This window comes from Capra hircus, chromosome 21, assembly GCF_001704415.2.
Source record: "Capra hircus breed San Clemente chromosome 21, ASM170441v1, whole genome shotgun sequence".
Taxonomy (NCBI): Eukaryota; Metazoa; Chordata; class Mammalia; order Artiodactyla; family Bovidae; genus Capra; species Capra hircus.
Genome location: NC_030828.1, coordinates 33,994,064 through 34,134,187, shown reverse-complemented (window position 1 = coordinate 34,134,187; position 140,124 = coordinate 33,994,064). Strand labels below are relative to the sequence as shown.

Genomic DNA, 140,124 nt, shown 5'->3' with positions numbered 1-140,124 from the left:
TAGCCTTGACTAGACAGACCTTAGTCGGCAAAGTAATGTCTCTGCTTTTGAATATGCTATCTAGGTTGGTCATAACGGCCAATAAATAAATAAATGAGATTTGTATTCTCAGTTAATAACCATTATTTAAAAGTTACAACTGTTAAAATAAGGTAATCTCAATGTAAAAATGATCTGATAAGTCAATGGTACAGAATAGAAAGCACAATCAAACAGAAAACTATTCAGTATATGATTAAATGGACTTTCAGATCACTAGGAATTCACCTATGGATTAATTTATCATTTATATTGGCACAGTGACTTAATTTGTTTTAAAGTTGTTTCCTTACCTCTCATCAGATACAAAAATAAAATAGAGTTAAATATAAAGGTGAAATTAAATTATAAAATCTTGAAATTTAATTGAAAATGTATGCATTCTTGGTGAAGGCAAAGATCATATAACAATAAAGTCTGAGATCATAACAGAAAAATCAAATAATTTGACAGCTTAAAACTGAAGCAGTTCAATATATCAGGAAAGTATAAAAACTACGGATGCAAATGACAAACTTCAAAAATTACTTGCACACTATATGACAAAAAGAGTGATATACGAAAAGATGCTAAATATACTACATCTTATAAATCAATACTAAGCAGATGAATGTTACAACAGAAAATAGTCAAAGAATACAGAAATTCACCGTTCATTCATTTGTTCAACTAATATTTATTGGGTGACTCAAAGGTCACAGAGTCAGCCTAAAGATGCACCTCTCCTCAGGACAAGCCACTCTGTTCTTGTCTGTTTACTAGAGCGTGAGCTCTTTGGGGATCCCCCAGCCAACACAGGGCTTCCACTCAGCAGGCACCCAGGGGACATGCTGACAGAATGAGTGGACACATGAGGGAATAATTCAGAGAAATAGGTGAGGTGGAGTAAGGGAGATATAAAAGACTAGAAACAATGAGTAGAGACTGTAAGCCACTGAAATGCAGGGAGAGAGAGAAAATGAAGGACTGAATGAAAAAAGGCATATTCTGGAAAAAGGAAAAAAAAAAGGTAAAGAAACCCAGAAAGACCCAAATGGAAGTTAAAGATATAGAGGCAGGAAAACAAAAGAGCTTTCTCTTGGCCTTGTTTAGTTGACATGTTCGACTCTTTGGGACTCCACGGACTGTAGCACCAGGCTCCTCTGTCCATGGGATTTCCCCAGCAGGAGCACTGGAATGGGCTGCCATTTCCTACTCCAGGAGGATCTTCCCTCAGCCTTGCCAGGCTGCTATTAGAACCCCTGGGTTCCTGCCTCAGTTTCCCCGCCAGTTCTCCAGGGTTTGCCAGGCTGCAGCCCAAGGGACTGGCCTTCTGCTTGGTCTTGCCAGTTCTTGCCTTTGGGCAGGGGACTCTGTGACCTCTTCCTCCCCACCGCATGCTGGCTGAGAGCCAGCCCAACGCGAACCTTGACATCAGGGGCTGTCCTACCCAGCAGGTCCCAACCAACAACTTCAGCAAAATCCTTCTACCCAAGGAAGGCCTCCACAAGGAGACCCCTTCTCCATCCCTGTAATCATGATGTTCCCTGACCATGCCAGCTCTGGACCCTGAGAGTGGACAGGGAATGTTACCATTCAGCCAGACCCAGAGCCCTGCCCACCCCTCAGGACAGGGAAAAAGTCTGGAAGTGGAGAAGCTGGCTGGGCTGGGGGCCGAGGGGATCTGGGGAGCGAGGAGGCTTCCTGCCTCACAGAGCTTTGCCTGGATGACCAGACCCATGTATCAGCGCCGGTATTTCCAGTTCCCTGGGGAAGCACGGAGGCTGGAGCCCCAGAGACCTAAGAGGAAAAGCAGAGTGGGAGGTGGCCAGAGCCACTGAATTCCCCTGGGTCCTAGAGAAGGGTGGGTTCCTTCCTTTCCCCCCAACCTCCCCATTTATCCTTCCAAAAGGCTCTGACCTCACCTCTCCCATTTCCGGGCTTCTCCAGAGTTCCAGCGCGGAAGAGAGGCACTTCCAAACCAAAAGGCCCCAGCCCCTTCACGGGCCCCTCCACGGCTACCTTGGCTCTGGAGACCCCCGAAGTCCCCCTGCCTCCCCCACCATTGTGCCAGATGTGGCTGCAGGGGAGGAGTGGGTGCAGGGCCCAGCTGGCAGTGGTCACTTGGTGCTCCTCTTGCTGCAGAGTCAGCACATTCTATGCCAGCTTGCCAGGCCTCCTCACTCAGCACTTCCTCAGCCCAATTTCTAGAAGCAGCAGCAGGGACCTGCACAGTTCACTGCCAGCTGGGCTGGGGCTTCCACCCCCAGGTCTGCACAAACCCCATCAGGAGCCTTTGCCAGGGGCCTAGGCTCAGCAGCCAGGAATCTCAGTGGGTGGATAAGGCCCAGCCCCATTCCAGGTGGGGGACAGAGGGCGGGGACACCCAGAGTTTGCCTCATCCTTTCCCCACAACCATAGAAATATTCTGACCCACAGTGGGCCTCCTGGTCCTTTCCTCTGCAAAGCAGTAAGGCATCCCACAGCTCATATCCTTTCTCGGCTTCCCAAACCCTCTGCTGGTTGGGTCTGAGGCCTCCTCACTCCCTCCAGATTTTCCAGAGCCTGGAGTTCCAGCACAGGATCAAAAGACACTGGCTGTGTCCCATGGGAAGCCCAGGGGAGGAGCAGCCCCGTCCGGAACATTAGATTCTTAACAAAGTCACACACTACCAACAAGCTCTTGCAGCCCTATACCCCAGCCCTCCAAGAACACTTGTGCCTGGTTCCTAGTGCCAGGAACTGGCAACAAGCCTCAACCACAGGGCTAGGTCTTAAAACTGTGGGTGTGAACCCAGCCCCTAGGAACAGGGCCTGGTGAGGAGCTGCCTGCCACCCGCCCCTCACCTCCAGACGGCTCAGGCCCAGCCTGGTGACTCGAAGCCCTCATTTGACCCCAGCTCTGCATCCTCTGCTGCCTGCCTGGGGTCTCTCTCAGACCCTGGCTCTGGTGCTTCCAATCAAATGATGTCAGGACACCTCCAGCTACTCAGGCAAGGCTTGTCCTGTGTGTGCAGAGGGGGAACCAGCTAGGCTCCTCTGGGCTCAGAGATCCAAGAGGGTTTTATCAGCCACTTTGGGAGACCCAGATTGGAAGAGAGAAGGAGGGCAAGGAAGGAAGTGGAGAGGAGGAGAAGACTGGCCCCAGGAGTGTGCCCTGGGCTGGGTACAAGAAAAGGATGCAAAAGACAGATGAAAAAGATGAAAGGGACAGAGAAAATGGGGAAGGGGGAAACACCCTGGGGGATGAAGCCCTCCCTTCTCTCATCGGTCCAGAGGAAAAGAATAATAGTGGCCACATGCCTGGCACTGGGCTGGGCACTCTTCATAATCCTCTTATTTCATCCTCCCAAATATACCATGAGAAAGGTATTATTACTCCCAAGTTATAGCTGAAGACTTTGAAGCTCTGAGAGCTTAACAGGCTTCCCTGGGGAGTGTCTGGGGGCTAGGCCAGGACCCCAGGTCTCCAGTCTCAGCAGAGATGGCTGGCAGGGCTACAGTCCTGGCCCCAGGAGCTTGTGCAGAGGCCCAAGCTATGTTCAGAGCAGAGTTTATTCAAACAGAGCCTAACAGGAAACTTGGCTCCTCTGACTCACTCTGATTCGACCTTATTAAGAAAAAAGAAAGAGGAGCAGGAGCCAGCACTGGGTAGGGTTTCACGCCAAGAGCTGGCTCCCAGGCGGAGGCCGGCTGAGCACAATGGCCTATGCCCTGAACTCCCCACAGCTCCAAAGCCCCGAGGCAGCCCTGTCCCCCTGCCTGGCTCAAGAAGAAGGGTCCGGCCTTCTCCACTCTGCCAGTGGGGCTCCCGTACCACACAGCCATCCTCTCTCCTCCCTCTGTTCCTCTCTTCCCTTCCCCTCCCTGCCCGGGGGTACCCTGGGGCCTGTTTCCACTGCTCCTCCTCCTCCTCTCCTGGCGCTGCTGCCCATCTGGCTGTCGGGAGGGCCCTACAGGACCCCAGGGATTCCAAGCAGCTGAGGCCAGCTCTGCAGGGGGGCAGGCTGGAGGGAGGGAAGGCTTAACCCTGCCGGTCCCGGCCCTCAGCATCTGGCTCGCGGTCCTGCACCAAATGGGTTGCCCTTTGCAGGAGTCTTGTTTAGAGACTGAGATCAAACCCTACATGAGGGAGCAGAGGGGCTGGTGTTGAGCGGTCGCTGGCTGGACTAGGAAGGTAGACGGATGCCCTGAGTCACCAGAGCCAAGCCTCATCTTGAAGCACGGTGTGATGGGGGAACATATGCAGGCTGGATGAGGAAGCAGGGGCCCCGGGTCTCTGAGGAATGTCCACTTGGGCTGTCTCCTCCCAAAGTGGTCTCCAGGCGTTTCCAAAGTAGGAGGGGAATCTGGAGAGACCAAGTTAAGGGCAGGTTCTTCCTCCTGGATGTATAGGCCCAAGAGGGGGATTTCTGCCCTCCAGTTCCCACGACCAAGGTTGGAGAAGGCAGCCTGGGGGAGGCATTCAGAGACATTTCTTAGACTCCAAAGTGTTCAAACTTCTGAGGCCCCTCCTATTTCTGCTGAGAGAACAGAGAACCTGCCAAAGCCCTCTTGGAGACCATCTGGTCTAATCCTCCACTGATCGGATGTGGTGACTGAATCAGAACAGGGGAAAGACTTGCCCAAGTTCATCCAACAACTTAACCACAGCAACTGGAGTAGGCCCATTCTCTCAAATCCTCTTTTCTGCTGCTCCATGCAAATGGCATATAGTGCCTCCCAATGACTCCTAGCCCACATCAAAGACAGCCCCTGAATTTCATTTTATCCAGGTGCACACTCAGGCTATTTCTTGGCCATGTGGACTTCAGAGATGCGTGACAGAAGCCACACATGACAGGACAGGCAGGAAATTTATCTCTCCCATGTTTACACAAGTTCTGTTCAGCAGAAAGGCAAACTTCCATTCTACCGACCAGGAGAGTAAGGCCCAGGGCTGTGCCAAGAGGGAAAAGGCTGAAGCTCCATCTTCTTTGTGCTCAGGCCCAATGAAGGAAGATGAACCTGAATTAGAGTGGTTCAGCCTCTCCCCACAGGAGGGTGGGATTCAGCATATCCCCCTAGAAGGCCCACCAACAAAGAGGAAGTCTCCGTACTGCTTTGGAGACTAGCAGCCCAGGTGTCCTGGGCAGAGGCTGGAGTGGACAGGAGTCAGGGGCTCATTAAAGCCTAGATAAGAAACCAGGATGCTGGGTCCAAAGCAAAAAGAAACGGCCAGAGTGGTGCTGACACCTCTGCCCTGTTATGCCTGCCAGGACCCCACTCACCAGGCCTGAGTCCCCAGAGGCCTCCTTCCTACTCCCTATTTCATTCCCTTGCTCAGAGGCAGGTCTGCGGCTTGGCTGGGAGCTCCAGGGACTGAGGGAGCAAGCCCAGCAGCTGCGGGACAGACCACATAGCTAAAACCCGGCGGGCCATAGGGCCCCGCGGAGGAGGCCCCAGCAGGCGGACCAGGCTGCCCGAAAAACCTCCCGAAGCTCCCAGCCTGTTGCTTATTCATTCAGAGTGGGAAAGCGCCAGCCCAGCGCGGCCAGCCACAGCCGGGCTGGCCATGTAAGGCCCCCAGGCGGCCCTGCCTGCCCGGTGCCCTACCGAGAGCCTCGTGCAGCCCTGGGCACCGCCCCTGCCCTGCCCTGACCCCCTTGGCCTCGAAATGCTGTCATCGGAGGAGCCGTCCCGCTCGGGACAAGGCCAGGATGGACAAAGCTAGAGCTGGGGCGGGCAAGGAGCCGTCCTGTCCTCGAGGCCGTGGGAAGAGAAGCACGCACGGGGGACCACTCCTGAGAGCCTCTCGGTCAACCGGGCCTCCGCAGAGGGGCCACCATGGCTCTGGCCCTAACCGGCTGGCAGCTGGTGTGGGGCGCCTGCGTCTGCGTCCTGGTGCGCGGGCAGCAGGCGCCGCCAGGGCAGGGCTCGGACCCGGGACGCTGGCGGCAGCTGATCCAGTGGGAGAACAACGGGCAGGTGTACAGCCTGCTCAACTCAGGCGCGGAGTACGTGCCGCCGGGGCCTCAGGGCTCCGAGGCTAATTCCCGGGTGCTGCTGGCGGGCGCGCCCCAGGCCCCTCCGCGGCGCAGCCAGGGGGGCCTCCGGCGTCGGCAGGCCCCGTCCCTGCCCCTGCCGGGGCGCGTCGCCTCGGACACCGTGCGCGGTCAAGCGCGGCACCCCTTCGGCTTCGGCCAGGTGCCCGACAACTGGCGCGAGGTGGCCGTCGGGGACAGCACGGGCATGGCCCGGGCCCGCACCTCCGTCTCCCAGCAACGGCACGGGGGCTCCGCCTCCTCGGTCTCGGCCTCGGCCTCTGCCTTCGCCAGCACCTACCGCCAGCCGTCCTCCTTCCCGCAGCAGCAGTTCCCCTACCCGCAGGCGCCCTTCGTCAGCCAGTACGAGACGTACGACCCCGCGACGCGGACCTACGACCAGGGCTACGTGTACTACCGCAGCGCGGGCGGCGGCCTGGGCGCGGCGGCCGTGGCCTCGGCGGGGGTCGTCTACCCCTTCCAGCCGCGGGCGCGCTACGAGGAGTACGGAGGTGGCGGCGGCGAGGAGCAGCCCGAGTACCCGCCGCAGGGCTTCTATCCCGCCGCCCCGGAGAGGCCGTACGCGCCGCAGCCCGCCGACGGCCTGGACCGGCGCTACTCGCACAGCCTGTACCACGAGGGCACCGCGGGCCTCGAGCCGGCCTACCCCGACCCGGGCCCCGACGCCGCGCAGCCCAACGGCGGCGGGGGCGGCGGCACGTACGGCGGCGGCGGCGGCGACCCCCGCTTCGGCTGGTACCCACCCTACGGCAACATGCCGCCCGAGGCCTACAGCCCGCCGCGGGCCGTGGAGCCGCAGCCCCCCTTCCGCGTGCTGGAGCCTCCCTACCTGCCGGTGCGCAGCTCCGACGCGCCCCCGCCGGGCTCCGAGCGCAACGGCGCGCAGCAGGGCCGCCTGAGCGTGGGCAGCGTGTACCGGCCCAACCAGAACGGTCGAGGTGAGTCCGTCCCGGCGCCCGGCGCTTCGTCCATCCTTTACAGAAGGCCTCCCCCGCCTGCTAAGTCAGGACCCCCACCCTGGCCCAGTGCTTCCCAGGCCTTCGCCACCGTCCACACATCCCCATAGCGCCAGGATTTGGCCAGGCAGGCCAAGGCTCTGACCTGGGGGATAGGGGATGGAGGGGCTGGACAGGCTTTGGGAAGAGACACTTGGGTCATCTGGGGACACTTAAAGGAGCCCCTCTCCCCACCTCTCCCTCGTTCCCACTGGGGCATGTCCTCCCCTCTTGGAGGTGCCCCTCTGCCAGCCTCACAGGGTGACACACGGAGCATCCGGGTCAGAAAGGCCTCGGGGACACCTCCGGAGGTGTGACAAGTTCCCGATCACTGGGCATAGGTGAGCTTGGCGTAAATGAACAGGAGGTTAGAAGAGAGAGTCTGGCCTGACAGGAGAGCAGACTGGACCTCCCGGGGTTCCTTCGAGGGACACTGCCAGGCCTGGACTAAGGAGGCAAGTGAGGCACTGGCCTGGGCGCCAGAAAACTTAGTAATCTACTTAAGTAATATTTCAGTGCATTTTTAGATCAAAAATCATGCCAGAAAAAGATGAACAAAATATTAAATGTTGAAATAGAATGAGTAATGGTGCCATGCCAAACTGTATTCAAGCCAGGGAAAAACTGAAAATTAGCAATAGCAATCTGTCTTTATTTGAAATTTTGATATTTGCTTCATCAGATTTCTTTTTTTGCAGTGCTGCTGATTTTTTAAAATACTGCCTCAAATATTACTTCCCTTACTTACTGAGATTTTAGCTGCCCTCTTAAGTTTTACACCCAGGCTGGGAAGAATCCCTGGAGGCAGTTGTGGACAGGGATGGTAGGGGGAGGTTGAAGATATGACCTAGTCTTGGAAAAGCTATCTGCACAGTGGAAGGGGCAGCCTGCCTTCTTCAGATGAGCAGCTCCACACATGCTGTTCTAAGGCAGGCTACCTTGGCGAGGGCCCACGAGTGGTCTGGCCAGGGCTGAACGGCCTTTGACCTAACCTCTGCCCTCCTAGAATTCCCTTTCCTGCTTCTGTCTCTGCAAGTCCACAGTCAGCTTTGGTCACGGTTTTCCATTCAGACCCAATGTGTGTGCGTTCCACGTCAGCCTTGCCTCTTTCAGGTTGCAATTAATATTCCTGAATCTTTACTCCTGCTTCTCTGCTCCACACCAGGGTGGCTGTGCCAGGCCCACCAGGTGAGGGCTAAGCACTGAGGGTCTCAGGGGCACAGATACTGCACCTCCAGCCTTTGTTCCTCAGCCTCTGTCCACATGGGGATGCATCCTTGTCTCCAGCCATACTGACCTTGGGTGAGAGGCTGCTGCTGGGTTGCAGGAGTGGGGACTCCTGTCTCTCTATGGGCTGCTGGAGCCCAAGGCTAGGGGAGGGAAGTGTCCCCAACGGTAGTACTCGCTCCCTCACATTCAGCGGCTTCCCAGTTGGTGCTAGTGGTAAAGAACCTGCCTGCCAACGCAGTAGACGTAAGAGATGCGGGTTCAATCCTTGGGTCGGGAAGGTCCCCTGGAGGAGGGCATGGCAACCCACTCCAGCATTCTTGCCTGGAGAATCCCATGGACACAGAGCCTGGTGGGCTACAGCCCATAGCGTCACAGAGAGTCAGACACGACTAAAGCGACTTAGCTCCAGCTCTCCCTCACATTCAAAGCATAGCCTTCAACTTGGAATGCTGAATCCCACTTTGAGAATCTGCAGGAGCTCGAGACAGGAGCTAGAGTGAGGGCCCTTCTATGATGTGATGAAGGATTTCGCAGCCTCACCTGCATCTGATCCTCAGCAGGACTCACAGCAGCCCTGCAGTGGTGTGTGGTACCACTCTGCATCAGCCCCTGCTAGAGCTCCGTGGAGGAGAGCACATTTTATCTATAGGCTAAACTGTTGTGGTGAATTTTCTTCGAATGCAAGACTGTGGAGTGGGGCTCAGCCAGAAGCGCTCCACCTCTGGGCGGAGGAGAAAACCCAGGCCTCAAATAGCAGTACTGGCAGAGCCAGGCCTTGGACTCAACGTCTGTGCCCCGAGCCAGTGGGTTTTTCTAAGGCCCTTCTGTGGCCTGTCAGGTCTTAAGGTTCAGAGGGAGACTGACCAGGGCAAAGCCGTGTCTGGAGTAGAGGTGCTTGGTGCTCTGGAGGGCCTCTGGCCATTGCCCCTGAGCCCCAGTGTTCATTTGAGATTAAAGACATTTCTCCCCTGAAGAAGATGCCAAGCTGAATCCAGGCCCTGCCCTGAGGAAGGCATAGATGAGGGGGCATCTCAGGGCTGTGATCGGGCAGGCACTGGGCAGGTGGGGAGAGGGTGGTGGTGTAGGGGAGCCAGAGGAGGGGCCTCCCCAGTCAGGGACTAGGAAACAGGGAGGACTTCTAGGAGGAGTAGATGCCCAAGTATTGCTGCAAGCTGTTAGCACCCTCCAGGTGCCCCTTCAGTAGTCCTGGAGGGGATGGTGTGTGGGTGGGGAATGCAGGCTAAATCCGGGCTCACAGAGAGGCCAGAGAGGGAGCAGTACCTTCTCCCCCATCATTTGTTCCCCTTCCCACCCTGCTAGGCTGGGACCGTGGAAAATCCCGGCTCGGGGAAGGCCAAGCTTTGTGCTTGAGATCAGACCCCCAGGCCTGGTGTGGGAGTCCAGGGCGGATTCTCTGAGGCTGACCTCATTCCTCCTGGCCGCACACCCAGGGGTCTGAGGCTGGGCGCTGGCAGCCCGCGTGTGTATGGGCGTGGACATGTCTTCACAATACCAAACACATGTGCGCACCACCCACGGCCTCCACGTTTGGGCGGTTTCCAAGCGCCTGTCGGGAGCCTGGTTTCTTCCTCGGGTGCCTGAACCCGCTTCCCTCCCACCCTGGAGAGGGGGACCCAAGGGTTCCTGCAATACCGTTGTCTCTGAAACGTGTAACTGGATGGAAGGCAAGGAAAAGGGCCCAGATCACATACCTGGCCTGACTGTCCCAGCAAATCCAGGCAGAGGCCTGGGGGTGGAGGTGCCTGCTTCCCAGGCCCCGCTGCGACCCCTAAGCTGTGCCCCTCCCTGTCCCATGGCCAGGCTCTCTCCTCCTGGCCTCCTTGTCCCTGTTCCTGCCTCCCCACAGCCTCAGCTCCTCTGATCTGGTGATATTTGTGCAGGCCCTGGAAAACCGTGCCTCTTCTCCCAGGGCTCCTCCTTACACCCCTGGCCTGTTTCACTGGTTCTGGCCACCCTGTGAAAATAAGGTGGAACAGCCGCCCTGGGAGGACAGCCAGTTGGAGGACATCCTCCCAGGGCACCTCTGATGGCTGTGCCAGCCGTGCCTGACACAGTTCTTCCAGCCCTATCTCACACAGCCAGTTAGAGCTATGACTGCCCCCTCCCTGGTTTCTTTTAGTCCATCCTACATGTGAGGCAGATACACCCTTGCATTGCTGATCACATTACTCTCCTGCTCAACGAGGTTCTGGGGCTCCCAAGGCCTTCAGGACAAAATCGCAAATGCCTTAGCCTATTGCTCCAGAACCTGAGGCACCTCCTCCCATCCCCTGCTTCTCCTTCTCTCAGGCCTCCACAGCCCCCGGGGACGGTGCAGGCCTAGGCGTTTCTAGGGTCCTCTCCTCTCCTCTCCATCCCGCCTCCTGCACCCAAGAGTCCAGACAGGACCCCTTAGTCCCTGAGAGCGGCCTAGGCTCCCTGCTGCCTGCCCTTCTCCCCACCAGGACCTGCCTTCCTGACTCAGGTCACGCACCCACCTCCACAAGGCTTGAAGGAGATAGATGCAAGGGCAGACAAAGCAGGACTCCACCCAGCAAACATCCAGAGTTGGAGCCCCCAGGCAGGAATGATGATCACAACTCCAACCATTTGCAGAGGAGCACCCGCTGAGCTTAGTGGCCTCGATGTGCAATTTCATTCACCCCACAGCCTCCTAGAGAGGTGGGGATTACAGGCCAGTGGTACAGATGAGAAAATTGAGACCAGGGAGGTCTCACAGCTGGATGCGGCGGAGCCAAGACTTCACACTGAGCCTGTCATGTCTTCATGACACTGAGGGGACCCCACCCTCAAGCCACCTGTGAGCCAGGCCCCAGTTACCCCAGCCACCTCCAGGGGGAATAATTCTGCTAGCATATGTTGGACACTTTGTATTTATACATCATCTTTCTTTATTCCCAAAGCAACCCCACCAGCCAGATGCTGATAATCCATCTCATTTCACAGATAAGGTGGCGGGTTCACTTGCTGATTGTCACATGACATGTTAGTAGTGAAACCAGAATTTGGGTCTGTATGACTCCCCACCCTGCGTTCTTAACCCCCATGCATTGTTTTTTTCCTAAATGTTCATGTATGGAGGCTAACCTCTCACTTCCATTTGGTCATTTAGCAGATACTTGCCTCCTGCTGTGTTCTGGGCAGTGAGCACTGGTTGTGACAAAGTGAGATGAAACAAAATGTGCACAGATTTAGAAGCAAAGAACACCTTCCCAGTGTGTTGTTAGCACGAAGCCCTATCATTTCCACTCCAGACTCCAGAGTATTTAACAAGCACACGGACAGCACCTGACACTGTTCTTGGAAATTTACAGTTAGAGTCGTTTAATCCTCATAACGGGCTTCCCAGGTGGCACTAGTTAGTAGTAAAGAATCCACCTGCCAATGCAGGAGACCTAAGAGACGTGGGTTCCATCCCTGGGTCAGGAAGATCCCCTGGCGTAGGAAATGGCAACTCACTCCAGTATTCTCGCCTGGAGAATTCCATGGAGAGGAGGTTGGCGGGCTACAGTCCACGGGGTTGCAAAGAGTAGGACACGGCTAAGCACACATACAATCCTCATAACAACCCTTGTTGTTACTATTACTCCCATTTTGCAGATGAGGAAACTGAGGCCCTCAGAGGTTAAGGAACTTGCCCACGATTGCTTTAACTGGTGACTGGTGGAGGCAGAATCACAGCTCAGCACTCCTTCCTTCCCTGTAGTTGTCCCAAGTTGCTCCTTTAGAAAGAAATGGAGTTTCAGGCCGAGGAAGTTGGGGTAAAGGGTCAGACAGCTATGGAGACAGGGGGGCCTGGGTCCTCTTGCTGCTCCCCTGTTTGGCAATCAGAGGTCACTGGTGTCGGAACAAACAAGTTGTGTCGGGGACAGCCTCCTTGCAGGCAGACTTCCTGTCTCCTCTCATATCTGCCAGTTGAGGGCCACATCCCCTCCCCCTGCTCTCAAACTGGACTATCCCTGCAGAAAGAGACAGCGTTTTAAATAATTATAATTGCAACTGATATTACTGAACCCTTAATATGTAACAAGGGCTTCCCTGGTGGCTAGGACAATAAAGAGTCCTCCTGCAATGCAGGAGACCCAGGTTCGATCCCTTGGTCGGGAAGATCCCCTGGAGGAGGGCATGGCAACCCAGTCCAGTATTCTTGCCTGGAGAATCCCATGCACAGAGGAGCCTGGCAGGCTACAGTCCATGGGGTCACAAAAGAGTCAGACATGAATGAAGCGACTGAGTGCGCACAGTATGCCATGCCCCAGACACTACCCAAGCATTTTATTGTTTCCTCCTTTAGTCCTCCCGGCAAGCTTGTGAGGTATCATCACCCCCATTTTACAGAGGAGGCAGCTGAAGCTAGAGAAGTTCGGTAACTCATCCAGGGTCCCAGAATTCATCAGCAGCCAAGCTCAGATCCAGGCTGGCTCCCCTCACCAAGCCTCAACCTCCCCTTCTGCTCCTGCCCCTCAAGGAAGGGTATGTCTCCACCTTCATTGTTTCTCTCGGATCTAAACCCCGTTAAGACACAAAAAGTTGGATTTTTTTGCCTTGAGTTCACAGGCCCCACAGAGCCTGTTGGGGTGGTGGCCCAGCAAGGTGCTTCAGGCCTTAAAGGTACCAATCTACTGCCGCACTTGGTTGGGGCGGGGGGACAGGGGGCTGTTCTGGCCTTTCGCCCCCCTCTCCTCCTCTCTCCCACTTTAGGTACCCCCATCTCAATGCCCCCTCCGAAGGGGCATTTCACCTCCGAAGGGGCACTTCTCCCCAGTAGTCCCAGCCCAAGTCCACGCAACTCCTGTCCAAGCCAAGAACACATGGAAAACTCCCCGGGGCAGTGGCTGGAAAGGCAGGAGAGGAAGGGCGGGGGAGGAGCCGCTGGTCGGCCCCAGCAGCCCACACCTGCTTCCAATTTTGTGCCCGGCATTCCTGCGGAGCAGCAGCCCGCTCGGGAGGGAGGGAGGCCGGAAGGAGAGGCTGCTCCTGTCCCTCCCCTGCCTTGACCTAACAGCCTCCTGCCCACAGGCAGCTGGAGCCAGAGGGCCTTGCTGTCTGGATTCGGGAGTGCAGGGCCAGGCTGCACCTGGGCCCCTCTCCCCCTTACTGACGGGCACCCAGAAACCGGGCATCTCGGCATCACCTGAAAACGGAGCGAGAGCGTCAGGACACCAGAGCAGGAAGGTGCTCGGGGGGAATTCAAGGCCTGAGGAGCGTCAGCCACCCGAGTCTCAGGAGACAAGCCGCCCTTCCTCCCTGTCGTGGGCCGATGGGAACCATGGTTTTCCAGCCCCAAAGCTAATCCTTTCTGAAAAGAAAGGGCTTTTGGAGTCAGTCCCAGCCTCTACGTGATAATGAAGGCTGTGCTCCCATAGGCAGTGCCAGCAGCCCCTTTGTGGGATGCCGGTGTTTGTCCTCAGGCTCGCCGAGGGCGTGCAGGTGCCAGGCCCTGAGCTGGGGTACAGGGAATTAAAGGGCATGCTGAACCCATCCCTGTTCTTGCTGGGGCCTGAGCCCTGGCAGGCAGGATGCCATGGTCCAGGTCTACTTCCTTCTCTTGCCAACTTGCCAGCTCTCAGAACACGCTGTGCACAGACCTGGGCCCCAGCGGGGTGGCGGCAGACAGGTGGTGGAAGAGGGAAGAGGGAAGAGGGAGGGGCACCGGGCAGTGGCAGAGGAGGGATAACAAGGTAGGCCTTGGGACCTTAAGACTGTACCCCCGTGAAGGGTATGTGTGTGTGTGTGCCTGCATAGCAAGGAATTCCAGGGCAAGGGCACTATGGGGTCAGAGATCAGTGGCAGAAAAGGTCAGTTGTGCTAGGAGCTGCCTCCTGCTCCTTAGGGTTAAGAAATCTGGAAGGCCAGGTTAAGGCCAGACCACAGAAGGCTGGCTGAGGAGAGCAGATACCATCTCATGAGGAAATGCAGCCATTCAACAAATATTTTATGGAGTGCCTTTCTCCGTGCTGCTCTAGCGCTGGGTATTCATGAGTTTAAGAAAAGAGACAAAATCCCTGTCCTTGTAGATCTTGTATCTTCATGGGTAAACATGATATGTAAATAATAGAAGGTGGTAAGTACTGTGGAGAAAGCAGAGAGAAGTCAGGGAGCTCTGAAGTGTTGGGAGAGCTTGCAAAGGTGTCAGAGTGGGCTTCATGAAGGTGACGTTTGAGCAAAGACTTAAAGGAGTCAAGTAAGTGAGCCATGCAGCCATCTGCCAGTACAGCATTCCAGACCGAAGAGCCAACCAGTGCAAAGGCCCTGAGGTAGGAACTCCCTGAGCTGTCAGGTGTGTTCCAGCGTGGTTGGAGCAGCATGGCATGGGTGTGGGGGCCTTACAGGAGACAGGTCAGAGAGGTAACGGGGTCCAGACCATGGAGGTCCTGTAGGCTACTGTGAGGACTTTGACGGTCCACTCATGGGGGAGCCACTACAGTGACATTTAAGCAGGGTCTCTCTCTGCTGTGCTGGGAATGGACTGTGTGGAGGCAGACAGGGGGAGTCTGAGAGGAGGCTGGTACAGAGATCGAGGCTGAGATATCAGCAGCCGGGCCAGGGGGATAACAACGAGGTGGGGGCAGTCAGTTTCAGGATATATTTTGGAGATAGAGCTGATGAGCTTTTCCTGATGAATTGGCTGTGGGGTGTAAGAGAAAGAGAGGTGTCAGGCATGATAGGAAAGGGCTATGTCCTGTGTGGCTGAAAGGGTAAAGTCACCATAAGCTGAGATGGGCAGTTTTGTAAGAAAGATTAAAAGTTCAGGTCACTGAGAAGGGTCTGAGGGGCAGCAAGGGAACCCAGGAGACCACGGGATCTACAGAGCCTCCTAGAGGTGGGGGCAGGGCACTAGGCAGGGCCTGCAAGAGGGGGCCCGTGGGTGGGGTGGGTGGGCGTGATCGAGGGGTGTGAGGAGGTGGCAGGAGGCAGAAGGTAGCTCACCTCCCCTGGCGGCCTCCTCCAGCTCCGCCCCAGCTACTTCTGGGTAGTTTGCTCAATTGAACAAACACACTTGCCCTCCTCTGAGTCTGGAACTGTCACCCAGAATATCGAGGCCATCGCTGCCCTTGGACTGCCTCTCCCAGTCTGGTGGGGGCAGCAGATGGGAGCTGGAAAAAGGAGGAAGGAGGGGCACTGGGCGGGGCAGAGGAGGGCTAGCGAGGTCGGCTTTGGGGCCTCAGGACTGTACCCCGTATAAGGGTGTGTGTGTGTGTGTGTCTGTGTAGCGAGAATTCCAGGGCAAGAGCGCTATGGGGTCAGAGGTCAGGGGCAAAAAAGGTCAGCTGTGCTAGGAGCTGCCTCCTGATCCTTAGGATTGAGAGCTCTGGAAGGCCAGGTTAAGGTCAGACCACAGAATGCCTTGGCCGCCACCCTGAGAAATCTGACCTTGTTTCTGTAGGTGATGGGGAGCCACGGAAGGTTCTGGGCTAGGCTCAGTGACTATCCTAGCTCCTTTGCCTGGACTGTATTGCCCTTCGTGGTGGGCCACAGTGGATCCTGCAGAACCTTGCCTGCCTGCTGGTCACCCAGGTGTGGCGCTGACAGTTTAATGTCCTTATTATTAGACGATCATTTCCTAGGACCCAGAGCTGCCAGCTCCCACCCCGGAGGCTCTCCCAGCCCATCCTTATTCCAGGCCATGCTCTCTGAGCTTCCTGCTCTCCCCACTGAGGGGCTGCTCTGGAGTCGGGCCGCTCGGGCCAAAACATCCCTCTCTCTACATATTTCACAACCCACTGACCGGTTCCTGCTGGACATTGTTTATCCTCCAGCCCCAGGCTGGAGAGATTAGGGCTCTTTGGCATTCCGTTTGCCTTCAGCTGCTTCATGTGAGCAGGAGGCTGGGGAGAAGGATTTCAAAGGAGACGAGGTTTATGGAACTCACAGGAAAGAGGAAGCCAAGAGGAAAACAGGTGAGGTGTAGGCACGCGGAGGGAATGTAACCTCAGACCCTCCACTCTGGGAAGCCGCCAGGAACCACTGAGCAGGAGGGAACAGATTCCTCCTAAAGCAGGAAGGATTTAGGTCAGACGGTGGGAGAATTTCCTGGCAGCTAGAGTATCGTCTGCAGAGGTTGTAAGAGGTCCTGGGCTCTTGCCCAAAGCTGGGGAATGGCCTGAATAGCTCCTGAAAAATATTTTAATCTCCAAGTGTTTATGGAGCCATCAAACCTGCTCTCAAGGGATGGTTACTGTAATCTCCCCGTCATCCACGTGGGAAAACTGAGCCTAAAGAGGGGCAGGACCTGGAACATGAGGCACGGGGTGAGATGGCAGATATCGCCTGCTAGACTCTGTCCCACCAGAAGGCCCCAGCTGAGTCCTGCCAGGGAGCAGGAAGACAGTCCTCAGCTTTCCACAGGCTGGTGTGGGGGCCAGCCGGCAGCTCCAGGCCCAGCCCAGGGGAGGCGGGAGGACATCAGACCCCCAGGAGGCAGTGTGCAGGGGCCCTGGGTCCCACGGAGAGGAAGCCCAGAGGCAGAGTGGGAATGCCGAGTGCTGGCGCTTGGCCCTCCGCTCCGTGTCCTCCCAGCCCTGGAGGGTCCAACAGGGCCCCCAAGGCTGAGGGACTTCCTCCAGACCAGAGGCTGCCTGCAGAATGGCCTTGGGACCCGGTTCACTCACACCCAGCCCCTCCCCAGCCGAGCAGCCTAGCTTTAGTCATCCCCAGGGCCCTCGCCCTCTGACTCAGTGTCCTCCCAACCCTAGTGCAGCCTGAACCCCTGTGGCCAGCACACTGTCTCTGGGGAAGCGTGTTCACAGGGGGTCAGCCCCAGGCTCCCGGCCCTGAGTGAAGTGGAGCACAGTCAGTCTGTGTTAATGGAAGCAGTGAGGCATAGACAGGGGCCAGACCCACCCAGGGCCTCGCAGAAGGCCTGTGACAGTAGGGTAAGAAGTCAGGCTCCTGCCTACCTCCTGTGCAAGGACAGCAGGACGCTGAAGGTGACCAGGACTCCCTGGGTAGCCTGAGCAAGCCCATCGCCCAGCCTTTGAGGAGTCAACCCCATCCCCAGGAGACTGGCTAGGTTGGTCATGGAGGGTATAAACTGTAGAATCATACTCACAATGACAACCAATGAACTCGACATATCTTTAGGAAGATGGCAATGACGACCCTGTATGCAAGACAGGAAAAAAGACACAGATGTGTATACCGGACTTTTGGACTCAGAGGGAGAGTGAGAGGGTGGGATGATTTGGGAGAATGGGAATTCTAACATGTATACTGTCATGTAAGAATTGAATCGCCAGTCCATGTCTGACGTAGGGTGCAGCTTGCTTGGGGCTGGTGCATGGGGATGACCCAGAGAGATGTTGTGGGGAGGGAGGTGGGAGGGGGGTTCATGTTTGGGAACGCATGTAAGAATTAAAGATTTTAAAATTTAAAAAAAATAAAAAATTAAAAAAAAAAAATACTGACCGGAAGTCAAGAAACGGAATGAGACCCATAAGACAATATCATTCATATACCTCACGGATACATACCCACTTCCAATTTTATACAGAGGCACAGATGTTCAAAGACGTGTCTAAGGGTCAGGGTAAGGATGAAAGTTTAAAAAAACTTAATTATGAGAATGGCCTTCCAGAAACCAGTGATAGTGGTTGCTCTGAAATGAGAATTCATTTCTCTGCCTTTATAAAAGTTTATAAAAGTTCTCTGCATTTATAAAAACAAGTGTCTCCAGAAAAACTTCCCACTACACTACTTTATAATGTCTCCAGTGCGAGGTCCACAAGCTGGCTGACTCCATACATCCTGCATAAGAGATCCCAGCCCCGGCCCCCCAACACAAAATTACATCCCATGACTGATGGTTCTCCCTGCCTTCTGATGACCTGATGACCAGGATCTTCCTTTTAAAATGCACATTTCTTGGGATGGTGGGGAAGAGAGGTGGACACAGGTCTTGTTGGAAGTGAACTTTAACCAACATTGACCACTCTGTCTGGAGGGCCTGGATGTACCCCCACAGCCAGAGGTAACAAACCGGTACCCCAACCCCTACATCCGCAAGTGCCCACTCAAGCCTTCCTTCAACCCCCTTCCAGCATCACACAGCCCACCCACACACCCAGGCCCCTGTGGAGAGGCTGAGAGCCCAAGCCTGCAGGCCTGGCTGCTGATGGAATGCCTCCTGGGAGAGCAGCAGAGAAGGAGGCATTGTTCCTCCCTGGGAAAACATACCAGCTGCGGGAGGGGGCCTGCTGTTCCCAGAGACCTCAGTGGGGATTTTAAGGGGGGTTGAGGGGACCCAGCCTAGACTCTGTCTTTTCCTGTTGCTTCCCCCACGGCAGTGAAGGTGGGGAGTCACAGGACCCCTGTGCTGGTCAGAGATGCAGAACAAAGAACATAAAATAATGACCAGGGTGATTTCATTTAAGTTCGAGAAACGGCATAACCGATCTAAAGTGATTAAAAAGCAGATCAGTGGTTACCTGGGGAGGAGGGAGGGGAGATTTACTGAGAAGGGCCAGGGAGGAACTTTCAGGAATGATGGAAACAGACCATAGCATGATTGTGGTGGCTCTAACACCCTGTGTACATTTGTCAAAGCTTGTCAAACTGTATGCCCAAAATCTGTGCATTTGACTCAGTGTAAATTATAACTTTAAAAAAATCATTTTTATGAAAAGAAGAAATGACATGTAAAGAAGGAGAGGTTGGGACCTGGAAGCTCGTCCTGGGGCTTCCTTGACTTGCTGTGTGACTGTGGGCAAATTCATTGCCATCTCTGAGCCTCCTTCCCTCCAGCACCACCGTGTGCGGTGGCTTCCTGAGGGAGGGTGAGGAGCACACTCTTGGTTGAGTGGAACAGTAACGTGTGAGGCCACCATCGGCAAAGAAGCTGGCCTGACAGAGAGCTTAACAGTCGGCCCTGAAGCTCGCTGAGGGGGTGAGTGGGGCCTGAGCCCTGCCCTCAGGGAGTACAGACTGGAGGGGAGCAGACACGGGTACATATGAGGAAATCTAGTAGTGAGGCAGAAGTGTGAGCAGCTTGAAATGTCACTGCCAATCAGAGAAGCCTTCCTGGAACAAGAGGCACCCGCCTGAACCTGAGGTCCCTCTTTGGCTCAGCCTTGGACCAGGAGCAAGGTTCAGTGTGTGGCCAGGATCAGAATTCAGTATGTGATCAGAGTCAAGGTGCAGTCAGAGGCCAGGAGTGCACCAGCCCCGAGTACCCCCAGCCTCTTAGCTGGCTCTTCGAGCTTCCCTGGACTGAGAGGAAGGGTCGGGCCAGAAAGCTTTGTAGAGTCATCTGTACAGTGTTTATTGAAACCGGGCCTGGGGTGGGGGTGGCAGGCTGCCTGGTGCCAAATGTAGGTCTCATGCAGCTTCAGGCCCAGCTGACCCACCACCACATGTTGCTGAGGGAAAGGCTCTTTGATAATGGGAAGGGAACCATTCCTGGCCGTTCACCCCCCTCTCCCCCACCCACAAGCTTCTATGGACCAGAGAGTGAGAAACAGCTTGATTCGGAGGTGGCCCTTGCTTTCAGGGCCTGACGCTCCCTGGGGAAATGACTGCAAGCATTCCTAGGGGCTTGAGTAACGGGGCCGAGGCTGGCCAAGACAGCCCCCATCAGCCAGGAGCCACCTCATCCTCACCCACCCTTGTGCTCCATGCTTCCTCTTCATTCCAAGCAGGTGAGATCACACTGGCTGCTCCTGCCTGAGGCCTGGGCCCCTAGGCAGGCAGGGGTAAGGTCTGGGAGCCCCAGAGATGTATTTGTGAGGGGTGACAGGCAGGCAGAAACCTCTGGGAAAGGCTCAGAAGCCAGCGTCCCCCTCTTCTGTCTTGTCTTCTGGACCTGCAAGCTGACGAGGGTTTTGGCAGCAAGAAGAGGCTAGAAGCCTGTCTATATGACTCTAGCCCCCTCACTGTGCCTGCCCCCAAAAAAACAGAGGGCTTGAAAGAAGCTAAAAAGAACTTACAGCTTCATTTTATCATTTATTTGCCAAAAGCCCGGCAGCATGAGAGAGGAGGGGACGTGGAGACCTAGGTCCGTTCCCCTTTAAGCTGGTGGCTAAGCTGGGATGGAGCCCAGGGCTCTGGAGGCCCCCTGCCCACCTCCCACCCTACACCTTCCACACACCCAACATCAAGATCTTTCCTTCTTTATTCCGTGTGGCTAGGGTCTGGACACCTGAGTTCGGCTTCTGCTTAGTCCTAATAACTCACTGGGATGAGGTTATGTACGGGGGTGGGGGTGGGGAGCAGAATGGACATACCCTTGGCTGCAGCCTGACCGGAGGAACAAGTGATCCGGGGACTGGACCAGACTCCAGACTTCCCCTGGGCACTGGGCCCCAGGCCCTCCTCAGACTGGAGGCCAGAGGCTGCAGACGGGAAGGTGCGGTCCGCGCTGGGGGCCAATGACAGGATGAAAGGAATCCTGAGCAAGGCGGGCTGGGCGCCCAAGAATCCTGCCCTGTCAGCAGCCTGCTCCAGGGATGTGTTTTCCTGTGAGCCCATCCCTTCCTGGCCACCCTCACTTCTGCCAACCGCCATTCACCTGGCTCTGCCCAGGAGCTTCTGGTACCCGCTGAGGGCTGGAAGCCTAGGGCTCGCTCTTGGCGGTTCACGAAGAATGCCAGCTGCAGGGGAGAGACGAGCAGAGAGTGCCCTGGGAAATAAGGATACCAGCGGGAGTGTCTGCACCAGGACGCGCTCGGCCCTGCCCCCAGGCCCCTGTTCTTGCTCCGCCCCCTGTCAAGAGCACTCTCTTGTCTTCTCTGCTTCTCTGCTTCTCCAGATCCCCCCCAGTCTCCCAGGAGGCTCAGTGATCCCCACAGCACGGGGTTCCAGAGGTGAGCCCCTGCTCCCTGACCTCCCTGACCCCACACCTGAGCCTAGAGAGAATGGTTCATGTCACACATCTCGCTTACATACATATTGGGAGGCTTCCAGGAGGAGGTGACAGTGTAGAGAACTGAGGACGACCAAGGACATTTGGGGTTGGGGAGGTCTCTGGGCTTTAAACTTAATCCTGACCCTCCTCAATGCCAAGCTATTGCTCCCTCCTCTCTCTCTTTCCCACTCCTCACTCCAGGTCTCCCTGACTTGGTCCCAGACCCCAACTACGTGCAAGCGTCCACTTATGTCCAGAGAGCCCACCTGTACTCCCTGCGCTGTGCTGCGGAGGAAAAGTGCCTGGCCAGGTAAGGAGATGAAGTGTGGACGGTCGCTGGGAATCACCCAGAACCTGCCTGCAGGCTGCACTACCCTGGCCTTCTCATTGGTGGGCCTTGTCTGCCCCCAGGGTTTCAGGTGGGGAAGGGAATGGGGAGATCCAGCTTTTAGGTATACATCACACTGCCAGGAACTTAATGACATCTCATCTTCACACCCGCTAATGATAAAGAACCTGCCTGCCAATGCAGGAGACATAAGAGATAAGGGTTCTGTCCCTGGGTGGGGAAGATCCCCTGGAGAAGGAAATGGCAACTTACTCCAATATTCTTGCCTGGAGAATCCCTTGGACAGAGGAGCCCGGTGGGCTACAGTCCATGGGGTTGCAGAGTCAGACACAACTGAGCAATTTAGCACGCAACTTCACACCAACCCCAAAGGGTCTGTGTTGCCCCATCAGTAACTGAGGAGCAGTGAGAGGAACTGAAACCCTCAGATCTGAGGGTTCTAGCTGCCGTCAGGACAGAGGGCAGGATTATGGAGCCATCTCCACAGAGGACAGGTGGAGGCTGGCCAGAAGGGGCCAAGGGCACAGGTGGCAGTGAGGCCTCCGTTGCGTGTTGCACCCGAGAGAGCGAAAGGTCATCAGTTTACTTGAACCCAGGAGGTGAGTACAGCCGACTCTCCATTACACCTGGGTGATTCTGCCTCTTGCAGAGCTTGCTTCTCAGTTTGACGGCGAATGTTCTGGTCAAATATGTATGCATTGAGGACATCTCCCCATGCTAAAACAGCTAGTTAAAGATTACATTGACTTACTTATTTTGTTTACATCCCTCTATGTTGAAAGCACCTATTATGAAAGCATAAGGTGCTATGTTGAAAGCACCTTAATTATTTGCTTTTTTAAAGCAGTTGAACTCTCCTTTCACTTTTGAGTCTCTGGAAAGCACTTAGGGATCTCAGCATCTTCTCACTGATGGAACCTCTCACTCACTGCCATTCAGAGCAGCCGACCACAGGCCGTTATCTGTCTGTGACAAGATGAGGGTGCTCCCAGTGACTCACTTGATTCACCACTTCCTTCATTGAGAAAGTCTTGCTTCAAAAAAAGAAGTATCAGCTGAACCAGTGTGATCGGTGATGCAGCTGATTTACGTGTTGGTGGAAGTTCCTTATCTCCTTACAGAATGGCCACAGACAGTGTGAGAGCTGGCAGAGGTCCAGGGACCACATGTGAGTCCCCTCAATGGGCTTGCCCACTCAGGTCTCGTGCCTGGGAACAGAGCATCAGAGTACTGCTCTAACTGCAGCGCCTTCAGAGAACAGGAGCTCGGTCTCCATGGCTGTCCACTGAGGCTGAGTTTTGAAGAGTCTGAGTCAAAACCAAACTGTTACTCCATCTTCGTGGAACATCCCGTGTGCCCACACCTGGGCCCCCAGGGGGCATGGGGAGGAGGCAGCCGGGGCTCCGTTTGAGGGCTCTTTTGATCTAGCGGGAGAAGGTAGCTGCTCACCCACACCCAAGCAACAGGGAGTGGAGGAGAGCTGGAAGTGGTGGTTGGCAGGCTGGAGCTGCACGAGGCCAGAGGAGGGGGCGGCTGGCAGGGGCTGAGGCGTCCACGGAGGCTGGGCGTGGGATACAGACCTAGAAAATGCAGCAGGACCAGCGCCCTGGAGCGGCAGGGGCCCGCGGAGATGGCCGAAAGTGCGGCCGCAGACCGGTGCCAGCCCACAGACGGCAGGCGGGCCTCAGACGAAGGAAGGGATTCACTCCAAGGCTCACCGCGGGCTTGTGGCCAAGCTGGGCCTAGAACCCAGACCCTAATGGGTTCCCACGGTGTGCCGAGCCCAACAGAAGGGCAGGATTTAGCTGAACAGAGGGAAGGAGGATGTTCTGTTCCAGCGCAGACAGAGACAAATTCCAAGCCTCCCTCAGACAAGGCCAAGGGACTCACATCCTGGCAGACAGAAGCCTGCAGCGCCTGGTGTCCAGACATCTTCTCACAGAGAGCTAATCCCCATGGCTGGCCACCTCCTGCCTCTGGCCTCAGGGCCCAACCTTTAATGATTGCTAGGGAAGTGCCCCTGAGGCTGGCCAAGACAGCTGTCCGCAGTCAGCTGAAGGGGGGATGCCTGCAGTCAGCCCTTTTTCCTACCTATGGGGCGTGTGGACATGTGTCCCCTCACTGCCGCCCCCCAATTTTCTCTCTTCTCCCTTCCCTCCCCACAAGGCCCATCTCAGTTGGCAACCGGGGGACAGCAAGTGAATTGTGAGCAGGCAGTTTGCAACCAGTGCTTCCCCAGCGAAACACGTCAGGTAGCCGGCCCTGAAGCCGCACGAGCAGGGAGAGGTGGCCTACTCACACAGGCCCAGCTTGGGGTGTGTGTGGTATCAGGGCTTGTTGGAGGCAGTGCTGTTAGAGCTCCCAGGCAGTCAAGATCCCTCTAAGTGGGGCAATCCCAGCAGGCTTCCTGGAGGAGGGGACCTGAGTTGCAGCTAAGAGGCTGGTTGGGTTCTGGGTCAAGCGAACAGAACAGACAAAAGGACAGATCAGTGAAAGAGTTAAGTCTGTTTGCGAAACAGTATTTGAAGCTAGAACCCAGGGTGTAGGGGGAGGGGGGAAGTCAGAATCTCTTGGACAAGGCTGTTTTTTAAAAAGCCCTCCAAAGATTTTGATATGCCCCCACGCTCCGTTGTGTCTTACTCTTTGTGACCCCTTAGACTGTAACCCACCAGCCTCCTCTGTCCATGGGATTCTCCGGGCAAGAATACTGGAGTGGGTAGCCATTCCCTTCTCCAGGGCATCTTCCCAACCCAGGGATCAAACCCAGGTCTCCAGTATTACAGGCAGATTCTTTACCATCTGAGCCACCACTCTCAGGGACTGTCCCCAACTGAGAGTCATAAGCAGGCATCAGGGGTCCTCAGAGGGTCATTATCAGGCCCTGCTGTAGAGCATCCCCACCAGCAGCTTCCAGCCACATGGCAGAGGGGAGGGGGCGGCCAGCAGAGAGGAGTGGAGGCCTGAGCCTTGGCTGCAACACAGGGCTCGGCTGTGAGAACCTTGAGGGACAAGACGGCCCGCGCGGGGTGTCTCTTGCTGGTACCTAAGCCCCCTCTGATCTCCCCACCTGTCCCCACAGCACAGCCTATGCCCCCGAGGCCACCGACTACGACGTGCGGGTGCTGCTGCGTTTCCCCCAGCGTGTGAAGAACCAGGGCACAGCGGACTTCCTCCCGAACCGGCCACGGCACGCCTGGGAGTGGCACAGCTGCCACCAGTGAGTGGCCGCCCCCATCTGGGCCCGGACCCTGCGCCCCGCGAGCACCCTGGCAAGGGCGGAGCTGGGGGGAGGGCCCCGTGAGGTGTTTTCTGCCAAGAATCCATCACTGGGGCAAGGACTTTTCAGCGGAGCCTTAGCAAAAGCTGGGCTGGAAGATGGGACATAGAAAGATCGGTCTGGATAGGAGATGGAAGTGTCTAGAATGCAGGGCATCGCCCAAGGGAGGGCAGTTTAGGTAGGAGCCCAGGGAGGAGTGAGGGGCCCTGAGGAGGTGCCCTCCCGGGGTGCCTGGCTTGGTGGGGACACCAGAGATGCTGCCTGTGGGACACAGGGGCCCAGGAGCCCAGGCTGGTCAGGAGGCAGGGTCACCTGGGCCATCTCGGGAGGGGAGTGCGCAGGGCCGACTAGGCCCTCCTCTCCCGCTTCCTCTCCCGCCCCAGGCACTACCACAGCATGGACGAATTCAGCCACTACGACCTGCTAGACACAGCCACAGGCAAGAAAGTGGCCGAGGGCCACAAGGCCAGCTTCTGCCTGGAGGACAGCACCTGTGACTTCGGCAACCTCAAGCGCTATGCCTGCACCTCTCACACCCAGGTCAGGTCAGGTCGGGCTGGAGAGGTAGGGCCGGGCTCCGGAGGACGGGGCAGAGCTGCCTGGAGATGGGAGGCTGGGTCACCCTGAAGACGGGCTAGTGCCAAGGTTCCTGGCCACTCGGCTTCTCCAGAATGCAGGTCTTCTCACCAGTCCTGAGGCCACGACAGGGCTCCTCGGGGCCTACCCTGCACCTCCATTTCCAGGGGTGTCTGCTTATGGAAGGAAAAGGAACATTCCAAGGAAGTCCGGATGGCTTTATGTTCCATTTGCCTAGCTGGGCCCCCAAATCCATCTTTCTGTCCAGAGAGTGTCCATCTATCCTGCCTATCTCTCTCTGTCCATTCATCCATGCACCTCTCTTAGGCATCCCCCCAGCTTCATTTCACCCCTCCTTCTGGCTAATTACATCTCTTATTGCTCTGGTCCATCTGCCCAGTGAGTCTAGTACAGGGCAGAGCCATGCTGAGCAGCTCCTGGGGGGAGGGAGGGCAGGGTCAGGACAAAGCACAGAGGAAGGAGGCCCAGGCTGCTGAAGTGGGCATGGGGTGGCTCTCTGAGGAGTGCACAGCACCCCAACCTCTGCCCCTGTCCCCTCTCCTAGGGCCTGAGCCCAGGCTGCTATGACACGTACAACGCAGACATCGACTGCCAGTGGATTGACATCACCGATGTGCAGCCCGGGAACTACATCCTCAAGGTAGGGCCCCTGGAGGCACTCCTCCAGCCCGATGTCCTCACCCCTGACGTAAGCTGCACATTCTGGTGTACACCCTCTGGGTGTTAGATCTCACAGGCAGTCACGAGCACTCTAAATGTGGCAATCACGGTAGACTTCCTGCAGGAGGGGACCTGAGGTGGGTCTAGGAGACTGGGTGGATTCTGGGTCAAGTGAACAGAAATGAAAGAGTTAAGTCCGTTTGGGAAGCAGTATTTGAAGCTGGAACCCAGGGTGCAGGGGAAAGGGGAGGCCAGTATCTCCAGGCTAAGGCTCCTCCTTCACAGTCCTGTTGCTCTGCAACTAATGATGTCCCCTGAGGTCTGCACTTCACATCTGACGGTCTTAGTCTCGGGCAGACACAGCCTCTTCCCATAAAAAACGCCAAGAAAGCTGCAGCCCAGGCGTGGTAATGCTGGAGGAGGGGGGACTCTCTTCCCAAGTGACAGAGGACTTGGAGAGCCACGTAGGCCATCCCCCTGTCTGTGGGCAGGGCAGGCACTGTGCCATCTGGGAGAGGACACTGCCCTTCCCTGAGACACAGCTCCTCACGGGACCCCTCGTAAAGCCAAGGGCTTTATCCCCTCTGGCCTGAACCCCTCCTCCACATCCGATCACCCCAGTGTCCCTTGGTTGGGGGCACAAGTAGAAAAGGACATCAGGGGCACAGAACCCAGCATGGTGCCTCCATGCAGGCTGGGCAGGGGCCAGGTCATCACAGCCTCACCTGGGGAAGCCAAATCTTAGCCTCTTTCTTGCAGGTGCAAAGCCAGGGTAGGGCTCACTCTACTGGGCTCCTTGGGCTCTTCTCTACTCTGGAGTAAAAGAAGAGCAGAGAAGGTAGGCCTGGAAAGCAGCTTTAATCTGCACAAAGATGGGCTGCTAGGCAGCTGCGTTCAGAACCCAGCAACCCAGAAGCTGTTGGTTGCAGCCCTGTCCTGAGCACCTCTCACTGGGCTTGGTGAGGCCTCTGCTCAGCCTTACCTAGGGGCCAGCATTGTTCAGGGTATCTTTTTTCTTCCCTCATTCATCCACTCAACAAACTCACACAAAAGCCCTTCTGAGTTCTGGGTTCCAAGGACTCAAGACCTGTAATGCCCAGTTCCTGCCTCTAAGAAATGTGACTTAGGGATGCCACCACTGCATCTCTTCTCAAATGCGCTGCAGCAGAGGCTGGGTGTGGCCTAACCCAGTGAAGCCCTCCCCTGTCAGTCCAGCATTTTAAAGACTTCCTCGTGTCCCAACAGCTCCTCTTCCGCCAGGTTATGCTTGGGTCATCATCTCAGTTGAGTGTCAGCTACCTGGGGCTCCAGGCCAGGAGATGCCACCTGGCATCAGATAGGCCATCAGCGGATCATCTAGATGGGCACGCGTGGTGAAAGGCTGCGGGCTTCATAGTCAGGGAGACCAGGCATGGGATCCCTGCCCAGCCCCTCACTCACTGCTGGGTTCCCTGGGGCAGTGCCTCTGAACGCCCTGTGCCGGGCCCCCTGTCCTGAGCTCTGACTGAGGAAGCCTCCTGTCTTCCCAGAAGGGTGATCTGATGATGCTCTCTTTGCCTGTGTGCTGGCTTCCCCTTCCTCTCTCTGTGTCTCGGCCTCTTCTCCCGCCTCTGTATCAGTGCGTCTCTTGCTCTGGCATGGCGTCTCCATCTCCTTGTCTCCCTCTCTCTCGTCCCCTCTGTGTCTCCCCGTCTGCCTCTCCACCTTCCTTGGCGACCAAATGAAGCACAGCCCCCTGATCAGATCCCTTTCCATCTGTTCCCTTCCTTCTTCAGGTGCATGTGAACCCAAAGTACATCGTTTTGGAGTCTGACTTCACCAACAATGTAGTGAGATGCAACATCCACTATACAGGTCGCTACGTTTCTACAACAAACTGCAAAATTGTCCAGTAAGTGTTCGGCCACCCCACTCCCTGCCCCAGCCCCTCTCCTACTCGAGGAGCAAGCAGGGCCTGCTCCTGAAACACAGAGGATACCTGCCTGTGGGTCACCTTGATGGCCACGCACGGCTGCAGCTGGACCAGCCCACAGGCTGGGCAGGAGGAGGCTCGTCTGTGCCCACCCCAAGCCCAGTGCTCAGGATGGGGGTGGCACTCGGGCTGTGGGCGCTGATCTGGGGCGTGGCCCCCCCAGCTCTCAACTGGAGACTGGCAGGGGCCATCGAGGAGGTGCAGGGCTCTGCAGGCCTTGCTCTGTGACCCCCTCACTCTGACCTCAGGCAGCTCACCTCACCTGTCTGACCTTTTCTCTTCAACACTTCCCACGCAGGCTTGTGAGGCGGATTGAAAGGCCTGACAGCTGCCTCTGCCTGTTCCAGAACCCTTACACTGGTGCTCAGTGAATGGCAGCTGTGTGAGCCTTAGGGTCCCTGTAAAGTGGATTGAATGAAGCAGTCCCAGATTAGAAGGGATTCTAGCTAGAGTCACTTCTAATTGGTCATCAGCCCCTGGGCCCCCTTGTGGAGGGAGCTGATAAACTCTGCGCCCGGGCCTTTGGCACATGGCTCCTCAGCTGCCCGGGCTGGCTGTCCTCAGCCTCTCTCCTGATTCCTCACGTGAAGTACTTTGCGGAGGGACTGCCTGCTTACAAACTCATTAAGAAATGCAGTTGCACTCTGTGTGAATTTTATTTTATTTTATTTTATTTTATTTTTTTGTGTGTGTGAATTTTAAATGCTAGATCAGGTCAAAGCAACTCTCTTCCATTTAAAAAATAAAGAAAAAAAGGATAGTCTTCTAGAGCTGTAGTCCATCAGCTAGGGGACAACTGGCAGGGATTCTAAGACCCAGAAAAGCATTTTTCCCCGAACATGCCTGCTTATTAATGGTTCACAGATATGAGAGGCTTAGCCTGTCACCAGGGTCAGGGCTCAGAGTGTGACTAGGATTAGGGCTCAGTGTGTGACCAGGATTAAGGCTCAGCGTGTGACCAGGGTCAGGGCTTGGTATGTGAGCGCTCCGTGTGTGCTTGCAGGTAGCCCCTTCACCCTTGGCTGCTGCCACTAAGCTAACTGTTCACAGCCCCCCACCACACTGTGGGAACAGTAGCCTCTGGTTCAGTTCAGAGATTCTGTTCCTCATTAATGGGATTAGATCAGAATTATCCAGGTCATGGAGTGACCTGGGAACGACTGACTCCTGCCCCATCCCTGGCAACCTAGCCCTTTGGCAGGCCTGGGTTTCCAGCACCTTCTTGCTCCTCAGGGCTTGTCTCTTTCAGCCATTGAAAGTCCAGGGGTCACCTGAACAGTAGAGGTTTTCTGGGAAGCAGTTGAGGGAAGGAGTAGCAGGGGCGGGCGGGAGGAAGGCAGGAGCCTTACAGGAGGAAAGGGGGCTGAGCGGGGAGCAAGGGAGGCAGGGAGCCCACACGCCCTCTTGTCGCTCCTGCTGGGGAGGGAGCATCCAAACAGCCCCCTGTTTTCTGGGAGGCACCGTGAGCTAGGCCCCTCAGCGGGGTGGACAGAGCCGCTGCCCCACACCCTCGCCAGCCCCGCCCCCCCTCCCCCCCCTCCCCCCCCCCCCCCCCCCCCCCCCCCGGGGCCTGCGGGCGCCGGGAATGCCGAGGCCCTTCCTTCCGAGCCCTTTACATAAGTGCTTGGAGAGGCTCAGGTCTCATTAGCGCGTCTCTGCGACCCTGACCGCAGGCAGGCGGCTGGGCCAGCGCGCAGGAAGCTGGACGGAGCCTTCCCAGAAAGGCCATGGGACTGACGCCTGTGGGTTTCAATCATGTTTCTGAAGAGGAAAAAGGAGGCTTTTTTTTTCCCCAAAAGTACTGAGTTAGAAGAAGTAAGAAAGTATTTCCAGACAGTAGCTAATGGCCTAGAAAACAATCTGGAGCTCAGGGCAGGGGGCAGCATGTGACCACGCCCTGGGTGGGAGCCCATGAAACCCCTCTTCTTAGAGCTGGGGGGTGCAAGGCCCCTTTCCCTGAGCCCCAGTGACTGAGGGGAGTGGAGGGGAAGCGCTCAGCTGGGGAGGTGGTGGGGGCCTGGCTGACTCCCTGCCCCTCAGCCTGCCACTGACCTGCTCTCTTTCTTTCCTTAGATCCTGATCCCAGGGAGGTGTATACAGCCGGCCCACCTCCCCACCTTCCAAAGCAGGTCCCAGGCAGCCTCCCACCAGGACGAGCCCGGCCCGAGGGGCCCAGGCCCCACTCACAGGCAGGGGCAGCTGGACGCGCGGGAGCATCCTTCCCTGCCCGCCTCAGGGAGCGAACGGGGGCCGAAACCACAGGGACTCCGGATGCCAGGCCCCACTGTGTACTTAACTCTCCCCTACCACGTTATTTTGTTGGTTGTTGGTTTTTATTTTTTATATTTTGGCCATACCACAGAGTAAGATTGCCCAGGCCTGGGCTGAATAAAACAAGGGTTTTCTACTCCGTGGGTTTCTGCATGTGGCCTGCCGGCCGGGATGACCAGAGCTAGGTTGGGCTCGGGGGACATGCTTGGGATCCATCCTTCACAGCAGAATCTGGAAAGGCAGCCACCACCCTGTCAGGACCACAGCTTGACCGAGAGGGCCTCGAGGGCCCGGTGGAAGCCCCATAGGGTCTCTCTCGGCGCCAAGCCCTCTGCGTGGGGAGAGGCCCATGACACACTGGGGGAGGGGACCCCCCCCGCATCTCATCCTCCACCACCACCCACCCCCCCTTGCTCTCACACAGTCACCCCCTCCACCAGCCACCTGCCCCCCTCTCACATATTGAGCACCTACTGAATGCCCGCCTGTGTTGGAACAGAGTGCACATCAGGGTCAGAGACAGCTCCTGCTCACGGGGCTGGAGGGGGTGCAGCCCCCAACGTGGAAGCATTGCCTGCCTGGTGAGACAGCCTCTGGGGGCAGCGGTGGAGCCCAGGAAGGGGAGGGAGAAGGCTTACTGGGCAGAGGCTGACGGACGCGGTGGCCCTTTCGCTCCTGTCCTGGCAGCAGTAGCCTGAGCTGGACCCTGGATCCGGGCCGGAGGGGGCAGGGGAAGGCACGTCCCCCGCTCCTCCTCCTACAAGCCCTTGGAACACCTCTGCACCCGCCTGCCTCCTGCCAGCTCCCTTCCTTCCCAGGGCAGTGACAGTAGTGACAAAGGGAAAGAAACTTGGCCCAAGAACCAGGGCTGTGGGTTCCAGGGCCAGTTCTCCTGCTCACCGGCTGTGTGACTTTGGGCAAGGCCTGCAACACCTCTGGGCCTCGGTTTCCCCATCAGTAAAATGGGAACGCTCTCCTGCCTGGCCCACGTGTGGCATGGAGAGCCCGTGAGCTGCTCCTGCAGGTCAGCTGCAGGGCGTTAGACCATGCCTCCAGGTCCCTGTGGTCTCCCCCACCTGCTGCACACAGAGTCCTCCAAGGAGAAGGCAGTCCCCCCTTCTGGCCCTCACTGGTCATGCCTCAGGACCCCTGGAGCAGGGAGGCGCTCCGACAGGGTGGAGAGGGTGGTCTTCCTGGAGCCATGCTGTGCTTCCAGAAGGCCCTGGCCCCAGCCCACTGGAGCCCTTGAGCCATTGACTAGCCCAGGCAGAGGACGAGTGGAATGCGCGGCTGCAGCCCCTCTCGCCTTCCCTCACTATGTCTTGCTAGGGTTCGACTCTTTCCTGACTCGGGGTGAGGGCTGTGGCCCTGCTGCTCTCCATCTAGAGCTGGACGGCAGGACTGAGAAGGGGTGTGGGCAGAAGCCTGCCTTCCAGGGGTCCCGTTCCGCCACAGCCTGTGCCCCTGTGTGCCTCCGAGACTCTGTCCTGATTCCAGCCCCACCGCTCTCCTTCCTAGGTGCGCCCAGGAGGGCAAGGAGAGTTCAGAAATTCCAGACTGTCAGAAGGTCCCAAGAGGTAGAGTCAAGAGTCCCCAGTTGCCAGGTCAGAAAGCTGAAGCCTAGAGGAGGAGCCTGTCTGAGGCCACAGGCTTCAGCTGATGCTCAAGGGAGGCTCCTGGGGAGGTACAGTGCTCCTGGAGGACAGGGGCTGGGGGGCTAGAGGGTGGGGATGAGCGAGACTGCGGCAGGAGGAGCAGAAGGGGAGGAGGCACAAACCACCTTCAAGCCTGAACCAAAAAAAGGTTATTCCTTGGAAGCCGCCTTCCAAGAACAGTGTGGGGCTTGCTGGGTGGTAAGGGGCTGGGTGTCTAACAGGTTCCCTCTTGGTCCATGGCAATGCCTGTGTGCCAAGCCCCTCCTCTCTGTGTCGGGGGTCCCTCGGCATCTGCGCTGGCCCCACACCTGATGCCCGCCCCTGGGGCCAGCCTCCTGAGGAAGGTTCCTGCTTGCCCTGCTGCTTCAGACCGAGTGAGGTTAACAACGCCTGCCCTTCCAGCTCGGGGCAGGGGCATCACTCCCCAGCTCCCACCAAGCATCTCCCCTTCATGGTCAAGATACCAAGGCCCCCTTGGCCACCCTCCAGACCTCTGAGTCCTGCTGGTCAAGCCCAGGGACGGTCCCAACACAGCTACTCCTCACTGTGGCCAAGTTGGGTACACACCCAACTACAGCCTTTGTTGGGAAGCCCCACCTCCCCATAATCTCCTTGCTGTCCCCCAGACTGAGTCCTACAGGCAGTGCCCTCGGGCAGGGTGGGCACCAGCCAGCTAAGGAGAATGAGAGGCACTGCCCACACCCTAGAAACTTCACTGGGGAATCACAAGGATTCAGGTCAAGAGAGCAGCCAGGACTCGGGAACCAAGGGCTCAGCTGACACACATCACCCTGGAAATTGCCACAGAAATTTCTAAGAATGAGAAAGTCCTAAAAAAGCTTCAACAGAGAAACTCAAAGCATGGAAGACAGGGGAAGCAGGTATGGATTTTGGTTCCCATTTGCCCTAGCTAAGTGAAATCACTCTTTAAAAAAAAAAAAAATGTAATCCACTTTGAGCCCCTGGTTACCAGGTGGGAAATTCAATGCCCTGAGTCATTTTACTCTCATCCTAGAAGCCTCAAAAGGCCCAGAACATCAGAGAGGGGCCCTATGGTCTTCAGTCCCCTCTAGTCATTGCATGCAGGCTTGATGAATGAACCCTCGAGGGAAGGTATTTCTGCTTCCTGCAAAGCCTGGGCACAAGGACACCACGCAGCATGTCCCTTGAGGTTCATACATCCTCAGGGCATCACCAGGAGCAGGACATTGTCCTTGCTACCAGCAGAGCTATAGGCCCCCATCTCCCGAGTCTGGGGGAAGCTGTCTTACCTTTTTTCCTCTGCCTGCTTCCACCACAACCTCCCTAACTCCTCCCTCTTTTCCTCTTCCCATTTGGGACAAACTTCCATCACCCCAGGATTTCCCTGGTGGCTCAGATGGTAAAGTGTCTGCCTACAATGCAGGAGACCCTGAGGTTCGATCCCTGGGTGGGGAAGATCCCCTGGAGAAGGAAATGGCAACCAATTCCAGTACTCTTGCCTGGAAAATCCCATGGATGGAGGATCCTGGTAGGCTCCAGTCCATGGGGTCGCAAACAGTCAGACACGACTGAGCGACTTCACTTTCTTTCTTTCCATCACCCCACAGTGTGCCTTGGCTCACAGAAGCCCCCGCAGATCTCAACCTTGAGGTGAGGGAAGCACAAGCTTCCTCCCGGGGTGGAGAGAGAAAAGGGCCCAGCAGGAGACCACTAATGATGATGGTGATGATGCTTAACTTCCTGAACTGTGAGCCACTGACAGCAGCGCCAGCCGAAGTATGAAAGCACTAGTCGCTCAGTCATGTCAAATTATTTGCAACCTCATGGACTGGAGCCCACAAGGCTCCTCTCTCCATGGAATTCTCCAGGCCAGAATACTGGAGTGGGTTGCCATTCCCTTCTCCAGCAGATCTTCCTGACCCAGGGATCAAACCCAGGTCTCCTGCATTGCAGGCAGATTCTTTACCATCTGAGCCACCCGGGAAGCGCTAGCCATGCGCCAGGCTCCCCCATAAATGCTTTACAAAAGTTATTCCACTTAATCCTCACAATGACCCTATGAGGAAAGCACTGTTGTTATTCCCATTTAGGAGATGGGGAGGCTGAGGCCTAGAGAATCATCTGACTTGCCCCAGTTCCCTCTGCTAGTAAATGGAAGAGCCAAGATTCAAATGCAGGCAAATTTCTGGAGACAGGGGTGTGGCTTCCATCAGATCCTCAGGGCATCTGAGACCAGACAGAAAACTATATGCTTGTGCTTTGAAGCAGAGCCAGGGCTCTGTTCAAACCTTCATCTCCTTCCTCCACAGCTCTCTAGATTCGTAACTCCTAGAAACAGCAGCTCGAAAAGTGGCTGGGCAAGGAGAAGCATAATACCTCTTAGAAGTAGTGGAATTCATGTCTAGATTGTTCTTTATGGGAAGGGGAAGGCATAGGCAAAATAGACAACCCACCAACTGGTCTAGTCAAGAAAATAACACCAACTACGAGGTTAGAAAGGGAGTAATGACACAGCTATGAAGATGACTTTTGAAATTTAAGAGAATAGTACGTGCATATTTCATGCTTATTGATAAGTGCTTCACCATTATAAACAATATTCTGGGAGAATATTTGTAAATTGCCAAAATGGACTCAGTGAGTGAAAGACCTATAGCTACAGAAGAAATTTTACAAATTTCTCTAAAAAAGATACAAGATGTAGCGTATTCTTATGAGTTCTTCCAAACTAGAAAAACGGGTCATTTCTATTTCTCTCTTTAAACTTTTCCAGAGCATATGGGGGAAATGATGGATGGGTTTTATGCATCCAAATTGATTTTATAAAGTTCACGTACTCCTGACACTCAAATCTGACAAAGATAAGTGTCCTCACTACTGACCTTCATGATGATAACCACAGACAAGTTTTACTTCGGCAGTGCATACAAAATCCTGGATAAAAGGCCAGCAAATGAAATCCTGTTATGGTGTCGCCTAAAGAGGTCAGCTGCTAAGCTGCTAAGTCACGTCAGTCGTGTCTGACTCTGTGCGACCCCATACACGGCAGCCCACCAGGCTCCTGTCCCTGGGATTCTCCAGGCAAGAACACTGGAGTGGGTTGCCATTTCCTTCTCCAATGCATGAAAGTTGAAAAGTGAAAGTGAAGTTGCTCAGTCGTGTCCGACTCTTCGTGACCCCATGGACTGCAGCCTACCAGGCTCCTCCGCCCATGGGATTTTCCAGGCAAGAGTACCAGTAGTGCCTTCTCCAAAAGAGGTCAGAAGCACCCACAATTGTCCAACACCCAGTGTTTGGTATGCTTTCCTGGGCCCCAGACTTGTGCTGGGGCAAAACTGGACCTGCTATCTGGATCCAGGCAGTTTGTACCCAACATTCCCTTTGTACAGTCCTAAGTGCTCCTCTCAGGAAGCAGAGAGAATAAAATGGAACAGGTGTGCAAAGCTTGCAAAAAATACAAAAAGGCGACAGTTTGAATAATTGCTGCTTGCTAGAACCGTGAAGTCAGCTGAAATACCACATGAAGTTGCTAATTTGTCACTTCTTTTCCTTTTTGAGAAGTTCTCAAGTGTTTGTTTGTTTTTAAATAGTTGCTTTCTTATTTTCTCCCTGCTGGGCTTGGCCACATCTGATTAAGTAGTCAAGTCCTGGTTGGAATTCCTTCTTTTCTGTATCAATATGCATACCCAAAAAAAACTTGGGGACAGTGTCTATGGTGACCAGGGCAACAGAATCCTGGATTCAAGGTACTTGATCCAAGTGGCAGGGTACCCATGGCAGACAAGAGAAGGGACACCTTGGCCTCTGTCTGGGGTTCCAGAAAGTGAAAAGTGAAGTCACTCAGTCGTATCCGACTCTTTGCTACCCGTGGACTGTAGCCCACCAGGCTCCTCCATCCACGGGATTCTCCAGGCAAGAATACTGGAGTGGGTTGCCATTTCCTTCTCCAGGGGATCTTCCTGACCCAGGGATGGAACCCAGGTCTCCCACATTGCAGGCAGACACTTTAACCTCTGCACCACCAGGGAAGCCCTTAAATACAAGAATACAGTCTCTCAGAAAACCTCCTATAGAGACACAGAACTTCAGATCCAAGTACTAACATCAAAGATTTCAATGGAGTAAAGGAAGCCAGGTTGAAAGAAGAAGGGAGAGGAGGCGGGAGAGGGGGGCAAAAGGGGTGGCCTTATAGACGTCTCCTGCCACCTACAGATGCCCAGGCGTTATGGGACTTTTCCCTGGGCCTCCAGAGAAGGGAGGACTGGAACTCGGCCCTACCAGAAATCAGACCAGACCAGAACCAGAATCCGCGTTCTCTGCCAAAAGGAGGTGATCAGTCTCCAATCCTCAGCTCAGGCTGAGGGCCCGTCGACCAGATTCCTGCGTCCAGGACGGGGGGACTAGAAAAACAGGGGAGGATAGGAAGGGTTAAGGAGAGGAAAGAGAAGGGAGGGAAGGGAGGTCAATAAAGTCTCTTGTTCCTTACCGGTCGGGGCACTCTGGCCAGTTGTCCACGTCAGGAGGAGACCAGGGACAAAAGTGTCCCAGTTGCGGCCGCTGGGTCTGGTCCATTGGCAGGCAAGCTGGCCCGAGTACCCCAAGTGGTCAGGATGTCAGTCTCAGTGAAGAAGAGTCCCCGCCAGAGTTGCCATTTGTTGCAGGAAGACGGACCCTTTCAGGGGCCCGAAGCTGGGCTCTTGTCTAACACTCAGAAATCAATTGTCCGCGGAGACACATGTGCTGACAAAGGAGCTTCTCAGCCAGCAAATAGGACTGTCAATGCCCCAGGAAGCCACTAGATGGCGCAGGACTCTATTTCCAAGATGTGATGTGCTTAGTCGGGTCAGTCATGTCCAACTCCGCGAGCCCATGGACTGCAGCCCGCTAGGCTCCTCTGTCCATGGAATTCTCCAGGCAAGAATACTGGAGTGGGTAGCCATTCCCTTCTCCAGGGGATCTTCCCGGCCCAGGGATCAAGTCTGGGTCTCCCACATTGCAGGCAGATTCTTTACCACCTGAGCCATCAGGGAAGCCCCATTTCCAGGATATGTGACATCAAAGTCCATTTCATTTCTGACTCACAGCTATTACATCTTTCACTTTTAAAATAATTCAGATATATTAAAGAATAATCCGCCTACAGTAAAATTCACCCATTTGAGGCATACGTTTTGATGAGTTTTGACAAGTATGTGCTAGTTGTAGGAACACCCCCACCCCAATCAGGATGTAAAATATTTCCATGATTCTTGTTTTCTTATGCGTCTTTGCAGTCAATTTTCTACCTCCACCCACATCTCCTGGCAACTATTAATCTGCTTTCTGTCCCTATAGTTTTGTCTTTTCCAGAATCTCATATAAATGGAATGACTCAGTATGCGGCCTTTTGTATCTGTCTTCCTCCGCTTGACATAAGGCTTTTGAAACTCATCTATGTTGTATCAACAGCTTGTTCCTGTTTATTGCTGAGAAGTATTTCATTGTGTGGACCACAGTTCCCTTTTCCATTTATTTCAGAAACTATGTATTTGGGTTGTTTCTGGTTTGGGGCCATTACAAAAAGCAAAAACAAAAAAACTGCTGTCAATATTCACATGCAGGTCTTTGAGTGGGCATACATTTTTTTTCTTGGGTAAATACCTAAGAATGAGGCTCTCAGTCATATAAGTGTATGTTTAACTGTACAAGAAACTGCCAAACAGTTTTCCAAAGTGGCTATTGCTCCACAAAGTAACTATTGCCAGCACTTCATATTGTGTGTGTCTGTTTTAAACCATTCTAGTAAGTAAGTACTGTTATTTCATTGTGGTTTTAGTTTTCATTTCCCAAATGACTAATAATGTTAAGCATCTGTTCACATGCATATTTTCCATCGTATCTCATGTCTGATGAAGTTTCTGTTCAAATCCTTTGCCCATTTTTAATTGTCTGTCTTATCAGAGAGTTTGAAGAGTTATCTATTCTGGATACAAAGGTTAAATGTTTTGCAAATATTTTTTCCCAATCTGTGGTTTGTATTTTCATTTTCTTACTAGTAATTTTGGAAGCACAGAAGTTTTTAATTTTGGTGAAAGTCAATATAATCAAGAGTTTTTTTCTTTTATGGATTGTACTATTTATCTAAGAAATCTCTACCTAAACAAAGTCATATTCTCCTCTATTTTCTCATATAAATACATAGTACTATAACTTCCAAGTGCTGCTTTAAATTTTGATAAGTTGTGTTTTCACTTTCAATTAATTAAAATATTCCTAATTATTTTTTTTCATTGAATCATGAGTTATTTTAAAATGTATTCTTTAATTTCCAATTATTTGGGGATTTTCCATATATCTTTTGGTTATTGATTTATAGCTTAATTGTATTATGATGAGAGAACATACTTGTATGAGTTTAATTATTTTTAATTTGTTGAGACTTGTTTTATGGTTTAGCATATGGTCTAACTGGGTGCAGTTCCATACGCTTTTAAAAGAATATGTATCCTGCTGTTGTTGGGTGGAGTCAATCCTATAAATGCCATTCAGATTAAACTGGTTAATAGTGTTTTTCAAGTTATCCATATCCAAGTTGATTTTCTGTTTAGTCACTCATTCTATCAAATATTAAGATTTGCCTATTTCTCCTTTCAAGTCTATCAGTAGTACTTGTTTGTATCCTGATGGTCCATTCTACAGGTCATCACTTTGAGGTCCTTTTCATTCTTGATGAACTTGACCTTTTTCATTATGAATTGTCCCTCTATTCCTGGAAATATTCTCTGTTTCCTAATCTACTTTGTCTCATGTTAATAATGTTCAAACTACCACACAATTGCACTCATCTCACGCACTAGCAAAGTAATGCTCAAAATTCTCCAAGCCAGGCTTCAACAGTATGTGAACTGTAAACTTCCAGATGTTCAAGCTGGATTTGGACAAGGCAGAGGAACCAGAGATCAAATTGCCAACATCCACTGGATCATCAAAAAAGCAAGAGTTCAAGAAAAACATCTATTTCTGCTTTATTGACTATGCCAATGCCTTTGACTGTGTGGATCACAGCAAACTGTGGAAAACTCTTCAAGAGATGGGAATACTAGACCACCTTACCTGCCTCCTGGGAAATCTGTATGCAGGTCAAGAAGCAACAGTTAGAACTGGACATGGAACAACAGACTGGTTCCAAGTCAGGAGAGGAGCATGTCAGGGCTGTATATTGTCACCCTGCTTATTTAACTTATTTGCAGAGTACATCATGCGAAATGCTGGGCTGGATGAAGTACAAGCTGGAATCAAGATTGCCAGGAGAAATATCAATAACCTCAGATATGCAGATGACACCACCCTTAAGGCAGAAAGCAAAGAAGTAACAGCCTCTTGATGAAAGTGAAAGAGGAGAGTGAAAAAGTTGGCTTAAAACTCAACATTCTGAAAACTAAGATCATGGCATCTGGTCCCATCACTTCATGGCAAATAGATGGAGAAACAATGGAAACAGTGACAGACTTTATTTTGGGGGGCTCCAAAATCACTGCAGATGGTGAGTGCAGTCATGAAATTAAAAGACACTTGCTCCCTGGAAGAAAAGCTATGACCAACCTAGACAGCATATTGAAAAGTAGAGACATTACTTCACTAACAAAGGTCTGTCTAGTCAAAGCTATGGTTTTTCCAGTAGTCATGTATCGATGTGAGAGCTGGACTACAAAGAAAGCTGAGCGCCAAAGAATTGATGCTTTTGTTGTGTTGGAGAAGACTCTTGAGAATCCCTTGGACTGCAAGGAGATCCAACCAGTCAATCCTAAAGGAAATCAGTCCTGAATATTCATTGGAAGGATTGATGCTGAAGCTGAAACTCCCAATACGTTGGCCACCTGATGCGAAAAACTGACTCGATGGAAAAGACCCTAATGCTGAGAAAGATTGAAGGCAGAAGAAGGGAACAACAGAGGGTGAGATGGTTGGATGGCATTACCGACGCGATGGACATGAGTTTGAGTAGGCTCCGGGATTTGGTGATGGACAGGGAAGCCTGGCGTCCACGGTTAATGGATGGGGAAGCCTGGCAAAGAATCAGACACGACTGAGCGACTGAATGAATATAGACACTTGAGCTTTGGATCAGAGCATGTATTTTTTTTCTTTTACTTTTAACCTACCTAGGTCTTTATATTTAAAGTGGAGTCCTTGTACTTAGGTGTTCCGCAGGATTTTCGTCCCACTCTTTGCTTTCAAAGGTCCCTGCCTGCCTCTTCCACGGAGTGGTTCCCTCTGCGTGCTCTTGCTCGCCCCCTAGTGGTACACTGCTGTTGCCGTTTCTCGGTCCTCCCGGGCCCAGCCTCACTCACTGAGCCTGTGTACCTGGGACTCACAGGGTGCACCTTGGCAGTGTTCCTGACCCTCGCCTTCATCTTGGGCAGGAGAACCTTTCCTGCCCGCCTCACAGGGACAAGTGGGGACACTGACTTTTATCCTTCTCCCAGAAGCAGTGGATCTTAGTTTCTGCCTCTCCTCCAGCAGTATGCTGCGTCCCGCCATCACCCCCCAACCCAACACCCCAGAGGCTTTTAAAATTATCTTTTATTGAAGCATAATTGCTTTACAGAATTTTGCTGTTTTCTGTCAAATCTCAACATGAATCAGCCATGTGAAGTGAAGTTGCTCAGCTGTGTCCGGCTCTTTGCGACCCCATGGACTGTAGCCCACCAGGCTCCTCCATCCATGGAATTTTCCAGGCAAGAATACTGGGGTGGGTTGCCATTTCCTTCTCCAGGGGTGCCATTTCCTTCTCCAGGGGATCTTCCTGACCCAGGGATTGAACCCAGGTCTCCCGCATTGCAGGCAGACACTTTACAGTCTGAGCCACCAGGGAAGCCCGAATCAGTCATAGGTATACATATATCTCCTCCCTTTTAAAGCTCCCTCCCATCTCCCTCCCCATCCCCAGAGGCTTTTAGAGAACTTCCTCTGGGAAGGTGAAGCCTGCCTTCCCGCAGCAGCCAGTCACCATTTGCACATCTGTGCCACCAGGGGGTTCTCTTCCCTCTCCCACTACTTCTCTGCCTCCAGTCTTCCTCCTGGGAAAGAGTTGAGGGTGGGGGTGGGTCAAACTCCCCCACCCTCCAACATCCTCTCCCCAAGGCAAAACCTTTTGCCTGTTCTCTTGGTTGCCTATGATCTCAGTTCTCTCCTGTGTTTAAAAAATTACAGTTTTGCAGATTCCTGGCTTCTTCTTGTCAGAATGGGAGTGACATTTTCTTGTAGCTTTCTACATCCTAAAAGGAAGTGAAACCCCTCTCTTTCATTTTCACATGCAAATAATCGAAGGGGTTTCTGGACACTAAACACCCTCTGACTTATTCCTAACCTTTTGTCAGGTGATGTTTTGTGACTTGTGTCTCACAGGTTTTCTCATTTCCCCAAAGCTTAGTTGTGTTTGCTGTCACTTGAATAGCTGGCATTTACTGAGCCCCTGCAATGTTCCAGTACTAAGTGCCTTGGCCCATTTCGAACCCTGATTCGTCTCCTTTTCTCTCACACCCACATCCAGTCTATCAGGAGATTCTTTGGCTCTACCTATAAAATATCAACATCAGTTCAGTTCAGTTCCTCAGTCGTGTCTGATTCTTTGCGACCCCATGGACTGAAGCACACCAGGCCTCCCTGTCCATCACCAAATCCCAGAGTTTACTCAGACTCATGCCCATTGAGTCGGTGATGCCATCCAACCATCTCATCCTCTGGCATCCCCTTCTCCTCCCGCCTTCAATCTTTCCCAGCATCACAGTATTGTCCACTGAGTCAGCTCTTCGCATTAGGCGGCCAAAGTATTGGAGTTTCAGCTTTAGCATCAATCCTTCCAATGAATATTCAGGACTGATTTCCTTTAGGATTGACTGGTTGGATCTCCTTGCAGTACAAGGGACTCTCAAGAGTCTTTTCCAACACAACAAAAGCATCAATTCTTTGGTGCTCAGCTTTCTTTGTAGTCCAACTCTCACATCCATACATGACTACTGGAAAAACCATAGCTTTGACTAGACAGACCTTTGTTAGTGAAGTAATGTCTCTACTTTTCAATATGCTGTCTAGGTTGGTCATAGCTTTTCTTCCAGGGAGCAAGCGTCTTTTAATTTCATGACTGCATTCACCATCTGCAGTGATTTTGGAGCCCCCCAAAATAAAGTCTGTCACTGTTTCCATTGTTTCCCCATCTATTTGTCATGAAGTGATGGGACCAGATGCCATGATCTTAGTTTTCAGAATGTTGAGTTTTAAGCCAACTTTATCACTGTCCGCTTTCACTTTTATCAAGAGGCCCTTTAGTTCTTCTTTGCTTTCTGCCATAAGGGTGGTGTCATCTGCATATCTGAGGTTATGGATATTTCTCCTGGCAATCTTGATTCCAGCTTGTGCTTCACCCAGTAAGTGTCCAGGAGTCTCCGGTGGAGGCATGGGCTGGCGGTGGCCTGCTGCAGGGTTGGGGGCACTGAGTGTAGCAGTGCATGCAAGTGACCTTTTGAAGGTCACCCATAAGCCAAGGAGAAAAGGAAAGATATAAGCATCTGAATGCACAGTTCCAAAAATGGCACAAAGAGATAAAAAAGCCTTCTTCAGCAATCAATGAAAAGAAATAGAGGAAAACAACAGAATGGGAAAGACTAGAGATCTCTTCAAGAAAATTAGAGATACCAAGGGAACATTTCATGCAAAGATGGGCTCGATAAAGGACAGAAATGGTATGGACCTAACAGAAGCAGAAGATACTAAGAAGACGTGGCAAGAATACATAGAAGAACTGTACAAAAAGGATCTTCACGACCCAGATAATCATGATGGTGTGATCACTCATCTAGAACCAGACATCTTGGAATGTGAAGTCAAGTGGGCCTTAGAAAGCATCACTACAAACAAAGCTAGTGGAGGTGATGGAATTCCAGTGGAGCTATTTCAAATCCTGAAAGATGATGCTGCGAAAGTGCTGCACTCAATATGCCAGCAAATTTGGAAAACTCAGCAGTGGCCACAGGACTGGAAAAGGTCAGTTTTCATTCCAATCCCAAAGAAAGGCAATGCCAAAGAATGCTCAAACTACCGCACAATTGCACTCATTTCACATGCTAGTAAAGTAATGCTCAAAATTCTCCAAGCTAGGCTTCAGCAATACATGAACCGTGAACTTCCTGATGTTCAAGCTGGTTTTAGAAAAGGCAGAGGAACCAGAGATCAAATTGCCAACATTCGCTGGATCATGGAAAAAAGCAAGAGAGTTCCAGAAAACCATCTTTTTCTGCTTTATTGACTATGCCAAAGCCTTTGACTGTGTGGATCACAATAAACTGTGGAAAATTCTGAAAGAGATGGGAATTCCAGACCACCTAACCTGCCTCTTGAGAAATCTGTATGCAGGCCAGGAAGCAACAGTTAGAACTGGACATGGAACAACAGACTGGTTCCAAATAGGAAAAGGAATACGTCAAGGCTGTATATTGTCACCCTGCTTATTTAACTTATATGCACAGTACATCATGAGAAACGCTGGACTGGAAGAAACACAAGCTGGAATCAAGATTGCCGGGAGAAATATCAATAACCTCAGATATGCAGATGACACCACCCTTATGGCAGAAAGTGAAGAGGAACTAAAAAGCTTCTTGATGAAAGTAAAAGAGGAGAGTGAAAAAGTTGGCTTAAAGCTCAACATTCAGAAAACGAAGATCATGGCATCCAGTCCCATCACTCCATGGGAAATAGGTGGAGAAACAGTGGAAACAGTGTCAGACTTTATTTTTGGGGGCTCCAAAATCACTGCAGATGGTGACTGCAGCCATGAAATTAAAAGACGCTTACTCCTTGGAAGAAAAGTTATGACCAACCTAGACAGCGTATTCAAAAGCAGAGACATTACTTTGCCGACTAAGGTCCGTCTAGTCAAGGCTATGGTTTTTCCAGTAGTCATGTATGGATGTGAGAGTTAGACTGTGAAGAAGGCTGAGTGCTGAAGAATTGATGCTTTTGAACTGTGGTGTTGGAGAAGACTCTTGAGAGTCCCTTGGACTGCAAGGAGATCCAACCAGTCCATTCTGAAGGAGATCAACCCTGGAATTTCTTTGGAAGGAATGATGCTAAAGCTCTAACTCCAGTACTCTGGCTACTTCATGCGAAGAGCTGACTCATTGGAAAAGACTCTGATGCTGGGAGGGATTGGGGGCAGGAGGAGAAGGGGACGACCGAGGATGAGATGGCTGGATGACATCACTGACTTGATGGATGTGAGTCTGTGTGAACTCCGGGAGTTGGTGATGAACAGGGAGGCCTGGCATGCTGCGATTCATGGGGTCGCAAAGAGTCAGATGACTGAGCGACTGAACTGAACTGAACCATTATCTTCATCACAGTTTGGCCTCGGGTCAAATAACAGGAAAGGAACACAACCCCGCCCATCAACAGAAAATTGGCTAAAAGTTTTACTGAACATGGCCCTGCCCATCAGAGCCAGACCCAACTTCCCCCTCAGGCAGTCTCTTCCATCAGGAAGCTTCCATAAGCCTCTCACCCTTCTCCATCAGAGGGCAGACAGACTGAAAAATATCTACATAACCAGTTCAAAACTAAAAACAGACCTAACAAGGGCCCAGCCATTGCATTTATCCCAGAGAAACAAAGACTTACATTCACAGAAGAATTTGTACACAGAAGTTCATAGCAGCTTTACTTGTCATAGCCCAAGCCTGGAAACTACTCAGATGCCCTTCAGAGCGGGAAGTGTGAAACCAACTGCGCTGCATCCACAGCACAGTGTAACAGTCAGCAAGAAAGAGGGTGGACCGCTAACACATGCGAAGCCTAGGGAGCGTCTCTAGGGAGTGAAGCTGAGCGAAAAAGTCAGCCTCCAAAGGACACATACTGCAGGGTCCCATTTATCTGGCAACCCTGAGTAACATAATCACGGAGCCAAGAGTATAGATTAGTGGCTGTCAGAGTGAGCAACAGGAAGGAGGGGTTTGACTATAAAGGGGTGATGCCAAGGACAGGACCATAGAGCATCTTGATTGCTGTGGTGTTACTCATGTATAGCCTACATGTGATTCAACTGTGTAGAGCTATACACACACACACGCACGCACACACACACACACACACACACACAAATAAGCACACATACAGCCAGTGAAATTTGAATAAATCTGACTGATTATCCCAATATCAACTCCTTGGTTTTTATAGTTTGGTGGTTATATGAGATGCTAGGGTAGCTCAGGGAGGCAGACATGGGACTTCTCTGTGCATTTCTTTGCAGCTGCCAGTGAATCTATACTTTCAAAATAAAATAATAAAATACACATAACTATAATCTAATTTCTTCTAATCGCCTGCCCTGCTATCGGCATGGTCCAAGGCACTATCATCTCTTGCCTGGATTATTACAATGGCCTCCTAATGGGTCTCCATACTTTTACATACGGCTTATTCTCAATAGAGCAGCTTTTATAATGTTAGGCAGTTTTTGTCATTTGTGGAAATAAATGAAGACCAGCCAAATGGGAAAAGGAAAGGTTATTTTTTCAGAGCTTGCTATAGAGCAAGGGAGTCAGCCACTATCGCTTTGTCCTGGCAGAGATTCAAAGACAGGCAGAGGACTGGAAAGCTCTATAGTGAAAAATGGAAGGAAAGTTCAAGTGTGCACTGATTAAGGCTACTGGTAGTCTCCAGCTTTCAAATTGTGGTGCTGGAGCTGAAGAATTGATGCTTTCAAACTGCGGTGCTATGGAAGACTCTAGAGAGTCCCTTGGACTGTAAGGAGACCAAATTACTCAATTCTCAAAGAAATCAACCCTGAATATTCATTGGGAGAACTGATGCTGATGCTTCTCCAGTACTTTGGCCACCTGATGTGAAAAGCCAGCTAACTGGAAAAGACCCTGATGCTGGGAAAGACTGAAGGCAAAAGGAGAAGAGAGCCACAGAGAATGAGATGGTTGGAGGGCATCACCAACTCAATGGACATGAGTCCGAGCAAACTCCAGCAGATACTCAATGGACATGAATCTGAGCAAACTCCAGGAGATAGTGAAGGACAGGGGAGCCTGGTGTGCTGCAGTCCGCAGCATCGCAAAGAGTAGGCCGCAACTTAGCAACTATTCCGGCACCTAAGACATTGCTTGGTCTAATGTAAAGTGAGTGCCCAAAACAATTTTTCAGATTGAATATGGGATTATGTGTGTATGCAGGTATATTTAATGACATCTCCTGCTTATTGGGTGCTTGGGGTTTACTGGACACTGTGCTAAATGCTTTCATATATCACCCCCATTTTTACTCTTCATAGCTGTCCGATAGGGTATTGGGTTGGCCAAAAAGTTCATTTGCGTTCTTCCATGAGATCATATACAAATACTTGAATGAACTTTTTCACCAACTCAGCATTACCAGAGCCACTTACTGTTCAGGTAAGGTAATCCCAGGGGACACAGTGACCAGAGTCCCAGAACTTCTCAAGAACCTACATTAAATGTTTAAAACCTGGAAGTCTGGCTCTAAAATGCAAAAACTACAGAACAGCCCACGTTAATAAATGTTTAATCCAATGTCTAAAAAATGTCATCAACTGTTAACATATCATTAATTTCTGTGTCAACTTAATTATTAAATATGTAGTATTCATTAAGAACTTCATTCGATTTGGAAATAATTTGTAGATTTTTTTTTTTTAACTCCACAAGTACTTCCAGAATGTAAATGAATGTCCACGGAGTGCGGAGAACCCCACGGAGTGCTGAGAACATGCAGATAATTACACCGTGAATGAATTACTCTTAGTCAAATAATTTCCAAGGCAAACTTATAAAAATCACTTTGTGTTATTTTATGGTAATATGTTATATTTGACAATTCTGTGCATTTCAATAATTGATTTGGGGGAGACACCTCATCCTAGAAAGGTCTTAAAATGCCCTTTGATATAATTGGCTCCATTTTGCAGATTTAGCTCCATGATCTGCAGTTTCCTTGTTCCTCTCTGGTCAATCTCCCCCAATTCTCCTGGCCAAACCCTCACATTATCCGGCCTCCCACACCCCTCCTGACCCCTCATCACTGCTTCGCCAACCCTGGGCCTGGGTGTACACAGGGATGGGTGTGTGAGTGTGTGTGGGAACAGTTGGGCAAGGTGGGCATCTCCCAGGCCTGCCCCCCAGCCTCTGGTTCTACTCTTCACTTTCTCTCCACAGCGGCAGCTCCTTTGCCCCCAAGATCCTTCCCAGCTTTGGAAAGCACTTCCAGGGGAAAACCAGCTATCCCCCAAACTGCCACAAGATGGTGCCACAAACTCACGACTGGGCTTCTGCCAGCTCCTTCAAGGAGAAAAAAACGCAGAACAGGACAAGGTGTCCCAGGAGACAGCTGGGCGCCCCCCGCCCCAAGCATCTTCTGTTCCCTCAGGTGTGACTCTGGCTCCTCCAGGGTGACCCTCAGGGCCCTGTTTTCACCCCTGCGGCAGGTGCCATGGTTTGGCTCCTACCTCCTCCCGCTGTCCGTCTCCCTGTTGCTTGTCTCTCCTTGCTCATCTTCCAGCATCCCTCTCCATCTGCCTGTCTCTCCCTCCGTCTCTCCTTTCTCCCTCTCTTCACCTGTGCTATCTGTCTTCATCTTCCTCAGCAAATCTAATGCTGCTTCATCTTACACAACAGGTCCATTTAAAGAAAAAAACTTTAATGTGTGTTTATTTATTGGGCTGCTCTGGGTCTTAGTTGAAGCACGCTAACTCTTGGTTGTGGCATGTGGGATCTAGTTTCCTAACTAGGGATTGAACTCTCGCCCTCTGCGTAGGGACCTTGGAGTCTTAGCCACTGGACCACCAGGGAAGTCCTGCAACAAGTCCACTTTAAAAACCAGTTGCTGGTGCCTGTTCTATGGTGGACACTGCCAATCTTGGAGAGTCAGTGGAAGCACACTGGAGTCCCAGTCCAGGGGAAGAAGCTCCAGGCTGAGGACTGTGGTGGGCGAGTCCCTTTGGTCCTCAGTCTCCTCCCTCTCCTCTCCCCTCTTCACGCCTTTCCTCTCTCTCTCTCTCTCCAGCCTCTCTCCTGGCTGAGTGGCAGAGGACCTGGGGCAGCAGATGGGGAATATGCCCCCCTCTGCCCACCCCCACACAGTCCACGCCCATGCCCACACAGTGGAGCCAGGCTAAGTGGAGCAACACAAAGCCAGCATCTCAAGACGCTCATTATTCCAAGCCAATCCCACTGCCCCACAGTCCCCACTGACGGAAGAGGAAGTCATGGGCTGGAGCCATGAGACACAGGTTCTGGGCCCAGTCCTGCCACAAATCCCTCTGGAAAGGCCCTCTGGGGGCCTGCTGGTGCTCGGTCATCCCATCTGTGGACCAACCATCTCTTGCTGCCCTGGTTGGGGGTGCTGGACTCCACTTGGCCTAGGATGGGAATCAAGAACCACCCACCAGGAGGAACCAGAAAATTTCTCCTCCCAGCTTCTACCCCTGCAATACACAAACCTCCCCAAGTCCCCACCACCTCATCACTCTCAATTTCATGGATTTTGGCTTGGCAGCCCCACCAAAGGGCTAACCCAGAGAGGCCTGTGTGAGTGACACAGTGACTATGGTTTACCACTGGCACTTTCCCTTGCAAACTGTTGAGTTAATAAACACCCCGGAGCTGCCGCCTACCCCAGCCCGCCCCCATGCGCACAGAAGTGCCGGGATCCTGCCCCCAGCCTTACTTCCTCCCTTCTTTCTCCAGGGTGAGGTGTCAGTCTTTGTCCAGAGCTAATCCCATCAGGGCTCAGGAGCCCATTCCCTTCTCTTCCTCTACAGTCTCCCTCTGCCTCTCTCTCTACTGGATCTTTCTGCATAACATCCTCTCTCTTTCACCTTACAAACACCCACCTCCACGCTAGCCAATGCAACTATAAAAGGGAAAGCATTTTAAAGCACTGATATGAGGAGGTGACGTTGTCAACATCTGACTGTATATTGAAGATGAAGTACTTTGAAGTACTGTGAATAAAAATACAGTTAGTAAGGTGAGAATTAAGTTAGTAAGGTACAGAACTCCTACAGAGAAGTAAATTGCACACTGATTGGATAATGTAATGAAAGGAAAGACCCTGTTTACAGTAGTATCAGAAAAGATATAGTACCTAGGAATAAACTTTAAAAAAATGTTCAAGACATTTTACAGTATGAACACTGAAAACTTCTGAAGAACACTAAGAGGAAAAAAAAACATAAAAACATGCCGGTTCATGGACAGGAAGACTCAGTACCATAAAGACTGCAATTATTTGAGTTACTTCACACATTTAATATGGTCTCCATAAAGATATAAACAATTTTTTGACCACTCCACTGGCAGGCAGGATCTTAGTTCCCCAATCATAAATAGAACCCAAGTTCCTTGTGTTGGGAGCAGAGTCTTAACCACTGGACCACCAACAAGAGTCCCCAAAACAGTTACTAGGGTAATTCTAAAGTTTATTTTAAAACAGCAACAAGAATAGGCAGGAAGAATTTCTTTTTTTTTTTTTTAATTTGGCTACGCTGTGTGGCTTCTAGGCTCTTAGTTCTCAGACCAGGGAGTCAGCCCACATCCTCGGCAGTGAAAGTGCTGAGTGGTTAAACACTGACTGCCAGGAAACTCCCAGGAAGAATGTCTTAAGAAGCATTAAAAAGAATTAATCTTATAGATATTCAACATTTTATGAAACCTCAGTAATTAAAACCATGTGGTCTTAGTGAACAGACAAATGGAACAGAACAGAAAACCCAGAGATAGATCCCAAGGCAAACGGAAATACATAGCACTGAAAAAAATGTGATTCTATATATTTTATGCTCATTTAAATCCCAAGGGGTTTGTCAAACAATTACATGTAAAAAATAAAATAATGGAAGTACATGGAATTCCTTTATGATCTTAGAATGGAAGTTTTTCTTATGACTTAAAACCTAAAAGCCATAAAGTAAAATATATATCATTTCAAATACATCTGTCAAATTTCATGAAAAAGTATAAGCAAAGTCAAACTACAGACAACAAATTGGGTTAAACATTTTTACAACTTATATCAAAAAGAACTAATCTCTCTATTATAAAGAGTTCCAGATGTCAAAACAAAAATAGAAACAACCAACACTAAAAAAAAAAATACATGAAATAACATTTCACAGAAAAAGAAACACAATAGCTCTTAAACATATTACAAAATTTCAACTTCACACAAAATAAGAGACATGATAAATTTCAAGTTTTGAGGTAATTCAATGGAAAAAATATACCTTTTCAAGAAGATGTGCTGGATACCCACATGGGTGGGCCGGGGGAAATGTCTCAGCCTTTTATCTCATACCATATACAAAAAGTAACTCAAAGTGGATCAGACCTAAAAGTACTAAAAAAAAAAAAGCACTTCTAAAAGTTTATAGATTCAGCTAGTACTTTAAGGCACTGTGGCTAAAAGTACTAGAAAACAGGGGAAAATCTTCAAGACCTTCAGCAAAGATGAGCAAAGACTTCCAGGAAAGGACACAAAACCTCTCACCATGAAAAAATTATAGGGATTTCCCTGGTGGTCCAGTGGTTAAGAATCCACCGTGTGATGCAGGTTTGATCCCTGGATGGGAACTAAGATCCCACACGCCATGGAGCAACTAAGACCATGGGCAGCAATTACTGAAGCTAGCGCACCCCGGAGCCTACACACCACAACCACGCGCCTGAGCGCCCCAACTAAGGAGTCTGTGCGCTGCAAGGACCCCTCATGACAATGAGGACCCCATCTGCGTGTCCCAACTAAGACCTGACACAAACATACACATATATAAATACTTTAAAAAGTACAGACTAACTTCATCAAAATTAAAATCTATTGCTTTAAAAAATTAATCATTAAGAAGTTAGAAAGCTGAGCTACAGTCTGGGAGAAAATATTTCAAATACCTGCTAAAAGACATATCCAGGATTTACTAAGAACTCTTAGAACTAATACAAATATTATACCAATAAGATAAAGCCAGATTTTAAAGTGAGAAAAAAATCTGACAGATACTTCACCAAAAAAGACATATACCCAATGAGCACCCAAAAAGGGGCTCCAAGTCATCAGGCAGACCCACTGGAAATGACTGACAACACCAAGTATTGGCACAGCCATCCCGGAATTGGCTTGGCAGTTTCTAGGGCCAGAAGTTTTACTCCTTAGTATTTATCCAAATGAAAACATATACCCATACAAAGACTCATACACAGATAGATGTCCAGAGAAGCTTTGATAAACAAAACTGAAAACTACTCAAACGTCTATCAACAGGTGAATATGTAAATTGTACCTCTATCCATACAACAGAGTCTCACTAACAATAAAAAAGAACAAATTACAGGTACACATAATAACATAGATGATTCAAAAGCACTACAGAAAGAAGCTGGACACAAAAGGATACACATGGCATGGTTTCACTTGTATGCAATTCTAGAAATGCGAAATTTAATCAGTAGCTATTAGAAAGCAGGTCGATCAGTGGTGACCTGGGCCTGGGCTGGGGGGGAGGGGAGACTGAAGAGTGAATGGGAAGGGATACAGGGAACCACATGAGCTGATGGAAACGTTCTGTACCTTGATGCTGGTGGGTAGTGGTTACATGGCATTCCATCTGTCAAAGCATATTTAAAATGGGTGCATTTTATGCACCAACCAAAAGACAGAGACTGGCCAGGTGGATGAAAGCATATTGTATGTATACCCCCCAAACTGTATGTAATTATTTCATATTCTTAGGTTAATCATGTTTCCATATGGCTTGCAATTATAATTATCATTTATCTGGCTACTTAGTGTGAAAAATGATAAACATCTTTTACTATTAAAAAATGAACACATTTTATCCTATTATCTGTTAAAAAGGTAAATTCTGTGCTTTTTACCTGGGACTGAAAAGAAACCCTGTGCTTTTGCTGGGATGGAAAATCCAAATCTTAAAAAGCAATAAACAATTGAACAACTCTTTTAAAAGTTGAACTTTTTAATTTACTTTTTCACTGAGCTTTTTCATTTACTGGACTGTCAAAAAATTCCAGAGTTTAATTGTGTTGGCATGGCTGTGAGGAAAAACAGACTCTCACTTACTGACGATGGGAATGTAAATTAGAATAATCCCTAAAGAAGGCATTTGGGCAATATTAAATTATAAATGCTTTGACCTAGCAATTTCCTTTCTAGGACTTTATCCCACAGATGAACTTCAACCACAATAGCATATGTGAAAGGTTATTACTGCATGATTGTTTGAAATAGCAAAACATAAAAATATAATCTGAATGTCTATCAATCCAAACCAGGTAAAATAAACTATGATACACCCATACAACTGAATCCTATGTAACTATTAATATAAAACTGAATAGGGAAAGTCTAGGTATGCAAATATGTAAAGACTCTCAAGCACAATGTTAAGTGAACAAATTAACATTGTATTTGCTATGTTGCCATTTCTGTAAAAAAAAAAAAAAAATCCCAAAAAACAATATATGTGGATTTTCTTGTAAGTGTATTTTTTTAAAACTCCAACTTCATTTTTTTTCGGCTGTGCAGCACAGCATGTGGGGTCTTAGCACCCTGGCCAGGGACTGAACCTGCACCCTCTGCAGTGGAAGCACAGAGCCTTAACCACTGGGCCACCAGGGAAATCCCCAGAGCCCAACTTCTGGAAGAATAACTTGGAAACTAATACCAGAGAATATCTGTTTGAAACTCCGTGGATGGAGTCAAGAGTATGAGGAACAATTTTTGCAGCTTGCCTTTTTAAACTTCTCTATTCAAAATTAAATCGGAGAGGGCAATGGCACCCCACTCCAGTACTCTTGCCTGGAGAATCCCACGGACGGAGGAGCCTAGTAGGCTGCAGTCCATGGGGTCGCTGAGAGTTGGACACAACTCAGTGACTTCACTTTCACTTTTCACTTTCATGCATTGGAGAAGGAAATGGCAACCCACTCCAGTGTTCTTGCCTGGAGAATCCCAGGGATGGGGGAGCCTGGTGGGCTGCCATCTATGGGGTCGCAGAGTCGGACACAACTGAAGCGACTTAGCAGCAGCAGCATTCAAAATTAAATACTTATTTTAAAAACAATATCAGAATAATGCATTATATATAGAAAAAGCATCACGTAACTGTTTGAGTTATCATTCTTCATCAAGTTACCTGGGGAAACAAATACAGGAAGAGTCTAATGCAGTAGAGGGGCATGGCTGGCATGAGGTATCAGTTACTACTACAAAAGCCCTGCACACATCCCCCCTCAGACTTTAGGTCCCAGTTCCCCAAATCAGAGGTGCCTGCTGTGGCCTCACAGGGACTTTCCCCTCTGCCGAGTGTCTCCCCCATTTCCTTTCTTCTCTCATCTCCATGTAAACTGTACCTTGGGATCAACTCCGCAGAAAGCTTTCTCTGATGGACACCCTTTCCTCCCCCGCCCCCTCACACCCTGGCCCCGTTAGGTACCCCTCGTTGCACCCCCACCCCCAGGGACTGCAGAGTCTGCTGGGTCCTCCGAAGCCCAGAGGCCTTGAGCCTGTGGGCTCCCTGTCCTGGAGCACTGGCCTCGTCAAGGAATGAGTTCCCCTCAATGGGATGAGGGCATTAACGGCTAGCAGCAGATTCTGCTCTCCACCCACACAGACATCTATAAAAGTTTCAGTTTCCCCTGGTGATGCTTGCTTCTCTGACACCCACAAAGAAAATCTGAGTTTCGGTTTCCCTTAAGCTGTCACGAGGCAGGCGCCTGGGGCTTCCCCTCTCACCCTGTGGGGCACTGTGTGCAGCAGCAGCGGAAAGAACAATGATGAACAGCTCAGGCAGGAAGCTCAAGGTCCCACAGGGAGGGCGGACACTCACACGAGAGCAGTAACAGAGACACTGGGGAATGGGCACAAAGACAGCCCCGAAGCAGTCGGGGAGCCCAGGCCCCACTGGGGCTCATGGGTGGTGGGGATTGGAAGGAAGGCTTTTGAACAGGCAGCCCCAGCTGGGCGGCCTCCCGAGAGGTGGAGAGAGGGACAGGGGGCGGTCAGCAGCCTGGGGCTCTGGCCCTTCAGGGAGGGGCCCTGGGGCTGAAACCGAAACCCAGTGGCAGTTTGGTCTACTCCAGGAGGACCTACAAGAGGCGGGCCAAGACAAGCACTGGCAGGAACCAAAGGGTAAACTGGATGGAGCCTGGTGCCAAGGCAGCTGGGCAGGGGCCTGTCAGGGAAGGCTTGGTGCCAGAGGACAAGCCAGAGGCTGTTCCTCAAAGAGGAGGCTCAAATTTCTGTGGGTTTTTTTTCACAAGCCTCTCTGGGATGTGAGATTCATTCCTTAGAACTCAAGATGTTTAAGGCCCTCCTTCTCTGGGGTCCCTGGGGTTTGGGCCGGACCAATGGGGAAACAGTGACCAGGGGTACAGCAGGAGGGGCAGGAGATGGCAGCTCCATCTCCCCTCGAGTGTGAGGAGTCCCTGCCCTTCGCTGGATGAACGGTTTGCCCGACCAGCGCTGTGACACCCACATCCTTCCTGCAAAGCTCTCCCCAGACTATAAAGAGGAACAGAGTGCCTGCTCCTGCCTGCTTTCAAGGCCCTTGTCAGGAAGGGGAACTGTGGGTGATTCCAGATCACTGTTGGGGCTCGGGTCACCCTTCAGGGCCTGGGTCCCGGGCTGGCAGCTCGGACATCACCTCGGAGCCCTCTTCCCCACCCCCATGTCCCCTGTTGCTCTCCAGATACATTGTAAACAGCACGTTTATTTGAGGTTTTCAAACCTCTGGTAAGAAGCACAAGAACAGCAGGGCTCTCCGTCATGCTGCCCTGGCCCCAGCCAGTCAGGCATGCAAGACTGAGGCTGGGAGATGAGTCAGGACACCCTCAGGAGCAGGGCCAGAGAGACACTGCCCTGACCCCCTGTCTTCCCCCCCTCCCCCAGTCTGGGCCTGGATTGCAATCAGTAAGGCAGACCCAGCCCAATCTCAGATCCCTCCCAATGCAGGGACCTCTGCTTGGTCCCTTCTCTCTCCCTCCCCGAGCTGCTCTGACCCCCCTCTCTGACCCCCTCTCCTGGAACTTGGAGCCTGAGTCACATGCAGAGCTCCCTCACACCAGGACCAAACCAGCTGCTGTTGGGCTGTTTCCGTCAGCCCCTCCTCTCCAGCCAGGTCGCCAGAGGAGCAGAGCAGGCCTGGCTCTCCTGTCATTGCCTGGTACCCAGTTCAGGTAGGGCACTCGGCAGGGGACCAGGATCAGCAAATGCTTGCTAAGAGAACCACTGTGGGTGAGAAGGGCAGGGCTGCCCGACTCAGCCTCTCCTAGCTCCAGTGTCTCCCAGCCTCCACTCACTGTCTCCCGCTGGGTCTGACACTCCTCAGGGCTTCAACAATCCAAGGTGCAGTGCCAGAGCCTCTGCCTCCAAGATGTCTCCCTGGCTTGGTGCCCAGCTCGGGGCCGGGCTACTGACAGGCAGCCAAACCTGCTACTTCAAGGCCTTGAGGACAGCCTCCAGCTTCATGGCCACAGCCAGGTCGCCCTTCACCTTCAACCGCCCACTCATGTAGGCCCCCAGGGGCCGCAGCTCCCTGCACAACAGGGCCCGTAGGTCCTCCTCGGACAGCTCCACCACCACGTCGGGGATGACATCAGGCACTCCGCGTCCCACCCTCCCTTGCCCTGTGGGGAGAAAGAAAACTGAGAATCAGTGAGGGGACAGCTATGCTACAGGGGGTAGAAGAGGTCAGCACGTCCCACTGGGAGGGGTGGAAAGAGTGGCTAAGAGCTCAGGTGCTAATACCCAGGGTTCAAGTCCTACTGACTGTGTGATCACTCAGAGCCTCAGTTTCCAAACTGGTGAGATGAGGATGATAATAATCACTAAGTCACCGGTTTATGATGAGAAGTAGGTGACATGATGCGCAAAACACACTCAGACAGAGCCTGGCACGAACAGGCCTGCAACGTGTGCAGGGCTGTTGGTCCAGGCAGCTGGGCCATCCGGGCAGTCCTGCTCATGGGGATGGGACAGGGAGCCCAAGGCCTGGGCAGTCACTGCCTGCAAATGCCATCTGAGCTCCTGATAGCTATGGGTTTGCCCTAAACTGCTGGCAGGAATAGGACCTGGTCTAAAAAGGACCACAGGTGGTAGGGCTATGAGCAACCCCAGTGGGGAAGGAGAGGGCAGGGAGGGCAGCGGCACCTGCAGTGAGATCCAGGAAATAGATGCTCTGGGGGCCGCTGGGCAGGATGACATTGAACTGGTAGCAGGCCCCGACCTGGCTGACCAGGGCCTCTGACAGGATGGGCTTCAGAGCCGACAGCAGCCCCTCGGCCACAGGTTGCTTGGGGCTGGACCCAGCACCCCCGTGAGGTGCAGACGGCTCAACCTCGCTCACCATCTCCAAGGTATCTGCTGGTGGTGGCCAATGGGATTGGGGAGGGAGGCAGAGAGAAGGAAGTCAGTGCGCTGCCAAGGTCAGCATGACGGTAGCCCTCATGCTTCCACAGCGCTCTCTCTTACACCCACTGCAGGCCTGCGTTCAGTTTCTTCCTCTGCTAAGAGGCTGCCCTTGAGTTTCTAGCCATAACCCCAACCCCCATTTCTAAATCACTCCAGCCTTAAGTCTTAAACTCTCTTCTGGATGCTGTTGCTTCCTCCCATGGAGGCTCCCAAAGGCCTCCGCACACTCAGACTCTTCTCATTACCTTAGTTCTAGTCAGCTCTAGAATCAGGGTGGCTGGAACAGCTGGGCAGGGTGTGCACTGCACAAGGTGCTTGGTTAAAGGAACAAGAGGCGAAACTCAGTCTATGCTGGGCACGAACCTGAACGCCCAGCGGGGGAAACCACCCTTTCCCTGAGGCTCCTCACCTGGTCCAGGGCGCGGGGCGCCTCCTGCCACTGAAGGCACACTGCCTCCCAGGAAGTGGAGGGCCAGCTGCTGCAGGGTGCTGTCCAGGCTGGGCCCTGCTGGGCTGTCCTGGGGTGGCTGGAGCACGGCCTCCACTGCCAGCTCCACGCGGTCCACCTCCAGCCCCCAGGCCCTGGTCACATCGTTGATCTCCAGCTGGAGGAAGTGTGGGAAGAAATGGCACTCATTCCACAAAGGTCCCATTCAGAGCACCTTCTTTAGGCAGGCTGGTGTGGCCACAGTGACCCAACAGGTGCCAGGCCAGCCCTTGAGAAGTGCCCAGCCTGGACGGAGGCAGAGGGCAATTACAACGCAGCCATGGGAAGCTGTAGTGTGCACCAGGGGAGGGTGTGGGGCAGGGAGGAGGGGTGATGCTAGGAGGAGGAGGAGTTATCCAGGTGAAGGCCATAAAGGAGGACCCTTCCAGACAACAGGAACAGCATGTGACAAAGCCCAGAGAGGAGCACCTCGAATGTTTGCGGAACTGCGAGTAACCACAGCTCCACTTAGCCGGACCCTCAAGTGCGGGCTGGGACACTGGAGACAGCCAAGGGTGGCTGCTCTCTCTCATTTGGACTTATTCTGAGGCACAAGGGGCCCCCAAGAGGAGTTTAGCAGCAAAGTGACAGAGTAGACTTCCTAGCTGCAAAGATTCTCTTGGCTGCTATGTGGAGGCTGGACCAGAGGGGTTGAGGATGGAGGGAGACCAGGTAGGATGGTGTTGCAGACCGCAGGCAAAAGTTACACAGACACAGCGTCAGGCGGCTTTGAGCTGAGGCTCATGGTGGAGGGGCACAGCTCTTAGACTCTAAGCCGCAGAAGGACACTGAAGCAGCAGCACCACTGGGCTTCTCGGCTGCCTGAGTGTGCAAAAGGAGGAAGGATGGGGAGGAGCCCCGGGGAAGCCAGGTTTCTGATGTGGGTCCTTGCACGGATCAAGAGTGTGGGCATTCACCCAGAAAGCACACACAGAGGAAGACACAGATGTGGGGGTGGGCAGGGAAGGAATGATGAGTATTCCTTTAGGGAAGGAATAAGGTATTTTTAAATACATTAAGCTTAAGGTGTCTATGGGACAGCCAACCACAACTGGGTAAGCAGGTCCAGGAAGTAGGACAGAATGGGACTGGATCAGAGTGTCATGAATAATTAGTGTCCAGAAGTAGCAAACAGCCCCAGGGGGATCACAGGTGAAAAGAGACCACTGAGGGAACCCTGGAAACAGGAGGACAGGGAGTAACCAGGAGTGTGGAATAACGGAATTCAGAGGAAACAGGGGATCCAATAATAAGAGAAGGACAAGCCTGAAGTCCAAGGCTGCCTCCAGGTGACGAGAGGGAAGGACTGAGAAGTGCTCCTGTGCTGGCAAGAGGGAGGTCACTGTGGGGTCGGCAGTGACGTCAGTCTTAGGAGCCTAGAGTAACAAGAGGAAGGGAGGAAGGAAAGGGAAGAGAGGGGTGAAGAGCTAGAATGGGTGTGGGACAAAAGGAGAGCGTGCAGAAAGGCAAGAAGAGGATGAGTGGAGGGAGGGAGCCGAGTCCTGGGCCCCGAGCACTGGGGAGTGCAGAGGAACCAGATGCTTCCAGGGAGGCAGGAAAACAGCTACGAGGTAGATGAGCTTCAGGGAGTGACGCTGGAGGAGTTCTCACCCTAGAGGGCTTTCTCCTGAGGATCAAGAGGCAAGGCCTGCTGCAGAGGGATGGGTAGGGGTGGGGCCAGCAGTAGGGGAGGCTGGGCCAGGCCTGGAGGGGTAAAGCAGCAGGCACAAGTGGGTAAGCAGCTAAGAGGGCCCAGCAAGGGAGAGGTGGGAAGCCTGCAGTCCCTCCAGGTGCAAAACAGGCAGATGGAGAAGTGAAAATGAGAGACGGATGTCTGAACCAGGCCTTGCCGAAGGTGGTGGATTTCCTGAGATTTCATTTTATCCAGGTACTGAATCCACTTTGCCAGGAGCTAAGTCAGTCTGGGTAATGGCCCTACAGGACTCTAATGCCCTGGTATGGGACTCACACCCTCAAATGGCCTCAGGTGGCTTTGTTGCACCAAAGTAATGTGCAGCAAGGCCAAAAACAAAGGCCAAGAACAAAATCTGATTTGTGTAAGACTAAGCAGTGGACTAACCCATTCCAGTTTTCTTGCCTGGAGAATCCCAGGGATGGGGGAGCCTGGTGGGCTGCCGTCTATGGGGTCGCACAGAGTCGGACACGACAGAAGCGACTTAGCAGCAGCAGCAGCAGCAAGCAGTGGACTGGAGGGCAGGGGCAGGTGATCTGGCTCTGGCCCAGCTCTGCCCTTGACCACGGCTCTTAGGGGCAAGTCATAACTTCTGAGCCTTAATTTCCTTCCTCCAAAATAAAAGAGTGATACTAGCCTTTGTGCAGCAAAATGCAAAGCTGAGATACACTGAGGCAAACAAAATGCTATGCGTGTGAGAAGTATTGTTACTATCAAAAACAGAATTTTCTTGGGAATTTCAGCCAGTTGATTTATTTCCTGAAGGGACTGGAACCTCCAGGAATGGTATTACCCACTCCCTTCCCTGTCCTCTAACCCTGGGGAAGGCAGAGCCTAGGGGAACGAGGAGGAACTTCACCCACGGTCCCCTGCCAGGACATGGGAGAAAGCCTGAGGTGAGCATGAGGAGCAGGCAACATGCCCTCACACGTGAATTTATTTCAACCCCTCTTGTCACAAGAGGGATCTGAGGTGAATTCCAGTGTAACTGCTCACACTCAGACAAGAGGCAGGAAAAAGGCCCAGAACAAACAACACAAAACCACAAAAATGCACATGCTGCCTTGGGGAGCATGGAATTCCCCAGAAGCTGACTGGGCCAGGAAGGCCCCTGCTCCTTTCACCCACCTGCCCGCCCAGGAGGCCGCTCAGTGCCCCTGAGGCCCAGCGTTCATGGCAATGCCTGCGGGGCAGTGAAGAGTGAAACCTCAGGCAAGACTCAAGGCCACTCCCCTGGCCCAGCCCCTTCACCTCTCAGGCCCAGTTTGCCCAAGATCGCTATGGTCTGTGCCCATCTTTCATTCCTCAGCTCACAGTCCCATCAAGATCACTGGCTCTTCACAAGTTATTACACTCTCAGGACACAAGGTAAACTGAGGCCCAGAGTGATCTGGTGCTATGCTAAAGTGCCCCAGCAGCAGAGCGGGGCTCACGTGCCAGCCACGGAACTCTGCCCGGTGCAGAGCTGCCTACCAGGAGTTGGTCGCTGATCTTGAGCTTCTCCATCTGGATCTCTCGCAGGGGCCTCTTGAGCAGGGCCTTAGTCATGGCATTCTGGGCTGTCATGCGTGTAGCTGTGTTCAGGTCCTTCACCGTCATCACCGACAGTACCGGGTCCCAGATGCGGAACTGGACGTCGGCCCCCACGGAGAGCACAGCCCCATCCTTAGAGGCCAACTGTTAGGAGAGGCCAGGAAAGAGGGGCAGGGGCTGCAGGGAGGCCAGGCCCACTGAGACCACCTAACCTGACCCACTTGCCTGGCCACTGGCTCCTCGAGAACAAAATGGTAACCCCAAGTGCAGGGGGTTCGATATACAGAGCAAAGATGTCCTCCCAGCCTCCCTCCTCCTTTTTCTGGCTACTCGCAGGCCAAGGTACTGACATCCACAACACACCCAGCATAAGCTCCCCACTCCCTCTGTCCAGGGCAGCCGAGAAGCCCCTCACCTTGCAGGGAGGAACATTGAAGGCTCGTGTCCTCAGATCCACCCTCTGAAAAGAGTCGATGAAGGGCAGGAGCAGAACCACACCGGGTCCTTGAGGGGTGCGTATCCGGCCCAGTCGAAACACGATCATGCGCTCATAGGTGGGCACGATCTGCTCATAATAGCAAGGGAAAGGGTCAAAAGCACCGAGCTGATGCTGACAATTATGTCTACCCAGGTCTTTTCCCCCACCTCTCTCCCTCAGGTTCAGGGTCAGGGATCCTTAGCTCTGTTTCCAGATGAAAAAAAAAAACAAGCTCTGAGAGGTTAACTGATTTGCTCAAAAACCACAAAGCCCCCAGGTGAAACAGGCAAGATTTGAAGGCAGTTCTGAGTAACTACAAAAGCCATGCTCTCAACTACGATACTGTACTGACTTGATTGTCTGTGAAACCTTTCACCTGTATGGTCTAAAGCTAAACATGACTCAAACCAGGAAACTGTCTGCCCTTGTCTTAGTCAAGGCATAAGCTGGGCTGCTCTAATAGCAACCCTGAGGGAAGGGCTTTGCCAGCTTCAGGTTCCTGGAGTCCTCAAGGAAGGAAATATATCCAAATTGAGAAGGCTCAGAGAGGCAGTGACTTGCCCAAGGTTACAAGGTATTTGTTTCAGTGGCAGTTTTAGGATTAGGATTTAGGGCCTAAGAAAGGATTCCCTTCCAGACCACCCCAAACCTTAAACTTTCCAAAGACAGTGGCTGTTGTCTGGGGCTGCGTGAGGGTCAGCTTCCACCTCCACTGCAGCTCCCAGGTGCGAGCCTCTACTCTAGCTCATCCTTTCCCTTCTGCCCCATCCCTTGTTGAAAACGAGGCTGAAATTCCTTTTACACACCACTTGCTGGGCCAGGTTGAGTGTTTTACATTTCTAACTTAACCTAACCCAAACGGAAGAAGATATTCCTGTGCACCTTAACACCAGTGTTCAGACCCCTAAACTTGGGCGTTTGGGAAGACTTGTTTCTGCCACTTACTGGCTCCCAATAAAGTTGAGCCTCAGTTTCCTCATCTGAAAGCTGAGAATGAACAATTCTTGTCCAGCCCATTTCACAGTGTTAGCTGCTCAGTCATGTCCAACTCTTTGCGACCCCACCAAGATCCTCTGTCTATGGAATTTTCCAGGCAAGAATTCTGGAGTGGAGTGCCATTCCCTTCTCCAGGAGATCTTCCCAACCTAAGAATTGAACCCAGGACTCCTGCACTGCAGGCAGATTCTTTACCATCTGCGCCCATTTCACAGAGATGTGATAATACTTAGAGGAAGCAGGCAGAGGATGGGAAATTCATGCACCAATGTTAAAGCTCTCAGTGTGGCCCAACCACTCTGGGGACTGACCCAGCCAGCCTTACCTTCAGGGCAAACCAACCAGAAATGGGGAAGGTGATCAGCAGCAGCAAGAACCCCAGGAAACTGATAAGGCCATGGCAGAAGCAGGAGGGCCAGCTCTGAGGTGCATCTAGGGACAAAAGAGCAGAGACAGTCAAAAAATGCCAACTGTGTCTGGCATGACAGCTGCAGGCTGAGTGAACTCAGTCAACTGCACCTTTTGCCCACCTCCCCTTTCAGGGGCTCCTTCCTCCTCAGAGCTAAGATGTTCTTTCCTAACTCACAGTGTTTCATTTCACTGGAGTGCCCTAAAAACCATCAAATACTTGCCTTGCCTAATACTAACTCCGTATCTGTGGGCAGGAGCTAGTTAAGGACTGTTCCTTCCTCCCACATATCAGAATCAATTTGTTCCAAGTCCCAACCTCACAAGGCCCATTCTCTGCTAGGCAGCAGTCATTGGAACTGAGAAGTTAATCACAGGACAGCTCGGCTCTCCTCAATGGGCTGAGCAGGAGTCAATCCTTTTGTCTGATTTAGAAGGCCTCCCACTTCTGGTAAAGCCAGGAAGAACTCAGCATCTGTAAACACATGCTGGGTTGAACTGAAGGCTTTTGGCATAACACCTCCTCCACTATTGCCCGGAAGTGTGCTTTCAATTTGGAGGTAAGGCGTTAACCAAAAAAGCATCAATGGCTCTTCAACAGATGACACAGATGAGGGCTAAGATGTTCTTTCTTAGCTCACAATTCTTCACCACACTTTAAAGTCCTAATGACCATCAAAATGCACGCTTCACTTGAAGCAGCTTCAGAAGAGAGGTGGGGGAGGGGGACTAGGAAGAAAAGACTTGGCTGAAGCACAGGTCCCTGCTCCTGGTGAATGAGAACCCCAGGATGGGACTGAAAGCTGAGGAAACCCCATGATCTTGGGGATCCTCTCCCAACCCTGAACTGGAAGCAGACAGAATCCTCTGCTCCACTCTTCCAGGAACACCACACCCTTTGGGCTCTCTGAGCACTGGAATACTAAATCTCCTGCTTCTTTCTGATCCATGTGGCCCCAGCAGGAAAAGAACTCTTGGATAGGGGCAGCTCTCATTACAGGAGGAGGTCACAGAAGGGCCGAATCCTCTGGGGTTTGGTTGTCAGGCATGTGGGATCTGACCTCTGGGTGAAGGGAATTACTCAAGGCTTTGGAGAAAAACAGGGCCTGGGAAGACATGACAGGCATCTAAGGGCCTGCCTTTTTGCCCGGCGCATCTCCACCAGGAAACCGGGAGATACTCAAGCTTGAGGAATCTAGAGGTGTCCCCTGAGGTGAAGATTCTGCCACTTCTCGGCGACCAAGTGCTCTTGGCGTGCTGGTGACCTCCTATGCCTTGACCTTAGTTTCTTTCTGGGCAAAACGGAAACCTGAAACCTTTGGGGTGATAAATGCCAAGAAGAAACGAGGTGGGGCGAGGCTTCTTGAAAGTAAGAGAGCTCCAGTGCTGCCGCCCCGTAGCTCTAAGGGCGGATGGGCGGTAGTGTCCCAGCGCCTGATCCAAGCCCTTCTCCACATCGTGGAAAACCCCTCTCGGTCCCTCCTCTTAGGCTGCGAGGACGCAAGACACTCTGACTCCTGAGAGGCAGAGAGTTCGGGGGTGCCTGCTGATCTCCCTCGGGTCCGCTGCGCTGGGCGGCCACTCACCGGCCCCCGGCCCCACGCCGCCCGGCTCCGGGGACAAGCAGCCCTTCTGAGAGCCCAGGAAGCCGAAGTTCGACTGCTGGAAACGGTCAAAGTCCCCCAAAGGCAGCGCCCGATACCCAGACCTGCCAAGCATGGTTCCCAACAGAGGGCACGCCCCGCGCCCCAGACCAGTGCGGGGCTTGACCAGCCAGCCGCTACACTGCCCCGCCCCCGCCGACCGCTGCTTCCGGTTTCGCCTGTGCTGCCGGGGGAGGGGGAGGGGCGGCCCGAGTGCAGGAGGAGGAGGCCGACCGCGCCTGGTTCGCACCGTTGCATAGCGCCCCCTGCGCTGGGAGGACCGAACTGCGATCGCGGGGCTGGGAGGAAGGGTGGTCAAGTGGTTCTGGAGGCCCGCAGCGGTCCGCTCCTCCTAAACCTTTTCCCACTAGGTCTTAGAAAAGGAGCAGGAAGAGAAGCTGAGCTTTGTAAGGGAGTTTTCAGGAGCTGAATCTCCAGAAGCAAAGAAATGCTACCAGCCTTCTCAGCACAAACTGACAAACTCTGGACGGATTTGGGGAAGATTGCCTTTAGGGTTTCTCCAAGGCATGATCAGCAAATCATTCCTTTTCGTATCCCTGAAGCTCCATTACTTTGGTCACCTGATGCGAAGAGCCGACTCATTAGAAAAGATCCTGTTGCTGGGAAAGATTGAAGGTAGTAGGAGAAGGGGATGACAGAGGATGAGATAGTTGGATGGCATCACCAACTCAATGGACATGAGTTGGAGCAAGCTCCGGGAGACTCTGGGAGATGGTGAAGGACAGGGAAGCCTAGCGTGCTGCAGTCCATGGGGTTGCAAAGAGTCAGACATGACTGAGCGACTGAACAACAACAAAGCCCAGCAAGCAGGGCCTGGCACAGAGAGGATGTCAGTGCTTATCTGTTGAATGAAGGGGTAACCAGGTCATTATGGGTCAACCTGGGGCAGGAGGGCCTGAACTTCGGCACAAAAAGAAAGAAATTCTGTGTGCAGATCTCAGGGAACATGGCAGAGTAAAGAAGGGGATTGCATAGTGCTATCCCAGGGCAGCCCTCCCGAGCATCACAGACCCTCAGTCTTACAGATGCTGAAATAGCACACCCCACAATCCAGGTACCCAAAGGTAACTTGCTTCTCCCTGGCTGGAGAAAACCAAATGCAAAAGGTGAATTTACTCTGTATACCAACAAATTTTAATTTCCAACAAGGCAGGCTGTGTTCCAAAGTGGGCAAAGAAATTAAAGCTTTTCTTGTTCCACACATGCCGGTCCTGCCTCCTAAAGCCCCTCAGCCATAGTCCACTTCCAGATCCCTTCTGCAAATGGCTCCTTACCATCTTTGGCTTTTCCTAGCTTCATAGCCTGGTTCTAAAGCCCTGGGGACACTAATCAAGCAGCAGGGTGCATGCAGTAGGCTCTTGAGGTTTTTGCACTGTCCCTAGGAAGTTAGTTCTCCCCTATCCTCCCACCCTGACCCTGAACTATAAGTTCACCCCACCCCCAACTATTAAAGTTTTACAAGAGCAAAGTCCTGTCACCGCCCTTCTAATCTGTCCCAAGCTGGACTGAACACAAAATGGGTCCATGGGAGTCATCACAATGAATGGAATGCATTGAGGTTTGAAGACAGGGGCACTGGCCCAGTGATGCCACCTGGAGCTGTGCCTTCTCCCCTCACCAGCTGAGAGCTGGGCTTCTCCTTTGACCCATTGCTAAGTTGCTGTCTCCTCATTTTTCTCATACCTGCCCACCAGCTCTCCCCATTCCCTACTGCCTCAGATCCACCAGCCCTTCCTGCTGTCACATCAGGCATTATCCTGATGCCGTCATCTCCACTCAGCGTCCTCCCAGTCTGACTCGGGTCCCTCCTCTCATCCCACAGCCACTGTCCCAGACCACCTGGCCCTAGGTTGTCAGAGAGACTGTCCCAATATACACAATGGACATGGTTCCTTGTTTTCAAACCCTTCACCAACTCTCTGTGGTCCATAACCCTGGTCCATCTCCTTATCTTGCCCAGCCCATCTTGGTCTGACATCATGCATGGGTCCCCTCTCGAATCTGAAAATAACCAAAATGAGTTGCTTGTTTCAAAACTAGTTTCGAAACAGCTTCTGTTTCAAACCTCCATGGCTTTGCATATGCTGTTCTCTGGGTCTTAAGTGTCGCCCACCCATCCCCAGCCTCTGAATCCCTGGCAAATTCCCACCATCACTTCAAATCCCAGCTGAGTGATCTCCTGTCCAGCCAGTCTCAACACTGTGAAAATCTCCCTTTGGGGGCCTGCTCCTGCATTAGATCTGGGGTGGTTCAGATGCTAAAGAATCTGCCTGCAGTGCAGGAGACCTGGGTTCCATCCCTGGGTAGGGAAGATCCCTTTTAGAAGGGAATGGCTACCCACTCCAGTATTCTTGCCTGGAGAATCCCATGGACAGAGGAGCCTAGAAGACGACAGTCCATGGGGTCCCAAAGAGTCGGACACGACTAGAAGACTAACACTTTCCCTTTTTTTTCCAAAGTAGGAGCCACGCGTGGCCCGGCTGTGTGGCTCTTGCTCCCAGCTGAGGGCTGGCACGAAGCTGTGCCAATGTGAGCTGAATGAAAAATTCCAAGCCGAGGGCAGGGACGGCCTCCGTTCTGCACAAACATCAGTTCTCCCGCTGTCCTGCTTGTGACTGCTCTTCTCTCCCTCCTCGCCGCTCTGGGCGTGTCTTCAGGACCCTGGGCCAGCCTCTCCGACCCTAGAACCGCCGGTAGCTAGTGTCTCACTTCCTCTGGGAGGCGGGCCCTGAGCTGGCACCTCCCCTTTAGGGCTGCTCCGGAGCTCAGTGTTCTGGCGCCTGCCTCCGGTTCAGTTTCTCCGCTCTCGAAGAGCGAAACTGAGAATCGAAACTGCGCTGGATTCCATGCAGCAGGATCCGGAGCCTGCCGGATCTCCGGGGCCCCAGCAGGACCCCGCACTGCCCCACTCCCCCAGCATGCCTCCCCCGGAGTCACTCTCCGAAGGCCACCAGTCCAGCCACAGCGACAGCCCCACAGAGGTACTACTGCGTTTGGGGAGATGGGGTTGGGGCTTTGTTAATTAGGTATGGTCGGTGGAATGGAGGGACTGGGGAACTTGACCAAGTACCTTGAAAAATGACGTAAAGAAGGGAGACCAGGTGCGAGGGTCCTGACCTTCTCGGCTGGGTTAGGGGTCGTGGAAAGTAGAAAAGGGGGCCAGCATGAGTTTGAGGGGAGAGGTCTCTCTGGGTTGCGATTCTCCACGAGCAGCGGCGTGATGCTGAGGGTGAGTGGCACTCCGGACCAGACTCTTCCGCCCAAGCCTCTTCCGCCCAAGCTGGCGACATGCCTCTTATCCCCTACCTCAGATGAAGGACCACCTGTTAAGGAAAATGGAGGTAGTAGTCTTATCTCACCCGCCTGGCAGACCCGGACAAGCTCCAGGTGTGGACAAGCCAGAATATTTGTCCTCAGATCAGAAAGTGGGAGAGGGATGTCTTGGCTAAGGCCCAGGATTCCTGTGGTTTCTCCTCTAGGAAGCTACTTGGATCCTTTTCCTGGAGCACCGTGCTCCCTCAACCCCCATCCGGAGGAGTTTTTTAAGGGTTTACTGGTCTTTTCCTGCACAAACTCCCCACCCCCAAAGGAAGTGCTTAGATCACTTGCTCTGTTTTCTTCCAGCCCCTTTTTACTCTCCTTCATGAAAGTACAAATAATATTGCATTAACTTTTATTTGTTGCATTATAACACCTAGAAATAATATTTACAATACTAGTTAACATGTTTGAGTATGTCTCATGTGCCAGGTACTGTATTATGTTACGTATGGTTTATCTGTTTCTAGGGTGTACAATTCAGTGGCATTAAATGCATTCCACAATGTAACCATCACCACAGTCAATTTTCAGAATTTTTTCATTGAAACAAAAATCTGTACCCTTTAAGCTCCTCATTCTCCTCTTCCCCCTGCTGCTGCTGCTAAGTCGCTTCAGTCATGTCCGACTCTGCGACCCCATAGACGGCAGCCCACCAGGCTCCCCCGTCCCTGGGATTCTCCAGGCAAGAATACTAGAGTGGGTTGCCATTTCCTTCTCCAATGCATGAAAGAGAAAAGTGAAAGTGAAGTCGCTCAGTCGTGTCCTACTCTTAGTGGCCCCATGGACTGCAGCTTACCAGGCTCCTCCGTCCATGGGATTTTCCAGACAAGAGTGCTGGAGTGGGGTGCCATTGCCTTTTCCCTCTTCCCCCTAGCTGCTGGTAACCTCTAATCTACTTTCTGTCTCTGCATTTGCCTAGTCTAGATATTTTATATAAGTGGAATGCTACAGTATTTGTCTCTGTGTTTGGCTGGTTTTACTTAACATGATGTCTTCAAGGTATTTTCATGTTGTAGCATGTATCAGAATGTCCTTTTTAAGGCCAAATAACATTCCATTGTATGTATATACTACATTTTGTTTATCCATTCATTTGTTGATGGACACTTCAGTTGTTTCCACTCCTTGGCTACTGTGAGTAATGCTGTGTACAGAATAATGGATGTACAAGCATCTGGATCCTTGTTTTCTGTTCTTTTGGGTATATAGCTAGGTGTAGAATTGCTGGGTCCTATGGTAGTTCTATGTTTAAGTTTTTGAGGAACCATCAAAGTGCAGTAAGCATTTTTTGTGAGGTTATATGACACACATTTAATGAATCTCCTTTTTTAAAGTCCCGTGAAGGCAGGGGTTTGTCCTGGAATCAGGGGTCCCCAAGTTCCAGGCCACGGACTGTCACTTGCCCTGGCCTATTAGGAACCGGGCTTACAGTGGCAAGCAGCCAGCAAGAGAGCAAAACTTCGTCTGTATTTACAGCCGCTCTCATCACTTGCACTACAGAATTTTCACAGTGGAAACAGAAATAAAGTGCACAATAAATATAATGCATTTAAATCATCCCTACATCACCCCACCCATAGAAAAACTGTCTTTCAGGAACGGTAACCTAGTCCCCAAAGGGTTGGGGACTGCTGCTATACATCTGTGTATCTTGGGGCCTGGTACTGTGTCTTATGAGAAACAGATGCTCAGTAAATCATGGAGTGAGCGTGAGAAGGCCTAAGTCAATGGAGGACTGGGATACTGATAAGTCTGGGTTTTTGTGTCATCCAATGACAGCTTGGTATGAAACAGGAAGTGCCACTCTCAGCGTGCAGCCGCAGGGTGGGTGTCCGGTTGGGTGGGGCTTCCTGGGACTAAACGACTCACCTCCCTCTCTGATTCCCCAGCAAGCCACGGAGGAAGAGTTCCAGTTCTTGCGCTGCCAGGGCTGCCGGGCAGAAGCTAAGTGCCCCAAGCTGCTGCCTTGTCTGCACACGCTGTGCTCAGGATGCCTGGAGGAGTCCGGCATACAGTGCCCCGTCTGCCAGGCTCCCTGGCCCTCAGGTGCCGGCGCGCAGGCCCTGGACAACGTCTTCTTCGAGAGCCTGCAGCGGCGGCTGTCGGTGTACCAGCAGATCGCACGCGAGCAGGCGTTTTGCACCCGCTGCAAAGAGTTGGCCCACTACTGGTGCTTCGAGTGTGAGCAGCTCATCTGCGCCAAGTGCTTCGAGGCGCACCAGTGGTTCCTCAAGCACGAGGCCCGGCCGCTGGCGGAGCTCCGCAGCCAGTCCGTGCGGGAGTTTCTGGACGGCACCCGCAAGTCCAACAACATCTTCTGCTCCAACCCCAACCACCGCAGCCCTATGCTGACCAGGTGAGCAGGCCGGCCGAGGGTGGGATGGTGCATCCAAGGGCGAGGTAGAGGGTGCGGGGAGGAGAGACCCAGAGCCTCATAGCTGGGGCGTGGGTCAAGGAGCTTCTGAGGCCTTGCAACTCACAGTGTGGTCCACACACCAGCAGCATCAGTAGCGATGACCACAGTTTACGCTCTCCCGTGCGAGTGGATGGATAGTAATAGTTCCCAATTTCCCCTCACAAGAAAATAATGCTGCAGAATCATCTTTTCACCCATATCCAGTCATTTCTTCAGGATAAATTTTTAAAAATAGGTTACTCGGTGAACGGATATGAAAGTTTTACATTTCGATACATGTTACCAAACTGCCCTTTAAAAACTCTTCAAGAGTGAAATTTTCCATAAGCACTGCCACTCAGTCTCCCTATAGCTAGGACTGTAGAATGAGATGTGGGTAGTTAGTTCCTGGCTCAAAAGCACTCCCGAGCGTCCTGGGAGGATCTGTATGAAGAAAGTCAAGTTCCATTTTAATTATTTTCACCATGCAGCGCAGGAATTTAAGTTCAGGTTTTTTTAGACAGATAAAATGCATTAATACGGTTCAGAAAATTGCTAACAAGATTTATAGAGAGAACAAAATCTCCATTCCATTTTGTCCTACATCTGCCTAATACCCATCCCTTCTCCCTTCCCAATTCAAGGTTAACCATTGTTACCAGCTTTAAAGGGCTTCCCTTGTGGCTCAGCTGGTAAAGAATCCACCTGCAATGTGGGAAACCTGGGTCCCTGGATTGGGAAGATCCCCTGGAGAAGGGAAAGGCTACCCACTCCAATATTCTGGCCTAGAGAACTCCATGGACTGCGTAGTCCATGCAGTCACAAAGAATCAGTCATGACTGAGCGACTTTCACTTTCACCAGCTTTAAAACTTTCCAGAGTTTATGAATATACACGCAGATATAAGTATATAGTCTTATAGGACGTATTGTTCCCTTTTTTAGCAAAATGATAGCATACCTGTGTGAACTTTTAATGCTCTCTTCTCACGCAACTACAATAGATAGCTGTATAAGATTCTTGGGGAATCAGCTTACAAAGTGAAGGTATTCCTTGCCCATAGGGGGCACACTCAGACAGAGCTCCATTCTGGCTAAACTATAACTTGCTTGCTTCCTGCTAGGAGGTTTACCACCTGTACTACCAGATTCCACAAGGGCTGATATTATTGTTTGAGTTTGGATTTCTTTATTTATTATTGAGGCTGTCCAGTGGCTTTTCATGTGTTTCTTGGTCATTGAGCTTCTTCATTTGTGAATTGCTTGCTAAGGTCCTTTGCTTGTTTATTTGTTTACTCTTATAAGAGCTTGTTATAGTGCCGACATTTTTCCTGTGTTGACCTTTGTCATTCATTTAATATGAGGTGTTGTGTTCAAGTTTTTAGTTCTATATAGTCTAATCCATTAATCTCTTCCTTTATGGTATCTGGCTTTGGTCATCCTAGGAAAGATTTTGCCTATGCCAATACTGAAAATATTTACTTATACTCTATTTTAATAGTTTATTTTTATTGTTAAATCTTTAATTCCCATGGAACTTACTTTGTGTGATGTGAGATAGGAACACTCACTTCTCATTTCTATCCAGATAGAAAGCCAGTTCTCTCAACAACTTTCACTGAATAATCCACTCTTTTTGTTTGATTTTTCCCATTTTTTTAAATTGAAGCATAGTTGATGTACAATATTCTTTAAGTTACAGGTGTACAGGATAGTGATTCACAATTTTAAAGGTTATACTTCACTTACAGTTATTATCAAACATTGGCTCTATGCCTCATGTTGTACAATATATCCCTCTAGCTTATGAATAATCTGCTCTTGGCTTTGATCTGAAATGCCCTTTTAATCTTGTACTACATGTCCATGTAGTCATGAATATGTTTGTAAATCTCTGTTCTGCACCAACAGAGTGCAGAACCAACTCCTATGCTAATCCTTACTGCTGTAAGGCATTCAGTAGCTTTATATTTGGTAGGGTGAATCCCCACTCTTCAGAAATAATTTTGCTTTTACAATTTGTGCAGCTTCTTTGGCTCTTATGCTTCAGGCAGCTTCAGAATTCACATGTTCTTTGGGATTTTGATTGAGATGGAATTAAATCCTGGACGAATTGACCTCATCTCTGGTTACATCTTTTGGGTTTGAAAGAGAATTCCATGGACTGCATAGTCCATGGGGGTCACAAAGAGTCAATCATGATTGAGCAACTTTCAATTTCACCAGCTTTAAAAGTTTCCAGAGTTTATGAATATATACACAGGTATAAGTATATAGTCTTATAGGAATTATTTTTCCCTTTTTTAGCAAAAAGATAGCATACCTGTGTGAACTTTTAACACTTTTACAAATATCTTTAACTTTCAAATTATGGTTAAATTTACAATATGTAGTGAAGGTCCCTGGTGGCTCAGCAGTAAAGAATCTGGATGCAGTGCAGGAGACTCAGGAGACATGGGTTAGATCCCTGGGTTAGGAAGATCTGGAAATGGCAACCCACTCCATTATTCTTTTTTTTTCACCCCATTATTCTTGCCTGGGAGATCCATGGACAGAAAGAGTGTGGCAGGCTACAGTCTATGAGGTTTCAAAGAGTTGGTCACAACTGAACACACACTGCCTATGAGACAGTATGTAATAATATTATGAATGGAATCTTTTCCATTATAGTTTTTAACTGATTATCATTAATATTCACTAATATGTATGTGTATATATCTATTGGAGAAGGAAATGGCAACCCGCTCCAGTATTCTTGCCTGGAAAATCCTATGGACAGAGGAACCTAGCCGGCTGCAGTCCATGGGGTCACCAAGAGTTGGACACACCTGAGCGACTAATACACACACACACACACACACACACACACACACACACGCTATATCTAGCCATCCTATTGGGCTCTTTTATTCTTGCAAGTTTTTCCATTGATTTTTTTTTTAAGATTTTCTAGGTAAATAGTCATATCACCTAGAAATAATAAAAAATTTTTCTGCCATTATTCATACGTATTACCTTTTTGTAGCTTTGTTTCACTGAATTGGCCAGAACTGCCAGGGCAACATTATATAATGTGAAGTGGTTAGAAAAGGCAACTTTGCTTTGTACCTATCTTTCATGAAAAAGTTTCTTATGTTTTCTTGTTCAGTTCAGTTCAGTTCAGTTGCTCAGTCGTGTCCGACTCTCTGTGACCCCATGAATCGCAGCACACCAGGCCTCCCTGTCCATCACCATCTCCCGGAGTTCACTCAGACTCACGTCCATCGAGTCCATGATGCCATCCAGCCATCTCATCCTCTGTCATCCCCTTCTGCTCCTGCCCCCAATCCCTCCCAGCATAAGAGTCTTTTCCAATGAGTCAACTCATCTCATGAGGTGGCCAAAGTATTGGAGTTTCAGCTTTAGCATCATTCCTTCCAAAGAGCACCCAGGGCTGATCTCCTTCAGAATGGACTGGTTGGATCTCCTTGCAGTCCAGGGGACTCTCAAGAGTCTTCTCCAACACCACAGTTCAAAAGCATCAATTCTTTGGCACTCTGCCTTCTTCACAGTCCAACTCTCACATCCATACATGACCACAGGAAAAACCATAGCCTCAGGTATGATGTTTCTTGTTGATTTCCTTAGGTGACTTTTAAAAATCACATTAAGAAAGTTGCCTTGTGCTTCTAGTTTACTAAGAGTTTTGTTGTTGCTGTTGTTTTGTTTTAACTTGGGGATGGCTGTTCTTTGGACTCTGAAGGTGTCCTTTCACTGTTTAGTATAATGAATGATATCACTACATTTCTTTATGTTGCACCATTATTTTAATTCTGAGGAGGAAAAACTATTTGGTCATGACATACTATTAATTTAATTTCTAGCTTGATTCCATTTAGTACTATTTTATCTAGGCTATTATCTATATTTATAAATGTGATCAATTTTATGCATACATATGATATACATCATATATGATATGTCAAGTTTCCTTGTCAAGTTTTCATATCCATTTGATACTAATCTCTTTCAATGAGTTTGTAAGCTTTTTTGAACATGGTGATATATATAAATTGCTTAGCATAGTGCCTGGCACATATTAAATACTCAATAAATGTTAAAATAAAATTCTTATAATTTCTCTGTTGTAGAATAAAGGACATAAGTAATCCAAGCTTACAGAAGTTTCTTGAAAAGCTATCTGAGACAGATGCCTTTTTTGGAGAGTAGATTTTTTTTTCCCTTTTTGTGGAGGGTCATGAATCAGATTTTCTGGAATGTTTTCTAATTCATCTTGAGTTATCTTACAATTTAAATATCTCCTCTGTACCTGTAATTGTGTCCCCTTTCTTATTTCTAATGTTGTATGAAAGTTAAAGTGTTAGTCGTGTCCGACTCTTTGCAATCCCATAGACTGTAGCCCACCAGACTCCTCTGTCCTTGGGATTCTCTAGGCAAGAATACTGGAGTGGGTTGCCATTGCCTTTTCCCAGGGGATCTTCCTGACCCAGGGATCAAACCCGAATCTCCTGCACTGCAGGCAGGGGCCACCAGGGAAGCCTCCTAATGTTGTATATTTGTGCTTATTTTAGTGATCTTTTCAAAGCACTAGCTTTTTTTTTTTTTTTGGTCTTTTTATTGCTTGCTGATATTAATTGTTTCCTTTTTTTCTAATTAATCATTTTATTTTTAGCATCATTATTTTCTTTGTTGTACTCTTCTCTCATTATTCATCTAACTGAACTGAACATCTAACTCATTTACTTGCTATCCTCACTGTTTACCGCATTCTTCTCTGAGTATAACATTGCCTGCCTTTCATAACTTTGACAAGTAGTGTAATCATAGTCAATCATTTCTCAAATATCTCTAATTTCAGTCTTTTCTCTTTTTAGACATTTTCTCTTTGATAGAAGAGTTTGTTTGGGGAAGAACGTTGTCTAAAAGTTTCAAGTGGCTTGTGTTGTTTGATTTAAATATTTGATGTTAATTTCTACAGTATGGTCTACTAGTATTTAAGAGTTGTATCTATGACTATGTTGAGGTTTTCTTTGGGGCCTACCATATTCCTTTCACTAGCATATTCCTCAGATTTTTTTTAATGTGTATTCTTTGTAGAGATGTATCTATAGCTCCTCTTTCTACTTGTTTACATTTTTAACAAACATATTAGAACATATGTGTGTATGTGTATCTCTCTCTCACCATCAAGAGTGAGTGTATGTGTGTTGTTAGTTGCTCAGCTGTGTCTGATTCTTTGCGACGTTGTTGACTGTAGACCCCCAGACTCCTCTGTCAATGGAATTCTCCAGGCAAGAATACTAAGTTGGCATTCCCTTCTCCAGGGGATCTTCCCAACCCAGGGGTCGAATCCAGGTCTCCTGCATTGCAGGCAGATTCTTTTCCTACTGAACTGTCAAGAGTAGATTCAGTTTAGTTCAGTTCAGTCACTCAGTCATGTCCGACTCTTTGCGACCCCATGAACCGCAGCACCCCAGGCCTCCCTGTCGATCACCAACTCCCAGAGTCCAGCCAAACCCATGTCCATCGAGTCGGTGATGCCATCCAGCCATCTCATCCTCTGTTGTCCCCTTCTCCTCCTGCCCTCAATCTTTCCCAGCATCAGGGTCTTTTCCAGTGAGTCAGCTCTTCGCATCAGATGGCCAAAGCAGTGGAGTTTCAGCTTCAACATCCGTCCTTCCAATGAACACCCAGGACTGATCTTTCAGGATGGACTGGTTGGATCTCCTTGCAGTCTAAGGGACTCTCAAGAATCTTCTCCAACACAACAAAAGCATCAATTCTTCGGCAATCAGCTTTCTTTATAGTCCAACTCTCACATCCATACATGACCACTGGAAAAACCATAGCCTTGACTAGACAGACCTTTGTTGGCAAAGTGTCTCTGCTTTTTAATATGCTGTCTAGGTTGGTCATTACTTTCCTTCCAAGGAGTAAGCATCTTTTAATTTCATGGCTGCAATCACCATCTGCAGTGATTTTGGAGCCCAGAAGAATAAAGTCAGCCACTGTTTCCACTGTTTGCCCATCTGTATGCCATGAAGTGATGGGACCAGATGCCATGATCTTAGTTTTCTGAATGTTGAGCTTTAAGCCAACTTTTTCACTCTCCTCTTTCACTTTCATCAAGAAGCTGTTTAGTTCTTCACTTTCTGCTATAAGGGTGGTGTCATCTGCATATCTGAGGTTATTGATATTTCTCCTGGCAATCTTGATTCCAGCTTGTGCTTCCTCCAGCCCAGCGTTTCTCATGATGTACTCTGCATATAAATTAAATAAGCAGGGTGACAATGTACAGCCTTGATGTACTCCTTTTCCTATTTGGAACCAGTCTGTTGTTCCATGTCCAGTTCTAACTGTTGCTTCCTGACCTGCATACAGGTTTCTCAAGAGGCAGGTCAAGTGGTCTGGTATTCCCATCTCTCTCAGAATTTTCCACAGTTTATTGTGATCCACACAATCAAATTACAACTGCTCTTCCAGATAGGATAAAAGTTTTAGAGTACTTTTTCTTCTCTCCTTCCATTCCCACTTTCAGATATAGTTGGAGTAACATGAAATTTTGTCTCTAGATTATTGCCAAATCTTCTATGTCTTTTCTATTCTAAGCATCCTTTATTGGCAGTTAATTATCACATTATAACCCACCTGTTATTTGTAATCTTAGATTCTCATTGGTGTTGTTGCCCACAAATTGTTTTTCTATAATATCTTCCTCTATCTTCAATTATTTAATGTTATTCATTTCCCAGTTGACTGGAATACTTCAAGTAAATTTGCTGGTTGATTTTTGGAGCTAACTTTCCAGAACCCTGAGCATCTTAACTCGCATGTTCTTTTGCCGTCGCATTTATGTGTGTGTAATGGTTTTTGGCTGTGCCATGCAGCTGGTGGGGTTTTAATTCCCTGACTAGGGATCAAACCCAGGCCTTAGGCAGTGAGACCATGGAGTCACATTTAAAGGAAAGTTTAGCTCGTTGTAACATTCTGAGGTCACAATCACAAATCTTTCATCTTGGAATATACAAGCATTGCTTTGTAAATCTGTGGCCTTTGGTGTTGCAGGTGAGAAAGTCAATTATTGTCTATTTTTCCTCTCTGGGTAATTTTTTTTTTTTTTTTTTTGCTAAGGATTGTTAAAAAGATTTTTATTTTATTTTTCTTTGTTGCTGCATGCGGCCTTTCTCTAGTTGCAAAGAGAGGGGCTGGGTGTCTCATTGCAGTGGTTTCTCCTTGTGCAGCACAGGCTCTAGGCGTGCGGGCTTTAGTAGTTTGGGCACATAGGCTTTGTTGCCCCCCGAGGCATGTGGAATCTTCCCAGACCAGGAATCTAACCTGTGTCCCCTGCATTGGCAGGTGGATTCTTAACTACTTGACCACCAGGGAAGCCCCTTTGTATGTAATTTTTCTTTATTCTTGAGAATGATTCTTCAAGCTATAGGTCTTTTCTTTTTTCAGTAATCCTCTCTGACATTGTTGAACTGAAAATTCAAGTCTCTCTTCAGCTCAAACAAATTGTCTTCTTTTTTTAATGTATTGATCTCTGTTCATTTGCTTATGTTTTTCTTTTTACAAGTATTTGTGTGTGTGTGTGGCTTTTTAAAAATTAATTTTTTATTGGAATATAGTTAATTTACAATGTGATATTAGTTTCTGCTGTATAACAGAATGACTCAATTATACGCACACATATATCCGCTCTGTTTTAAATTCTTTTCCCAAATAGGTCGTTACAGAGTAGTGAGTAGAATTCTCTATTCTAAACTGGAGATTCTTATTCGTTATCTATTTTATATGTACTAGTGTGTTTATGTCAATCCCAATCTCCCAATTTATCCCTCACCCATGTTCCCCCTGGTAACCATAAGTTTGTTTTTTACACCTGTACCTCTATTTCTGTTCTGTAAATAAGTTCATTTGTATCATTTTTTGGAATCCACATATGAGCGATATCATATGCTATTTGTGTTTCTCTGTCTGACTTAACGTCACTCGGTGTGGCACTCTGTATGCTTAGTCATGTCCAGTTGCGACCCCGTGGCCTGTAGCCCACCAGGAGTTCCATTAATTCCGTTACTTTGCCTTTATTCTTCCAGATTCTCGTAGGTACTTGAATTGATTTTCTAATCCACCAGCTTTTTTTTTTTTTTTTTGAGACTACTTTCTACTATTTACTACTTATGTTGAGTTTGTTTTTTTTTTTTTTTTAGGTTTTTCCCCTAGCAATCATGTTTTTTTTTTTTTTAATTGCCAAATAAGGTCAGTGTTCTTAGGATGCTTTTTCTTGTCAGCCTGTTCTTATTTTCTCGATGTATATTCTTAAATCTCCCTAACAAGCTTAGAAGTTTTGGAAGTTTTATGTTTCCTATATTACCCTTTTTTCAGTGTGAGCCAGAAAGCAGTTTGGTCCCCATTTTGGCTGCTAATTGTGCTTATAGATCCTGTGGTTCTGTGTTGTCTGCTCGCATGTAAATGTAAGCATCTAGATTGCACAGTTTTAGTAGCTGATAGGCAGCAGTTGTATGAACCACAGTTTGTGTCTCCCACCCTGCAATAAGGACAGGATCTCTGCCAGAGCCCCAGGATGGTGGTAGCTTCACTTTTAGCGTGGGGGTGGGGGTGGATTTCTCCCCTGGTACAATGGGCAAAGAGGTCCTTCCAGAAAGAGGACAGGATTCTTTTCCCTTGAGCATGGTAAATGGCTTCAAAAAGCTGACCATGTTACTTAAAAATCATACATACACAGCCACAGTTCACATTGTTTCACATTTTACCAGCGATTATTAGAAAAGCTCAACATGTTTCTTCTGCACAAAACCTCAGTGTCATACATAACCCACAACTTCCTTCAGCTTACAAGTCAGTAATAAACCTTTCCATCCTTTGACATTTAGCTCACTTATGGTTCACATTAGGAGGCAGCATCAGAAATAGCTTTAAACTTTTAAATCCAGCCTGGGAGGGTCCTCCCTGGGGCCCTCGGCATTTGGTCACCATGCCTCTGGAGTCTATTGTTTCAGCCCACATTCCTACTACATAGCAGGCCCTCTGCTACGTGCTAGGGTATAAATATAAACAGATACTTCCCTGGACCTCTGAGGTCATAGTCTGGTGAAGGAACCAGATCTGCAGTTAACAATCAAGGCTGCAAAGGGCTTTGAGGAAGCCTGTTCACCTGGGTCAGTCTGTGCCCATAGTTGCCCTTAGGACAGCTGTCCTCTCCCTCATGTTTTCCCTTGCCAGAGGGCCAATGTCCCATGTGTGTTCAGGCATTTATTTAAGGACAGGAGGAAGAAGAACACTGGGCAAGTGAGCTCAAGAAAGGCCACCTGCCCAGCCTGGATTGGCTACTGGTTGGGGACTACAGCTTCCAAGGGGGTGTCATACTTAGGCTGATAGGTAAGGAAGCAGAAAAGGGAGGGAGCGTGTGCAAATGGAGAGGCTCCAGCATGTCTGCTGCATTTTAGGAACTCCAGGTAAAGGCTGTGCAGGACAACAGGGGCTAGAAGGGTGAGTAGGCTCAAACATGGGGGAGAGGGCTTCCCTGGTGGCTCAGTGAATAAGAATCTGCCTGCCAATGCTAGAGACATGGGTTTGATCCCTGGTCTGGGAAGATCCCACGTACCTCAGAGCAACTGAGCCTGTGCCCGACAGCTTTTAAGCCTATGCTCCAGAGCTGGGGAATTCCATCTGCTGCGCCCGCGCGCCACAACTACTGAAGCCTGTGCATGCTAATGCCGGGGTCCAGCCCCGGTGGATCCAGGGTTATTCGAAGCGGGGACACCGTGGCGAGAGAGATATATAAATTTAGAGAGAGATAAGGAAAGAGTTTGCAGTTAAGAAAATAGAGGAGAAAAAGAGGCTGTATTCCTTGGTTTACATAGAAAGCCAAATAAAGCCCCGAGACAAGGGGCTTACACCGTCTACGTAAGGCCACAGGTGCCCGCTTGAATAGCGGAGGGTGCCCCGCCTTGGGCTCCCTCTGGCGTGGATCTTGGAAGCAGCAGTCCATGGGATCGCAGAGAGTTGGACATGACAGAGTGACTGAACAAACAAAAAGTAATCGAGTTTGAGAAGTATGATGAGATGATACACTGGGAAAAGGGTTCCCAAGACCAGAAGTTGGGATGATTTGCAGCAGGTCCAGGGAGAGGCACCCTGGACAGCCCAGGGAAGGGTTCGGGGCAGAGGCAACAGCATGCGGTGGCCACAGAAAGCAGAGCGCAGGGGACAGGTGTGAAGCCAGCCTTGAGTGGAGCTCTTTGACTCCTTGGTAACCGGAGCAGTGCTTTTCAAGTAGGAAACTTTGCCTTTTCCAATATGGTCGGAGAATGGGCTCTTCTGATTGGATCTGCCCTCTTCTTTTTATAATTAATTTCTGTTGGAGTATAGTTGCTATTCAGTGGTGTGTTAGTTTCTCCTGTACACAAAGTAAATCAGCTGGACATATACATGCTCAGTCGCTCAGTCGCTCAGTCGTGTCCAACACTTTGTGACTGCAGGGCTCCTCTGTCCATGGGATTTTTCAGGCAAGAATACTGAAGTGAGTTGCCTTTTCCTATGCATATACATATATCCCTCTTTTTTGGATTTCCTTCCCATTTAGGTCATCACATAGCTCTGAGTAGAGTTCTCTGTGCTGTACAACAGGTTATCATTAGTTATCTGTTTTATACATAGTAGTGTATATATTTGCCAATCGCAATCTCCCAGTTCATCCCACCCTGTCTTATCCCCTTGGTAACCATACTTCTGTTCTCTACATCTGTGTCTTATTTCTCCTCTGCAAATAAGATTATCTATACTATTTTTCTAGATTCCACATATGAGCAATGTTATATGACATTTGTTTATCTCTCTCTGACTTACTTCCTTCTACAGTTTCTGGGTCCATCCACAGCTCTGCAAATGGTGTGGTTTCATTCCTTTTTCTGGCTGAGTAATATTCCATCGTGTTCTTTATCCATTCCTCTGTCAGTAGACGTATAGGTTGCTTCCATGTCTTGGCTGTTATAAATAGTGCTGCATTCAACATTGGGATGCATGTAGCTTTTTGAATTATGGTTTCCCTGTGTATATGCCCAGGAGTGGGATTGCTGGGTCATAGGGGTAGTTCTGTTCCACACCCTCCTATAAGATTATTGAGAAAGAAAGAATTGTTGCAAGAGGCCAGAACATGAAAGGGAGCTCATTCCCAAGTAAGAGAACTTATCTGAGCAAGGACCAGGTTAGGACACAAGATTTCCTGACTGCAGACTCTGTCTGCACAGAGTCTGTCCTGGTACTCCCAGCCTCCACTTGCAGGCAATCTTCAACTAACAACCAGCCCAACTGCAAAAAAAGAATTCTGCAAGTTGCTTGTTTAGAGCTGAGATTGTATCTTCCCTTAGAATTAAATTATTCAAAGGAAGCTTGCTATTTAAGCAATGTTACGTTTAATTTTCCTTGACTTTGACGAAAAGAAAAAGATATTGAAGTAAAATTAGACTTGTTCAGTCGCTAAGTCATGTCTGACTGCAGTGTGCCTGGCTCCTCTGTCCTCCACTGTCTCCCGAAGTTTGCTCAGATTCATGTCAGTGATATTACCTAACCTTCTCATCCTCTGCTGCCCACTTCTCCTTTTGCCTTCAATCTTTCCCAGCCTCCAGAGTTTTTTCCAGTGAGTCGGCTCTTTGCATCAGGAGGCCAAAGTATTGGAGCTTCAACTTCAGCAACAGTCCTTCCAATGAGTATTCAGGGTTGATTTCCTTTAGGATTGACTGGTTTGATCTCCTTGCTGTTCAAAAGCATCAGTTCTTCAGCGTTGAGCCTTCTTTATGGTCCAGCTCTCACATCCGTACATGACTACTGGAAAAACCATAGCTTTGACTGTATGGACCTTTGTTGGTAAAGTAATGTCTCTGCTTTTTAATACACTGTCTAGGTTTGTCATAGCTTTTCTTCCAAGGAACAAGTGTCTTAATTTCATGGCTGCAGTCACCATCTGCAGTGATTTGGGAGCCCAAGAAAATAAAGTTTCTCACTATTTCCCTTGTTTCCCCATCTATTTGCCATGAAGTGATGGGGCTGGATGCCAAGATCTTCATTTTTTCAATGTTGAATTTTAAGCCAGCTTTTTCACACTCCTCTTTCACCTTCAAAAGAGGCTCTTTAGTTCTTCTTCACTTTCTGCCATAATGGTGATATCATCTGTATGTCTGAGGTTATTGATATTTCTCCCAGCAACCTTGATTCCAGCTTGTGCTTCATTTAGCCCAGCATTTTGCATGATTACTCTGCATGTAAGTTAAATAGGCAAGGTGACAATATACAGCCTTACTGTACTCCTTTCCCAATTTTGAACCAGTCCATTATTCTATGTCCAGTTCTAACTGTTGCTTCTTGACCTGCACACAGGTTTTGCTGGAGGCAGGTAAGGTGGTCTGGTATTCCCATCTCTTTAAGAATTTTCCAGTTTGTTGTGATCCATACAGTCAAAGGTTTTAGCATAGTCAGTGAAGCAAAAGTAGATGTTTTTCTGGAATTCTCTATTTTTTTCTATGATCCAGAAGACATTGGCAGTTTGATCTCTGGTTCCTTTGCCTTTTCTAAATCCAGCTTGAACATCTGGAAGTTCTCAGTTCGTGTACTATTGAAGCTTGGCTTGGAGAATTTAGAGCATTACTTTGCTAACATGTGAAATGAGTGCAGTTGTGCAATAGTTTGAACATTCTGTGGCATTGCCCTTCATTGGGACTGGAATGAAAACTGATTTTTTTTCCAGTCCTGTGGCCACTGCTGAGTTTTCCATATTTGCTGGCATATTGAGCGCAGCACTTTAACAGCATCATCTTTTAGGATTTGAAATAGTTCAACTGGAATTCCATCACCTCCACTAGCTTTGTTTGTAGTGATGCTTTCTAAGGCCCACTTGGTTCACACTCCAGAATGTCTGGCTCTAGGTGAGTGATTACACCATCGTGATTATCTGGGTCATTAAAATCTTTTTAGTATTGTTCTGTGTATTCTTACTACTTCTTCTTAATATCTTCTGCTTCTGTTAGGTCCATAACATTTCTGTCCTTTCTTGTGCCCATCTTTGCATGAAATGTTCCCTCGGTATCTCTAGTTTTCTTGAAAAGACCCCTAGTCTTTCCCGTTCTATTATTTTCATCTGTTTGTTTTCATTGTTCATTTAGGAAGGCTTTCTTATCTCTTCTTGCTTTTCTTTGGAACTCTGCATTAAGATGGATATATCTTTCCTTTTCTCCTTTGCCTTTTACTTCTCTTCTTTTCTCAGCTATTTGTAAGGCCTCCTCAGACAGTCATTTAGCCTTTTTTGCATTTCTTTTTCTTGGGGATGGTCTTGATCATGCCTCCTGTACAATGCCACAAACCTCTGTCCATAGTTCTTCAGGCACTCTATCTTTTAGATCTAATACCTTGAATCTATTTGTCACGTCCACTGTATAATCATAAGGGATTTGATTTAGGTCATGCCTTAATGGGCTAATAGTTTTCCCTACTTTCTTCAATTTAAGTCTGAATTTTGCAATATTGAGTTCATGATCTGAGCCACAGTCAGCTCCTAGTCTTGTTTTTCTGACTGTATAGAGCTTCTTCATCTTCAACTGCAAAGAATATAATCAATCTGATTTCGGTGTTGACCATCTGGTAATGTCCAGATGTCATTTGTTTAGCGCTTTATAGACTTTGCTGAATTATTGTTCAGCATCAAATGTTCACCAGGAGAGTCCTGAGGGCAGATTCATTTGCTTTTTCTGTCTTGATGCCGAAAGATACTTTTCATTCCTGAGATTTATTAATTTAACCAAGCTGTCTTAGTGTTGAGCATTTTGCATCAAATTATTCTAGACCCTGACTTGCTCCTTTAGTCTAAAAGTTCTATTTCAGTGAAAATTTCTTATGTTACCCCTCCTCCTCTTTCTTCCTCTTACTGATTTTCTTCTTGCTCTGTTACCTTCAGTATTACAGTTTTAAATTTATGATTTTATTGTTTTTCAGATTAATAATCTTAACAGTATTAACTACAGTTTGGGGGAAACGTGTATGTTTAATGAGTTTTGAATGAATAGCAAAGATCAGAACCACAGTAGACCCTCAAAGCTACATAAAATCATTTTATTATCTTTTTTTATAAAAGTAATTGTGGTGGTACTTTTGTTGCTAAATTATGTCCGACTCTTTTCAACCCCATGGACTGTAATCTACTAGGCTCCTCTGTCCATGGGATTTCCTAGGCAGGAATACTGGAGTTAGTTGTATATGTTTAATGAGTATTGAATGACCAACAAAGATCAGAACCACAGTAGACATCAAAACTACATAAAATCATTTTATACACATTTTTATAAAAGAACTTGAGAATGTCAAAATTGTTTGTCACATAAGGAATTACTACTTGTTTTCTATGTCCCCAGATTCTATTTACATTTAATGATTAACTTTATAGTCATTGAACTGCGTAACAAATACCTGCTTTGGATTTGTTCTGTCAAAGCTGTTAGAGTTGGAGAGGTATTTTGAGATTGGTACAACTAAATAGAAGAGCTGCCTCTTTATATCATATGTCCCTTAACTAATAAAGTATTAAGTTACATACGTGCATGCACGCTCAGTTGTGTCCGAGTCTGCGACCCCATGGACTGTAGTCTGCCTGGTTCCTCTATCCATAGGATTATCCTGGCAAGAATACTTGAGTGGATTCCCATTTCCTTCTCCAGGGGATCTTCCACACCCAGGGACTGAGCCTGAGTCTCCTGCAGCTCCTGCGCTAGCAGGAGACTTCTTTACCCACTAGCGCCACCTGGGAAGCCCCCATAAAGCAAAAGTGAAAGTCGCTCAGCCATGTCTGACTCTTTGCGACCCCATGGACTCCATGGAATTCTCCAGGCCACGATACTGGAGTGGGTAGATTTTCTTTTCTCCAGGGGATCTTCCCAACACAGGGATCAAACCCAGGCCTCCTGCACTGCAGGCGAAATTGCCGTTTTATTTATTGAAATTCAGTTCAGTTCAGTTCAGTTGCTCAGTCGTGTCCAGCTCTTTGCGACCCCATGAAGTGCAGCACACCAGGCCTCCCTGTCCATCACCAACTCCTGGAGTCCACCCAAACTCATGTGCATCGAGTAGGTGATGCCATCCAGCCATCTCATCCTCTGTCATCCCCTTCTCCTCCTGCCCTCAATCTTTCCCAGCATCAGGGTCTTTTCCAGTGAGTCAACTCTTTGCATGAGGTGGCCAGAGTATTGGAGTTTCAGCCTCAGCATCAGTCCTTCCAATGAACACCCAGGACTGGTCTCCTTTAGGATGGACTAGTTGGATCTCCTTGCAATCCAAAGGACGCTCAAGAGTCTTCTGCAACACCACAGTTCAAAAGCATCAATTCTTCAGCACTCAGCTTTCTTCACAGTGCAACTCTCACATCCATACATGACCACTGGAAAAACCATAGCCTTGACTAGACAGACCTTTGTTGGCAAAGTAATGTCTCTGCTTTTCAATATGCTATCTAGGTTGGTTATAGCTTTCCTTCCAAGAAGTAAGCATCTTTTAATTTCATGGCTGCAATCACCATCTGCTGTGATTTTGGAGCCCCCAAAAATAACGTCTGACACTGTTTCCACTGTTTCCCCATCTATTTCCCATGAAGTGATGGGACCAGATGCCATGATCTTCGTTTTCTGCATGTTGAGCTTTAAGCCAACTTTTTCACTCTCCTCTTTCACTTTCATCAAGAGGCTCTTTAGTTCTTCTTCACTTTCTGCTCTAAGGGTGGTGTCATCTGCATATCTGAGGTTATTGGTATTTCTCCCGGCAGTCTTGATTCCAGCTTGTGCTTCTTCCAGCCCAGCGCGTCTCATGATGTACTCTGCATAGAAGTTAAATAAGCAGAGGTGACAATATACAGCCTTGATGTATTCCTTTTCCTCTTTGGAACCAGTCTGTTGTTCCATGTCCAGTTCTAACTGTTGCTTCCTGACCTGCATATAGGTTTCTCAAGAGGCAGGTCAGGTGGTCTCGTATTCCCATCTCTTTCAGGATTTTCCACAGTTTATTGTGATCCACACAGTCAAAGGCTTTGGCATAGTCAATAAAGCAGAAATTAAAATAGCTTGATAATTACTATCTATCTGATAAACTTTGTCTTGTTGTCTTGCAAGATTTACTGACATGTAAATTGAAATCATGTTCCTGTTGACTAGTATTCAATACTGTATAATTATAGTGTATTATTACACAACTCAATGAATTTGCCCAAGTGATCTAAGTTGCTCAAACTTGAATCTCCTTCATTAACATAAGGCAACCCACTCCAATATTCTTGCCTGGAAAATCCCATGGATGGTGGAACCTGGGAGGCTGCAGTCCATGGGGTCACAAAGAGTCGGACACGACTGAGCAACTTCACTTTCACTTTCACACGTCACTTAAAATATTTCCTGCACTTGATAACTATTCTGGCAGTACTTCCAAGGGGCATCATTGCAATCACTTAAGCTAATGATGGTAATTACATATTAGAAATACTATGTGGAGGAAGGGTTGACTGGAGAGACCAAGGAGGCCTACAAAGGGACAGTCTTAAAGGCATCAAAGTCATAATTGGGGCAAGAACAAAGGCGGTATTGTTGGGAATTGGTATGACAGATCTAGGAACTAGAATTCTGCCTTAATCATCTCTACATTCTAGCCCCATAGCTGCAACATAGTTGGTATTCAGTAATTATATTTAAATAAAGGAAGATAGAATTTAATAAGACTTAACGATGAGTAATTGTTGAAGCAGTCTAGGAGGGGAGGAGTCTGGAATTCCCCTTGATCTTTGGCTTGAGTGGCCTTTGGATGTTAGTTCCCTTCACTGCCCTAAAGAGAGAAGGGGAGGCTGGGATCCCATGCAGCAGGGCTCCTGCTGAATGAGTGACATGGCCCAAAAGAACACTGACCGCCTCATCTTGAAAGCAGAGACCTACACAGAAAAGAGTGGGGGAGGAAAAGTACAAATTTTCTCTTCCTCTTTCTTGGTTGTGGGGCCGGTATAAGGAGACAGTGGGAAATAGACAAGGCTTCCTTCTCCCCTCTTTCCTAACTTCTCTTACCTTCCTAAGACCTCAGGTTTCCCCATCTCTGCCACCACCCCCTCAGCCAATGGCTAGTTAATGGATAATGCTTTCAGTCTCTTTGAGCATCTTGGCATCTCCAACTATGCATCTCCTCTCCTGGCTTCAGAAATCTTATTTCCTCAACTGTGTCACCCTGGAGATAGCAGGAAACCAGTCCCGTTAAATGCATTCATACTGCATTAGTCATGCAAGTGACTAATGGAGCCCTTCAGTTCCCCTCTAGCTAATTATTTGAATTTCCAAAGGAGGCCTTTCCTTTCACTACTCCACAGAAATGAAAGCTCCCAGTCACCTTGTTGAGATGGGGGTGTGACGTGGACAGTTTTTCTGTCACCATTCACCAAGCCAGGCCCTGCCCTGGAATTTTGCTCTGGGGCCAGCTCTCCTCCACGGGTTCTGATTTCATAGGATTTTTGCTTCTTGCATTCTGAGGATGCAAGATTCCTAGGACAGCGTGGCATGCCGCTGTGGTCTTCGTGGAAGGTGAGGCTGGTTTAGGGTGGCATGTCCATACTGGGAAGGGAGGAGTCCAGAGACCACACTCAGTGCTTATATTTCCTTACTGCCCGAGGTTGAGAGGCTCACCCACCAGCAGCAGGGCTAGTGGGTGCCCTCCCTCCCCCTCCCCGCACACACAGCCCGGTTATGTGCTTAATGCCTTGTCTTCTTCCACAACTCCAGAATGTCCAGTGTGTACCTGGCACTGTGCTGCTTGCTTCCCATACACCAGCCCCTCATCTTTGTAACCATCTGTGAGACAGAATCTTTGTCCCTATTGTATAGATGGGGAAATTAAGACTCAGAGAGAGAACGTAATTCACTCACTCATGGTCTCATAGATAGGAACCATGGAAGAGCTCCAGATGCCTTGTCCACGGTCGAGTGGCCTCTGGCGTGGATGTTTAGACACAGGCAGCTTAGGAATGGGAAGACTGAGAACCCAGGGAACTTCCTGGAGCTTCTGTTTAAATAGTCATAGTGCAGTCAATTCACTGCCCAGTCATAACGGAGTAAACTGAACAATGTGTCACAAAACAGAAGAGACAGAGCTTTGTTGTAATTCCCAGTTGGAACGGGTTCTCTGTTGGTTCCCCATTGCTTCCTATTTAAAGTCCAAAAGCCTTTGTTTAGAATTGATTATGGAAACTTTTGGAAAATCTCAGTACATAAAAAGGGGGAGGGAGGAAGAGAAAGGTAACTACTATCAGCATAGAATTTTTCCTTTCCTTCCTGCTGTCTCTATAATTATCTAAAACAGAATGAACATCCCTGACTGTCACAAAGTGTAATTTCCTTAAAATAGGAGCTCATGCATGTCTTTTCAAAAAATAGACCATTTTGAATTTTCAGGCGACTCCATCTGTTGATTGTATGATTTTTTTCTTCCTTGGTTATAAGGTCTTTACCATCATGAGAGTAAATAGTCAACTATTATATCCCCATGGTGTTATTTTTCATATTTAACTCTGATTCATCAAAAATATATCTTGTTGTAGTGTATGAGGCAAAGCTCTAACTTGATTTATTTGCCCCTTCCCGTAACCAGTTTTCCTGATAAAATTGTTGAAAACCCCTTTAATGTCCATTAGTTTGGGATGCTCTTTTTCATTATGTAAAATGCTGTGTTCTGATAGATGACAGGATGTCTTTCGGGGCTTTCTGTTGTGCTGATCTTTCTCTTGGCTATTAGACCAGTACATTAATAGTGGCAGTTCTATAATGTTGTCAGTGGCACTAAAAATCCCTATCCTTACACGGATTTTTCAAAAATTTTCTTAGCTATTTGATCTGTTTACTCCTTCATGTGAAATCTAGAATCAATTGGTTAAGTTTTAAAATCTCATTCTTGGGACTTCCCTTGTTGTCCAGTGGTTAAGAATCTGCCTTCCCAATGCAGGGGATGCAGGTTCGATCCCTGGTCGGAAAACTAAGATTCCACATACTGAGTGGCAACTAAACCCACGTGCCACAACTAGAGAGCCCACGTGCATTAGAGCCCATGCTCTGAAACTGGAGAACCCCCCAACTCTGCGACTAAAGAAAGCCCACACACCACAACGAAGACCCAGCGCAGCCAAAAATAATAATAATTTAAAAAAATTTTTAATTGCTTTAAAATCTCATTCGTAGTTTGCCTAAAATTGCTTCAAACCTTTATATTAACTTCGGAAAAATTAATAATAGTGAGAGGGTAACAGGCAGGAAGGCCAGGGGTCTCCAGAGGAAATAGCCTGCAAGTGTCAGACATTTTTATCTCTCTTAAGAGGCAGGAGGAAACAAACTAGCGATATTTTTTCCTTATCTACACAAATTTAAAAGGAAGTTTCTCTAAAACTTCTGTGTTGCCATAGTGATACCTGGTTTCACCTGAAGTTAACCAATGCCTTTTTCTTATGGAAATGTTTATCTTAAGCTGTGCTAATATACTATGCATTTACCCCAAACTCTGTCTTCAAGTCTCACCTTTTGGCTCAGAACCTACTTGATAAATCAGTATGTTATACTCCAATATTGTTCCTCTAATCTATGTAAATGAAACTATTTGTATGGTGATCTGCCCTTCTTCAGGATTCAAGTTAATCATTTTATGGCCCAAGATAAACCGTTTGGTGCCAAGATTATCCCAAAATGCATCTTATGGGTGAGGGGCCTGGTGCCATTCTGAGTTCTGAGACATTCCTTTCTTTCATTAACAGGCTGCTTGTGACTCTATAACATCCAGCTGAAGACTAGCAGGGGGCACTCTTTCTGCCCCCTTCTGATGCCTATGTCACAAGCTTTCTCTATCTCCTTTAATAAAACTTTATTACACAAAAGCTCTGAGCGATCGAGCCTCGTCTCTGGCCCCAGATTGAATTCTTCTCCTTCGGGGGCCAAGAATCCCGGCGTCGTGATTCAACAACCTTTCAATAGTCTCTGTAGTTGGGACCTTGATACACTCTTTCTTTTTTTTAGACTTTCTCTTTTAGTGGGTTTTTTGTCGTTTAGTCTATATAAGTTCTACACGTTTCTTGTTAGGATTATGTCTAGGTATTATTATTTTTTTTTAGCATTTTAAAAATTGCCATTGTGAATGGGGACTGGAAAATACCATATTTTCTTTTCATTTGCTTTGCTGGAATAGAATTAAGCTCTTTTAATTCTGGCGTATTGATTCTGTGGTGTTTTAGTTCGTTCTTTTGAGTATTCCAGGAGTAAATGAGTGCCCTTTTGCTCTCCAGAGCTACACCTCTCTGCATTAAGTCCAGATCCTTATCATGGAGCTTCTGTGGGCAGGTGCCCACCTCACCTCGGTCACCCCTAAAAATGCCAAGCACACAGGAAGTGCTCAGTGTCTTTTGAATGAAGAACTAAGCCAAGGAAGTCATTCATGGTCTTGGGTGGCAGCCCCGTGAGGGGTCATTCTGATTCAGAGCCTACACCTCAGTCTTAGCAGAAAGATGGGGGCTTTGGGCCCCAGGGTGTCCGTTGTAAGGCCCCAAACAGAGAGAGACCTGAAGCTAATTGTCTCCTTCCATCCAGAGGGGGAGTGGTGGGGGTATCACTCAGTGGTAGAGTATTTGACTGCAGAAGGGGAGTGGTGGGGGTATCACTCAGTGGTAGAGTATTTGACTGCAGAGGGGGAGTGGTGGCTGGTTTCCCTTGGGAGACCACACTTGGGGCAGAAGGGGCCAAAGAAGAGGACCCAGCAGAGACTGTGGTCCACCCAGCAAGTCTTGCTCTCCCTCCAGCCAGGCCACTCTAGGGGTCCCCTTCCCAGCCTGGAGCACTCTTCTTTTTTTCTAAGTTTGTTTTTTCTTTAATGTGGACTATTTCTTAAAGTCTTCATTGGATTTGTTACAATATTGTTTCTGTTTTATGTTTTGGTTTCTTGGCCACGAGGCATGTGGGAACATATACCCCCTGCATTGGAAGGTGAAGTCCTAACCACTGGACCACCAGGGAAATCCCTATGGAGCACCTTTTCTGAGAAAGGGACACTCACCACAGACTCAGCCCCTCTCCCATGGACCCAAAGCTGAGAAAATGACGTCTGGTTCTAGTTCTCCCTTTATGTCTATAGCCTATCTAATTGTCCACATGGAGAAGGCGATGGCACCCCACTCCAGTACTCTTGCCTGGAAAACCCCATGGATGGAGGAGCTTGGTAGGCTGCATTCAGTCATGAAGAGTCGGACATGACTGAGCGACTTCACTTTCACTTTTCACTTTTATGCATTGGAGAAGGAAATGGCAACCCACTCCAGTGTTCTTGCCTGGAGAATCCCAGGGACGGGGGAGCCTGGTGGGCTGCCGTCTATGGGGTCACACAGAGTCGGACACAACTGAAGCAACTTAGCAGCAGCAGCAGCAGCAGTAGTAGCACTCCCATATGAGGTGGGAATTACCTGCATTTTACAGATAAGAAAACCAAGGTCCAGAGAGGTTACATGACCTGCCAAGGAAGGACACAGAGCTGAGGTCAGATCCGCATCTGCCCAGCTTTTTTCTCTGCTCCCCACTACCACTTAACCTCAGTCACTGGCCCTGCTCACAGGCTAGATGAGGCTGTTACTTAGATCCAGTGTGCTGAGGCTGGAGGCGTTGAAGGCTCATGACCCAGTAGTGACCCCCATTCCCCTTTCCACACATTTTTCTGTCTCCAGAGAAGCTTTGCTAGTGTGAAATAAGTCTCCTCTATTTGATCAAGAGGCTCAAGCCCTGGGACTTACCACCTTGGGTAACTTGGGAAGGTTGAGAGCTGGCAAAGCTGAAGACTCATACCTGGTACCTGGTGCCAAGACTTTGGAACTGGGTTGGCCAGCAGGCTCTCTGTTGGCATTTCTGGGACAAGTTGATCTCAATAATTGAGACCAAAGTGGCCCCAGCTAAAATCCTTTCTCCTAAAAATAAAGAAAATAAAAAATAAAATCCTTTCTCCTGGCCTTAGATGGGCTTACTTCTTATTCTCATTGCTGGCGAGAGTAAGTTACAGCAGCATTTCTAGGGAAGTAACTAATATTTTTCCTGGTAATATTTTTTTAATTTATTGATTAATGAACTTCTGGCTACGCTGGGCCGTCGTTGCTGCACTGCAGGCTTTCTCTAGTTGCGGTGAACCGGGGCTGTTCTCTCGCTGTGGTGCTCAGGCTTCTCATTCCACTGGCTTCTCTTGTTGGCAGAGCACAGGCTCCAGGGCACACGGGCTTCAGTAGTTGTGGTGCTCAGGCTTAGTCACCTCCCTGCGTGTGGGATCTTCCTGAACCAAGGGTCAAACCCATGTTCTCTGCCTTGGCAGGCAGATTCTTAACCACCAGATCACAGGGAAGTCCTCCTGGTGCTATTTGAAGAGTAATATTTCATGCAATGTTTCAGAGCATGGACTCTGAGCCAGGCTACTTGGGTTTTAGTTAGTTTCCTATTGTTGCTGTAACAATTTACCACAAATTTAGGGGGCTTGAACCATTACAGACAGATGGTTATTTACCTCTGGAGGTCAGAAGTCTGCAGTAGGTCTCATTGAGCTACAATCGAGGTGTCTGTAGAACAGTGTTCCTTAGGGAGGCTCTTGAGGAGAGTCCATTTTCTTGCCTTTTCCAGCTTCTAGAGGCTGCCTGCATTCTTTTCTTTCTTTAGAAAATATTGTTTATTTATTTATTTGAGTGCTCCCAGTCTTAGTTGCAGCACATGGAATGTTTAGTTTTGGCATGTGGGATCTAGTTCCCTGACCAGGGATCGACCCCTGGACCCTGCATTTGGAAAGCAGAGTCTTAGCGACTAGACCTCCAGGGAAGTCCCTGCCTCCATTCTGTATTTCATGATCCCCTGCCACCTTCAAAGCCACCAGGACAGTATCACTCTGACTTCCACTTCCTCTCCCTCTCTCACTCTCCTGCCTATCTCCTCTTTCCCCTATGAGGTCTCCTGTGATTACACTGGGTCCACCCAGATAATCCAAGATAATCTTCCCATCTCAAGATCCTTGAGATGTAATCACACCTATCAAGTCCTTTTTGCCATGTGAAATGAAGTGAAGTGAAAGTCGCTCAGCCGAGTCCAACTCTTTGCGACCTCATGGCCTCTACAGTCCATGGAGTTCTGCAGGTTAGAATACTGGAGTGGGTAGCCTTTCCCTTCTCCAGGGGACCTTCCCAGCCCAGGGATCAAACCCAGGTCTCCCGCATTGCAGGTGGATTCTTTACCAAATGAGCCACAAGGGAAGCCCAAGAATACTGGAATGGGTAGCCTATCCCTTCTCCAGGGGATCTTCCCAACCCAGAAATTGAACTGGGGTCTCCTGTGTTACAGGTGGATTCTTTACCAACTGAGCTATCAGGGAAGCCCTTCTTGCCATGTGAGGGGTCCTATTCAGGTTCCAGGAATTAGTACTTGAATGCACACCATTATTCTGCCTGCTACAATTTGCTTCTGGACTCTGTCACTTTCTAATTGTGTGACCTTGAACAAGTTATTGCACCTCATGCTTAGTTTCTCCATCCTTAGAATGGGAACAATGATAATTCCCACTCCATAGGATTGTTATAAGGATTAAGTGAGTTGATATTTGTGAAATGTTTATAAGTATCTTGACACATAGTAAGTACTATGGAAGTGTCTGCTGGCTAAGATATATTAAAATATACACTCTCTTAGCAATTCTATTTTATAATATATTTCATAGAAACAAAAGGATCTATGCATTAGGCTACATAAAGCTTTGTCCATATTGGGGGGAAATGCACAAACAGGAAATCACTGGAATGCCCGTTAACACAGAGTTCTGCAACACCCCGGGCTGCAGACCCATCCTGGTCAGAACCTGTTAGGAACTGGCGAGGAGCAAAGGAGGCTTCATCTGCTGCTTCACATTACTCTCATTACTGCCTGAACCACCCCTTGCCACCCCATCCCCCCTCCCCTGCACACACCCCTCCCACCCAACCCGTGGAAAAATTGTCTTCCACTAAACTGATCCAGTGCATTATTAATAGAATGACTGAGTCAGTGTGGTCCATCTGGAATGTAATGGATCTATTAAAGAATACATTAGTCCATCCTAAAGGAGATCAGTCCTGGGTGTTCATTGGTAGGACTGTTGTTGAAGCTGAAATTTCAATACTTTGGCCACCTCATGCAAAGAGTTGACTCATTGGAAAAGACTCTGATGCTGGGAGGGATTGGGGGCAGGAGGAGAAGGGGACGACAGAGGATGAGATGGTTGGATGGCATCACCGACTCAATGGACATGGATTTGGGTGGACTCTGGGAGTTGGTGATGGACAGGGAGGCCTGGCATGCTGCAGTTCATGGGGTCGCAAAGAGTCAGACACGACTGAGCGACTGAACTGAACTGAAGATTATGCTTGTAGACCTAGATGAGGAGTGTCCTGAACAAAAGTTAAATTAGAGGAGGAAGTTACAAAATAATCGTTTAGCATGATCTGATTTTTTTTTTTTAATAAACATCAACCTGCCCAAAATTGTTGTAGGTATGAGTTAGTTATTTAACCTCTGAACATCTTGATTTCTTCTGTCTGTGAAGTGAGGATAATAATCATTCTCTTGAGACACTCTACGGAGGATGAAATGTATCAAGTCCTTGGAATTCTGCTAGCAGCAGAAGAGTGTGACTATTTATGTGAAGTGGTTTGAAGAGCCAGAGGTGTGAAGGATGCACCCAGGATGCTCTCCTGGTTGCCTCCGAAGTGGAGAAAAGAAATTCAGAAGTGCTGGGTACTTCTGATGATGATTAACTCTGCTTTAAAAAAAAAAATTATTTAATCGGAGGATAATTACTTTACAATATTGTGATGATTTTTTGCCATACATAGACGTGAATCAGCCATGGGCATACATGTGCCACCCCATCCTGAAACCCCCTCCCACCTCCCTCCCCACCCTATCCCTTTGGGTTGGCCCAGAGCACTAGCTTTGGGTACCCTGCTTCACGCATCAAACTTGCACTGGTCATCTATTTTACATATGGGAATGTACATAGTTCAATGCTGTTCTCTCAAATCATCCCACCCTCGCCTTCTCCCATAGAGTCCAAAAGTCTGTTCTTTACATCTGTGCCTCTTTTGCTGCCCTGCATGTAGGATTTTTGTTACTGTCTTTCTAAATTACATGTATGTGTTAATATACAGTATTTCACGGATGGAGGCTAGCTATTACTACTTTAGTAACTTTTTTTATGTTCCAGTAAGTTTCATTGGTAGTTTGGATACGATCCCCATAACCAGAAACACTGAACTGAGAAAAGCACAGATGTAGAAACATACCAGGATTCAAAGTTTTGTAACTGTTTTGAAGAGGCATTCAGTAAAGAATATTTAAAGAGAAAAAGCAGGAATCCCCTACATCAGGCCAACCTTCTGTGTCCGCAGCATCTACTGCCGAGGCTGCTCCAAGCCCTTGTGCTGCTCGTGCGCTCTCCTGGATAGGGACCATGGCGAGCTCAAGTGCGACATCAGCATGGAGATCCAGCAGCGGCAGGATGAGCTGGACACCATGACCCAGGACCTGCAGGAGCAGGACCGCAGCTTCGGGGCAGCGCAGGCGCAGATGCGCTCTGCCATCAGCCAGCTGGGCCGCGTACGCGCCGACACTGAGGAGTTCATCCGTGAGCGCGTGCGCGAGGTGGTAGCGCACGTGCTAGAGCAGGAGCGTGAGCTGCTGGAAGGCGTGGGTGCGCGGTACCAGCGCGACTATGAAGAGATAGCGGGCCAGCTGGGCCGGCTGGATGCTGTACTGCAGCGGATCCGTATGGGCAGCGTGCTGGTGCAGAGGATGAAACTATACGCCTCGGATCAGGAGGTGCTGGACATGCATGACTTCCTGCGCAAGGCACTCCACCAGCTGCGCCAAGAGGAGCCCCAGAGTCTGCGAGCCACGGTGCACACAGACAGCTTCAACGAATTCAGGGTGCGCCTGCAGGGCCTCGTCTCTTGCATCACCCAGGGTAGAGGTAAGCCACCATCACCTCATGCCTGGCCTGTTTACCCTGTGAGGGCTTGGGCCTGCTGATGCCCCTGGGGAAAGGCAGGTGGAAAAGATCAGCCCCATGTGACATAAGAGGAAACTGGGGGGTTTTTATCAAGTCTCTTAGGTTTGATCACATTGTAGGTTACAGAGCGCAGGATAAGTCTGGGGGAGCGGAAGCCTGCAGCCACCCAGTAGGGTCACGTCTGACTGATTTATAAGACCCTAAGTATTAATTGTGATCTTGTGACTCTCAAGGAAGTTGAAAGTGAAAGTCACTCAGTTGTGTCCAACTCTGCTATCCCATGAACTGTAGCCCACCAGGCTCCTCTGTCCGTGGAATTCTCCAGGCAAGAGGGACTGGAATAGGTTGCCAATTCCTTCTCCAGGGAATCTTCCCAACCCAGGGATTGAACCCCGGTATCCTGCATTGCAGGCAGATTCTTTACCGCTTGAACCACTGGGGGAAGCCCCTCAAGGGACTTAAGAAACTATAAAGCTGAGAACCATACCCTGTATCATTTTAGCCCCAGAGGGGCCGACCACTACCACCACCACCACTCCTAACCCCCACCCCCATCCCCTGGTGGGGTGCTTACCCAAAACCAGGCTCAGTGGAAGGGATCTTTTGCCCCTCGGATGGCCTGCCATCTGGACTAGCTGTCTACCTGTGTGGTATTGGGCACTGGGGAAGTGAGGAGACAGAGGACCAGTTTCTGATGTGGAGTTGTCCAGTCCGACTGGGAGACAAGGTTGGGGCACATCGTGTGGCTGGAGAATGAGACAGTGCTTGGCTCTGTAGCCCAAATCCAGGAGCTGCAGCAGCTTTCTAGGCACTGGAGGAGCAAGGAGGCTTCCAGGAGACACGGGCTGCACAGGAGGGCCTCCAGGGTAAGGAGGCTGAAATGGCTCTTTGACAAAATCTCCGGTTCTGGTGTGAGAATGCCCTTTCACTGAGAAAGGGGGGGGAAGCCTCAGAATCTGAAGGTTCTTGGGCAGATGGCAGCGATGGAGACCTGCTCACTCCTGGCCTCGGAGCTAGTGGATGTGGATTCATCAAAATGCAGTCCTAGCGTGGACATGCGCCTTCTCCACCTAGGTGGTAACTGTTACCGCATGTACAGGAAATGACTTCCATAGAGTTTAAACAGCTTGCCTCGGTGGTGGCAGAGAAAGGAGTTATTTTATCTTCCAGCATGAGAGATTTAGATTTAATAAAAACAGGCCACAGGTCAGAAGAGTGTCATGGAGTTCTCACTGTGCAGAGAAATCAGTGAGCAGTAACACTGTTAGAATTGTCTGTGCTTTGCCTTGGTGGTGGCCCCAAGTTGGAGAGAGCTGTGCTTGGGATCTGGAGCCAAAGGCAAGTACTCTCCCATGCCATCCCTCTCTTCCTTCTAGGTGAGTTCATGCCCACTGCAATCAGGGAGCTTTCTTTCCAGCTACAGCCACTTCATGGAGCTGCCAGAGGCCCTGGAAAAGGGGTCTCCAGGAAAAGCAACAGGAATGTTTCCTTTGTCACTGTCCTAAGACAGGATGCCTCTCACCAGGGATGTCCCTGATCTGCCTATGACCTTCTCTGTGTTCTCCAGATGCAGCTCTATCCAGGAGAGCCAGCCCAGAAGCTGCCAGCACTCCCAGAGACACTTGTGGTCCTGACCCGGTGAGATGGACTTGAGGTTTGAAGGGGGGAGGTGGTCCATCCTGCAGGCTGGGTGGGTTGGGAGTTCCCCTCTGTTGAGAAGGAAGCTGAGTCTTGCTGTCCCCGTGTCTGCAGGCAACAGAGGAGAGAGAGCACCTGAGAGAATGACAGCAGGGGCCTGGACTGCAGCTTCAGTGGGAGGGGCCGGAGGAAGGGCTGGCTGGCTCTGGGCTCCTATGTGCCATAGTAGGTCTTGATGTCATAGTAGGTCTCCAGGAGGTGTTAGGCCCAGGGATGGACAGGAGATAAAGCAGTGGTCCCTGGCAAGCAGGCCCTTGATAGACATGGCAGATGACCCTCCCCTCTGTGTGCCCCACTCCAGATATGTGGCCCTTCCCCCACGTAGGGTTCTGGAGAGGAATGGAGAATGAGGCCAGGTGTCAGACAGTGATCACAGCAGCCTGGGTTCCGTCGATGTGATTTTAGGGCCATCACAGGCCAAAGAGCCGTAGTATTCAGGGTTGGAAAGCGCCCGTGCTCCCTTTCATGCCGTCATTCCCTCTGCAGCGCCGCTGACCTGTGACTGTCAGCCACCATGCACACACCTCCAGGGGCAGGAAGCTTGCTCATTCCTGAGGCTTGAGCCACTCCCATCTCTGCAGTGCTCTTAGAGCGCATCTTAGGGTGCAAATGCAGTGGCATCCTGTTACCTGTCCTCTTGGCTACTTGCACGCATTTCTCCTCTCTCCCAGGATAAGCTTTTTCAGTTCCTCCCTGGATCGGGCACCTGGTCTGCTCCCCATCCTGGTCATCCAGGTGTGTGTGCATGTCAAGGAGCTGGGCCCAGGATTGACTGGTCCTCCTTGGAAGGCAGGTCTTCTGGTGAGGGCAGTCAGCCTTTCTAGCTCTGCCATGGTGTGGCCCATAGGAGACAGAGATTGCTGTAGGTTGAGGCAATCAGAAGAGGCTTCCTGTAGGAAGCAGAACTTGGGATCTGAGAGCTTTAGAGTTAGGAGAAATCTTGGAGTCTGACCTGCTCTTGTATAGAGGATGAAGCTAAGACCCCAAAGAGGGTGTGACTTAACCCAAGGCCACACAGCATGCTAATGCTAAGGGCAGGACTTGAAGCCAGTTCCCAACTGTCTTGGGTACTGCATTCTCATACACACACATATAAAATTTTAAAAGGACGTTTAATTCTGGATATTTAGGACAAGTAATACAATCACATGGTCAGAAGTCATAATAAAAACATAGAAAGTGATCATGTCTTCCTCCCACCTTGTTCCCCATCTGACCAGTGTTTACACCCATATTGTTGTCGTTTAGTCACTGAATTGTGTCCGACTCTTGTGACCCCATAAACTGCAGCCTGCCAGGCTCCTCTGTCTATGAGATTTCTCAGGCAAGAATACTAGAGTGGATTGTCATTTCCTTCTCCAGGGAATCTTCCCAACCCAGGGATAAAGCCTGCATCTCCTGCATTGAGAGGCTGATTCTTTACCACTGAGCCACGCTTATTTCTTATATATCCTTCCAGAATTTCTTTATGTAGTTACAAGCAAATATGACTATATACTTGCTTTTTTTTGGACAGAGGTAGCACAGTGCCACATATATATTATACCTAGGGCACAATACTATTGGGGAATTCTTATCTCATCAGTAGGCAGGGAGCTTCCTGATGCCTTTTTACATCTGCATAGTGGTCTGTGCTAAAATAGGTGTAGTGTGATTTATTTAGCCAGTTCCTTGGCTTTTAGGTTATTTTGATATGATAGAAAATGCTAGAATGAGAAATAGTCTTCAAAGAAGTTATGAATGGTGGTGAAAAGTGCCCCAGGGCCACAGACTGCTCTGGCTTCCAGGTGTCAGTTGTTAGTTAATGAACAACAGCAAGAGAGCCTATGTTGTCTTGTGTGAAGAAGGTCCGGGCATTTTTCTGGGTCTCGTCTTGTGCCCTCTCATTGCCAGTTTCTAAGCAGGTTGAACTTGGAGCATCAGAAGAATGCTCTGTGCAGACTCTTCTTGCTTTCATTTTCATAATAGGCTTGGGGGTGGGGATGGATGGAGCTGGGGAATGGAAGTGGGTCATACACCATGAGTGCAAAGGACAGGTGCTGCTGCTTGAGGGGGGCAGGCATGGTCTGGCTGTGCTAGGAGAGAAGCACCGCTTGGACGCACATTCCTGCCTTAGGAGGCAGGAACTGGGCTTCCAGCACCAACACGCATCCCTCTTGAAACTGCTGGTTTATTTTAATCCCCACCCCATGCCTAGGTGGAAAGTGAAAGTGAAAAGTGAAAGTGAAGTCGCTCAGTCGTGTCCGACTCTTTGCGACCCCATGGACTGTAGCCTACCAGGCTCCTCTGTCCATGAGATTCTCCAGGCAAGAATACTGGAGTGGGTTGCCATGTCCTTCTCCAGGGGATCTTCGCGACCCAGGGATCGAACCCCGGTCTCCAGCATTGGAGACAGACGCTTTAACCTCTGAGCCACCAGGGAAGCCCCGTGCCTAGGTGGAGAGGATGATGAATACCAACTGGTGTAATTAACTAGGAGCGCTTGGGTAGGACGGCACCTCGGACATTGTCCTTCCTCTCTCTCCCTTGGTTCTTTTTGTAATGATGTCACAATACTTTAATGGAAAAAATAAATTGTTTTAAAACTGTAAAATAACTATGAATCAGTCATGATGGTTTTGTTTTTTTTTTTTCCTTTACTGAGCTCTCATATGTGTCCCTGCTTCATTAACATGGGTAGGTGGTGTCAGGAAGGATGGGGCAGAGGCTGAGAGGAGCCCAGCCCTGCCTTTGGGGAGTTCACAGCCCATGTGGAACGAGGTTCTCTTACATGCCAGCAGTTTTCAGAGACACACACAGGCAGGCAGACCAAGACCTTTCGAACTCTTTTCATTTTTTAAAAAAATTTATTTACTTTCTGGCTGCACTGGGTCTTCGTTGCTCACTCGAGCTTTTTCTAGTTGCAGCAAGTAGGGGCTCCTCTCTAGTTGCAGTGTGCATGCTTCTCATTGTGGTGGCCTCTCGTTGCAGAGCACAGATTCTTAGAACACAAGCTCAGTAGTTGTGGCACACAAACTTAGTTGCCCCTCAGCCTATGGGATCTTTCTGGACCAGAGATCGAACCCAGGTCCCCTGCATTAGAAGGCAGATTCTTAACCACTGGACCACCAGTAAAGTCCCCACTCTTTCATTTTTAATGGTGATCAAATACATATAACATAAATTTGCCTGGAAGTGGAACTGCTGAATCGTATAATAATTCTGTCTTTAATTTTGGGGGAATCACCATAAAATTTTCCATAGTGGCTGCACCGCATGGGTGCACCAACAGTCCACAACGGTTCCAGTTTCTCCACATTCTCATTCGCACTCTTTTTTTAAGTAGTGGCCATCTTAATGACTGTGGAGTGGTGTAAACTTTTTGACCACCACCCACTGTAAAAGATATATTTTACATCTAACCTACTGGTGTATACCCGTGCACATACCTATAGCTAAAACAGAAGTTTTGTGCCATAAATTACACTTATAAATGTGGAATGTACTCCTAAGACTTTACTGTTCTGTAGCATTCTATGTTATACAAAAATGCTAGTCATGACTTTGCTGCCATGATCCAGCCATGGGTCACAACTGTAATTTGTAAAACACTGGCACAGAGAGTACCCTGGAGATTGTATATTTTTCCAAGAGGCCTGGGAGAAAATGACCTGCCAAATTATCCCCTCCTCCCACACAACCCGTCCCCCCCACCCCCACCCCAAACAGGTCCACTCTGATTCAGAGAGACAGCTCTCCTCTCTTTTTGTGAAGCTGTTGAGAAAAAGAAACCCAGGAAGGAGGGGAGGAAATCAGTCCATGATAGTCCATGAGTTGGGAACCCACATTTGACATGAAGGCACTTGACATCAAGAAGAGCCCCACCGCAGGGTCCTGGTCCCCAGCACACGGCCGGTCGTGCCGGGCTTCCCCGACTGCCCCTGCCCTGGCCTGGCCAGGTAAGCCCTGCCGTTCACCCTGTGAGGGTGGGCCTGACCCCGTGCCCCACTGCTTGGGAGCGGACAGAGCCTCTCCCCATGAGGAAAGCACATTCCTGACCTCACCCTCTTACAGCCCAGTGCCTGGGTTTTCTAACGCAGCTCAGCTTAGCCAAGAGCGCCCTCCAGCTGTGTGGATGGACCTCGGGCTCCAGACGGACCCTCATCTGCCGATTGCACAGGGAGTGTGAGGCGCCAAGGAGTCAGGATTGGAGGCAGGAGGGGCAGGCTGGAGCCCCTGGACTGAGCCCCAGAATCTGGGCCTTTCATTGCAGAGGGATGCTCGCCGCATCACAAACAGCGTTTCAGCAAAAGCTCCAGCTTACTCTTAAGTTTCCCATGATAGGGAAAGATGGTGCAGAGGGACATAAAGGAGACAGTGAGTGAAGAAAAGGGAACATACTCAGGCGCAGAAAGGGAACTTGCATTTCAAAAGCACTGGATTCGGACTTCCCTGGTGGCGCAGTGGATAACAATCTGCCTACTGGTGCAGGGGACGTGGGTTCAATCCTTGGTCCAGGAAGATTGCACATGCCGCGGAGCATGCTCCGCGACTACGGCGCCCACGCGCCTAGAGCCCGTGCGCTAAGAAAGAGAAGCCCACACACCGCAGCTGGAGAGTAACCTCCTCTTGCCACAACTAGAGAAAGCCTACACAAAGCAACGAAGATCCGATGCAGCCAAAAATAAATTTTTAAAAAATTAGAAAGAACACTAGTTTCAAGCCCCTGGCCCAGGCCCTTATTAGGTATATAACCTTAGGAAATCACTTAACCTCTCTGTGTCTTGGTTTCCTTCTCTGTAGATGGGCAATAATCATAATATAGTACCACCTCCTTTTTTTTTTTTTTAACTGTAATTTCATTGTAAAATTCACTATTTTAAAGTATACCATCCAGTGACATTTAGTGCACTCACAGTCTGGTATAACTCTCCCAGACTATAGTTCCTGTACTTTCATTTCCCCAAAAGGAAAGCCTGTATCCATGGAGCAGTCACTCCTCACTTTGCCTCCCCCAACCCTTGGTGACCCCCAGTCTGCTGTCTCTGTGCAGTTGGCACTTCTGGATATTTTGTATAAATGGAATCATACAGTATGCATTCTTTTGTGGCTAGCTGTCCACTTAGCATGATGCGTTCAAGGTTCCTCCACCTTGTGTGGTCAGAACTCAATCCTTTCTCTGGCTGAATAGCATTCTCCTGAATGGCTACCCTACATTTTATCTCTTCATCAGTTGACATTTGGGCTGCTTCCAACTTTGGGCTATTGTGAACAAGTGATGGGGCAGGGGGCAATGTCAGCTCAGTGGAAGGGTCCCCTCTCTATGATGAATTTGCAGCTAGAGAGGAGCTACTACCATTAGTAGGGACCACCACCACTTTGTCCCTAGAGTTGTCTGTGCTGGTCTCTGCTTAGTCGCTCAGTCATGTCTGACTGTAACGCCATGGACCATAGCCTGCCAGGCTCCTCTGTCCATGAGGATTTACCAGGCAAGAATACTGGAGTGGGTTGCTATGCCCTCCTCCAAGGGATCATCCCAACCCAAGGACTGAACCCAGGTCTCCCACATTACAGGTGGATTCTTTACTGTCTGAGCCACCAGGGAAGCCCTGGAGTTGTCTAGGCTGGGTCTACTTGTCAAGTGAGCCTTGAGTTGTTGGCAGTGTGATCCCTGAGGCCATCTTCTGGCCCCATTAGGATGCACAGGCATTGACGTAGTCCCTGGGGTGCCAGCACCTCAGGGTTGCCAGAAGGTGAAGTCATGGAGGCTGCAAGGAAGACTTCTGGTCCCCAGTAGGCTCTGGGTATTGGACCAGGAGCCAGCTCTTATGTCTGGGTGAGGCCTTGGAGACTGAGCTGACCCCACACCAGGGGACCTGGGTGGTCCTACTGCCTGGTCATTTTTGTTTTTTATATTTATTTATTTGGCTGCACTGGGTCTTAGTTGAGGCACACGCGCTCTTTAGTTTCGGCATGTGAGATCTAGTTCCCCGACCAGGGGTCAAACCTGAGCCCCCTGCATTGGGAGTACGGGACTTACACACTGGCCCACCAGGGAAGTCCCTTGCCTGGTCATTTCTGACTACTTTTGTGTCCCAACTTTGCAGCCAGAGGAGGTGCCGAGGGACCAGATGCAAGCCGCGGGATTGGCCGTGGTACAGCCGGTGCCAGGGGCACACCCTGTGCCAGTGTACGCCTTCTCCATCCAAGACCCCTCCCGCAGAGAAGTAAGATATTCCCCAGCCCTCCCCTCCCCTTCCCAGGGCCCGGATCCCACTAGGTGGTAAGAGGTGGAATGGAAGTGAGAACCCAGACCTCAATAGGCACTGACTCTGTGCTCTCCCAGCTCTTGGTTGCCGTGTTAGGAAGCTTCCCTCCAAGCAGGAGCCCCTCCCAGGGCAGTCAGAAGCCAGCAGAGATTGGTGGTCAGTGGTCACCAGCAGGGCCGGTGTGCCTGCTGACTTGGGAGGACCTCTGTGTAGAGAGGTGTGATCCGCATGGCAGATAGCAAAGGGGACAGCAGGAGCAAAGGGCATGGGGCAGGGAACAGATTCCTGCCACTCAGGTCTAGGTCTCTGCCCACGGCCCCAGTCCCCTGGAGGCTCCTGACCCTGCCCTGTGACACCCCACTGCACAGGAGGGCACCCACACGCAGAAGAGGAAGGCCTGCCAGACCGAGTGCCCCCGGAAGGTCATCAAGATGGAGTCTGAGGAGGGGGAAGAGTCTAGGTTGGCTCAGAGCTCCCCTGAGCAGCCCAGGCCCAGCACCTCCAGGGCAGTCTCGCCACCCCACCTGGATGGGCCCTCCAGCCCCAAGAGCCCCATCATAAGAGATGAGCTCCCCTTGCCTGAGAGCAACCATCAAACCGGCGACCCTGCAGAGACAGGTAGGGAGTGGGGATGGGCAGGATGGGCTGAGGCCTGCATGCTGTCTTCCAGGGGCTGGGTGGGACCCCTCCTCTGCATCCTGACGCCCTTCCCAGGAAGCCCAAGGCAAGCAGCATTCCCTGTGTGTCTTGCCCTCAGCTGCCACCAAATGGGGAAGGGCAAGCCCAGGGTTTGTCTGGGGGGGGCTAGCGCGGATGGTTTAGCCCATGCTTTTCTGGGATGCCCATGAAGGGAGCATGATAGCCTGGGGAACGCATTTCCTTAGCTCCTTCCCCTGACACACCCTTTTCGAACCTAGTACCATGCCTCTGCACAGGATGGGTCTCCCCAAACAATGTTTGTTGGTGGGTGTCTAGCACATGCTCAGAGAAGACTTGGGTAAAGTCCACACCCGTCGGTTCCCAAATTTTTTTTACGAAGGCCATCCACCTAAGGTATCTCGCTTGCTCAAGGTATCTTTTATGGCCACTGCCAGACAGGGAGTCCTTTCATGTGAGTGGAGGTCAACCCCCAGAATCCTGGAATGTTCAAGACTGTTCTTCCTGGAGCTGTTTTACCCAGTGTCCAGCATTGTTTTCATTCTAGGTCCCACACTGACCCCTGTCCCCGGTCACACTGAACCCTGACCCTGGCCATACACTCAGCCCCAATGGAGAATCCTTGCTCACAGATGCTATTGGTAATCAGAAGGTTTTGTAAACCTAAAGTATCTTTTAACTCAAACATCTCAGCTCACAGAGCTGAGAATTGGAACAACCAGTGTGCTGCTTTAGGATGGCCAAAGGTTCCAAACCAGGTGGTGCTTGTCACACCCCGTCCACAGGTAGTCAGTTCTGAATCATTCCAGGGCCAGTGGCTGAATTAAGTCACCACAGACAAGGCATAGCAGGCAGTGATGGAAAGCCACCTTGAGTAACCCCTCCATACAGGCAGATCCTGGCTTCCCAGGTGGCCCAGTGGTAAAGAACCCACCTGCCAACACAGGTAGACATCAGAGAGGCAGGTTCGATCCCTGCATTGGGGGTCCCCTGAAGGGAGGCACGGCAACCCACTCCAGTATTCTTGCCCAGAGAATTCCACTGGCAGAGAGGCCTGGCGGGCTACAGTCCACAGGGTTGCAAAGAGTCGGACATAACTGAGCGACTAAACAGGCAGATCCACGCTGGCACACACGCTGAATGTTGACAGCCCCCTTGCAGGGCACATGTTACCCACCCAGCCCACTGGCCTGCAAGGATTCCCACAGGAGAACACCCTGGGCTCCGTCCACGAGCAGCCCTGGCAGGGCCTAACCCCGTCTCCCCTGCTCCGTTTCAGAGGAGCGCGTCGTGGTGATCAGCAGCTCGGAAGACTCAGATGCTGAAAACCCGGTGAGTTGCTCAGAAGTCTGACCCAGGACACTGCCTCCCCCCATTCCAGGTCCCCAGGGGCACAGCCCCAGCAGGTGACTCTCAGACTCACCTCGCGCCCAGGGGATTTATCAGTGAGGCAGTGAGTCCTGAGCTGTCCGGAGGATAGTCTCCAATTGCCAGCTGTGGCCTGGATCGCCCCAGCCCTCCCATCGTACCAGGGTAGGAGCCGTCAGTAATCACACGTACTCTTTCTGAAGGCCTGGACAGGGCTTCCCTTCAGAGCCCTATGTCTTTTCTGGACTAGCCAATGCCTGTGTCTGCGGCTTCCTTATGCATTTTCTGCCCTCCTAAGTCTCAGTGAGGGGGGCGGATCTGCACCCGTTCCCCGGTTAACGGCAGTGATGCAGGGCCACATGGGGGTATGAGGGCGCAGGGCAGCATCACGCAGGGCCCAGACTAGTACACTGTGACTCCATGTAAGCAGAACTTTCTTTAAAGCCATCCCACAGTGGGACAAGTGGCCGCACGGGTTGTGACCCTCCTGTCCCCGGAGGTTTGTTCATAGAGGTTCATAAAGGCCGGGCTGTCACCTGCCCAGGGGTGAAAGGGATCGGAATTAGAGTGGAAGGCTGGACTGGGTGGCCCCTGAGGCCCCTGCCAGCCTTCAGTCTGAGGTTCTGTGTTGGAAAGCGTGTGGAGCCCACTGAGACCGCTGTCCTGCCTCCTTCCTCATCCATCCAACCCCCGCCGAGAGCTCGCCGAGCGTCCCACTCCCTCCGGGCCTCTCGTCTGTCCCATGGCACATGCCGCCCCTCGGCTTGGCCTCCCCACCATCCTGCCGAGCAAGCTGCCATCCCCGACGCTGAGAGTCCCAGCCAGCCTGCCGGTCACCAGGAGCAAGCCGCCGTCCACCGTGGGATCAGCTTCCTGTCACGTGGGGCGCAAAGAGCCCTGCGCCCTCGCAGCACCTTTCACCTGCCCCTCAAAACGTATGGTGCCCACAGGTGGCCTTGGCCTCCGTCCATGGGTCAAGCCACCACCCCGGCCACCACTGGGCCTCCCAGCCAACCTGCCAATCCCCAGGAGGATCCCACCTGCCCCCAAAGGGCCAGCGGCCAACCCCACCTGGTGCAACTGGCTGCACGACCCCTTGACCCCTTCCCTCCTGTGTCCCAGTGGCTCAACATCTTTCCCCTTCCTCACCCCCCTGGGATCTCCCAGCGTAACACCTTTTATAGGAGAATAATGGGGGGAGGCAGAGCATCCCAAATTCCTGGAGCAGGGGTCTCCCCTGGGGATTCTGGCAGGGCCCCCATGGAAAATCCCCCAGTCCAGGTCCCCCCGGAGGCCTCTCCAAGTGCATTCCTACCACTCCACCCTCTGGAGAGGCCACCCACCGGCACAGACACCCCACAGACAAGCCTCTGAGTGTCCCAAGCGCCTCCCTCCCCTGCAGCCCTGGAGCTTGGCAGGTTGGCATCCCGAACATCTTGTCACAGAATGGAGCAGGGAATGCATGGCTCCATGGACCTCTGAACAAAGAGGGTTAGGGCCTCCCCAGTCAGGATATTCTCGTTCCTCACATCCTCAAGTCTCTTTGCCCAAGACAAGGAAGCTTCTCGCACCCTTTGCAACTCCCACAGCCCCATTCTCCCGCCCCAAGCCTTCCCACTGGGCCTCTGCCAGGATGTAAGCCCATGAGGGCAGGGACTGTGTGGCTCCCAGGCCCTGGCAGGTGCAGCTGCTCAATAAACACTTATTGAACAATTACCCTCGCAAACCCTTCTTCCATGACCATCAGATTCCCTGCTGGGCCTCTCCTCCCGGCTAGTGGTCTTTGTCTCCTCTGCACGGACTCTTGGTTCACCTGTGGGGCTGCTGTGACCCTCTTTCTGCCATAGCCTGTGTGAGCAGCAGAGGTGGGAGGTGGGGTCCAGGCCCTCTGCCTCCTGGACTGTCTTGGTTCTGCCACCTGGCAACATCCTCCATGCCCTTGAGGTTCGGGCCCTCCAGATGAACCCTGCTTTCCCCAGCTCATCTTAGACATTCTTGGGCTCCCCACTGTATTGGAAGACTGCCTCCTAGGTTTCCTCTCCCCACCCGGGTCCCGCTTTCTTCCTGGATGACTTCAACGTCCACCACCCTGGCCTCTCCTCTCCTTGACCTTTCAGGGATCTTTGCCCCATTCCCCTGTAGCTGCCAGCCCCATCCCCCTTGCCTCCTCCCCCCAGACCACTCCATCACTGAGAACTTTCCCTCTCTAGACTGGCCCAGACTGACCATAGCTTCCTTTTCCTTGAGCTCTCCATCAGTTACTTCCAGGACTTGGGCTGTTTGCCTCCCAGTTCCTTCTGCCATTACCTCCCGCCCACCAGCCAGCAAGGTCCACCGTTTCAGCCAGTCTTCCACCAGGATCTTGGTGCCCTGTCTCCCCACCGCCCCGCTCCTGGTAGCCTGCCCTCCAAAGATAGCCCTGGAAGGATGCAGTCCTGTCCCCTGCTCTGCACTGCCACCTGGAGGCCAACTTCTGTTGGAGAAAAGTCAAAGGGAGGAAAGCTACAAAGATTTGTCTCCTGGACTCCTTAGCTTCCGGCCTAGGCATGCCCCGCCCCCTGCTCTCCAGGGCACCTCGCCGCACCCCTGCTTCCCTAGCTCTGCTCCCTCTTCCCCACCCTCGCTCTTGGCCGCTCTGCACCTTCTGCCCCAGGAGGACCACAGGACAGGTGGCTCAGCAGCGGCCCATATCTTGCTCTCTGATGACTGATTGACCCGACCCCATCACATCCCTCCCCGTCCCTTCTGTTAGGACTAGAGGACCCCCCTCTAGGACTCACTCCTCTCCCTGGCCATGCCCTCCTGCCCCCTTGGGAACCTCCCTCCATCTCTCCATCCTCATTTGCATCTTCAAACACTTCCTGTGGGCTATAACTAAGCACCCTGGAGAAAGTCCCATCTTTGCATGCACCACCCCCCAACACACATACCATTTACCCTTCAACCTTCACCCCCTCGGTGCTCCTTCCTTGCCCCAGTCCCGTGCCTTTCCCCACCATGCCCTGCCACCATCTCCAGGGTAACCTCCGTGCCTCTCAGTCCAGTGGTCACTTTCAGTCCTAACGCCCCCACACTCTGCTTCCCTTGGGTTCAGGAAGTTTCCTCCTGCAGCTCTGCTGGTCCTCCTCACTCCCCGTTCAGGTCTCTTTGTTTTTCTAAATGTTGTTCCCCCAGCTTAGGTTCTGGGATCTCATCTCCTTCTAGAATCTGTACACTCTCCCCATGATCTCAACCATGTGCATGGCTGCATATGGGCTCCTGCCCGCCAGACCAGTAGAGCCCAGTGTCTCCAGTCAGATGCCCCACAGAAACCTCAAATTCACCTCGCCTCTTGTTCTCTCTGTAAATTGCACACATCTGCCTAGTTGCAGAAGCTGGGACCCCAGAGCTGCCCAGGAGTGCCCCCACCCTTTTCACTATTCCTCAGAGCCAGTCACTTTGTGAATCTTACCATGTTCTAAATTCCTCAGAAATCTGGTTACTTCTTTCTATCCCATAATCTTGATAACATGAAAACAAGGTTAACCCTGGATGGAAGTAGAAGCCTGAGAATGAAAGAGCAAGAAAAGGATTCGAATGCTGTTAATATGGCCAGGCTTCGTGAGAGTCAGGTGGAAGCATTGAAACCAGCAATATTTTGGTGGCATGGGGATGGGGGGTCAGACTAGCACTTAGCTGTCAGTAGCAAGGAGCCACTAGGGGCTATCTGAGGTTGATCAACTCAGGAAGAAGAAGTGCATTTCAGGTTACAAAGAATTAAATGATTAGAAGCAGCTGCTCATGTTTGGAGACCAGGTTGGAGGCAAGAGAACCAGAGGGTCACTGCTTTTGTGTGGGTGTTCTTCAGACACGTTTTTAAAATTAACCATTACCGGAGTCTGAAACTTATTGGGAAAAAAAAAAATTTTTAGAAAGCAAACAATTTAGGTCCTCCTAAGTAGGTGCATCTCTCACCCACCTGCCATGCCCCCTTCCAGACCCCTGGTGCTCCCTAGAGTTCCTTAGCAGGAGGGGGCAGGGCAATGTCTGTAGGATGCTCCCGGCTCCCACATCCTCCCCTCCCTATGGTCTTTATCCATCTTGCCCCTGTGTGAGAGCTTCGGAATGCCTGCTTAGTCGCTTTAGTTGTGTCCACCTCTTTGTGACCCCATGGACTGTAGTTCACCAGGCTCCTCTGTCCATGGGATTCTCCAGGCAAGAATGCTGGAGTGTTGCCATTTCTTTTTCCAGGGGCTCTTCCCCACCCAGGGGTTGAACTCACATCTCTTGAATGTTGCCTGCTGAGCTGTGGAATAGTGGCCTGCTAAGATACTGTGTTTTCCAAGTGTACCAGGGCAAGCAAGCCCCCAGCTTGGGCTGCAGCTGTGTCAATGGCTGGAATCCAGACATGTCGGGGCTCTGGCACTGATCTGGTGTGGTGGGCAGGGCTGGGGAGAGGCTGCTCGAGCAGCACAGGTGTTCTGTCGGAGACCTCGCCCCTGCTAGGAGAGGCAGTGAGGCTGTAGTCTTGGGGTGGAGAGGGAGTCCCAGGTCTGATGCTGGTGAGGACTGTGCTTAAAAATGAGGTGGGTCAGCCACACCTCTACTGCGGGCTCTGTGTCAACAGAGCCAAAGGAGAAAAAGGTAGATGTCTTCACCCACTCTTGCAACAGAAGATACCCCAGTTCCCGGTAGCAACAGGACAAAGTGGAAGCAGGAGGTGGCCTTGCCGAGGGGGCAGCCCTCGGAAGAAGTGCATGGTGACCAGCAGTGGAAGGGAGGCCCAGGGGAGCAACTGACCTAGGGGAGGGACCGTGATGCTGGTGAGTGTGCACATCAGAAAAAGACACAGGTGCTCAGCTGAGAAGATGGGAGCCGTGGCCCCTGGAGCCTGCAGAGGGGCCAGAGCAGGAGGCAGAGGGGCCAGAGCAGGAAGCAGAGGGGCCAGAGCAGGAGGCAGAGGGGCCAGAGCAGGAAGCAGAGGGGCCAGAGCAGGAGGCAGAGGGGCCAGAGCAGGAGGCAGAGGGCCGTAGGGACCACAGGCTGGCTAATGGGATCATCTGGGTTAACAGATAACATGTGCGGTATCTCTGGGGCCTTCAGGCTTTGCAAGAGCTAGGGTTTTCTGCCTGCAAAATACAGGCATGCATGTGTCTGGCCATTCTGATCCCAACTGTAAGCTCAAGTGCTGAGAAAGTTCCTCAGGAGCCGAGGACCTCTAGATTAGCATTAATGTCAATATTAGATACTTCAGGTGAGAATGTTGAATAGCAGAGAGCTTGGCTTCTGATTTGCTGATGCCCAAACGTGGAATTAATCCGTAATTAGGACAGTTGTTCCCAATCCTGGCTGCGCACTGCTATCACTTGGGGGTTTTACCAAGGACAGATTCCTGAGTCCCACCCCCAGGGAGTCTAACTATATTGGTCTGGGGCTCAGCCGGGACATCAGGATTTTTTTAAACTGCTTATGCACAATCAAGGTTGTGTTGTTCAGTCGCTAAGTCACGTCTAACTCTGCAGCCCCATGGACTGCAGCACACCAGGCTTCCCTGTCCTTTGCTATCTCCCTTTGCTCAAACTCCTGTCCACTGAGTTGTTGATGCCATTCAACCATCTCATCCTCTGTCGCCCCCTTCTCCTCTTGAGGGATTCGATTGCATATCTGTGTGAAAGAAATGCTGCTCATTTGTGTACGTATCAGCCTTGAACAGAGGTGACGTATACATGCTGGGATATGATCCAGGTTGGGAAGGGGAGATGCTGGGTCTTTCCAGATAAACCTCCTAGAGGTTTCTTGGAAGGTGATAAGCTAGCGGCTTCCTCGGAGCACCTCAGTATGGCCATTACACCTGCTGTGTTAAGTTGAGGTGTGGTTAATCTGCTAAGTTGACTGTGGTGAAGATAAGTGAAATTGAGCTCTTCAACCCGATTGCACATGTATCCTGATTGCCTGTGTATCCTGAGAAATATCCCAGATCCCACATGGCTCAGTTTTGCAGTCAAAGAAACACAGTCCATTAACCAGTCATCTTTCAAAGACTGTTACAGAGAATACATCTCATACCTCACAGCAACACTCCATGAATCCTTCATCCCTTCATTCTCGCCACCATCGTCTCCTACTCACTGGTCCCTCAAAGCCTTTTCTCACTTTTCACTTTCCAGTCCTCACATGAGGGCTCTGATCTCTTCCCTCCTCTGGTTCTTTCTGCTGCCATTCCTTTCCCTTCCAAGGAAATCTCAAGCTTTTTCCAACCAAAGGCCCTCTCCTGGATTCTTGGGTTCAGATCTCTGGTACTCTCCCCCTCTATGCTCCATGCTCCACCACCACCCCCCCCCCCCACTTAATCCTGATTGTGGAATGAGGCCGAGGAGTGGCAGTGGGGGGCGTGGAAGAGGGACAGAAAGATATCCAGCATCGTGGATATCAGTTGGATAATCAGCTGTGCTAATTCTGTTAACCCTGGGTCTTTAGGAAAGTCTTTTTTAAATGTCAGTACTTCCCAGCTGTACTGCTGGGATTTAAGACAGGGATGGGGAACTGCTTGCAGGGCTAGCTGGAGTTCAGTGGAAGGCATTCCTGTGAGACCAGCCCGGTGGAGTAGCCATACTTTATGGTTGTCCCCAAGGGCAAGAGAAATCTGGGCGGAAGGAGTCAGGGCTGGAAGATTCAGCCTTCCCTCCCTTGACAACTTGATGGAAAGGGGTGTTCTTTTATTAAGGGGGCCAGCAGGGTCTTCAGTAAGTTCAGGACAAAGGATATTTCCTTGACTATAAAAGAGAGAATGACCCCAGGACCATGGGAGGCTCTTAAAAAGTGAGGGTGTCGTGGCTATCATAAGTGACCCTGGTATAAAGATGGGGGAGTTAGCTCAAAGATGCTGCTCTCCAGGGAGATCAAGTCTTGGAAAGGACTATCTGAAGAGAAGACACTGGCTTTCCAGCCTGAAGAGACAGTGCCGGAAGACAGATGGAAGCACTCAGGGCCACTGCGAGGGCTTTGGCAGTTTGGAGCAAAGAGAAGAAGGAACAGGGGAAGGCCATGTCGGTGGGTGGCAGAGAAGACTCGGCAAAGGGGACGGCACTTCACCTGAAGCCCAGGGGAGGCCACAGCAAGGGGAGTCCAGCTGTTTCCACCAGCCCAAGTGTGAGAGCACCCCTGCCTTGTGATCGGAATAGGCACTGGAAGCTTGGAGATAGGAAACAATGAGATTCTCCCACGGCGGTGTCTCCTGCCGGCGCTCTAGCAACTTCAAAGAAGACTCCTGGAGAAGGCTCGCTCCAGGGAGGCAAGGGAACCCTGACAGCAAGACAGAGACTCAGCAGGACGTGCCGAACCAGCCTTGGATGCGGGGCCAACTCGAGGATACTGGTCCACAAGGCCTATGTTTTGTCCCCGTAGGGCCTCAGGTATAAAGTCCCAGAAAACTCAGGCTGCTTTAAGCCAAACCAGCTCTATCTGGACTCAGGGAGTGTCTGTTTTTATCAGTGCCTAGGAGGAAGTGGGAGAGGGCTATGAAATGCAAATAGAGCTGAAATCAGCCACTGGAAGGAAAATCCCAGCACATTTTAACTGTGGTTAGCAAAGACTTTGCACTTGGCTGAAGTTTCAGTAAAACAGCGGTTTCACCTGGAGAGTGGAAAGGCGGAAGACAGAAGGCTAGTTCTGCCCCAGGCCAGGGACAACAGCCAGAGGTCAGAGTTCAGAGAGGCCTCGGATGGCCCCGGCTGAGGCCAACTCCATCAGCCACCAGGGGCAGTCTGTCAGAGGGGAAGGTTGGGGCCTGCTCTGGACTCTGTCCCAAGCAGTGCCCTCAGCAGGCCCTGTGTCAATGGCCACACCCCTTCCCCCTGGTGTCTGGTTAATATCCACAGGTGACACAGGAAGTTCTGAGCGGGCCCCCAAAGCCTAGCTTTGCCAGGTGTGCAGATGATAAGCAATTAGCTCTATATTACAAAAGACTCTATCTCCCTCCTTCGCCCTAGCCCCTGGGGTTTAAATGCTTACAGCTAGAGCCCCTCCCACCCCCAGGGCCTTTCAACAGTATTCACACCTTGGTGCTGCAGAGAACAGAGCCTCAGGTGCCCAGCCTGGCGGAGCCCCGGCCTGCTTGCCTAAGCAGCTGTCTTCTGGACGCCAAATGGCAGAGGGCTCCCAGGTCTGAGCCTGCTTCTCTCCACTACTCTCACAGCCAGGCGCCATGTGCCCCGTAGAGGCGGCATCCCAGGAGCCGGGCGGCCCCCCTCTCCTTTGTGCAGGGTGCCGGGACCTCAGCTCACCTGGGGGACAAGAAAAGCCAGGCATCCTGCCCCTTCCAGAGAAACACCTGAGGTTCGAGATGGGACTCCTTCCCCCACCACCCCCCAGTTCACGATGTTTGTTCTGAGTCGGCTCAAGAAGTTGAAGCAAGGAGCAGACACATGGGGCCCTGCCCACCTCGGCCCCGACGCCTTCCCAGAGCCTACCCCCCCAGCCCTGCTCACCCATGTGCACACTCAGCCACACAGTATCGCACTTGCACACACACGTGTGTCAACACAGGCTCGCAAACCCACACCCCCCATACACACATACACACAATATTTGCATTCATTCCCACACTTTTTCACACTCACACTTCCCCCCATGATCCCATCCTATTCACGCACTGACACACGTGCCCTGGTTCACACGCATGACCCTCACACGTGCATATGCACATTCACATCCGTTCAGGCACTCGCTTGGATACGCCCCCTCCCTTTTCCAGTAACAGGCCCTCCCTGAGGCACACACAGACCACCCCCCATATCCACGTGCTCTCATCGCCCTCTACCCCACGCTCACGCACACACCAGCATGCACGCCTGTTCCCAGGGACCCAGCTCACATGGCCACTGCCCCCTTTCGGCCCCCACAGCCCCTGACCTGTTGATTTCTTCTGTGTTGCAGGACTCCCGAGAGCTGGCCGACAACAGCAGCGAGTCCAGTGACCTCCAGCTGGAGGGCCCCAGCTCCCTCGCAGTCCTGGACGACGGCCTCTCCAACTCCCTGGTGGAAGACAAGCCCCTGGTTTTCTTTGACCTCAAGATTGACAATGAAAGTGGGTTCTCCGGTGGCCACCCCCCAACCCTTTCTTGCTCAGTCCCTAAGTCCCCAGGATAAGTGCAGGCAGAGCCATCTGTGAGCTCGGGAGAGCCCTGAGCTGTGGCCAGAGGTTGCAGCCAGAGGGTGGTCAAAGCACCGCACCTCCCGGGGCCTCTCGGGTGTTTGAACTTGGTTCTCTGAATAAGGACGTCTGCTTTGACCAGGGCCTGAAGGCATGAGGCAGGCACCTCCATGAGTCCCTCCCTGACTGGTGCTTCCATTAGGGAGCCTTGGGAACACACTTGTAAACAGAAACGCAAGGTTGCCGAGGTGACACCAGCAATCCAAACACAGCCTTAGGCTGAGTACAGGGCCCATTCTTTCCAAGGTTGCTGCAGGGGCCGGCCAACAGAGCCAAGGTCACAGAGAGATGTGACCCCTTCTCCCTCAAATTCGCGGTGCTTACCCTAGCCCTGCGGGAGGCTAGGTCCCATCCAGTTGCCTGGGCTCAGCGTGGGGTCAGCCCAGGGAGACACAAACAGCGGGTATTTCACAGGACAGGGAAGCCATTTGCAGACCTCACTGGAAGATTCGGGACCATACTCTGAATGGAGTGGATTGGGCAAATGTGCTTTCTGACCCAGCGCTCTGATGGCTGGGGGCCTTAACTATGTGACTGATGGGGTTGGAGGTCGGGGGGAAAGGGAGTGGAGGGCTAGGCTGAAGCAGTGAGGGATCCCTAGGGTAGGTGGGTGGAGGCTGGCAGCAGACAGACTGGAGTGAAAGGGTTTGGTGGACTCCGGAAGGTGGCAGGGCAGGGGGGAGCAGGACTCCCGGCAGGGGAGGAAGGGGCCCTGGAGGGCAGCCCTACCTCCCCTTCTGACCCCCATCCCTATTGGAGCCAGGGTCAGAGCTGCGTTTGAGGCTGATGCTTGATTCCTGCCATCAGGCCCCAAAATGGGGTCTCTGGATGGTGGGGTTGGTGCCCCCCGCCATGCCCTTGAGGCCTCACGCTGCCATTCTCTCCTGCCCAGCCCAGAAGATTAGCCAGCTGGCAGCCGTGAACCAGGAAAGCCAGTTCCGCGCGCTCATCCAGCCCGAGGCGCTCAACGTGTACTCCAAGGCTGTCTCCCTAGAGGTGGGACTGCAGCACTTCCTGTACTTCCTGGCGAGCATGCACCAGCCCATCCTGGCCTGCTATAAGCTGTGGGGACCCAGTCTCCCCAGCTTCTTCCAGGCCCTGGAGGAGATGAACATGCTGGGGAAGTTCCAGAAGTCCATCTCGGGCTTCCTGGCCACCCTGCCCCTCATCCGGGAGTGCGTGCCGGGGGCCAGCAGCTTCAAACTCAAGAGCCTGGCCAAGACCTACCTGGCAAGAAACATGAGCGAACGCAGCGCCCTCGCGGCCGTGCTGGCCATGCGCGACCTGTGCCGACTCCTCGAGGTGTCCCCCGGCCCCCAGCTGGCCCCGCACATCCACCCCTTCAGCAGCCTGCAGTGCTTCTCATCCCTGCAGCCCCTGGTGCAGGCGGCCATCCTGCCCCGGGCCGAGGCCCGCTTGCTGGCCCTCCACAAGGTCACCTTCATAGAGCTGCTGACCGCACACCACCATGACCCCCAGGGCGGCCTGAAGAAGTACAACCGCTTCCTGAGCCTCCAGACTCCCACGTCGTCCCAGCCTGCACTCGACCTGCAGTCTCTGGGCACCTACTTCGAAGGCCTGCTGGGGGAGCCGGCCTCGGCAGGGGCAGGAGGCGTCGCTGCCCCTCCGGCTGGCCACAGCTTGGCAGAAAGGGCTACGCAGCAGACCTGAGGGGAGGGGCTGACTGGCTCAGACTCTCTGGGGACAGAGAGAGATGGGGTCCCTGAGCCAGCCCCTGCCCACCACAGCATCCCCAGGTCCAGTTATCTCCCTTGTCATTTGGTCCAGAATCACTTCTCCTTCTCCGGGACCAATTTCCACCTCTCTAAAAATTCCACAGAGAAGGTTCCAAGGCCAAGCAACCACCTGATGGGGGCCACAAGATCCCCGGGCGGCCTTGGGAGCACCATGAGTTAGCTCGAAGATCCCCTGGGCCTCCCACTCCGGGAGCCAGAAGCGGGGGCAGGGCAGGGTCCCTGATGAAGAAGGGCTGGCCGCTGGGCTCTCGAAGCAGCCCCCATATTGCCCCAGCCAACCGAGCCCAGCTTCCGGAGGGTCCCTTACTGCTCCTCCCTGAGCACTGGCATGGCCCCAGGGGCCCTGCTGACAGCACCCACGGACACTGCCTACACCACCAGGGGCCCCACGGGTACCAAAGTGCCTTTCAAACCAAACCTTCCCTGGGGGTTTGGGTTCTTCCAGCCTTTGCCTGCCCGGAGGCCAGCCCAGTTCATGTCCGCTCTGGGGCATTCTCACCCCCCAAGGGCCTCCTCTCAGCAGAGACAGGGCCTGCCACTCCCTGCCGCTCCCTGCCGCTCCCTGCTTCCAGACATGACCTTCCAAGCCTGCTTCCCTCCTGCTGGCCACACTGGGCCCTTCTGGCTCTCTGCAATGCCACTACCTGCCCCAAGGCCTCCCAAGGTGTGACCTCCAACCCAGCACTGCTCTCAGTGGAGTCCAGCGACCTGCAGCATGGGAATCTCTAGGGTGGGGCCCAGCAGGCTGCTTTAGCAGGTTCTCCAGATGATTCTGAGGCCCACCAGGTTTCAGCGCCATTGCTCTGATAGACTGCCCTCCCAGGAGAAGCAGTGTGGAGCAGCAGAGAAAGTCCTGGCCCTGACTCTGCGCTGAGTGGGACCCAGGAAAGGGCCCCTTCCTGAGCCCCCACGTCCCCACCTATAAAATGGGCTGGTTAGCCTGCATGGTCCCAGAGCTCCCATCTAGCCCCACCATTCATTCTGGGGTTTTAGGAATGAGCAGCAGGCCTCTGGGGCAGTGGTGAAGGAGGTTTTCATTCTTGAGCCCTTGGCCCCAACCCTAAGCTAACTAAGGCCCCCAAACTTGAGCAGAACACAGGCCGGTGGTCTCATCTCATAGTGGAACCACTGCCCCTTCCCCTCAGCCCCTCTGCCATCCCTCTTCCTTGACGCCCTGATCCTGGGGATACCCCCATGGCCTCAGCTTTCACACGCGTGAAGGCTGTGTGCCCACACCCCTGCCCCCATCCACTGGGGACCCTGAAGACCCACAGAGGGATCACATAGGAACTGGTTGCCATGTGAGAGTGCTGGCTCTGAAGCTCAGTAAAACTGGCGGCTGGGTGAGGGGAGGAGGGGGCTGGAGCCTCAGTCTGCCTGTGATGACCATCTTGGTGGCAACAGGGCAGGACTTGGGCCCCTCCTCACTGTATCTTCCCCCCAGCCCCACCGCAAGACTGAACCTGCTGATTTCCAGCTCCAAGCCCAGCCCCACAAGGCTTTCTTCCTTCAGATGGAGTTGATCACATTTGTTATAGCGAAGGACTGTTCAGCCCTCTTGCCTTTAATAAAGACGTGAATCTTCAAAGCCTGGTGCGCCAATCACAGACTCTGCCCAACCCACCCCAGGAGTCCTGAGCAGTCTCTTGCCTGGTAAAGGGGGAGCTTGCTGGCATAACTGTTCTTTGTGAGGGCGTCTCTCAGGACTCAACAGAGCTGAGAACCCCTCATTGCTCAGTGCTGAGGGTCTCAAGCATATGAGCCCCCGTTCTAAGTGGGGAGACCAGGGCGGACCTGTCTGGGATCATCTCCAAGGCGGGTAACCACGTGGAGGGAAAGAAGCACCAGTTTCAAGAATCACCCCCTAGGGGGAGTCAGGGACCAGAGAGACCAGGGATTTTACGTCTGCCTCCTGCTGGGTAACTTTGTACCCTGGCGGAGTTCTCATTGGTGCCTGCAGGGGTTCCCTTGGCAAAGGCACTGTAGGAATTAGTGCCCCCCTGGCCTGGGTGAGGACCCAGGTAATGTGATTTGATCAGTACCCCCATCCTTAGCCTCACCTACCTGTCTCACTTAGTCATGTCCGACTTTTTGTGGCCCCATAGACTAACCCACCAGGCTCCTCTGACCATAGAATTTTCCAGGTAAGAATACTGGAGTGGGTTGCCATTTCTTTCTCCAGGCGATCTTCCTGGCCTAGAGATCAAACCCGTGTCTCTTGCTCACTGGCAGGCAGGTTCTTTACCAGCAGTGCCACCTGGGAAGCCCAGGTCTCTAATGGCAAATCCAGATACTTCTCCTGTGCTTTGAATCTCTGAATCGATCTCAGGTTTACCTATGTCAATGAACCACAAGCTTGCTGGGCTAGAAGCCAGGGCACAGAGTTTCAGTCCTCACTCAGTAGCCCCTGACTCTGGTCTGATGAATCAAGCTCACTGATGTCCAGGCTCTGAGTCTAAAATGGTATAAGATGGGTCCTTTTTTTAATCTCATAGAATCTTGTGTGAACCAGTAAGGAGACGTTTGTGAAAATAGCCTTTTAGTGTATGAAGAATTGCACAAACGTAAGATCTGATCTTAGCGACAAACAAGATGACAGTGTTATTGCTTTATAAACAATGGAAAAATAAACAGATACTGGATCTTAGCAAACAAAGGATTTAGGCTTGTCTTCAGGGGGATGAAGAACAAGCTCTGGGATGGAGCAGACAACTAAGGAGTGGGGTTGGGGTGGGGTGTGCTGGTCCTGGGTCCCAGGAAGGAGAGCCAGGGAGTCTTGCCTTGGAGTGGTTGAGCAGTGCGTGGCTTTGTGCCCCCTAAACACCCAGATGGGAGGTTTCAACCACACAGACCTGGAGCTGAAAACAGCCTTCCCGTGACAGCCAGCTGGGCCCTGCCCAACCCTCCCCAACTCTAGGGCCCCCCTCTGAGGCCCAGGAGCTCACTGACACCCCCAGGAAGGTCACCTGCAAGTCTCACCACTTTCACCTCAACCTTGCCCTGCCTTTTGCCTGCCCAACTCCCAAGCCACTGCTTCACCGCCTGGCGCTGCTGTTCCCCTGAGCTGCACCCTCCTCTCATCCAGCCCTGGCCTGCCCCGCCCTTAACATCTATCCTAGACCCCCTAAGTCCCATCCTTGACAATCCTCCGCAACTCAGAGTTGACCCTTCACCCCGCACCTGCCCGAGGCCCAGCCACCACCCTGTACTCACCACCTCCGACCTTGCACCCCAAGTGCCCCAGCCCCTACACCTGGAGCAAGGGGTCCTTTCTCACTTCTCTTCACCCCTCACAACGAAGGAAAAGCACATCACTAGGGACATCAAACGTCCAGTCGGAGAGAGTCCCCCCTGGTGGCTCCAGCCCAGGCAGAAGGGGAGTCGAGCCGGAGCGGCTCCCAGACTGGCCAGCAGAGGGCGCTGCAGCCCCACTGAACCCGGTGCTGAGGCTGCGGCTCCTCGCGGACCGGGAGGAGCAGGTTGTGGGTTCAGGCTTGGGATGGCAGCATCTTTTCCAAAGCGCCACGCGTACCGCCAGTGGCGTGGCAGGTATCTTTAAGGAGATGGTGCATGGAGAAACATTTTTAACGTGTTGATAACTTTATGTTTATTTTAACATCTATCAGAAAATATATAACCAGCGCATCAATGCCCTGATTTCTGGAATCTGGCTGCTCAGAATGATGCTAAAAGAGAATTCTTTAAAGGTCTGATTTAAGGACAACTATGAAGTAACTCGGAGAAGGCAATGGCACCCCACTCCAGTACTCTTGCCTGGAAAATCCCGTGGATGGAGGACCCTGGTAGGCTGCAGTCCATGGGGTCGCACAGAGTCGGACACGACTGAAGCGACTTAGCAGCAGCAGCATGAAGTAACTACAAGCTCAGAAGGAACACAGGAACAGTAAAACCTGTGGCAGTGGACATGGAAGACTTAATCTGGGGAAATACTGGGTTTGCTGTTGCTCTGTTGCTACGTCATATCCGTGTTCGGTGGCTAAGTGTAGTCATGCTCTTCTAGAAACATCCAGCAGGGATTCCACCTGAGCTCACTGAACCCTGGGGAGGACACAATGACCATCCAGTGTGTGAGTGCCTGGGACAATCAGGTGAATAAAGCTCCCAACTAACATGACTGAAAGGTGACTTCATGCTGGACACTCTTTTCTCACTCAGCAGAGCTAGCTGTATCTAGTCTCCCCAGACACCCTATGCAGTTTACATTATTGTCCCCATTCTATTCTGGACCTGGGATGGGGGCTGAGGCAGGAAGGCTGAGTACCTTGCTCCAGGTCATTGAACTTGAATGTGGCAGAGTTGGGATTTGCCCCACAGGGAGGCTGTGTCTACACTGGCGCCTTCTGTAGCCCACACTGCCAGGTGCCTTGCCAGGCATTTGTGGGGGTTTCCACCCTCTCCTTCCGGTGCCCTCCTGGGCTGTTTGATCTCACATGATGCAAAAGGCCCAGAAAACTCACACCAAAACCTTCTGGTCCCAGGGTCCCAGAATTTGAACTTATCCTAATTCTATTTTTGTCTTTAAGGACCCTGCTTCTCCAATTTCTTTCCCCATTATTGCCTGACACCCCCCACCCCCAAGGAGCCTTCTTAGACAGTGTTTTTTCCTAGTTGAGACTCTCTCCCATGAAATTTTAATACTTGCTTCCTTAGGATTTTCTATATACAATATTATGTCATCTGCAAATAGAGATCATTTTACTTCTTCCTTACACAGATGTCCTATATATCTGTGTATGTTCTGTGGTCCTTTGGAAGGTCAGAAACCATTGGAATATCTAAAGTGTTAGTGCCCGCTCTACCTTGAACCAATTTTCATCCTCTCTGGGGCCATATGGCCCCTGTTGAGAACGCATGATTTAGGGTAAGGCCCTATCTCTAGTTATAATGCAAGTCAAGAAGTCATGATTGGTGTCAGCCCCTCCACGTGGCTTGGTTCACAGTGGGGATGAGGTGAGTCTAGGCTGCAGGGAGATGGGAGGGAATGCGGGCAGAGGTCTCTGAGGATACGTTTCCCTGGGGTGGCCTTAGTCCTGGACTCAGGCCCAGATCCAGGCTGAGCCTGGGGCTAGGAGGGATGGGGCCGCAACATTATTTATTTCGTCTTGGAATCCAGGTGTCAGCTCCAAAGCTTTTGGACCTGAATAAAGCAGAAATAGATCTAGAATTTCAACTGACTCCCCCTCTCAAAAAACAAAACCCAAAGTTTGAAAATCTCTACCCACTCCTACAGAATGCATTTGCTGCCAACAGAGGGAAAAAATTCCTTCATTCTTGGCTCAAGGAACTTCCTTATACTCAGCCCCGAAGAATTCTTTCAAGACCAGCTGCCTGGACTATGCTGAAGTCAATTGATAAATATTATAAATATCCCAAAGTTGATAGCTAAGCAGATTACAAAAGCTAGCTAGCAAACCACAGAAAATTTCCACGAAGCTATCCAGCCAAACAATCGTGACCGGAAATATTGCAAAATCCAGTGTCTCGTGTCTGATTGTCTAAAATTGCATTCTTTGTGCAGACAAAATGTAGAGGGCCTGGGGGTAGGGTTTATCTGAGGGCTGACTTTCTCCTGGAGTTCTCCAGCCATGCAGGCCTGGCCGACACCACAGTGGACTGATTGTAGGGTAAAGCAGACCAACCAAGGAGAAGGCAGGGGGTGGGTGGCCCTGGGCCCACGGTGGTGGTGCCCTGGTCAAGTCTGCTTGAGGGGGTTGTGCGGGAGATGATGAGTAGTAGTTAGGATGTGGGCTTTGGAGAGACCTGGTTCAAACACCAGCTCTGCTGAGTGACCTTGAACAAACAACTTAGCCTCTGAGGTCTCAGATGCAAATTGGAGGTGATAATACATACTTAGAAAATTGTGGGGATCAGATGAAATACATAGAGCATTAACTTTGTGAATTGAAAAGTGAAAGTGTTAGTCACTCAGTCATGTCCGACTCTTGTAATCCCATGGACTATAGCCCACCCGGCTCCCCCGTCCTTGGGATTCTCCAGGCAAGAACACTGGAGTGGGTTGCCATTTCCTTCTCTAATGCATGAAAGTGAAAGTGAAGTCGCTCAGTCGTGTCCGACTCTTAGTGACCCCATGGACTGCAGCCCACCAGGCTCCTCCGTCCACGGGATTTTCCAAGCAAGAGTACTGGAGTGGGGTGCCATTGCCTTCTCTGTCAGACGCAGCAATACTCAGTAAAAAATAACTATACATCCAGTGCCACAGAGGATAAGGCACTGGGTTGACTCCCAGAAAGCGACTGGTCTATAATACTCCTCTCTCTTGCCCTCCCCTCCCCCTCCCCTTAACCTCCCTCTCTCCCCCTCCTCTCTCTTCTGGTTCCAGTTCATTAGGATTTGGGCAACTCTGTCCCCAGCTCCTTTGACTAGTACCTCTGTCCGAATCTCTTCAAGCCTCCTCCACCTTCTCCTCTACCCCGATGGGGTCACCCTGCAGGCTGCAGGCTGGATGGATTTACTACAGCTTCCCCCTGACCCCGGCCCCTACCTGGCTACCAGACACAGCCCTCTGCAGGAAGGTCACTTTCACGTAGTACCAACAAAAATGTGGGTTGGACAGAGGAGGTCCTGGGAGAAGCTAATAAATACATCAAGTTCCCAGCTGGGTCTGGAGATAAGGGCTCCGGAGACAGGCTGAGGCATCGCTGTATCGGTTCACGCTTCCCAGCCTGTCCACCCTGGTTTTGCTGGCAGCAGGAAACCCTATTTGGGGAACTTCAGAGAAGGCATCGCAGAGAACTGTGGGGTAGGGGCTGGAGGGCAGGGAAGGGGCTGTCCCTTCTGGGGATGAATTTGGTAGGGACAGGCCTGACAAAAAAGAATGTGATGGATCCTAGCCACTGTTCCAGCTGGGGCCGGTGGGTGGGGAGGGATGGTTAGCCCCAAGGCTCAGGAGGGGAAACTGAATCCAAGAACAGAGAGAAGCTTTTCCAAAAGGCTCAGAGGAAGTCGGTGGAAAAGCAGGTACAGCCCCCCACCCCCGATCTCCTGTTCTGGATCCCCTTATGCTGAGCTCTACCTGGTGGTCACCAAGGGGTGGCCATTAGAACTGGACTTGCCTGGCTACAGATTGGAGGCCCCTCTGCATCAGGCCAAGACCCACTGAGGAGAGCTCTCCTTTCTCCAAACCTCTGGCCCAGCCCGCTGCCGGGATGAGGGCTGTAATCAGGGCTATTCCAATCCAGAGCACAACCTCAGTCTGGCTCAGACATGGGCATGGCTCTGCTGCTGATGACCACGGGGCCCAGAGGAGAACGACAAGGGACTAATATAAGAAAGAAGTTGGAGCACCTGTCCCGCTCCAGAAACACCTGCCCTCTGCCGTTGGAGAGGCCACACCTACTGAGAGTCTCGAGGACTTCCTAACCAGCAAGGTCAGTGATGGCCACTGAGCTCAGCCTGCCCTTGACCAGACTGCCCTGGGAGGGCATCTCAGAGAAGCTGCCTGCCGGGGGCATCTCCCAGCCCTGCCTGCTCTGTGACCTCCATCTGGGCCTGTCTTCTCTTCTGTAAAGTGGAGAGGTAGGGAGAGAGGACCTCCAGGGCCTGAGCTCTGATGCTCTGCAAATCCAGACAGCTCCCTATCTCTCCTTCATCTCAGGCAGGTGCAGGCTTCAGAGAGTCCTTCTGACTTTGGCCCAGGTGACCTGTTGGAGCCTGTCCAAGGGATGCTTGCCTTCCGGAAGCTGGCTCATACACACAGGAGATCTGATCATGCTGGGAGGTACCTGCCCATAAGCTCTCTTAGGGCAGAGACAGCGTCTGCCTGGTTCACAGCTCGCCCAGGCCAAGCAAGTCACCTGGTGGCAGGGTGGGGGCCTCTGCATAGTTGCTCAGTTGTGTCTGGCTCTTTGTGACACCCCCCACCCCACCCCACCCCATGAACTGTAGCTCACCAAGCATCTCTGTCCAAAGGGATTCTCCAGACAAGAATACTGAAGTGGGTTGAAGAATACTGGAGTGGGTTGCCATGCCCTTCTCCAGGGGATCCTCCCAACCCAGGGACTGAACCCCGGTCTCCGGCATTGCAGGCAGATTCTTTACCAGCTGAGCTACCAGAGGTGGGGAGACTCAATTAATATTTGTGGAATGAACGATGTAGCAAACCTGTCTCTGCTTGCCATCTCTCTGCTTCTGTGTGCTCTTATTTGGTGGGGGGCACAGTGTTGGGTCTCTGCAGCAGGTGGAGGTGGGCTCTAGGTTGTGGTGCAGGCTTCTTTCCAGAGCTCATGGGTTCAGTAGTTGTGGTGCATGGGCTTAGTTGCTCCTTGGCACATGGAATCTTGGTTCCCAGACCAGGAATTGAACCTGCGTCCCTTGCATTGGAAGGCAGATTCTTAACCACTGGACCACCAGGAGAGTCCCTGCTTCTGTGCGCTTTACTTCTGACAGCTCACACCTGCAACTTTCTTCCAAGGCCTGCCCTTCAGCTGCTGAAACTGATTGCCTACAGGCACAGAGAGGGAAATGCCTGGAAGCTTCCAACCCCAGGGGCAGCCCCTTGTGACTACCCGTGTCTGTGGAAGCCAAGCTCCTCTCCCTAAATCAGGGCAAACTCTGAGGTGTGATTATGCCTAGAGCTTCCTGGGATTGGGCTAAGCCTGCCTGAAATCACACCCTGGCTTGGCTTCCTCCCTTTCCTCTCCTGCCTCCCCTGTCCCTTGCTGGTTTCTGCTGAGGCATTTCCTTAATGGATCACTGGGGTGCGAATCCCTGTCTCCATTCTGCTCTCTAGGAAACCATATTCAGAAACAAATGAAAAGCCTGCTGGCCACAGGAGACTTAAGATTCCCAGGAGGAAATTCAATTTAGTCCATGTTGCCACATGACCCCCATGGGCTTTGATGGGGACAGCAGATGCAGAGACCCTGGGTAACCCTCCAGGAGCTTTGAGTCTGAGGGATGGAGGTGGTGGAGGTTCCCTGGTCCTTGCTTGCCCTTGTGGGCTCTGCCAGAGACCACACTGGGTTAGGGGGGCAGAGAGTCTCTGACAACATATTTACTGTGATCTCTCCAAGTCCTCTGATAACGCCAGGCAAGAGAGAGCTGAGGGCCCTGGAACAGAGAGGAGTGGCCTCAGCTGCTGGAAGAGTTGGAATCCCTTCTGCAACCCCCAACCCCACCCCACCAGCCAGGGAGTCCCTGGCAACCTTGGCCTTTCTTCCTGAGCCTACCTGTCATGCTCTTGAAATATTCATTGATTGGATTTAATCTCTAATCACATCACGCCCTCTGCCCCCAGACTCCTACCATGTGAAGGACCTTCAGGAAGTGTTTTGTAGCAGGAATCCCCCTGCCCACAGAGTTGTGGACAGCACTCTGGGGAAGGGTGAGCTCCTGGGCTCAGGGATGCTGATGGCCTCAAGAGATGAGGTGGACTGCAGTGTGGTGGGAGGGGAACAAAAAACCTGTCTGGGGGCATGAGGGAAGAGGGCAAGAGGTGGTCCCCAGACTTTATGAAGAGCCCCTCCCGCAGGAAGCGCTGGCAGACGCCCCCTAGAGGCCTCAATTCAACCTGCAAGCTTGCTTCTTAAGCTGCAGCACCCCAGACAGTGGCTCTGGAAGGGCCTCCGGACTCTTCTAGCCCATTCTTCTACCTTCCCAACAGTAAAGGCTTAGAATGAGAGAGGCCGAGGAGCTGCTTGAGATCACACAGCAAATCTGTGAAGCTGGCACCTTTGTGCCACCTCCGCGTTCTTCACAAGACCAGTAGAATTCTTCCTCCTGTTTTCCACCTCGACAGTAAAATGCCTCTCTCCCCTGCCATGGGACCCAGTGACATGTTCAGGATGTGAAGTCATATAGGAACAGTCTTTGAATTCAGAAACATCTCCTGTTCATAAATACCCAACTAACGACTGAAACTTCCACGGCTCCCAAAATAGCTTTGGATCCAGCGCTGGCATTTCCAAGAACAGATTTTTATCCTTTCAAGAATTCTATGAAAGCAGAGGATCCTCTAGTCTGTATGCCTGCTCAAGAGAGCTCCCTGATCCTGGTCACAGGTTGAGCCTTGACCCTGGTCACAATCTGTGGACATAATCTGGTCTTATTTCCAGATAAAAGGTATCTACTTTGGTTCATCATAATTATGTCAACCTCAATTTATTTTAACACAATGTTAGATTACTCTGATCATGCAATTCCCCAACTTCTATTGAAAGGAGATTTCTTGCTTGTAGTGTATCTTGGGACTGACTCCTCAGCATCTATTTCAGGACTAGATGATTACTCTAAGCCAATCAATCCTATCCCCTTTGCCAGTGACTGGCTCAAAGATGGAGAGTCCTAAGCCAATATGTGTCCATAAGACCTAAGGAGAGGCAATACCTCCAGTCTCTCTCTTCCGGGGCCTGCTACTGATAAGCATGTTACCCCAGCTGCTGCCAAAGCCCTCCAATGACGCTGAGGGACATGAGGCTCAAGTTGAAGCCCTGTGGAGAATGGGAGAAGAGACAGAAGAACCCAAGCCTGCCAATGTCATTGAACTACTGAATCAGCCAGCCCTGAAGCCAGACCTGCTTCCTGCTTGTGAGATGATGCACTTAATAGTTTAACACACTTTAAGATGGGCAGATATGCAGATGACACCACGCTTATGGCAGAAAGTGAAGAGGAACTAAAAAGCCCCTTGATGAAAGTGAAAGAGGAGAGTGAAAACGTTGGCTTAAAGCTCAATATTCAGAAAACGAAGATCATGGCATCTGGTCCCATCACTTCATGGCAAATAGATGGGGAAACAGTGGAAACAGTGTCAGACTTTATTTTGGGGGGCTCCAAAATCACTGCAGATGGTGATTGCAGCCATGAAATTAAAAGACGCTTACTCCTTGGAAGGAAAGTTATGACCAACCTAGATAGCATATTCAAAAGCAGAGACATTACTTTGCCAACAAAGGTCCATCTAGTCAAGGCTATGGTTTTTCCAGTGGTCATGTATGGATGTGAGAGTTGGACTGTGAAGAAAGCTGAGTGCTGAAGAATTGATGCTTTTGAACTGTGGTTTTGGAGAAGACTCTTGAGAGTCCCTTGGACTGCAAGAAGATCCAACCAATCCATTCTAAAGGAGATCAGTCCTGGGTCTTCTTTGGAGGGAATGATGCTGAAGCTGAAACTCCAGTACTTTGGCCACCTCATGTGAAGAGTTGACTCATTGGAAAAGATTCTGATGCTGGGAGGGATTAGGGGCAGGAGGAGAAGGGGTCGACAGAGGATGAGATGGCTGGATGGCATCACCGACTCGATGGATGTGAGTTTGAGTGGACTCCGGGAGATGGTGATGGCCAGGGAGGTCTGGCATGCTGCAATTCATGGAGTCGCAAAGAGTCAGACACAACTGAGCGACTGAACTGAATGGAACTGAACTGAAGATGGGCATTCTGTTATCTGCAGATGGAAGCATCATAAATAATTCCCTGGCCTCCCTGCCCCTGCTTCCCCCTGCCATGGAGAGACTGGCTGCCCAGGACTCCAGCTCTGGGGGTTCCAGCCATGTCTGGACTAGGTAGAATAGCTAGGCATGTTGCCCAGGCAGGCGTGTTGTGTCTTCCAGGTGGGAGTTTCCTATCTTTGGTGAGACAAGCACAGACTCAGATAATTACATGAGATGCCACTGGAAAAGCTGTCGTTAATTTTGATGGCAATAAAGCGCCTTGCCAGCAAGTTAAGCTAATTTCATGAAAGCACTGGGAGGAAGGTCATGGACTGGATTCCAGCTTATTAATAATGTCGAGCTTCATTTGAACCATTCAGGAAATTCCTCCCAGTTGCCTCCAGCAAACTGCCACAGGTTGCTACTTTCCTCTGAAATCAACAGTCTTCCCATATGCAAATGTGGATTTTTCTGTTTTTCCCTAGAAAATAATTAAAGTCACAGAGCCCAATAAATACTTAAACAGATTGCGGTTTTAATTAAAAACCTTTCTCCAAGCCTGCAGCTGCAGGTCTCTCTTCCCAAACAGGCATGCTGGTGACAGCTGCAAATATGAGAACCTGGGTTTAAGCATCTGAGATTAGAAGACTTTACAAATAATAATAATAGCAATTCTGATTTTTACCTATGCCATGGTGTGTGGGAGGTACAGGAGGAGTGCAGAGAGATTTTGGGGGGAGGGCCAAGGCCCTTCTTCCTATTGGAGAGAAGTACACTAGCATATAGGAGCATGCTCAGTGGCACATCTCATCATCCCTGTACCCAGTGCTATAGGATAATAATGATAGTTAATTCTAGCTATTGTTGGGAGGGGAAGAATAGCTCATTTCTGAGCACCACCTAAGTGCCAGTGTTTTGCATGCATTGACTCATTTAATCCTCACAGCAACCCAATAAAAAATTATTCTTATTTATACCCTCCACTCAACTCCCCCCACTCCACACAGAGAGGTTAAGTAACTTGGCCAAGGTCACTCAGTACACACATGGTGAAGTCAGATGATAGCACCTTCCCTCCTAACCACTATGTAGAGTGTGTATGAGGAGAAGGAGAGATGGAAGTTGGGACTGAAGCGTGTTAGCCACTCAGTTGTGTCCAACTCTTTGTTGGACCCCAAGGACTGTAGCCCACCAGGCTTCTCTGTCCATGGAACTCTCCAGGCAAGAATACTGGAGTGGGTTGCCATGCATTCTCCAGGGGATCTTCCTGATGCAGGTCAGGGAGATTAAACCCAGGTCTCCTGCATTGCCAGCAGATTCTTTATCATCTGAGCCAAGGCTGGGGACAGGCTGGGGGTGGTAGTGGTGTGATTTTATAAGCAAGGACTACAGAAGCTGAAAGGTGGGAAGCTGTGTGTTTAAGAGATTTTGGCTGGAGGGCAAGTGGGAAGGGTCTCCTGAATAGGCTGCTATGCTGCAGATACTTGATGCCCTTCTGGGTTCTGTCTTTCTTACTCTCAGAGACCCTTGTTCTTTCATTAAATCGCCTGCCTGTCACATTAAATACAAGGGCATGATTTCCAAGTCATTGTCTGCTAATTCCATCATCCCTGTGGTTTCTATTTCTGTTGACTTATTTTTTTTCTCTTAGTTATGGGTCCTATATCCACCTTCTTTACATGTACAGTAAGTTTTGATTGGACACTGCCCATTATGGAAGTTTGGATTTTTGTTCTTTTCCTTTAAAAAGCATTGAGCTTTTCTTTAGGAAGGCAGTAAATAAATACAAGGGCGTGTTCACCTCTGCGTGCAGTTGCAGTGGAATGGTCTGCACAGTATTATATGTCCTAAACATTTCATCAAACGTCTACTACTTCCAACTCTGCAGTTTTCTATTTCCTTCTTAGAGCCTGAAAGAGATTTTCTTTTTCAGATACAGGCATTTTATAGGTCTGGCAAAATCAGAAGACCTAAGGTCGGCCTTCTAGGCGTGTGTGTGTGTGTTAGTTGTTCAGTCGTGTCCGACTCTTTGCGACCCATGGACTGTAGCCTACCAGGCAAGGGTACTGGAGTGGGTTGCCATTCTCTTCTCCGGTCTAAGCCTGGGTACTGACTCAAAGAGAAAGCACTTAGCCTGCACAGGGAAGGTAGGGGAGGAGTACAGGATGGCTTCATCCCAGGAGAACTAAACTTCTTCGTTGCTCACCGAGTATCCAGAGGGTGCCAATTGTGCCCTGGGCGTGGGAAACAGCGGGGTGCAAAGTGGGGACTGTGCCTGTGTTGTGCGGGGGGGGCGGGGGGGGCGGTGAAGAGGCTGTGGATTCCTGGGACGTCCGCTGAGTGGTGGGCATGGGGACGAAAGCTTTGGTGCTTGGGTTAGCATGTCCCACTTCGGAATGTCGCACCGCGGGATGCAGAACAGGGAGCCGCGCAGGCTTCGGTCCCGGCCCAGGTTCGAGCCTCAGAACCTCCCGGCCCAAGGTACCCCAGCCGCTGCCCCGCGCCTCTGAGCCCGGCAGGCGGTTTCCAGCAGGGGGCGCGCGCGAACCAGGGCTGGGCCCGAGCTTTGAATAGACAGAATCCGGGTAGCTTAGTGCCGGGATCCAGGGGGTCTCAAGTCATCCTACCCTCGGAACCGTGAGGGTCGGCAAGGTCACAGTTAAAAGTCCACAAAAAGCTGCCCAGAGCTCGAGTTACCCTCTCTGGGTTATCTAGGGTCGGCACCGCAGCCTGGTCCAAAAACCTTAGCCTAGATTCTGCAGATTTCAAACCTGGGCCCTTCACGCTGGCGTCTTGGAAACTTGTACCTCCTCTCCCCTATTTCCACGCACCTAATTAGGTGTCTGTTTCTTTAACCGTAAAAGACGTAGGCGGAGGTGGGGGTGGTATCTTCGCTCCCGGTTCTCCAGCCCTTCAGTAACTGTACCATCATCCACATTACCAACATTAGAGAGGCTGGCTCCTGCGCGCCTGGCGGCGCCGGTGGAGATACGCACAGCCTTCTCCAAGAGGAGCTCGGAGGCTGATTCTGGAATCGTAGCTCCCAACCGAGACCTCGGCGGACTCTGCCCCGGGGCGACTCGGGCGCCAGCCCTGCCCGGGCGGGCACTGAACTCTTCAGGGTTCAAGGCGGGGGTAAGGGTTGTCTTTTCCCCCAAGGCAGGCTCGGGGAACAAAAGCGCTTGCAGGAGAGTGGGTGGGAGCTGCGAGGGTCCGCGGGAATTGACTCCCTCTCCTGGGTGGCCACTGCGCCCTTAGCCCCCCTCCAGGCGCCTGGAGCCCTGTCTCCCTGCCAAATTCCCCTGGCTTCTGCATCCCTGGCAAAAGAACAAGGAAGGGGGTCTTTCTTGGCTCGCGGGCCCCAGAGGTCCCCAGGTGGGGCAAGTCCCCGCGGTAGAGGGAAGTTCTTCTGCGGAAAGAGAGAGAGGTCATTTTTCCTTCCATTCCCCGGCTTCTATCTTCCAGTCCTCAACCCTTCCGAGTTACTCCGTCCCTGCCTCCCCTTAAGCTTCCTAGCCCAAGGCAAAAAGAACCAAAACGGGGGGAGGGAGTGAAAACTGGTCCACAAGTCACCTGCTTCCAAGCCTGAGTCTAGGTCACTGCCTTTAAGCCAGGCACCCCTCCCCTTGCCAAAGAAAGTCTCCAGGACCCCCCATCCAGGACTCTATTCTCCAACCTGGCTGCAGGGCCCCGTCTCCCCAGATCCCTCTTATTCGACCAAGGCTCCTGAAATTGCCCTTCAAGATTCCCAAGACGCTCAGACTGTACATCCAGGAAACCCCCCTTGCTGTGCAGACAAAGAAGCTGTGCCAGGCCTGCTGGCCGGCGCCATTCCCCCACCTAGCCAGCCACCACCCCCCCAACTCACTCCTGAACTAGGGACCTGCTCCTGCTGCCCCTTACCCCTCCTCCCTCCTCGAAGACACCTTCTCCCTCTGGGTGCCCCCATCGCCTTCCCCGGAGGCGTCTGTAGGGATTACAGACACCGGCAAGTGGAGTGAAGTCCAGGGCTCTGAATTCTGGGTTAATGAGATGTGCTGGTCCCATCAGGGCTGCCTGTAGCGACCGCAGGAATAGGCGAGAGGAAAGGATGTGGAGTATGCATGGAGCAGTCTGTTCATATTTAATTTACAAAGCCTCCTCGGAACCCCTGGTGGGGTGATCTCTTTAGATGCAGCCCTCCTCACCCGTCGCTCTCCCCAGCTCATTAAAATGCTCGAATTCAAATAAGAAGATTGATCTCAGAGGCCCCAAACCGACCCACCTCCAGAGACTGCCTTGGCCGGAGTGAGGGCTCAGGGGCCAAGAGCCCCCAGAGTGCTGTGTCTACGGAAAACCGAGGAACGGGGCTCTGCATGTTCACCGCCTGCAATCCCCTTTCCTATTCTGGTCAGCAACTCTGTCTCCAGGGCTGTCAGGGGCGCTGGGGGAACAGAAGTCGAGGTCTATACAAATGCATGGACATCCCTGAGCCTCCAGTTTCTTGTCGCTAGAAGAAATGTCGGAGTTTCGCCAGAGACAGGAAGAGCATATATTCGAGTCTGCTGAGGCCGACTGTTGTGTGAGGGTGTGAGACAGTAGGGCGGTATCGGGGCTGCGGAGGCTGTCAGGGATAGTGTGTGTGTGTTGGAGGGGGTGGGGTGGCTGATGGTGTGTTTGCTGGTTAGACCGTGAAGACGTTGGTGGGGGCGGAGGAGGGAGAGAGATGCTCAAGCTTTACATCCCCAACGCACAGTGCTCAAAAGGAGCAGACGTTTTGTAACCATGCCTCTCCATCCCGCCGTCTGCTGCAGCCTCGGAGCCCCAAGCTAGCAAGACCAGAGGGCGAGGCGCTGGGGTTCGTGGGAGCGCAGGCTGGTACCCACGCGCCCTGCCCCACTCGGCGATACGCACGGTCCCATACGCTGGGCGGTGGGCTTCAAGCGCTGGGTTAGCCACAAAAGACAAGACGTACGCAGTCCAGCTGAGGAGGCTGGGATGGGGCGGTGGTGGGCTGCGGAGGGGAGCGTCGCTTCTCCTCGCGCCCAGTAGGGCGGTGCGTTCTAGTCTACGGGCTGGGCTGTTGGGGGTGGGGAGGGGGCGGGGAAGACAGGGGCTTGTAGCTGCCCGGATCCAGGCAAAAATAGCAGGGAGGGTGAGGCGCTCTGCTAACACTATCAATTATGCATCGTGTTGAACGTGGCTTCGGGGAGGAGGCGGTTAGCAGCGAGGGTGCGGGAAGGAAGGGTCCGCGCGAGCCGGGCGGCGCGCTGCTCAGCCAGTCCCTGGCGAGGTCCGTCGGCACCACCGCCTGCCTTTGCAGAAAGAGTTTTAAGGCAAAGACACGCCTCCCCCACTTCAGGCGTGCGCCTTTCCTTCCCCCAATTCCTCAAAGATGATTTGTCTCACGTGTTGCGGGGCGTAAAAGAGGCTCGCATTCAATTAGCAGCAAAGCTAACGGGCCCTGGCGGGACTCGGGCGTGAGGGTGAGTGCGCATGAATGTGTGTGCGTGCAGGCGGAGGGGAATGGTGAGTGTCCCGGGTGTGAACACTCACCGGCGAGTGAAAATGTGCGTGAACGTAGCGAGAGCTCAACACACTGGCGCGATTATTACATGATGATGGGTAATTCTAATATTGAAGAGCAACTGTGTGGACGGTGTGAGGGTCTGTGTCTGTGCCAACATGTTTGAACGGGGGGAGGAGGCTGCATAATTAAGAATAGTGATCATGTCTGCAGATGTGTAGAGGTAGGGGAAATGTGGGTTTGGGGAGTGCGGTGAACTAGAAAGAGCCAAGTCTAGGGCGGTGGGCGTGGGGGCGCCTCTTTGTGACCAGGGGAAGAATCTCTACGGCTTTAACAAATGTAGACGATGCGGGAGGTGGGAGAGGCTGCGCAAAGCCCCGCAGCCCGGGAGGACTCTTCAGTCTGCAGCCGATGAGAGGTGCGGGGAGACAGATGCGAAAGAGATAACTGAAGCGGGACCTCAGGGTCAGGGGAATCCACAACTTACCGGTCCCTTTCTCTGCCTCTCTACCATCTTCCCCCCCAGTCGCAGCAACAGATGTGGGGAGCGCTCTTGGGCTGTCGTCCTGGCTCCGCGACATCCAGTCTGGAGAGGGGGTTGCAACCCGAGGGCAGCGCACGGAGAGTTGGAGAGCAGCCGGTAAGCCTCGGAGACCACTGCACACCCTGGCCCTGGAAGGGATAGAGTCCGTCCAGGGTGCCAGACCCTGCTGGCTCGTCCAAGCAGGAGACAGCGGGGAGCAGAGGGGAGGGGCCTTCCCTCGGGAACAAGAGGGAGTGGGGATGCCGGTTCTAAAGACCAGAGTGTGGGAGGGGCTCTGCCAACCTGTCAGGAGCCCTAAGTGGAAGCCGGGATTCTGTTTGTAGGTGCGTTTGTTGTGACTGGGGATAAGAATATTTTTTGCAGGGGGGTGGGGGTCGTTGTCAGGCATCTGGGCTACAGAAGAGAAGCCAAATCTTGAATCTTCTACTTGATTAGCTAGTGACAGGCGCCTTAACCCCACTGGCCAGGAACACCCCCTCACCCCATGGGAGGTCCCGAGGGGGAAGTGAGAATCTTTAGTGACATCCCTCCATTGCTCTTGGTCCCAGCTTGGAGAAGGAAGGTTGACCGAGCAGCCCTGATGGTTTCCCCTCCCTGGAGTTGCAGCCCCCGGGGAAGCAGCTTTGATTGCAGCCTGAGAGGGGCCTGGCGAGCCTGCATCCCCGTCCCCATCCCAGTCTTGTTGCCACCTGCAGCAAGCTCACACCTTTTGCTGAACCGCTGGGATTTCAGTCTCAGAGGGCTGTCTACAGACGCAAGTGCCCGCCTGTGTCCTGGTATGTGGGTCCACCCATGTGAGGACCTATGCCCTGATGTCTGTCAGTTCCAACAATGAACAAGAAAGTGCCTTGCCCGGTGCTGGAGAACGCTGTACAAAGGCTGTGTTCAGTTCAGAGAACAATGAGGTCGCCAGAGTATATGGTGCCTGTGTCTGTCTGGGTGTCTTTGTGTTTGTCTGTCTATGAAATGTGTTGGGACCCCCTAAACCCCTAAACAGAAGTCCCCGTTTGATGGCAGGTGCCTGGGCTTGTGTTGTATTGTCCAGCGTCTGTATGGGCGTGTGTGGGCGAGTTCTGTGCAATTCCACAAAGAGTTCAGGAGAGGACAGACGGTCATGGACAAAAATAGCCTATGTATCCCTTTCACTGAGTTAAACCTAGGGTTAGAAACAGAGTCAGGGATCAATGCAAAGCTCAGGGCAGACCGGGTATCGGCCCAGCCTGTGGAGGGTCTACCTGTGGAGGCTGACAGGATAGGTAGAGAGAAAACACCGAGGTTGGAGGCTGCTAGAAAAGGAAGTCTTGAGAGGGAGCACCCACTGAATCCCGAGACTTATTGAGCTCCAACTCATGCCTAAGAGAGACTCTGGGCCCAGAGCAGAAAGTTACCAGAGCCCTGGGATCTGCCCTAGACAGGTTTACAGGAGGCAGGGCTTGGCAGGGGAGGGAAGCTAGAGCTCGGTGAGTCACATTCTCCCCCTACCCATCTCGGTCCCACGCCTCCCTCCTCTCTCTCCCATGCCTATCCTTCTACCCCCACCCCACGCCTACCACCCCCTCACCCCCCCCCCCGTTTCCACCTGCAGGATCAGCGATGGTACCCTTGAGGGCCCTGTGTCTGGCTTGGGCGCTGCTAGGAGCGGCCGCAGCGTGCCCAGAGCCGTGCGCCTGCGTGGACAAGTACGCGCACCAGTTCGCCGACTGCGCCTACAAGGAGCTGCGCGAGGTGCCAGAAGGACTGCCGGCCAACGTGACCACGCTCAGTCTGTCGGCGAACAAGATCACCGTACTGCGGCGCGGGGCTTTCGCCGACGTCACGCAGGTCACCTCGCTGTGGTTGGCGCACAATGAGGTGCGCACGGTGGAACCGGGCTCGCTGGCCGTGCTGAGCCAGCTTAAGAACCTCGACCTGAGCCACAACCTTATATCCAGCTTCCCATGGAGCGACCTTCGTAACCTGAGTGCGCTACAGCTGCTCAAGATGAACCACAACCGCCTGGGCTCGTTGCCCCGGGACGCACTCGGTGCGCTGCCTGATCTGCGCTCCCTGCGCATCAACAACAACCGGCTTCGCACGCTGGCTCCCGGCACCTTCGACACGCTAAGTGCGCTGTCGCATCTGCAACTCTACCACAACCCCTTCCACTGCAGTTGCAGTCTTGTGTGGCTGCAGGCCTGGGCCGCGAGCACCCGGGTCTCCTTACCCGAGCCCGACTCCATCGCGTGCGCCTCGCCTCCCGCGCTGCAGGGCGTGCCGGTGCACCGCCTGCCCGCCCTGTCCTGCGTACCGCCCAGTGTGCGTCTGAGTGTGGAGCCGCCGCCCGAGGCGCCGGGCAGCCCCCTGCCCTCCGGCCTGACGCTCATGATACACTGCGTCGCCGAAGGACACCCCACGCCCCGCCTGCAATGGCAACTTCAGATCCCAGGTGGCACCGTAATGCTAGCCCCGCTGGTCCTGAGCGGGGAGGACGGCGGGGATGGGGCGGAAGACGGGGAGGGGGAAGGAGATGGGGACGGGCCAACGCAGACAGAGGCCCCAACCCCGACTCCAGCACACGCCTGGCCGGCTCCCCCAGCCACCCCGCGCTTCGTGGCCCTCACCAATGGCTCCCTGTTGGTGCCCTTCCTGAGTGCCAAGGAGGCAGGCGTCTACACCTGCCGTGCCCACAACGAGCTGGGTGCCAACTCCACGTCGGTACGCGTGGCAGTGGCAGCTGCCGGCCCCCCAAAGCACGCTCCTGGCGCAGGGGGAGACCCTGATGGGCAGGCTCCAACCTCTGAGCGTAAGTCCACAGCTAAAACCCGGGGCAACAGCGTCCTAACGTCCAAGCCCGAAGGCAAAATCAAAGGCCAAGGCATGGGCCGGGTTAGCGTACTCGGGGATTCAGAGATAGGGCCGGAGCAGGAGGAGGCGGAGGAAGCAGGTGAGGGTGAAGAAGTGGAAGACCAGGTCCCCGCCGACCCGATGGAGGAGCAGCGCTGTGGCCACGGGGACCTCTCGCGGTACGTGTCCAACCACGCCTTCAACCAGAGCGCCGAGCTCAAGCCTCACGTTTTCGAGCTGGGCGTCATCGCGCTGGACGTGGCGGAGCGGGAGGCGCGGGTGCAGCTGACACCCCTGGCGGCTCGCTGGGGCCCGGGGCCCGGGGGCTCTGCGGGAGGAGGGCGACCCGGGCGGCGGCCACTGCGCCTGCTCTATTTGTGCCCGGCGGGGGGCGGCGCAGCAGTGCAGTGGTCGCGCGTCGAGGAGGGCGTCAACGCCTACTGGTTCCGCGGCCTGCGGCCCGGCACCAACTACTCCGTGTGCCTGGCGCTGGCAGGCGAGGCCTGCCACGTGCAAGTGGTGTTCGCCACCAAGAAAGAGCTGCCCTCGCTGCTGGTGATCGTGGCGGTGAGCGTGTTCCTCCTGGTGCTGGCCACCGTGCCCCTGCTGGGCGCCGCCTGCTGCCATCTGCTGGCCAAACACCCGGGCAAGCCCTACCGCCTTATCCTGAGGCCGCAGGCCCCCGACCCCATGGAGAAGCGCATCGCCGCCGACTTCGACCCGCGCGCCTCCTACCTCGAGTCCGAGAAAAGCTACCCAGCGGGTGGCGAGGCGGGCGGGGAGGAGCCGGAAGAGGCCCCCGGGGAGGGCCTCGACGAAGACGCGGAGCAGGGGGACCCCACTGGGGACCTGCAGAGAGAGGAGAGCCTGGCGGCTTGCTCGCTGGTGGAGTCCCAGTCCAAGGCCAACCAAGAGGAGTTCGAGGCAGGCTCCGAGTACAGTGACCGGCTGCCCCTGGGTGCCGAAGCCGTCGACATCGCCCAGGAGATTAACGGCAACTACAGGCAGACGGCGGGCTGAACCCCCAGCCTAGCTGGCAGCCCATCCCCGTCCCCAACCTCGGGTATCTGGGAGCAGAGGCGTAGGGCTGTTAGGATTTATGCCCCAACCCCACCTTCACTTACTCCACCCCCTTACCCTGACTACTGGGAGCGTCCAGTGGGGAGTGGGACGATTTCACCAGTCCCACCCACGACGGTCGCTGTCCCTGTGGGCTGAGTTCCCCTCTATGCAAGCACAGATCCCCCCCGCTCCACCCGCCCTGTGTGAGACACCATCCGCCGACCGTGAGGCGAATTCCAAGCCTCTCCATTCCCACTCCAATTATCTGCGCAATCCCGCCCCGGAGCCCGCTTCACTGTGGGCTCGGAAGCCGAAGGAAATGGAAGAAGACGTTAGAAATATCTGATGGTCATTCTGTGGCTCGCGGTCAGCCCAGGACCCCCAGCAGACGTCCCTGGCGTGGAGCGCTATGGCGTCCCGCCTCAACCCCCTACTCTGCCCTTTCCGGGGCTGCGCATCCCAGCAGCCAGGAATTGGCGGCAATCCCGTTTCTAGTTTCGAAGCCCCCTCCTGACTGGAAACCAAACGCTTCTGTACTTTCATCGCTTCTCCGCTTCGGACCGGCTGGAGCCGAGCCGGGTGCCTGGGGCGCATTTCAGCGCCGCACTCCGATTTTCATATTTTCGTTGTGTTCCAAGACAGCGACTCTCCGGGTCTGGTGCTAACACTCCCTTCTTTGCCTCTGGGGAAAACTGTGTGTGTGTGTGTGTGTGTCTTGGGTTGGGGGGAATCCGTCTTCTTTCGCCCTCTCCCCTAACTTAAAGTGTCGGAGAACCACGCACCCCTTTTCCGCGGAGGGTGCGGCCTTGGTCCCGGGCCAGTTTCGTTGTGGGGGACTTGGGGTTTCCGGAGACTCAACAGCTCCGCTTCCGCTGCTGCTCGCGGCCTGGACCTCAGCTCGAGAAGGGCCGGGGAGCCCAGGAAACCTGCTCTGGCTTCCTGGATCAGGTCTCCCGTGAGGGACTAGTGCTCCAGTTCGCACAAAGCCTGCGCATGACTGCGGCGAGGTCCGGATGAAGAAAAGTCACGGATGCTCGCGCCTCCCCGCCCCGCCCCTCCTTCGAGAATAGTGTTTGCCCGGCTGTAGTCCTAGACGAGCGTGCTCTGTAGGAGAAAAGTCTGTGTCCCGTAAAAGTGTGTCAAGTATAGTGTTGGGAGGCGCGCGGGAGGGAGGGCGGGGAGAGGGGACGCGGCGCGGCAACTGGGGCGGTGGTCTTTTTTTTCGTTCTTCTTGCAGAAAAGCCTAGGGGTTGGGGTGGGGGGGTTAGGGGCATCGGGGACCAGACCTGTCGGTGAAGCGCAGCACAAGTGAGGCCTCGGGGTGGAATAGCCCCCTGGAGCCCGCGCCCTTTTCTAAAGGCGTCTGTATGATGTAAACAGTCAATAAAACAATCGATTTGAACTGGGCTTGGTGACTCTTTGTTGGGGTGGGCGGGGGGGGGGCGACAAAGGGAGGGGATGCAAGAGGAAACCTTAGAAGGAAGGAACCCCTGGGATCCTCCCTTTGGGGTCTTTTGTGTGATTTTTTTTTTTTTTTTTTTTTTTTTTGCTTGACTGCTTTGTGATTTTTTTTCTAGGTGTTTACATCCCGGTGCCTGCTCTGGGTGCCTCCAACTCCAGGATGGAGCCGGGAGACCGAGTGGGATGGGGGAGGCTGCAAGTGAGTGAGGAGGGTTAGCAGGGAGGGAGGGGTTGTTTTCTGCAGACTGAACTCTTGGGGAGCTCCAGAGTGTGTGTGTGAGTGTGAGAGCGTGCACAGTCCTCCCTGGTTTGACCCTGTCACTATAATGAGCTGTGGCTTTGTGTGTGAGGACTGCCTAGTTTCTGTGTCTCAGCACCAGCTTGGGTTGCGTGAGGAGGTAGAGGGGCAAGACTTGTGCACAAAAGTTGGCACAAGTCATGCAAAGGACAGAGCAGGCAAATGATAGAGAGCAGCAAAGGGGGAAAACTGCAAAGAACTAGCTGGCACCTTTACCCCAGGAGCCCTGTGTGTGTGTGTGTGTGTGTGTGTGTGTGTGTGTGTGTGTGTTGGTGGTGGCAGTGATGATGCTCAGTGAAGTGATGCATGGACACCTGGTAGGGCATGTGATGTTGGTGTGGGCTGAGGTATGTACCCTCAGGACTGGGCGCATACTGATTTTAGTCCTAGAAATGGGGCTTCTTGGGTGGGAAACAGGAGAGAAGAAGGATGGAAAGTGACACTCCTGTCCAGCTTACAGTGCTGGGACTGGGCTGGTGTGTTTCAGCTAAATGTCCTCCCACCTCCTCAGGTGGTGGTGGGGTGGGGGATCGCAGGGTAGGAAGGAGGGTGGAAGAGGAAAGGAATAGAAAAGAGTGGGGCAGGTGAAGAGTCCATCCCTACGCTCCCTACTTCTCACTTCCAGTCTATCTC

At 51.3% G+C, this 140,124-nt stretch overlaps 4 protein-coding genes across 17 annotated transcripts; 3 read left to right on the top strand and 1 right to left on the bottom strand.

Moving 5' to 3' along the window:
• LOXL1 (lysyl oxidase like 1) lies at positions 5,480 to 30,414 on the top strand. 2 transcript variants are annotated; one of them, XM_018066409.1, is made up of 8 exons: positions 12,632 to 12,781; positions 19,797 to 19,944; positions 21,351 to 21,459; positions 24,578 to 24,715; positions 25,159 to 25,315; positions 25,917 to 26,012; positions 27,808 to 27,923; positions 30,078 to 30,414. In XM_018066409.1, exons 2-8 carry the CDS (start codon positions 19,818 to 19,820, stop codon positions 30,082 to 30,084), a joined length of 750 nt encoding a protein of 249 aa, XP_017921898.1. In that variant the 5' UTR covers positions 12,632 to 12,781; positions 19,797 to 19,817; the 3' UTR covers positions 30,085 to 30,414. The 2 variants fall into 2 exon arrangements, with proteins under 2 accessions (XP_017921896.1, XP_017921898.1); XM_018066407.1 differs by lacking the exons at positions 12,632 to 12,781; positions 19,797 to 19,944 and adding an exon at positions 5,480 to 7,000.
• Positions 54,670 to 63,829, bottom strand: STOML1 (stomatin like 1). 2 transcript variants are annotated; one of them, XM_005695157.3, is made up of 7 exons: positions 63,571 to 63,829; positions 61,902 to 62,008; positions 60,518 to 60,667; positions 60,043 to 60,246; positions 56,799 to 56,994; positions 56,129 to 56,341; positions 54,670 to 55,605 (listed from the first exon to the last, which is right to left on the bottom strand). In XM_005695157.3, the coding sequence occupies exons 1-7, from the start codon at positions 63,701 to 63,703 to the stop codon at positions 55,412 to 55,414; spliced, it is 1,197 nt and encodes a 398-aa protein (XP_005695214.1). In that variant the 5' UTR covers positions 63,704 to 63,829; the 3' UTR covers positions 54,670 to 55,411. The 2 variants fall into 2 exon arrangements, with proteins under 2 accessions (XP_005695214.1, XP_005695215.1); XM_005695158.3 differs by having other exon boundaries at positions 56,129 to 56,338; positions 63,571 to 63,810.
• Positions 66,367 to 117,978, top strand: PML (promyelocytic leukemia). 6 transcript variants are annotated; one of them, XM_005695149.3, is made up of 9 exons: positions 66,367 to 66,629; positions 68,859 to 69,325; positions 94,853 to 95,433; positions 97,040 to 97,110; positions 103,257 to 103,376; positions 103,787 to 104,036; positions 105,355 to 105,407; positions 114,357 to 114,507; positions 115,526 to 117,978. In XM_005695149.3, exons 1-9 carry the CDS (start codon positions 66,495 to 66,497, stop codon positions 116,302 to 116,304), a joined length of 2,607 nt encoding a protein of 868 aa, XP_005695206.1. In that variant the 5' UTR covers positions 66,367 to 66,494; the 3' UTR covers positions 116,305 to 117,978. The 6 variants fall into 6 exon arrangements, with proteins under 6 accessions (XP_005695206.1, XP_005695211.1, XP_005695212.1 ...); XM_005695154.3 differs by having other exon boundaries at positions 66,369 to 66,629; positions 115,531 to 116,343; XM_005695151.2 differs by lacking the exons at positions 114,357 to 114,507; positions 115,526 to 117,978 and adding an exon at positions 106,080 to 107,159 and having other exon boundaries at positions 66,370 to 66,629.
• ISLR2 (immunoglobulin superfamily containing leucine rich repeat 2) lies at positions 123,114 to 138,922 on the top strand. 7 transcript variants are annotated; one of them, XM_018066168.1, is made up of 4 exons: positions 123,114 to 123,171; positions 123,611 to 123,799; positions 133,830 to 133,943; positions 135,433 to 138,922. In XM_018066168.1, the coding sequence occupies exon 4, from the start codon at positions 135,441 to 135,443 to the stop codon at positions 137,688 to 137,690; it is 2,250 nt and encodes a 749-aa protein (XP_017921657.1). In that variant the 5' UTR covers positions 123,114 to 123,171; positions 123,611 to 123,799; positions 133,830 to 133,943; positions 135,433 to 135,440; the 3' UTR covers positions 137,691 to 138,922. The 7 variants fall into 7 exon arrangements, with proteins under 7 accessions (XP_017921657.1, XP_017921654.1, XP_017921659.1 ...); XM_018066165.1 differs by lacking the exons at positions 123,114 to 123,171; positions 123,611 to 123,799 and adding an exon at positions 130,598 to 130,932; XM_018066170.1 differs by lacking the exons at positions 123,114 to 123,171; positions 123,611 to 123,799 and adding an exon at positions 132,082 to 132,654.

Bases quoted from the DNA above. Each gene is read 5' to 3' on its own strand.
- LOXL1 (XM_018066407.1), top strand. From the start codon at position 5,845: ATGGCTCTGGCCCTAACCGGCTGGCAGCTGGTGTGGGGCGCCTGCGTC. The intron at 7,001-21,350 runs GTGAGTCCGTCC...TCCTCACTCCAG, and splicing joins GCCCAACCAGAACGGTCGAG to GTCTCCCTGACTTGGTCCCA. The intron at 25,316-25,916 runs GTCAGGTCAGGT...CCCCTCTCCTAG, and splicing joins CCTGCACCTCTCACACCCAG to GGCCTGAGCCCAGGCTGCTA.
- STOML1 (XM_005695157.3), bottom strand. From the start codon at position 63,703: ATGCTTGGCAGGTCTGGGTATCGGGCGCTGCCTTTGGGGGACTTTGAC. The intron at 62,009-63,570 runs GTGAGTGGCCGC...TTTTGTCCCTAG, and splicing joins CGGCGTGGGGCCGGGGGCCG to ATGCACCTCAGAGCTGGCCC. The intron at 55,606-56,128 runs GTGCCGCTGCCC...TTCTCCCCACAG, and splicing joins TTTCCTGGATCTCACTGCAG to GGCAAGGGAGGGTGGGACGC.
- PML (XM_005695149.3), top strand. From the start codon at position 66,495: ATGCAGCAGGATCCGGAGCCTGCCGGATCTCCGGGGCCCCAGCAGGAC. The intron at 95,434-97,039 runs GTAAGCCACCAT...TGTGTTCTCCAG, and splicing joins TTGCATCACCCAGGGTAGAG to ATGCAGCTCTATCCAGGAGA. The intron at 114,508-115,525 runs GTGGGTTCTCCG...TCTCCTGCCCAG, and splicing joins CCTCAAGATTGACAATGAAA to CCCAGAAGATTAGCCAGCTG.
- ISLR2 (XM_018066164.1), top strand. The intron at 133,944-135,432 runs GTAAGCCTCGGA...TTCCACCTGCAG, and splicing joins GGAGAGTTGGAGAGCAGCCG to GATCAGCGATGGTACCCTTG.